This window comes from Lampris incognitus, chromosome 4, assembly GCF_029633865.1.
Source record: "Lampris incognitus isolate fLamInc1 chromosome 4, fLamInc1.hap2, whole genome shotgun sequence".
Taxonomy (NCBI): domain Eukaryota; kingdom Metazoa; phylum Chordata; class Actinopteri; order Lampriformes; family Lampridae; genus Lampris; species Lampris incognitus.
The window spans coordinates 66,947,953-67,092,131 of record NC_079214.1 but is presented as its reverse complement, the minus strand read 5'-3'; the positions used below and the strand labels follow the sequence as shown (position 1 = coordinate 67,092,131).

Genomic DNA, 144,179 nt, shown 5'->3' with positions numbered 1-144,179 from the left:
AGATCTAGAATATCATCCAGTTTATCCAGTAAACCTTGCTGCTTCTCTTGTCCTTTTGAAGGATTTATGACTTCCAGGTCAGCGGCCCCGTGAACGTGACCAAACGCTTCAGCGAGGACCAGTTTGGGAAAGCTGAGGTGACTTTAAGCTGGAGACCGCTGCCCCGGGATCTGCGCCGGGCCGTCCCGCTGTGCTTCGCTGCAGAGACCAACGTTAGGTGTGTGCCCGGGTCGTGGGACATTTTAACCGTTGTTTTTATTTTTACATTCAGGATGAAATATCCAGCCTGTGTGACGGGACAACATCTGTGAAAGCTGGTATTCTTATACAGCAGAAAAACAAATGACAATAGTAAAAATGTGCCTTCATCGGCCCTGGAAAGCCGGACCAACACGGTGGGTCGGGCACATTTAGATGACGGAGACCAGGTTGGTCTGACTTACAGGCCAAACATTTTACAAGTCTAGGTTTCTGTGGATGCTGGATGAGCAGTCCGTCCTCATAGACGTCACTCATCAATTCATCTATGCATCATCATAAAATAACCTCTTCTTATCTGCTGCCATTAAAACGCTTCCTGTACTTTGCTTCTAATTCAGCCAATCCGAAATGAGGTGTGTCGTCGTCATAGTGACCAGATCGCCTACTGCTGAAGGTGACTCAGTGATTTATTAGCGGACAGATTACACGTGATGCAACGTTATGAGTTATTCAAAAATTCTTATTCGATATGATGGGTACAATAAAACGGCGGGTCTCTGGGTGGCGTGGCGGTCTATTCCGTTGCCTACCAACACGGGGATCGGCGGTTCGAATCTCCGTGTTGCCTCCGGCTTGGTCGGGCACAATTGGCCGTGTCTGCGGGTGGGAAGCGGGGTGTGGGTATGTGTCCTGGTCGCTGCACTAGTGCCTCCTCTGGTCGGTCGGGGCGCCTGTTCAGGGGGGAGGGGGAACTGGGGGGGAATAGCGTGATTCTCCCACGCGCTACCTCCCCCTGGTGAAACTCCTCACTGTCAGGTGAAAAGAAGCGGCTGGTGACTCCACATGTATGGGAGGAGGCATGTGGTAGTCTGCAGAGGCCGGGACAACTTGGAAGAGTGGCGTAATTGGCCAAGTACAATTGGGGGGGGGGGGATAAATAAATAAAACAGACCGAGTGGAGAGCATCAACATCTTATTGTCATAATGTCTTTTAAGAACTCAACACTTGATGATGACCTTCTAACATGGAAGATCCTTTCAGTGAAATGTTTTACCCATCATTAGCTAGGAAAGTCAGGATGTTCGTACTTCTAAATGTAGCGAGGTACTAGCTGAATGAGATAATCTCTTAAGGGTACAGGGGATTGTTGGTCACGGTTTGACACTAGGGGTTTGATTCTGTGGCCAGGTAAGGCCTCTGTAAGCTGCTCAGCTACCCAGATGACGGTTGTTCTGGAAAAAGCCACCATGCCTGACATCGATAAGAACTGGCTGAAACTGGCCGACCCGTCCTGCTCTCTCACTTCCAACAACACACACATCATGGCCACTATGTCCTTCAGCACCTGCGGCACCACGGTTGAGGTACGACAGCAAGCGAGGTGTTAATTCTGGGCTGCATGTATTCCTCTGTCAGGTCTTTTTTGTTTTTAAAGGGCAACTAAACTGTGTACCACTTCAGTGAGTTTGCTATTATCTACAGTCTAAAAGTTAAAACCCATACACGAGTGCTGGGCTGATAGTGGGGCCAAGCGATGTTAGCATAGCAGGGTAAACACAGCTGCAGCTAATAAGATTAATGAGGGACCCATTTGATGTAGGTGTAGCAATGAACAATCAATAATGTAATTAGCTGCAGTCGCCCTGCTATGCTTACGTCACTTGGACTGTGTCCAAATACTCCATACTAATGGAATATACAACATTTCCCCCGCCCCCTTTTCTCCCTGTTACTGCTGGCTCACAGGCCGCAACAAAAAAAGGATTTAACAATACCAAATAGTAATAGTAGTAGTTTGTTAAAGTAAAGCAACTCAATAGTACAATGAGGCGTGGTAGTCAGGGTCAGTAGTGTATGAAAGTGTATGGGTGCAGTGAAAGAAAGACTAATCAGGGGATGGGGGACAGGTGAGCCTCGATGGCCCAGACCAGACAACCATGGCACACGAGAGTTTGGTCACCAGTGAAGAAGTAATCAGCTTATACACCACGTCATTCAAAATGCGACAAGAGTGCGAGAGTGTTGCAGATTCGCAGTGACCCGAAACATCCAATCTGTGTGGTTACATGTCGGTCGCACTGGCAGATATCAGATTCCCATCCTATTCATGGTATTTCCACGTATGAATGTGGTCAGAATCAGATTTGAAAATACATTTTTCCATGTGCTTCTCCCTGGTTACACAGTCTTAGCACATATCCGATTTGTGTCACATAGTATGAACAAAATAAAAATCAGAATTGGGTCACTTGTACCAGGCGGCCTCAGTGAAGCCTAAGAGAATGCTGCACTTCCTCCATACAGCTTGTAGAGATCTACAGTGAGATCTAAGTTTAACTTGTGGAAAGGCAGCAAAACGTGTTCGATGTAGTATCCAGTATGCCTCTAACCGGGAGAAGAAAATCACCATTTCCTTCCAGAATGGTGTTCAGGTGATTCGTCTTAGATTATTTTGGCAAAATAATAGTCCTGGCATTTTCAGAAGACTTTATCTTCCATACTAAGAACCGTTTATCTGCTCCTTCGCATTGAAAGGAGTCAGTTGAGGTGGTTCAGGGATCTGATTAGGATGCCACCTGGGCGCCTTCCTTTGGAGGTTATCTAGGCACATCCAACTGGGAGGAGACCCCAGGGTAGACCCAGAACTCGCTGGAGGGACTACATGTCCAATTTGGCCTGGGAACACCTTGGGATCCCCCAGGAGGAGCTGGAGGGCGTTGCTGGGGAGAGGGAGGTCTGGAGTGCCCTACTTAGCTTGCTGCCACCGCGACCCGACCCCGGAGAAGCAGCTGGTGATGAGATGAGATGAGAACCGTTTAATGTAATACACTAAAAATGTGTAGCATATAGTAGGGCCATAGTATGGGTATTCGGACACAGTCGGGTCTCAAGTTCAGCCCAGCACATTTAGCTGGTTTTTTAACTTTAGGTAACTCGCAGAAATGGGACAAGGACTTGGTTGCTCTTTAAAGAGTCTAGACAAGTAGCAAATGCAATCATTTGATTTTTCAGGTATTGCTGGAGAGATTAGACGTGTCCCTCACAGAAGCGAGGAGAACTTTGTTTAAGCTAGCAGTGAACATCCAGAGCATCCTTCATTTTCCATTTCACTCATGTGATGGTTTAATCCCCCCCTTTACTGTTTTTTAGGACAAGGTTGACTACATTGTTTTCAAGAACACGATCATCTCCTTCGAGCGGCCCAACACAATCATAACCCGAAGACGGCAAGTTGATATCGGCTTTTCCTGCCAATTCCCCAAAAGCCTCAGCGTCTCCAGTCACTACCAGCTCGACAGGTCCGACTACGTCTTCACTGAATCCAGCTTCGGCAGCTTCCAGTACAACTTTGAGGTCTTCAACGATAACAATTTTACCCAGAGGGTGGAACCAGGTGCGTACCCCGTGGAGGTCGAGCTGATGGATGTCATCTACATGGGCATCCAGGCGAAGTCAGACCTGCCAGACGTCAGTCTGTTCGTGGAGTCATGCAGAGCCACTCCTGAAAACAACCCCAAAAGCATCCTCCTCTACGACCTCATCCAAAACGGGTGAGTCGCATGGTGTCTGTGTACATACTTGTGTCTGGAGAGCTTTGTCTGCCACAACCTTGAAGACCCGTCGTGTCCTGACAACCTGAACGAGCAGCTGAAAACTCGTCTAGCCAAACGTTTAAGTGAGGTTCCGGTGAAGTTGGAACCTCCGTCAGCAGAGTGTAAATATGAAGAGCAAAGCTTTTCAATGTCCCTCCATCTACCGTGGATGGAGTTTGATTCTCTTCCATGTTGCAGGTGCCTGAGGGATGAAACTATCAAAGTCCATCCATCCAATTCCACTTCATTTCTGTTTGAGATCCAGGCCTTCAAATTCAACGGGAACTACGATGAGGTGAAGTACACCACAGTACACGGTGCTGCTAAGTATGCGTGAGTTAGAGACCGGTGATTTATTTAGCAGAAAACGTTTCATGAAGCACAAACAGCTTTGCCATTCAGGTGTCGTGAAAGTCACTGGGAATTTCTCTGTCCGCTGAGCAACGCAGAGCGTCACAGTAGGACTTGCTGCACCTCAGCAGGATAAGTTCAAATCCTAGTCTACGGACAGCAAAGCCAGTTGACACACACCGAGACTTCAACAAAGACCCGAACTCAATGTCTCAAAGATTAGGAAGAAAACATGAATTCCTTTAAAAGATTAACTATGTACCATAGTATCATATCTCATATGTAACCTATATCAAGATCCCTTTTGAGGAATCTGACCTTACAGATCAGTAAAGTCAGAACAGTTGAAAACAGGTCACATCTTGATATCATGGAGTTGTATTCACACGTGTGCTGTTGTTCCTGGGAACAAAGCATTAAATACAGAGGGGTTTTACACCTGACAGGATGGGTTAAACAGCAGTGCAGTATATAAGTATATAAGTTCAGTACAAACAGAATATTAGTAAGTATATAAGTTACTACAACTGACAACACCGTACAGCCTGAATCCCAACCAGCTGGTACTCCAGTAGAGCTCAGCGGTCAGGTTCCGGAAGTAAAATTCCCATTTATAGTCACTACAGGGAATTTGATCATCTACAGTGTATTAATGGTACAAGGTGGGCTTACCGGCTGATGTTTTTGGGCGCTAATTTAGGAAACGCTCCTGTGGGTCATATTAGAGGGTATATGACCTATGTGGTCGTATGGGTTGGAGGACTTGTAGTTCGAATCCCCGTGTTACCTCCGGCTTGCTCGGGCGTCCCTACAGACACAATTGGCCGTGTCTGCGACTGGGAAGCCGATGTGGGTATGTGTCCTGGTCGCTGCACTAGCGCCCCCTCTGGTCAGTTGGGCTCGCCTTGCGGGGGGAGGGGGAACTGGGGGGAATAGCGTGATCCTTCCACGTGCTACGTCCCCCTGGTGAAACTCCTCACTGTCAGGTGAAAAGAAGCGGCTGGTGACTCCACATGTATGGGAGGAGGCATGTGGTAGTCTGCAGCCCTCCCCGGATCGGCAGAGGGGGTGGAGCAGCGACCAGGACGACCCGGAAGAGTGGGGTAATTGGCCGGGTACAATTGGGGAGAAAAAAGGGTGGAAACCCCCCCCCCCAAAAAAAGGAAATACTACATTACCCACAGTCCTTTACTGAGTTATGCCAATCAGAGACGTTGTCGTTACCATAGAGATGAAAACCGCTGCGGTATGCTCCACCCTGGTTCCTCCTGTAGACCCCTTTAGGCGGTTTCTGGATGAGGAAAAGACAATTATTAAACACTACATTGTGTACATTGTATCTTCTCCTGGATCGCCACCTTGCCGCGGTGGAGGAGCTTGTGTGTACCAGTGATCGTAAGAGCTGTACTGTCCCGGAGCTTGGCTCATGGTAGGGTCCCCAAGGGGGAGGTTCCAGACGAGGCGTGATCCAACAAAGACCTCAGCAGCAGAACTGGTGGAAGATGTCTCCAGGTCACAACGGCAGTGAAGGAGGATGAAGGCTGCAACAGAGGGTGGGGTCCCCAATCGTCTTGGTTCTCCATGCCATTGGACTCTGGCCACCTCCTGCCAAGGACCGTGCGGTGGCTGCAGGCGCATCAGCCACTCCACGTCCTCCCATTATGCGGCTCCAGGATCGACCTCTACGCCCACCTGAGGAGGCAGAAAGATGCTCGACCCCGACCACCCGCCAGTGAAGGTCCGGGGAAGCATTAAAAGTCAAATGTGGACTGAACGCGGCCTTCTCCGGGACGGTGACGAGTCTGCATGTGGACAGGAGGTTGCACAGCTGGCCCCCTGGTGCGGCCATGACCACCTGGAGCTGGACTGTGGCGATGACAGCGGCCTTTAATAGTAATTCATTAAAAGTCAAATGTGGCCTGAGCAGTCGGATCTCAAGACGCACTGGATGCACTCACACCTGTACTGAGAGCTGTCCACCCGTCCTCGGATCACCCACGACACGTGTTAACGCCAGGTGCAACCAGCCTCAGGGATGCCTGGTCGTCATGGTAACAAACAGCTTGAACAGCTTTTGCCGCCCACTGATCTTTCCCCGCCTGTCTGTCTGCCCCCTGCCGAGCACAGGTCTACATCAGCTGCTCCGTCCTCCTGTGTGAGAATGGGAACCCCGCCTCCAGGTGTGCCCAGGGCTGCCTGAAGAGCCCCCAACGCAGACGCAAGCGAAATGACGTCAGAGAGACCGCCAGTCACTTCATTACCCAGGGTCCTCTGCGCTTCGTCCGCCAGGCCGACAGCGGTGCAGTGGCCAAAGGTGACGCAGGTTTAACACGCAAACAGCAACAGATTTTTCTCTTCCTGGTTGAATCCCTGCTCTCATTCAGCCAACACTCAAAAAAATGTCGGATTGACTTAAAAAATGTAAGTCACGTGGTCCCATGCCAACCGTGTTAACAGCCGATTCGCCGAGCAAAGCCTAATTAGGTCGAGCTGCTTTGAAATGACGCAACAGTTGCGTTGAACCACTTGAGCCAATATTTTTAAGTCAATCCAACATTTCGTTTTTCTGAGACAATTGATCCATCCATCCATCCATCCATCCATCCATCCACCCACCTACCCATCCAATCAATCAATCAATCAATCAATCAATCAATCAATCAATCAATCAATCAATCAATCAATCAATCAATCAATCAGTTAGTCTGTGTCTTATATCTATCCCACATCCATAATCTCTCTGTTTATTAATCTTCCAGTATTATGTGTTCATGAGTGTATGCTTGGAAATATGGAAATAGTCTCATGATAATTCTACACAGTATATCACCATATGTGGATGTTAAATATTAATTCTACACAGTATATCACCACATCTGGATGTTAAATATTAATTCTACACAGTATATCACCATATCTGGATGTTAAATATTAATTCTACACAGTATATCACCATATGTGGATGTTAAATATTAGTTCTACACAGTATATCACCATGTCTGGATGTTAAATATTAATTCTACACAGTATATCACCATGTCTGGATGTTAAATATTAGTTCTACACAGTATATCACCATATCTGGATGTTAAATATTAGTTCTACACAGTATATCACCATATCTGGATGTTAAATATTAATTCTACACAGTATATCACCACATCTGGATGTTAGATATTAATTCTACACAGTATATCACCATATCTGGATGTTAAATATTAATTCTACACAGTATATCACCATATCTGGATGTTAAATATTAGTTCTACACAGTATATCACCATATCTGGATGTTAAATATTAATTCTACACAGTATATCACCACATCTGGATGTTAGATATTAATTCTACACAGTATATCACCACATCTGGATGTTAGATATTAATTTTACACAGTATATCACCACATCTGGATGTTAAATATTAATTCTACACAGTATATCACCACATCTGGATGTTAAATATTAATTCTACACAGTATATCACCATATCTGGATGTTAAATATCATGTTTAAGAGTCCAGCTGAAGTTCATCACACTGAGCGGTTTGGTCATGTAACTGATTTCAAACCAAATATTTCTGACGTCATTTTTTGAGACATTTTAGGTAACAGAGTCTCATAATCATTAATTTATGTGACAAAACTGTGTATCACAATGTGACAGTATCCGAATTTCACGCCGATACGATACCACTGACAGACGATAAGCGATAATTACTGAATCACTGCTCAGCCCGGACCTTGGCAAGGGTCGGCGGTTTGAACCTCTGCTTCTCATTGACTCCTATGGTGTTTTCCTCTAGAGCCTAAAGGAGATTCTGGAGAGGAGGTCGGGGCCCGTGGGTTCCTCGGTACCAACACCGGCACCGTGGTGTTCGCCAGCCTGTTCGCCGTGTCTGTGGTGATACTGGCCGTGATTGTGGCTTTGCTCACCAGGAAGAAGAAGAAAGTGGAGGACGCCAGAGGTCTGCTGGTATTTGACTCAGAATACTGAGTCCAGGTAAATCCACATGCAGAGAAACGCAGAGGTTCACCAGAGCACAGTTCAGCGCCAGTAACACAACAACCACAATCTGGGTGAACAGCATTCTGACAGCAGGATGAGATAATGGATGGATGGATGCTCCCTGTTAATATAAACGTGTATTTATCATTCTTCCTTTGTTACTTTTACTTCGGGCTTCTTTTTTCCAGACTCGATCTCCAGCCTTGATCTTTTCTGGATTCCTGGGTGGAAGTCTTCCGTTTTTTTTCTTTTTCTTTTAACAACAGGTCATTGTCAGTGTTGGGAAGGTTACTTTTCAAAAGTAATAGGTTACAGATTACTAGTTACCCTGTTAAAATGTATAAGTAACGTAACTATTTTAATTACCTCATCAAAGTAATGTAACTTATACCGGTCCGTGGTGGTGTAGCGGTCTAAGCATCGGCGTTGTGTCGATGCAGTTGCCCACTGGGGGCCGGGGGTTCGCGCCCCGGTCTCGTCAGATCCGACTATGGCCGGACTCGATGAAGCAGCAGTAATTGGCAGCGCTGTCTTCGGGAGGGGGGCGGAGCCAGCTTGTGTTCGTCACATGAATACGTCTCTGGGTATGTGGGGGGAAAGCAGTGGTTCGGCCTGGAGTCGCCTTGTCACGGAAGTGGGGAGGCGACTCCTTCCAGCCTACCGGCCGGAGAGATGCAGCTGGCGAACGCATGATGCGGTACGTGGGTGTTTCAACTAAAATAGGGATCGATTGGCCACTAAATTGGGAGAAAAAAGGGAAAAACCAGACATAAATTAAAAAAGTAATGTAACTTCTTACATTTGATTACTTTTCTAACAAATGTTTTAAACTTGGCAATGAAGCTGGAAAGTCCAAAAAAACATGCGGCGCAAACCTCACCATAGTACGCAACACTGATTACTGTTCAACTTCTATTAAAAGTTCTTCAAAGTTCTGACCCGTGTTGCCTGGACATGTGCCAACAGAAGGCACTTCTGCACAGCGAGAAGACACAAAGTAACGGAATGAATGTTATATTCGACCCCTTTGTAATTACTGACATTTTGATTAGTAACGGTAATTGGATTACATATTTTTCTCAGTAACTGTAACAGATTACAATTACATTTATTTTGTAATTTCATTACCTAATGCCGTTACGTGTAACTAGTTAGTCCTCAGCACTGGCCGTTGTAAAGGGTGTCTTTAATCACGGTGATGTACCAGCCAGCACTATTTTAGAAATATTATGGGGTTTTTGCTTGGAATTAAAAAATTTTACAAGCCTTCCTCCGACTGTTTGCCTTTGTCTTCATACATTTCGTTATCTTGCAAACGTTTCTTGTCATGAAGTGTAACTATAGCCATTACGTTACTGCATGTGGGGCAAGGGTCGTTACTTTTCTTCTTTTTTTTTGCACTTGGCCAATTACCCCACTCTTCCGAGCCGTCCCGGTCTCTGCTCCACCCCCTCTGCCGATCCGGGGGAGGGCTGCAGACTACCACATGCCTCCTCCCATACACGTGGAGTCACCAGCCGCTTCTTTTCACCTGACAGTGAGGAGTTTCACCAGGCGGACGTAGCGCGTGAGAGAATCACGCTATTCCACCCAGTCCCCCCCCCCCTCGCGCCGAACAGGCGTCCCGACCCACCAGAGGAGGCGCTAGTGCAGCGACCAGGACACATACCCGCATCCGGCTTCCCACCCGCAGACAACGCCACAAGGGGAGGTTCTCCTGACGACGAGAAGCAAAACAATGAGCAGCTTCGGCTATTGAGGACAGGAACGCGTTCCAGTTTCACATAATAATCTTTACTGAAATACATTTGACTGTAAGGATAAAGAATCACGAGGCTAAAACAGAAGAGGGGTAGGATATTAAAAACATGTATTCATAGAAGTGATCCACTAACTAACTGGACACCGACTTGCCACAGAAAAGGTTGAGAGCGGAGTGGCCTGTCATAGGAGGGAGTCTTGACACTGACTTTGAAACACACACACACACTGGCACAACGCGTTAACACGTGATCCTACAGACGCGTTGCCTTGTTTACATGCGCCACATGTGCGTGCGCAGATTGTGAGGCAAAGGGGGCCACGAGTCTTGTGTTTGTAAACGTTACTACGTTCATCTGGAAGAGCTCATCACGGACAAATGGATGTAAAACGAAACCAAATGTCTCGCAGTTGTTGCTCTGTCGGTGGTACAAACCGTGAGGAAGGTTAAAAACAAGCATCTGCGTTTTCATCGCGTGCCGGAAGGGAAAGGAAGGACGAGGAAGACAGGCGCGGGTGGATCCATGCGATCCGCCGGGAGGACCGGAAGACGGGGTCAGAAGAGCAAATAAACGCGAAGATTTCATATCCGGCATGAATCCGTTTCTTACACAAATAGGTGTTGTGATCGAACATGCTGTAACGTGCGTGGGTGGATCCATGCGATCCGCCGGGAGGACCGGAAGACGGGGTCAGAAGAGCAAATAAACGCGAAGATTTCATATCCGGCATGAATCCGTTTCTTACACAAATAGGTGTTGTGATCGAACATGCTGTAACGTGCGTGGGTAAGTAGACACGTTGGTCCTTGACTAACGGGTCGGACCCTTTAGTCGACTGGTTAACGTTGTCGCTTGCGGAGCGGGAGACGCGGGTTCGCGTCCCGGCTGTGACGGTTCCCGGACTGCCCCCCCCCGGATTCGCTACAGTACTGTCGCGGTTTTTCTATAGCCCGGATAACTATGGATGGAGGCGGGGACTTTTAGGTGCGACAAACCGGGCTTCACCACCGTTAGCTAGATAGCTGCGCCAATGCTAGGGCTAGCCTGCTAGTTAGCTAGTTAGCCGTGTGCTAATGGGTTAGCAAGCTCACCTTGGGACCAGGGCTGGTGATGGAACAGGGCGGCTGAGCTCTAGGCGGGGCGGGAGATGGATGGCTGCTCTCCGGGGTGCGTGTCTCTCTCTCTCTCTGTACTCTGGCTCCGGTGTGACCGGGTGAATGTCTCTCTCAGTCTCTCTGGGGAAGCTCTCGGGGGTAGTCAGCTAGCTACAGGTACCGAGGCAGTCTGCTGCTAACACTACCACTGCTAGCCACCGTATCTACTGTCTAGCCCAGGATACGCTAGGTTTCCCTGCTCTATCCCACGCTAAGGTGACAGTCTACGATATGGTTACTAAACAGTTCTGCCGCTTTGTCTCTCCCGCGGTGTCTAATATAGTTGCGTCTGTGACAGCGCGAGCTAACCTGTGATTGGTCCTCTAGCTGCACGAGCCCAGTGCAACATTCCAAGTACATCCCCAGGCATTTCCCACTACACTGCCCCCCTCCAGCACTGTTGAGTCCCTTCAACATAAATGAACAACAGACTACAAAGATCAGTCTGATTAATCTAACACGATAAACGGGACAGAACACCCGCGAAATGAACTAGGCCCGGAACAAAGGGCGTCAAACAAATGTGGGTGGTCGCTATCCATACTGGACTCTTGTGACTAGCCTAGTAACCCCCAAGTCAACTAGTCACGTCCGTCAAAGTTAGTCTAGGAGCCAGGCGGGCCTCCGGACTGGCCGGCCCCGTCTGGTGGTGTACGGGAGATGGGACTCAGCGGCGTCGGCTTCGTCTCCTTCTGGGTCAGGGGCGTTGGACTGCCCGCCCGGAGCACAGGCTGCTGTCCCACGACGTTGGGTGATTGTCGACTCGCCTGAAGAGTAGCTGGCAGCAGTGTGTTGGAGCGGCTGGAACCGAGCCGGGGAGCCTGGTGTGCTGGGTCCTCCATCGTCGTTTGCGTGGAACAGGTCCTCCAGCCGGAGATCAAGGTCTTCATCGATCTCCTCCTGCTCTGTCACTCCTTCGTACTCCTCTGTTCTCTGCGCCCCCGGCTCCTCCATGTCAGCAGCGGGAGGACCTCCTTCAGGTGTTTCCTGCGGCCCTATGGCTGGTGCTGGAGCAGACAACAGAGCATGGCGCCTCCGCTGAATCCAGACCGGCACGTCGTCTGAGAGGTAGGGTAGCAGTCGATCGTGGTGGAGGACTCTCTCCTTACGACCTTCCTGGACTCTGTACAAGACGTCTCCCATCTTCTCTGTGATGAGGCCGGGACCTCTCCACCGTGGCTTCAACTTTGGAGATTGACCCTTCTTCCTGGTGTCGTCCCGGACATACACTAGATCTCCAGGGTGAAATGTGCGTTGTCGAGCACGTAGGTCGTGGTCCTTCTTGTTCCTGAGCTGGGCAGCACGGAGATGCTGGCGCGCCACTTCGTGGGTGTCCCGCATGTTCGCCTCCAGGTCAGCAACGTACTCGGCTGGGGAAGTGCGATGAACGTTGGCTTCCTGCACCCTCAGGGTGAGTCCTTGCGGCTGGTTGACTTCTCGCCCAAGCATCATCCGGTTTGGTGTGTAACCCGTACAGGCATGGGGTGAGCTGCGGTAAGCCCCGGCGAGGAGGTGGAGGTGTTGGTCCCACTCGCTCTGGTGTTTCCCCACGTAACAGCGGATCATTTGCAGGAGAGTTCGGTTGAACCTCTCGACTTGACCATTCGACGCAGGATGGTAGGGGGTCGTTCTGGTCTTGGCCACCTGGAGAAGTTCACAGAGCTCACGAAACAGGGCACTCTCGAAGTTGCGTCCCTGGTCTGTGTGGATCTCCAGGGGTACTCCAAACCTGGAGAGGAACTCCTGTAGCAGCTTCTGAGCGGTGATCTCTGCAGTTTGCTCGGGGATCGGGGCCACCTCCACCCAGCGCGTGAACTGGTCCACCATCACAAGGATGTATCGGTTCCCCATCTTGGATACTGGGAGCGGTCCAACCACGTCGATGTGAACCCTGTCCATAGGAGCGCCGGCCTGGTACATCTGCAAGGCAGCTCTGCCTGTTCTTCCAGAGGATTTACACGCCTGATATTCAGGACAGCGTCGGACGAACTGGTTCACACTGTCAGTCAGACCAACCCAGTAGAACTCTCTGCGAACTCGATGGTAGGTCTTCTCACGGCCCAAGTGACCGGACAGCAGGGCGCAGTGACACAAACGTAGGACCTCTTCTTGGAGCGCTGTTGGAACAATGAGACGGAGGATGGATGGCGTGTCAGCTCCTTCGTCCCAGCGGTAGTACAGGACTCCATTTCGCCTTTCTACTTGCGTCCAGACCAACCAGTACTTCCGTGCAGCAGGTCCTTCCAGCGCCATCTCCTCCTGTGACGGTAGCTTCCCCTCATCCTTCCACTGGTGCAACTTCGCTAGCACGGCGTCTCCCCTCTGGCACTCCGCTAGCTCGTTGGTCGAATACTGGGCTAACCAGTTGATAGCAGGTGGTTCACTCTCTTCAGCACCATTCTGATGTTCACTGACAGGTTGTGACATCGTTAGGCCTCCTGCCTCTCCTCCTGGAGCCGATGGTGGAACGCCCTCTTCTGCCGCTCCGGAGGTGTTCTCTTCCGAGTCAGTTCGACGGATCGCTAGCGGGACCACATCATCCACATCGTCGCTGAACCTTGCCCAATGGTGGTGTTCACGGTGACAGTAGGAGCAACCTCCACAAGGCAGCGAGTCCAGACTCTCCCCAGCATGATAGCAGTCACAGGCGGGTTTGGGTGACCTGGACAGCGCGTCCGCGTTGCTGTGCTTGACTCCTGGCCGGTGTTCGATTTTGAAGTCGTACTGGCTCAGCTCCTCGATCCACCTCGCCAGCTGGCCTTCTGGGCTCTTGAACCGAAACAGCCAAATCAAACTGTTATGGTCCGTCCGGATGATGAACGACCGGCCCAACAGGTAGTGGCGAAACTGCCGTGTGAAGCGGACTACAGCCAGAAGCTCTCGGCGTGTGACGCAGTATCGCTGCTGTGTGCTTTGCAGATGTGCACTGGCGTAGGCTATGACCTTTTCTTCTCCTGCTTGCATCTGTGACAGGACAGCTCCGACGCATGTGTTGGACGCGTCAGTGTCGAGCGAAACAGTCCATCTCGAGTGGGGTATGCCAGAAGAGGTGCCGTGGTGAGTCTTGCCTTTAACTCCTCGAAGGCTACTTGTTGTGTGTCGCCCCACTTAAACTCCTCCCCCTTTTTCTGAAGTTCGTAGAGGGGGCTGCACAGATGGGCAAATCCTCGCACAAACCGTCTGTAGTAGTTACACAAGCCGAGAAAAGCCTGGAGCTCAGTGAGGTTTCTTGGGGTCCTCCAGTCGTTCACAGACTTCACAAGCTCCGGGTTCGGGCTGACTCCGTCTCCGCTCACGACATGCCCCAAGAACAGGACCTCCCTCCGCAGCAGGTGGCATTTAGATGGCTTGAGTTTGAGACCGTACGCCCGGATGCGCTCCAAGACCTTCCCCAGGCTCTGCAGACCCTCTTCGACTCCACGCCCCAGCACAATGATGTCGTCGAGGTATACAAGCAGGTGTCTCCACTGTAACCCTCTCAACACCACCTCCATCGCACGTTGAAATGTGCCGGGCGCATTGCACAGCCCGAAGGGCATTCGGGTGTACTCGAACAGCCCATAGCGTGTTATAAAGGCTGTCTTTCCACGATCATCCGGGTGCACTCCAATCTGCCAATATCCACTTTGCATATCTAAAGTCGATAATACAGTGGCCCCCTCGAGGGTGTCCAGACACTCTTCGATCCGCGGCAGTGGATATGCATCTTTGAGAGTCAGGTCGTTGAGTCTTCTATAATCTATGCACCACCGCACACCTCCGTCCTTCTTTCTAACTAACACCACTGGAGAGGCCCATTCCGAAGTGGATGGTGTAATCACTCCGGCCTCTAGCATGCTCTTCAGGTGCCGCTCCTCTTCTTGTTGAAAGCCCAGGGGCGTGCGCCGAGCCGGTTGTCGGACAGGTTGGCCTTCGCTAGTGTTGATTCGGTGCTGGACCGCATCGAAGCGCCCCAGGTCCGCGTCACTGGCCGCGAACACGCCCTGGTGTTCAATCAGGAGTTGTTGCAGGACCCTCCGCTGATCCTCATCCAACCCTTCACTGGCGGACTCATACAGGGACGACAGATGGTCGGGCAGACCCATAGTTGGTGACGACTCCATCCGTCGGACTGTGGCTGGTTCATTTTTTCGGCTCATGTCGTCCTCTTGTGGGGCCTGAAGCTCCTCTTCCGCCTCCACTAGCACGCCGAGGCAGGCTCCTTTCTTCAGCCTAACTTCTTTCGGCATCAGGTTACACAGTCGCACAGGGACGTGTGGGGCAACGTTGACCAACACACTGCCAGATGAAACTCCCTCGGTGAGGCCAGCAGGCTCCAGGACGGCGGAGATACCTGCCTTGGGGCTTTCCACCACACCCCAGACGTCCTGCTCGCTCTCCGCTGATAGTGTCAAAGGGTCCTGCAGCAGTACGCGAGAGACGGCGTACTCCCCCACGGACGTACCCACGATAACTGTGGCCACTGGCTCCCCTTCGACGTAGACCTGGCCTCCCCCGGATACAGTGACATGAGCGGCCAACATGAGATCTAGGCCCAGGAGGAAGGGGTCGCGGATGGGCGCGACGAACACATCCCATTCGATGGTCTTGGGGCCCAAGCGGATGGTCACCCTATACTTCGGGGTTTCAGCCATGTCTTTACCCTCTTCAGCGTTACGCAGAATGGCGATTCCGACGCTCGGCTGGTCGGCCAGATTTAATCGTTGGAATGTGTCTCGGGACATCACCGTGGCTTCGGCCCGTGTCAACGATGCACTTCAGCTGCAGGCTGTTCACGGTGATGGGAATGACGAGACTGGGTCCATTCCCCGAGGCTCGGCCAGTATTGACTGATGGCTGCTCGCTGACCTTCCTCGGAGCCCTCGGGCTTGGTGACCGTGAGTTACACTCTCGCTTGAAATGGCCCTCCTCTCCACACTGGTAACAGGTCCCTTTGCTGCGGGAACTTGGGCTCGGGGACCGCTGCGCGCGTTGCCCCGTGTGCGCGTAGGTAGCCCGCTCAAGCGTCCTTCCCCGTTCTACTCCTACTTGTTCTTTGGCCATGTACCGCTCGATGTTTAAGAGCACCTTGTTAATGTTGTCGATGCCACTGGCCAGGGTCTTGAGCTCGGGGGTACTCATGCTGTCTCCTACCGGCGGAGGACTTGGAGAGCTATCGCGACGCCGCTCGTCTTCCCATGCTACTCGCCGGATTCTCCCTTTTCCTTCAACCTCTCGCCCCAGCGTCGCTTTAAAGTCATACTCGCGTGCCTCAACCTTCCTGATTGCTTCAGCTAGTGTTTTGGGTTCTGCCCCCAGGACTTCATACGCGATGTTTTGGTTCTTCAGCCCGCGCAGAAAGGCTTCTGCAGCGTAGGCCTCCTGCAGTGTAACACCAACCTGCGGGTATGCCAGTGTGACAAGTCTCCTCACTTCCTCGCCAAACTCATAGAGGGTCATCTCTCTGGCCTGCTTAACCTCGCTGAGTTTACGGCGCGCAGTTCCCTCAGGCAGCTCTTTACCGTAGCGGCGGCGTAACTGGGTGATGAGCGCGTGGTAGTCATCTTTTATCGGAGCCGGCTGCGCGATGACAAAAGACATGGCGTTGTCCCTCAGTCGGAGATACAAGGCGTCCAAACAGGTCTCGTCGGTCCAGCCCCTCTTTCTCGCCATCCGTTCGAATGGTCCAACGAAACTATCCCAGTCGCCCTTACCATCAAAAGTGGCGAGGAGCTTGATGTCATTTTCGTGTCCTCGGTCGGGACCTTGTGAGCTTCGGTTGCCGCTCCGACTTTGAAGGTCTCCTGTCTGGCTCTGTTGACCTCTAGAGGAACCTGCCTGCCCTCCAACGCTGTCATCCAGCAGGTTTCGGCCGCCGTTGCTGTCCAGGGACATTTGGCCACCCTGCATCCCGTCGGGGGGTGGTACTGCAGTTGCTCCATTTTTTCCACCATGACCGATCGGAGTGCTGGTAAGTGGTGCGGGCTCACTGGGTCCATTTCCTGTATAGCACAGGGCTGCTGGGGCCGCTTTGCTGCTCGGCCTGGCTGGCGTCTCCTCGTTGCGCCGGTCGCTCAAGTTAGCCACTGCGGCCATAGCTGCTGGCAACAGGTGATCAGCGCCGTCTCGCTGTCTGGCCCCTGGGTTCTCCCGGGCCGGGGTGAACTGCGAGAGTAGGCTCATGTCTTGCACCGTTCTGCTAGTTCGTTCTCCGAGCACAGCCCCTGCCGACCCTACACCACTATCGCTTTGAGGGCTACTAGGAGAAACCCCTTGCTTCACTACTTGAGCGATGGGCGACAAACCGGGAGGCTCACCTTGGATATCTGAACGATGACGGGCCCAATCGGTGCGCTGAATGGGAGGTGTGGGGGGACGAGATCGCTTAGCCACCGCTTCCGCTAGTCCATCGATACGCGCTGTGAGGGCCTCCATCTGCATCTCTATCTGGCGTTGCATCTTAACCTGGGTCTGGCGTTCCATGTTTTCCATCTGGCGTTGCATCTGAACCTGGGTCTGGTTCATGGTTTCCATCTGCGCCAGGAGGAGCTTCATCCAGGCGTGCTCTCCGGGGTCTTCTGTCCCCACACCAGCACCATCCAGACTCAACTCAGACTGTTCTTTTACATTTTCTTTGTCCTGTGACATTTTTATTTTTCCACTGATTTACGTGACTACTGAAGAAATTACAGTGCTTCACAAAATGGCTGACTCACTCAGTTGCTAGCTAGCTATAGCGATGCCGCCAAAAAGCTGCTAAATGCTGCTTTGAAATGCTGCAGAATGTCAATGCTAATTAGCTAGCGCCACTGGACGTCCTTTTGTGCACTTTCAAGGGTGAAACTCGGTGAAAAACAATATCCTCACAGTGTGAATGGCGTTGAGAAACTAATGAGTCTTTTTATTCACTTTTTCGTTTGGGTTCCACTTCATAAAGAAGTTCAAAATGGCTTCTTGCTAGCTGGGTTAGCTCACAGTGTGCAGGCTGAATTATGCCGCCATGTGACCGGGGCAGGATCCTCCGGTGTTGAGATTATGGCGAATCCCAACCTTTTATCCCACTTCTGACACCACTTGTCGCGGTTTTTCTATAGCCCGGATAACTATGGATGGAGGCGGGGACTTTTAGGTGCGACAAACCGGGCTTCACCACCGTTAGCTAGATAGCTGCGCCAATGCTAGGGCTAGCCTGCTAGTTAGCTAGTTAGCCGTGTGCTAATGGGTTAGCAAGCTCACCTTGGGACCAGGGCTGGTGATGGAACAGGGCGGCTGAGCTCTAGGCGGGGCGGGAGATGGATGGCTGCTCTCCGGGGTGCGTGTCTCTCTCTCTCTCTGTACTCTGGCTCCGGTGTGACCGGGTGAATGTCTCTCTCAGTCTCTCTGGGGAAGCTCTCGGGGGTAGTCAGCTAGCTACAGGTACCGAGGCAGTCTGCTGCTAACACTACCACTGCTAGCCACCGTATCTACTGTCTAGCCCAGGATACGCTAGGTTTCCCTGCTCTATCCCACGCTAAGGTGACAGTCTACGATATGGTTACTAAACAGTTCTGCCGCTTTGTCTCTCCCGCGGTGTCTAATATAGTTGCGTCTGTGACAGCGCGAGCTAACCTGTGATTGGTCCTCTAGCTGCACGAGCCCAGTGCAACATTCCAAGTACATCCCCAGGCATTTCCCACTACAGTACGTAAGTAACAGCTCCACGTGTGATACTGCCCCGCCACCGAAGTGTGAGTTGTTGACGCCCAGCCTTCCTCAAGGCTGACAACGAGTCCAGCAGCTTTCTCGTGTTAGGATGTTTGAGGTCATGATTTGACTCCAGCCTCGATATCACAACCGTACAAACAATTCAACCGTCCAAGCAAACTGCGCGGGTTTACCTTTCATGTGATGGAGCTAAACTCGTTTTCCTTCGACGACGGACGGTAAAAACAGTCTTGGACACGTCCACCAACAAATTAATTGTACCGTAAACCACTAAAGACTCACTGGCTGATCGGCCAGGGGGGTCGGTCCCTTAGGTCGAGCGGTTACCGATGTGTACCGGATGATACACCTTTTTATGAAGAAAATGTAATAATTTGGTGCATTATGTAATAAACCACCAAAATGTATGTCTTGATTTGAAAAAAAACGTGGCGTTATTACATAATGATGTGAAAATTTATTACATTATTACATAATGCGGCGCGACTCCCTGTAAATGAACCTGTAGAAGTGTCGCTATGACGCGCTGCCGCCGCCATTTTGTGACGGCAGGCCGCCTGCGTCATGCGACTACACGTGGTGTAAACTGTTGTTTTGGATGTGTCGGGGCAGAGGTGCAGAACAGAGACCAGAATGTGTTGCCATTATCTTGTGCAGGTATGTGTTTTCCTCTCTTTAATGTGTTAAGTTTGGTTTTCTCTGGTTACTCACTCAGCCCCCATGCACCATTTTATTTTCCCCAGTAGGTGTCACTGTTGCTACACATAGGGGTCTTCATGGTTATGACAAGAAATGAGTTGAAATGAAGAAAAGATGTCCTGCTAATTTTGTACGGCTGTAAATGTGATTGTATACACTTTGTTGATTTAAATACACATTGAAACGTCAAGTTGATTAAAGGAATGCACGTATTTTAAGAGAAATGTAATAAGAGAGTGCCGCATTGCATTGATGAGGAGCAGAGGTGCAGAAGAGAGATACAGATCTGTTGTCACTATCTTCTGCAGAGCCAATAAATGCTGATGAACAGCCCCGGAGAGGTGCCTCCTTCTGTACCCCCCATCCACATCCACTACACTGGTGCTGAGACCCGTTTGAAACCGTTACACTCGCGTCTCTGATTCTGGGCTTCATGTCATACGTTCCGCTCAGCAACGTAAGAGGACTGACAATTTCCCCAAAGTAAAGTCCGTCAGTAGTCTACTAAATACAGAGAGACAGCCTCGCCGGCACGGCCAATTCCCACCAGTTAGTTACAGAGTTTAAGTAAAATGTCTACACTGGTGGTAATCTACCATAGCGCCATGCGGGACATTTCAGCCACTGATGGATTTCTAGCCATTAGACGAGAGCTATTCTGCCTTTAAATTAGGACCTTATTCCCCCCCCCATCCATCCATCCATCCATCCATCCATCCATCCATCCATCCATCCATTCATCCATCCATCATCCAAACCGCTTATTCGACACGGGGTCGTGGGGATGCTGGAGCCTACCCCAGCAGTCATTGGGCCTGCGAGACACGCCTGGCAGGATGTCTCATCCGGCCTGGCCTGGCCTGGCTCAGGCCATCACAGGGCCAACACATTCACACCTAGAGACAATGTAGTACGGCCGAGTCACCTGACCTACATGTCTCTGGACTGTGGGAGAACACGCAAACTCCACACAGAGGACGACCCCCAAGGTTGGACTACCCCAGGGCTCGAACCCAGGACCTTCTTGCTGTGAGGTGACCGCGCTAACCACTGCGCCACCGTGCCACCAAATCTACAATCCAAACTTCTGATACACACTCAAGTGAAAACTATTTGTGCAGGAGGCGCAAGATTTTTTTTTTTAATTTTATTTTTTAAACTTGAGAAAAACATGTTCAGCGGGTAGAACGACCCAAGAGGCCGTCGTCAACTGTCTGAGATCATTTCTAGTTGGGGGTGTGGTGGCGGGTGGCGGGGTGGGGGGCAGCTCTCATCAAATCCAAGTCCAGTCTAAAAACAAAAAGCAGGAAAGTAATGTTCAGTCAACGAGCGGCCTTGCTGAAGTCGTCTCAAAACAGAGTTGGAAGCCAAGTGCCAGAGCGCCTCCCTGCGTTTGGATAAGGGGCCGCAGGTGGTGGAAAGGCGCAGCGGGAGCGCGTTGTCCTCATGCTAACTTTGTTTTCACCGGACTGGATGGCTGCTTGTGTACACTTGGCATGTTGGAGGTGCACGTGCCACAGAGGGACTCTGTGCATTATCGCATTATCGCCACCCAGTGTTGCGTTAAAGAGTCCATAACTTACATCCTCTCCTCCGGCCCGGTATCCCCGAGAAAGGTGACGATACATCCAAGGACGTCATTTCCAGCTGCGGAAATGGATTTCAGGTCCATGTGCACAATGCCTTTTTGTTCCGATATAGCTGTGAGTACGATTCCCTCTCTTGCATACGTTGGGCAAATACAAAATACATGTTCCACTGCCTCCGGTTGGTGGCAGACATCACAGTTCCCAGTTTGATGTTTCCCGGTGAGCTGCAGTGAAGAATTTAGTCTAGTATGTCCTCATCTGAACCAGTTAACGATGTTCTGTTCTCTCCTGCTCTTCCCCCAAGTCCTCTCTACTCCTACTTCCTGTTGGTCCGGTACAGGTGCTGTTGCCATCAGCAGCAGCAACAGCAGGTCAGCTCTCCATCTCACATTCCCTGCAGGGGTAAGCTTAATACCACATCTGTTTTACCCAGAGGGGGCGCTCTCTGCTCAGATGTCTTGATGCATGCTCAATAATTCAGATAAGGGAATCACAGAAAGTTGAACCAGTTCATCAGGACAAGACGTTTATCGAGTCTCAAACATTGTGTCCTGATGAACTGGCTCAGCTTTCTGACTCTGTTCGGCACGTCACTCCGACCACAACTTTTCTTTGCTCACTGCACCACTCCTCAAAGGCATTCAGACTTCCTCCTGACGTTTGAAAATCATTTAAGTGACAAGATTCCTGGCTGACACTTCCTATTCTTGACCTCAGGTCACGCTTAATGACACAGGTGACCCCTTAGTCAAGAAGGTGGTGTAATGGCAATGTCAGTCAGCCACCTGGGATGTGGTGGGGTCATTCCTTTATCAGCCATTGAACGTTAGAATCCATTGGAATGTGGTTTCAGTTACTTCTGTGTGGGCCTGAATAAGAAAAGCCTCATAGACTTGCATATATAAGTCTCAGTGTGATCATAGTTGATTGATATTGTCATCAAAAGGTGATATTTCTCAACTTTATTGAAATAACATTTAGAAACACACCTGTGAAATTATTGATATTTGGTTCTGTGGTGTCGGGCGGCACGGTGGTGCAGTGGTTAACGCGGTCGCCTCACAGCAAGAAGGTCCTGGGTTCGAGCCCTGGGGTAGTCCAACCTTGAGGGGGGGGGGTCATCCTCTGTGTGGAGTTTGCATGTTCTCCCCGTGTCTGTGTGGGTTTCTTCCAGGTGCTCCGGTTTCCCCCCACAGTCAGGTGAATCGGCCATACAAAATTGTCCCTAGGTGTGCATGTGTGTGTGCATGTGTGTGGGCCCTATGATGGCCTGGCGGCCTGTCCAGCGTGTCTCTCCGCCTGCCACCCAATGACGGCTGGGATAGACTCGAGCCTCCCCATGACCCCGAGAGCAGGATAAGCGGTTTGGATAATGGAATGGCATGGTTCTGTGGTCTGTGAATATACACAGAACAGCGTGGTCTGTCTTTATGTCGCCCAGGCTGTCTTCAGAAGAAGCAAAGTGTGTACAGTAAGATGCAGGAGTGTGTGGAACAGCAGCAGCAGCAGCGTGCTGCCTGCAGGTAGGCGGCAGCGAGGGGGAATGCTGCCCAGGGAACAGGACCTCCAGCAGACATCAGGAACACTAGGGACTGGGCCTAGTGGTCATTTCATACTAGACTCGGTCACTTTCATGCGAGGGTCCGCCAAGGAGGCTGTGCATCCAAACTCACAGGCAAAATGTTATTGGGTAGATTTTTTTAGCTTGAGCACTGCAAATTAAAAACAGTTTCCCACCATATTTCCTGTCCAATCGACTTAGGCGCTGTATAGAAGTCTTATGATGGCAGGAAAACACTGGTCTTTCTGTCCCTAGCAAAGATCTGCACTCTAGTAAGTGTACTCTTCTAATTATTTTTGTAATTATTACGCTGGTTTCTATTTCTATCCAACCAAACAGCCCCCCGATCAGGGTGAATACGTGTTAATTAGCAACTGGTTGGAATGAAACCATAGCTCTCTGTGATGAGGGGCTTGGACAGCACCGGTAGGAAGGCTGCAGAGCACAGATGAATATTTATGGAGAGAAAATTGCAAAGTCACTCATGTACTAATAGCTTCCAGCCCAGACTACATAGTAATTAGTGAGAATGACGCACATCTTTTTAAAAAATGGTTTATTATTATTATTGATTGATGTTGATCGTCATCAGCATGCTGTCATCTGTGGAACATTTCATTCCGGTGACCAGTACCTGAACATCAACCAGACAGACACCAGTATCACAGATCCAGAAAATATCCACATATATATTGTCGGGGAAAAACGTTTCATCCGTGGACCTGTGGTCCAGCGTCTTCAATTAGCGGCAGATGAAGTGGACACTCAGCTCCTGCAAGATGCTGCAAGCAGACGCCATGCAGCAAAAACAGTAATTCCTTTACAGATGGGGGACACTGAGGAGCGCCAATCTGTCCAAGCTGCTGCTGGTGTCCTTCTATCACCGCGCCATAGGAAGCATCCTCACTTACAGCATCTTAGTGTGGTGTGCCAGATGCATCTTAGTGTGGTGCGCCAGATGCATCTTAGTGTGGTGCGCCAGATGCATCTTAGTGTAGTGTGCCAGATGCATCTTAGTGTAGTGCGCCAGATGCATCTTAGTGTAGTGCGCCAGATGCATCTTAGTGTGGTGTGCCAGATGCATCTTAGTGTAGTGTGCCAGATGCATCTTAGTGTGGTGCGCCAGATGCATCTTAGTGTAGTGCGCCAGATGCATCTTAGTGTAGTGCGCCAGATGCATCTTAGTGTGGTGTGCCAGATGCATCTTAGTGTGGTGTGCCAGATGCATCTTAGTGTAGTGCGCCAGATGCATCTTAGTGTAGTGCGCCAGATGCATCTTAGTGTGGTGCGCCAGATGCATCTTAGTGTGGTGCGCCAGATGCATCTTAGTGTAGTGCGCCAGATACATCTTAGTGTGGTGTACCAGATGCATCTTAGTGTAGTGCGCCAGATGCATCTTAGTGTGGTTTGCCAGATGCATCTTAGTGTGGTGTGCCAGATGCATCTTAGTGTAGTGTGCCAGATGCATCTTAGTGTAGTGCGCCAGATGCATCTTAGTGTAGTGCGCCAGATGCATCTTAGTGTAGTGCACCAGATGCATCTTAGTGTGGTGTGCCAGATGCATCTTAGTGTGGTGTGCCAGATGCATCTTAGTGTAGTGCGCCAGATGCATCTTAGTGTAGTGCGCCAGATGCATCTTAGTGTGGTGCGCCAGATGCATCTTAGTGTGGTGCGCCAGATGCATCTTAGTGTAGTGCGCCAGATACATCTTAGTGTGGTGTACCAGATGCATCTTAGTGTAGTGCGCCAGATGCATCTTAGTGTGGTTTGCCAGATGCATCTTAGTGTGGTGCGCCAGATGCATCTTAGTGTGGTGTGCCAGATGCATCTTAGTGTGGTGTGCCAGATGCATGTTAGCGTGGTGTGCCAGCTGCACTGTGGCTGATAAGGAAGCTCTGCAGAGTGATGCCGTCAGCACAGAAAACCACTGGCCCACAGCTGCCTTCACTTGAGGACATATACAGATCCCGCTGCCTACGTCGGACCACAAACATAATCAAGGACTCGTCTCACCCAGGCAACCACCTTTTCACCCTGCTGCCCTCTGGGAGGCGCTATACGTCTTTCAAGACCCGTACTTCCAGACTTTTGAACAGTTTCTACCCATTAAAGAACTGAACTCTGTTAACTAACTATCCTGAAACTGTGCAATAACCTCTGTACATTTGGCACGTGCAGTAAAATATGCTGACTCGGGTTACTGCAATACACAGACTATTTATCTAGTATAATAGATATTACACTTGTTTTTACACTTAGGCATACATTATCTATATGTTGATTGTGCTGCAAATGTGTGTCTGTTTGTATTTTGACTATTTGTATACATTTTATTTTTTTATTTTGTACCACTGAGAAGTTGCACTTAATTTCGTTGTACAGCTGTGCAACGCAACCCTGTCTCTGGACTCAGCCTTAGAGATAGGGTGAGGAGCTCGGATATCCGGAGAGAGCTCGGAGGAGAGCTACTGCTCCTTCGCATCAAAAGGAGCCAGTTGAGGTGGTTCGGGCATCTGATTAGGATGCCTCCTGGGTGCCTTCCTTTGGAGGTTTTCCGGGCATGGCCAACTGGGAGGAGACCCCGGGGTAGACCCAGAACTTGAACGCCTTGGGGAACGCCTTGGGGTCCCCCAGGAGGCGCCGGAGGGCGTTGCTGGGGAGAGGGACGTCTGGAGTGCCCTACTCAACTTGCTGCCACCGCGACCCGACCCCGGAGAAGCAGCTGATGAATGAATGAATGAATGAATGAAAGAACGAATGAATGAATGAATTCAGCAGTCAAGGTTTTTTTTTCATTTAATGAAAATTTGATTTTTGTTACATGGGAAGAAAAACAAAATGCTTAGATTTGGCCAAGGTATGGTGACGCATAACATTTTTTTCTGTCTTGATATTTTTTGTTTTATATTTTTCTAGTCAGTCAGAGGACCCTCACACTTTTAAGACACTTAAGACACTTTTTAAGGATTTAAAATTTCAAGTATTTTTTTTAACCCTGTAATGTTTCATTTGGAAATGTTTTTGCTGGCAGATTTGAACTGTTTGAATAAAATTATGTATTTTTCTTTGTTCTGGAAAAAATGGGTTGATTATTCAAAGCTACATGAAGTTAGCAGAACGCTGCGGTTAGCGAGTATAGTCAACAATATTCTCAATTCCAATCTCACTGTTTGCGCTTCTGTTGGTGTTACTGTATATCATGTTTGTGTTTTGTGACTGTTACTGTTGATACTATCATCACTACTGGGTGGGTTGTTTCTCTCTCAGAGTGTGTAGCACCTGAGGTTACATGTTAGTTGTCTACACGCCGTCCAGCCAGGGTGGTCTGCAGCTTTGGCTTTTTTCATAGCTGAGAGATCCTCAGGAGTAAAACTCCAGTCCTTGTTTTTCACTCTCGTCTGAGGAGTTGTTCTGATTCTGGTCAGAGTCCGACTCAAACATGGGGCTTCGTTGGAGGCCCAGGGGACCCGTGGAAAGGGGAGGCCACCAGGTGGCGTCCAGGTGTAGCAGGGGGGAGACGGTGAACTCCTCGGGGGGCTGAAGGGGACAGCTAGGGGAGGTACTCTGCAGAGTCTCCTTCATCCTCTGGTTCTCCCTGGTTGCCGCCTGCCACACCACCTCTAACTCCTCCTCTACCTTCCTAGAAAGAGAGAGAGATGGGGAGAAATTGAAGTTTTCTATTTTAGAGGTGGTATTTCTGCAGACTCGCAGCAGCAGTGGATCTTTCTACATGGCAGATGTAAAGAGAAGGACCGGGAGGTCACAAGTAACACCAGCACTAATGGTGGTTAAGTTATAATTGTGACTTGGTGGTGTTCTCATCCCTTTCTGGTCTGCTTTCAGGTATGACTCTCCTGTAAACAGGCGAACCAGTTAAGGGAGGAGCAGGGTGCACTGTTCTAGGCTCCCTCTGCTTTGTATGGCTCATTTGTACTTGAAAATCTTAAGTCTTGGTTTTTAAAGATCAGGTCCAAAGAAAATCATGGTTTCCAGGGTTGTCATGTTTTTAACAGTGTTGATGTTACCTAAAATATTAAAATTGCTGTTGTTCTGAAATTATGACTAAAGCCCCTTGAGAAACTCTCCTGGTTGTCAACATAATTAAAGACCTCCTGCGATGAAAATCAAGTTTTTAACCTTGTTAACATGTACATGTGGCATTAGGGTGATGTTACAAGACAGATCAGGGTTAAAATAAACAGTCAGTGCCATGGCTGGGAACATCTGCTATGAAACTTTAGTGTAACAAGGACAGTAAAAAAAAAAAGGATTCAGACAGGCAGGGTTTCATACGTCACAAACCCAAGGAACCAATCCTGTTAATGGACGGGGTGGTCCTGTACATATCAACTTTCAAACCAATGGCAGAGGTGGGTCTTGTTTTTGGCTGTCAATTTGCAAAAGGAGAAACAGTGAGCCTTCATTTATTACCAAGGGATCTGAAAATCCTAGAGAAATGGGTGCAGTTTATTTGGAAAAATCATAATGTCCCAACCAAACTTCCAGAGGAAACGTGGGTTTGGAACAGATGGATTTTGCCACAGAACATACAGTGCCTTGCAAAAGTATTCAACCCCCTTGACAGTCATCACTCATTTCTGGATTATAAAAGATACAAATCTGTTCCTGAACAACATTATTTTGGCGAACCCATAAGCTCTAACATCATGTTCCCAAAGCCAAAATAAGTTATGTTTCGCTGACTTTTTGTAAATAAATCAAAAACTAAAATATAGTGATTGCATAAGTATTCAACCCCCACATATCAGTACTTTGTAGAGTACCCTTTGCTGCAATAACAGCCATGATCCTCTTGGGGTAAATATGTACAAGCTTTGCACATTCTTCTGGAGTAATTTTTCATTCTTCATGGCAGAATTTGTACAGGTCTTGCAGGTTGGTGGGATGGCATCTCTGGTTTGCGATTTTCAGTCTGAGTCTGTGCCACAGATTTTGAATGGGGCTGAGATCCGGACTTTGACTTGGCCACTCCAAAATGTTCACCTTTTTGTTGCTGAGCCACGCCATTGTTGCTGTAGCCTTGTACTAAGGATCATCGTCCTGCTGGAAGGTGAACCTTCTCCCTAGCTTCAGTTTTATGGGAGACTGCAACAGGTTTTCTCTCAATATTTCCCTGTATTTAGCTCTCTATCCATTCTTCCCTCAGTTTGAACAAGGTTCCCAGTGCCTGCAGATGAGAAGCAACCCCATAGCATTATGCTGCCGCTGCCATGCTTCACTGTAGGGAGGGTGTTTTTTAGGGCATGAGCAGTGTTAAGTTTGTGCCACAGACAAACCTAAACCTAAACCTTTGTGCCGCTTTGAGTTTTGGCCAAAAAGCTCAACTTTCATCTCATCTGACCACAAAACCTTTACCCACATCCTAACTGGTCTCTCTCATGCTTGGTAGCAAACTCCAAGCGTGCTTTTACATGCATAGTTTGAGCAACAGCTTCCTTCTTGCACCCTGCCATACAGGCCAGATTTATGAGAGCCCGTGATATGGTTGACTCATTCACATTTACTCCAGTTTCAGCCACTGACCTCTGGAGCTCCTTCAAAGTGATCGCAGGATCATCTGTGGCTTTCCTCACCAGCCCACATCTTGCTCGGACACTTGGCTTTGAGGGACGGCCTGTCCTACAAAGTGTCTGGGTGGTGTGATACAGCTTCCACTTTCTGACAATGGATCCAACAGTGTTCCGTGGGACATCCAAACACTTGGATGTTGTTTTCAGTCCCTTTCCTGCCTTCTGCATTTTAATCACTCTGTCTGTTACTTCAGTATTATGCTGCTTTGTCTTCATTTTCTGATGGAGTTCACGCCCGGCTAATGAACTTTACACAGAGTGCTTTTTATGCCCATAAACCAGACCGTTAGTTTAGTATCTTACAGGTGCACACGTTAAATGTGAGCCTATGCATGTAATATCAAGACGATGTCATACCTGGATTGCAGTCCAAGACCAACACAGGAAGTCCTTGGATTATAAACGAGTTCCGCTTTTGAGTCTGTTCGTAAGTCGAATTTGTATGTAAGTCGAAACAGTTACGCACAGTTCACGTCTACCATCAATTAGTCAAATGTTTGTCTTAGTATATAGTATATTTTACCTAAAACATTATACATATAATGCAGTACTAATAATAAATGTAACTACAGTACAGTATTTATAATTGAGAGAGAGAATGTGTGTATAGGTATAAAAACATTAAAGAAAACCCCCCCTCCTTTTTTTCTCCCCAATTGTACTTGGCCAATTACCCCATTATTCCAAGCTGTCCCGGTCGCTGCACCACCCCCTCTACCAATCCGGGGAGGGCTGCAGACTACCACATGCCTCCTCCGGTACATGCGGAGTTGCCAGCCGCTTTTTTTCACCTGACAGTGAGGAGTTTCGCCAGGGGGACGTAGCACTTGGGAGGATCACGCTATTCCTCCCAAAAAACAGGCACCCCGACCGACCAGAGGAGGCGCTAGTGCAGCGACCAGGAAACATACCCACATCCGGCTTCCCACCCGCAGACACGGCCAATTGTGTCTGTAGGGACGCCCGACCAAGCCGGAAAGAAACATTTCTTACATTTCAAACAAACTCCCCACCTGCCAGTGTCCCTGGAGTGTGCAGTGGCCGACGGAGGCCGCTGTTTGACGCCCGGAATGACAGCCGGCTCGGGCCTGTCAAGTGACAGAAGCGGTAAGAGCGTTTCTCGTCTCTCTGAACGCTTTGTTTCAAGTGTGACCGCTTTCCTTTTCTTCGATACATCACCGTCCCTTGCGTCAGATTTACGCCTTGACGCCACAATTACGAGGGTAAACGCATAAAAACGTAAGTCAAGTCAAAACGCACTCAACGTTTACGCGACCCGACTTAAAATGGCGACGATAGCGTGGCGTTGTTCTCCCTCGGGCCGACGAACCGCCAAAAACGCGCAGTGTTTGAGCGCCGTGCAAAGTAGTCCGCCTGTTTGTTAGTAAGAACCAGTGGCGGATCTAGAGATTTTTTCCTGGGGTGGCAAAGGGGTGGCAAGACTGTGTCCCCTTTGCCACCCCGTAGATCCGCGCCTGTGAGGGGGAGGGGGGATTCTAAATCGGCGACTTCTGTTTGAGATTATTTTGGTGCGGGTCTCATTGACCTTCACCATGCATGTACATAAAATATACTTTAAAAACATATTATCTGATTTATAAATGGGGTGGCAACAGGGGTGGCAAGACTGTGTCCCAGAGGTGGCAGCTGCCACCCCTTGCCACCCCGTAGATCCGCGCCTGGTAAGAACCATTGTGTGTAACTCAAAAATTTTTTTTTTACGGCTTTACGGAGGTCGGTTCGTTCGTAAGTCGGGCGTTCGTAACCCGGTAACTTCCTGTATTGTTGAATCATTGCAGCTAAATGTTAGCAACTCGAATCAGCTGTGTTCTTGAACACACCCCATTCCTCCTGTGAACGGTTGATTGATACCCGCTTTCCACCACCAGTGCGAACCTCGTTGTAGCTCTGGGCTGGCGCTGGTGCCTGTTCGCGTTTGGTTCAGTTTATGAAACTTCCAAGAACCAGTTTACTTTCCCACGAGGTAGAGAGCCACGCCATTAGGTCGTTTTATATATCTGTGTAACCGGTTATTTTCTTGCCCGGTGCGGGATTCGATACGGGGTGTACTGCACCACAAGGCGACATCACTAACCGCTCGGCTAAAGGGTCAGACCCGTTAGCTAGGGGCTAACGTGTCTTATTAGTAGTTTACATCTGTATACGTCTCCGCTTTCCCAGCAAGATGAGGAGAGAAACCGACTGTTCAGATTTCGAATTGGCAGGTTTATGAAAATTGATGGTGAATCAAAAAGAATTTCGAACGTTTTCGGAGTTGAGAAGCTCTACAAACTGGCGATGAGCCGGCCAGCTCTCTCAAGAGACCCGTCTTGTGGACGAGGCCGTTGTTTCTATGCTGACAGATAGTTTGTGTAAACTACTAATAAGACCCGTTAGCCCCTAGCCCCTAGCTAACGGGTCTGACCCTTAAGCCGAGCGGTTAGTGATGTCGCCTTGTGGTGCAGTACACCCCGTATCGAATCCCGCACCGGGCAAGAAAGTAACCGGTTACATTGGTGCCAGCGGTGGGATCCGGAAGTGCGCAAATCCTCATAAGTCTCTTCGGAGCGCGGGAATAACAAAGCGCGAGGGCGCGCTTCCGGGAGAGGGTGACGACTGTAAACTACTAATAAGACACGTTAGCCCCTAGCTAACGGGTCTGACCCTTTAGCCGAGCGGTTAGTGATGTCGCCTTGTGGTGCAGTACACCCCGTATCGAATCCCGCACCGGGCAAGAAAATAACCGGTTACAGTTTGTTTAAATATCATAACACTAATGTCCTTGTAAGCTTAACGGAACCTCTGCCTTGTTCTCCTGTGGGGTGATTGATCTGAAACTTACAAGGGTTCCTTGATTAATCTCCCAACATTTCTTAGGGTGAACTTGTCTGTCCTTTGTCGATGTGATTTTAAGCATAGGATTTCAGATGGCGATATTAAAATGAGGTTTTTAAATTCAGAAAATGAATGTTGGGTGTCAAATTCACTCAAACTCGATCAAGTGAAGTATGTGCTGAAAAAAACCATTTGATTCCTACCAAACTTGATCTGAAGTGTCATTATTGTTACTTAAGGGGTGAACGTATTGTAATGTGCACAGATAAATAGACTCGCTAGCCCTTGGCTAACGGGTCGGAACCTTTAGTCGACTGGTTAAAGTAGTCGCCGTGGTGCGGGAGATCCGGGTGCGCATCCTGGCTGCGGCGGTTCCCGGACTGCCCCCCGAATTCGCTACATTGGTGTCAGAAGTGGGACGGTGAAACCACGAGGCCATCAGAAGCACATGGGCCCAGAGGCGTGAGGGAGCTGGTATACTGAAGCTCGGGGATGCATTTCCCGAAGGGGGGGGGTAGTGTAATGATCACGGAGGAATATACTCGCTAGCCCTTGGCTAACGGGTCGGACCCTTTAGTCGACAAGTTAATGTAGTCCCCCATGGTGCAGGAGACCTGGGTTCACGTCAGTGCTATGGCGGTTCCTGGCTGCCCCCCGAATGCGCTACAGTATTATTCGGCAGAACTGATTGTTGTTGCCGACTAATGCATCCCCTATCGGTCTTGTTGGTCATGGTAATCCCGCTCCCAGCCCCTGACGTAAGCGGTTCTTTCGTCTAGCCCAGAAGAGGGTTAATGCCGCTATGGAACCAGTTTTCCTGGCCGAGAGCCGGTTCTTAGGCTGTCAAAACACGAAGAACTGGTTTGAGATTACGTACCAGCTCTGAACAAAGCCCTCAAACTGCCTTGGTGGAAAACGGGGGGTGGGGGGGGTCACTCACTGAGTGACCCCCGAACGTTTGCAGCTGACTGAGAATGAACGGATCGTTTCTGGAAGTGATTCAGTTCAGTTCGTTCACAACACTACTTGCAAAGCCTCGCTAGTTAAACGTTGTGAACCCCCGTCGCCGGGTTCCTCTTTCTCTTCGTCACCATCCATCCATCCATTATCCAAACCGCATATCCTGCTCTCAGGGTCGCGGGGATGCTGGAGCCTATCCCAGCAGCCATTGCGTGGCAGAAGAGGAGACACCCTGGACAGGCCGCCAGGCCATCACAGGGCCACAGGTCTCTGTTCGCTCAAAATCAAAATGAATGGGCTTCTAGAAATGTCTTTGCGATACATATTAAACAGGTCTGTCCCTGACTGACTACGGTAGGTTGTAATCTTTACTCGCACATTGTGCTTGTCAATCATTTTTCCGGTTCACACATATCTATTTTTAGGAGCAAATGTGAGTGAAATACTCACACTGTAGAGCTCTGTATATGTTCCCCCCACACAATAACACGTTTTTTTTTGCTGTGTGACTTATACTCGGGTGGGACTTATAGTCTGGGAAATACGGTAATCTTTTAAACGTGGCTCCTTGCAGTGCGTAGGGCATTGTTATAGACAGCGGTTGGTGTCAGGGCCATTTTTTCTCCATTTCCTTTCAGCTGCTCTGTCTGTCTGGATTTACTGAGCATTGTCTGCTCTTCAGAGGCAGCACGTTTTAATCAGTGGCATTTAAACAACTTGAGACGAGATGAAATTAACACAATGACATCAGATGAGATTCATCAAGTAAGAAGGGATCAAATGAAAGGAGATGAGATTAATTAGATCAAACACGATGACATGAAATGAGACGGGACAGAATCAAATGTGAGAGAAAATAAGACGACAAAAAATGAGATGAGAGGATATTAGATGAGCTCAGTTAAAGCTTGTATTTTCTCCCTTGGTTATTACATTTTTTCCCTTTTTCCATGAGGGAATTCAAACCCCAGTCATCCGAATGGGGTTTGGTTTCCATGGTTACTGCTGCAGGGTTTACATCCGACTGGACCTGAACGAGCTCTCCGTCCCTTTACAACACTCACTGCCAGAGAAAAGCAAATAAAAAGCTCACCCTGGGAGCTAAAGGGTCACAGCCACTGTCCCTGATAACAGAGGGCGGGCATCAGTCCAAACAGCTTATATCTCGATATTGATTGAGTCTGACTTGTTTTGTGAGTTTCTGCTGCTGTCCTGTGACTAGCTGAATTTAAATCAGAATAAATCTGCTCCAGATCAGATGCCTGGGCAAACTCACACAACCACATCACCGTAGGGCAGCTGGAAAAAGCCTTGAGGCAGAAGAGAGCTCAGCCAATCAGAGACGGCCATACTGTGTGATGTCAGAGGTTGCAGTGGGAGGCTGAGGGATACAGCAGGGGTGGGTGCCATGGAGAGCTATGTGTATGCAGGTTTTCATTCCAGCCGGTCTCCACACCAGGTGATTTCACTGATTAGCAACCCTTCAACCAAAGAAGAATGTAAAGAATGTGCCAGTGAAATCACCTGGTGTGGAGTCGGGCTGGAATGAAGACCTGCATACACATGGCTCTCCATGGCACATGGTTAGCCACCGCTGGGATAGAGTGTTTGTGTATCTGTACAAGGAGGCGTGTGTGTGTGTGTGTGTGTGTGTGTGTGTGTGTGTGTGTGAGAGAGAGTGACATTAAGTCAGCGCTATCCCCTACAGAGTGTGTGTCTGTGTGTGTGTGTGTGTGTGTGTGTGTGTGTATTGGCATCAGTAAAGGTCAACACAGTTTTGTCAGACTGGGAGTTATTTAGCATTCAGCCGGACCACCAGGGGGCGAAAAGGTCAGCTCATCATGACCGGCAGAAGACCTTTTCCGGGCCAAACATAAGAAAATATGTACGTGTGTGTGTGTGTGTGTATGTACATATACTATATATGTATGTATGTATGTATGTATGTATGTCCATGTGTCTGCCAGTCTGTCCTGCCTATTTGTTATGTGGTTCATGTACATCTCGAGCCCTAAGCTATTTGACCCATCTGTTTAAGTGGTTTCTGTGAAGAAGTGAGTGTGTGAACAGAGCTGATCAGTTCAATCTGGCATCACTCCTAAAATAGAGAAGATATTCATGTCGTCATGGGGAAATGACCAAGGGGGGAAAATCACCATGGCAACGAACCACGGCACCCACCGTAGACATGGGGAAAACATGCAAACTCCACACAGAGGACGACCTGGGATGACCTCCGAGGTTGGGCAACCCCAGGGTTTGAACCCAGGACCTTTCTTGCTGTGAGGCAACAGCGCTAACCACTGGGCCACTGTGCCGCCAAATGGAAACGGATGATCCGCTGTGGCGTCTCCTAACGGCTTGGCATGCTTGGGGGTAGGGGGGGGGGAGGGGGAATGCTCAAGTCTTGACTCTTTCTGGAGTCCACATTTTGAAGGTCTCGGTCTCGTCTCAGACTTCACAGCATAATGACTTGGATTTGACTCGGGTCTCAGACAGTGCAGACTTGTGACTCGATTAGGGAAATACTGTGAGTGATGTGGGCTTTCAAAGTCACTCTCTGTGAGTGTGTCTGAGTGTATTGTTCTTCATTTTAAGATGTATTTACATGATTTTTTTTTATATGATTCATGGAAAAAGTATTTTTAGTATTTTGAAAATACAAAATTACTCCACTCTAAAGTATCATGTTGCAAATTCCACATGAATTTTTCCGCCCTGTCAAATACCATTTGCAAAATACTCAAAAGTAATTGAAATATGTATTTCAAATACAAGTAACAGAAATACTGCCCATCTCTGCATATGAGAATATTTAGTTGTCATTTACAACCCTTGCTGATATTTACTTGTCATATCATAATATTTACTGTCATAATATACTGTAATTACACATGGCCCCTCAAACAACATTTTTTTAATTTCATTTCTCTCCCCAATTGTACTTGGCCAATTGCCCCACTCTTTCGAGCTGTCCCAGTCGCTGCTCCACCCCCTCTGCCGATCTGGGGGGCTGCAGACTACCACATGCCTCCTCCAATACATGTGGAGCCGCCAGCTGCTTCTTTTCACCTGACAGTGAGGAGTTTCTCCTGGGGGACGTAGCGCGTGGGAGGATCACGCTATTCCCTCCAGTTCCCCTCCCCCCTGAACAGGCGCCCCAACCGACCAGAGGAGGCACTAGTGCAGGGACCAGGACACATACTCACATCTGGCTTCCCACCCGTAGACACGGCTAATTGTGTCTGTAGGGACGCCCGACCAAGCCGGAGGTAACACGGGGACTCAATCCGGCGATCCCCGTGTTGGTAGGCAACGGAATAGACCACTACACCAGCCGGACGCTCCAAACAAGATTCTTTATGGAATGCTATTGAGTCATTACCCAGAAGTAGAGTCAAAGAGGACTGGGTTTCTACACTGACTGACTAGGTCCTCAGACAACTGCCCATTCTGAATCAGCAGGGGAACTGGAAGCACTGAATCCTAATCAGGTTGAAACGCGTCCGTTTCTGCCTTAATGAGCACTGGTGTTAATTATATATGAAGTTCAAAGTTATGTGTGTGATGAATATGTCATAATGTCAGCAGTTTCAGACATATGGTGGAGCGCTGCTGACTTCTCAACCTGTCAACACAAAACGTAAGAGATACTGGGTGCTTCTACCAGAGTCTCTGACTGAGCCTGGCACAGAGACCACTATCTCCTATCCAAGCAGAACCAAAATCAAAATTTATCTGTACTGAACAAGTCGACACTACATCATATGTCATGGGTCCACTCTGTGCGGTAAAAGCGGACTCAAAACAATATCTAAACACATTCTAATGAATCCTTACCAACAGGGTTGTAATACTCAAGTCTGGACGTGTTCTGGAGTCCACATTTCGAAGGTCTTGGTCTCGTTTCAGACTTTACAGCATAATGACTTGGACTTGCCTCGGTCTCAGACGGTGCAGACTCGTGTTTCAAGACTGGTCAAGTATAAGACTTTAATTTTCTTTTCGTATTTTAGAAATTAAATCAATAAAGTACATTTTAATCTAGTTATTATTATTATTAATTATTATACAAATGTCCTTTAAGTCCATGCCATAATACAACATAATAAGCGGGCGGGTCCATTCCTTGGGTCTAGGGTTAGAATGAGGTAGAAGTCTATTTGATAGATAGTGCCTTTCTTAGGATATGAGATGTTCCAAGTAGTGCCATCTTCTGTACTACTTGTATTCTCATGTTACCCGGCGGGATCCGTTGGGTGTATTTCTCCATCCCTTTTTTTTTACAAGTCTCAGGGCTTCTATTACTACTGGTATTGTTGTGGTTTTCATTCCCCACATTTGTTCAATCTCTATTTCAAGGTCTTTATATTTGGACATGTCGATGAGTAGGCAGCTTTATTCTTTTTTGTTCTTGATGATGATGTCTGGTCTGTTGGCCTTTATCCCACGACCTGTCTGTATTGGCATGTCCCATAGGATTGTGATGTGGTCTTTTTCTGTTACTGTTTGGGGCTCGTGCTCGTTCCATTTTTCTTTTGTGTTGATGTTGAATTCTTTGCAGCTGTTCCAGTGCAGGTATGTGGCGGCCTTGTTGTGTCTTTGTAGGTATTCAGTTTTGGCCAGCTCAGGGCCCCCTGCCACGATATGGTCAATAGTTTCCTGGAATTGACCACATATCCTGCACGCTATTAATTATAATAATAATTATTATTATTATGTCTGAAATATTGGAAAATTTCTTCCTTGGCGGAAGAAAAAAAACCCCTAAATAAAATATTTCAATGTAGCGAAATGGTGACTTTTACTACGGTGGTAGACAGTTACGGTCATGGTGTTTAATTGGACTTGCACTGTTCTGGTGTCAGTCCCTAAACAGATTTTGGACCCATTGGTCTTCAGTTGGCCTTAGGAGTGCTGGACTTGACTTAGACTCAATAAGCTTTGGTGTCAGACTTTGCTTGGACCTGTCTCGGTGGTCTTGACTGAAAGCTACTAACCATTCTGAACTGTTTCAACTGTTCTTCTCTCACTAACCATCATCTTCTGCTCCTTGCTGTGGTTCTCTGGATTTGCTGGTAGTCTCCCTGCTCAACCATCAACACCCCCCCCCCCCCCACTTTTTCTCCCCTATTATATCCGGCCAATTATCCCTCTCTTCCAAGCTGTCCCTGTCGCTGCTCCAACCCCTGTGCCGATCCGGGGAGGGCTGCAGACTACCACATGCCTCCTCCGATACATGTGGCGTCGCCAGCTGCTTCTTTTCACCTGACAGTGAGGAGTTTCTCCAGGGGGATGTAGCATGTTGGAGGATCACGCTATTCCTCCCCAGTTCCCCCTCCCCTCTGAACAGGCGCCTCGACCGACCAGATGAGGCGCTAGTGTAGCGACCAGGACACATACCCACATCCAGCTTCCCACCTGCACACATGGCAAATTATGTCTGTAGGGACGCCCGACCAAGCCGGAGGTTAACACAGATATTCGAACCGGTGATCCCCATGTTGGTAGGCAACAGGATAGACCGCTATGCTATCTGGACACCCTTACCATCAACATTCTGTTCTTAAGAAACAGTTGATTCTTGTTGCCTCGAGTGAAAACATACCCTCCCACCAAACACTAAATGGCTTTGTGTGCATGTGTGTGTGCAGTAGGGTTTTGTGATGAGTTTAGCAGTTTCCTTCTCTCCTTTCAGTAGCAATTAGCTAGTAATTGGTGTGTATGGCTGTGACTACCTTTCCTCTCTCTCCCTGTCTTCAGCTCTCTCTCTCTCTCTTTCTCACTCGCCCTCACTCTGTTTTTCTCCGTCTTACCGGCGGTGCTGCAGTAGACGCTGCACAGTGTGCTGTCTGTCTCCCAGCAGCTGGTGGAGGTAAAGGATCTCTCTCTGATAGGAGGCTGCTCTCCCTGCAAAGTCTTCCTCCTGCTCCCGCAAGCGCTTGTCCAATGCCTGCAGCCCAGCCGAAGCCCGCTTCCTGTATACCTGGAGCACAGACGGACATAGGGTCAGACAGACGGGCAGGCGGACGGGCAGAGAGACAGGATGGTCGGGTCAGTGCCGTGTTGCTCTGAGAGATAAACAGCAGGTGGATTTTACATGAGGAGCAGAACAGTGACAAAAGGAGCAGAGGAGGAAGGAGAGAGACACACACCTGGAGATGGTGAGTAGACACACAAACACACACACACAGGTTTGGATGACTGCATGAGGATCTGTGCTCTGTGTGTGTGTGTGTGTGTGTGTCTGTGTGTGAGTGGTTTGTGTGTTTCAAAGTAAAAGACAGCTGAAGGACAGTAGGATCGTCAGTATCAACTCATTGGGACGAATCAGTGAGAGACAGACAGATAGGGAGGGAGAGGGATAGAGAGGGAGAGGTTTAACTCAAGGAAATCGAGATCGAAATCTAGAGAGAGCTGGAGTGGGAGAGGCTCAACAGATTGCTGCTGCTTCCTAGTCTGGGAAAGTACCATCTGCATGAGGGTTGGTAATTTGTGCGTGTTTGTCAGCTCTGGTGATGGAGGTGATCTTCTGAAATACTGAGGTGAACGCATTCAAAATGACTACCTGTTACGTAGACGCAGAGCTTGACAACAATTTACCTCACAGTGCAACCTCTAATTTTACATGTTAATTCCTCCACTGACGGCAGACAACCCCGCCAAGGCTGAACGGCTCCTCCAAATCAAACCTCGCACACTCTGAACTTCTGAAAACAAGAGGGTTCATCTCCTGGAGAAACCATGTTAGAGCTCAGATCATTCTTAAGGCGGTTACACTGGTTTAAACTGGGTTTTCAACACTAAAATCTACCACCAAAGTTTTTCCACATGCACATTAATTCTGTTGGACTCCATCCGTCTGTTTTTGAGGTATCTCGCTGTCAGACAGATAGAGGACCACACAAACAAAGGCAAAAGTGTGACTTGGTCAGGCGCCCTACAGACACAATTAGCTGTGTCTATGGGTGAGAAGCTGGATGTGGGTGTGTATCCTGGTTGCTGCGCTAGTGCCTCCCCTGGTTGGTTGGGGCGTCTGTTCAGGGGGGAGGGGGAACTGGGGGGAATAGCGTGACCCCCCCCCATGCGCTACATCCCCCTGGCGAGACTCCTCACTGTCAGGTGAAAAGAAGCCGCTGGCGACTCCACATGTATTGGAGGAGGCATGTGGTAGTCTGCAGCCCTCCCTGGACCGGCAGAGGGGGTGGAGCTGTGACAGGGACGGCTTGGAAGAGAGAGGTAATTGGCTGGCTACAATTGGGAAGAAAAACGGGGGAAAAGTCCAAAAACAAAAAAACAAAAAGATATATCAAATAATTGATGCCTGCCCAATCTCAAAGTTGTCAGGTCTGCATACCTAAACATCTACAGACCAACGGAATCTAATCTGTTAAGTGCACCGAGGAATGTACGCAGTTGTATTAAAGAAACCAAACAATGACTCTATAGATACATGGCACGGCATAGAAGAATGAGTAGTCCATGTTGAGACCATAGACTGTATAAAAACACGGATGTAGTGTCAGTGACATCACTCGTTGGTTTCTGAAAGGGCGTTTAGAAGCCTAGAGTTTGGCTTTATACTCGCCACCACCCTGTCAGTTGTTGGAGCCAGAAAATTAAAATTTGGGCACTGGGATAGAGCATGGGGGGAGCTGGTGAGGGACCTAGGTGGCAGATAGATCGAAAAACCTGTCCATCAAGGCAAACACGCCTTCAACAAGCCACTTTTCAGTACGAGAGCTATCCTCACTATTTTCATAATTTCGGCTTTTTTTGGCGTCGACTTCTGTACCATTTGTTGTAGAAACTTCATTTGAATGTCAAAACGTACGTCTTCTTCAGGAGCTTTAATAATAATAATAATGATAATAATAATAAACATTTTATTTAAAGGCACCTTTCATGACACTCAAGGTCACCTCACATCAAACACAACAAAACAAAGCAGTAAAAACATGAGCGCAGTCCTCAATAAAACAATAAAAATAAGAGCATTGATCAGCAGAAGTTGAATAAAAAGATGAATTTGATGCTGTTAATGTTGTTAAAGTGAGTAAGCTAGTTTAAAAAGGTGGGTTTTAAGAGAGGTTTTGAATTCTGTAATGGAGTCCAGTAAGCGGATGTGAAGTAGGGCACTCTAGACGTCCCTCTCCCCAGCAACGCCCTCCAGCTCCTCCTGGGGATCCCAAGGCGTTCCCAGGCCAGATTGGACATGTAGTCCCTCCAGTGAGTTCTGAACCCAGCGAGTTGAAAACTCACTGGAGGGACTATAAAAATTCAAAATTAATCCGCCGTGACACAGGAAGCCTGTGTAATTGAATCAGCAGGGGAGAGACATGGTCAGTGGACTGTGAACGTGTAATTGTGCTGCAGAATTCTGGATGAGTTGAAGCCGATAAGTTGATAAGTTTGTTGGGGATGCCTGCCAGGATCACATTGCAGTAGGTGTGACCAAAGCATTGACTAAGACTTCTGTGGAGTGTTGTGTTAAAACAGGGCGTAGTCTGAAGATGTTTCGCAGATGGAAAAAGGCAGTCCGGGAGACATCGTTTCTATGACTGGAAAAGGAAAGGATACTATCTAGGATAACACCAAGGCTCTTAGCCTGAGTGGAGATAGGTGTGGTGGCTCCAGCAATGGGGAGTGAGTAAATAATAGTTTTTGAGAATGTAGATGTAGTGCCAATGAGTAGTAGTTCAGTTTTACTACTGTTGAATTTCAGATAATTAGTTATCCATATATGTTTATCATGGAGACACACAGTGAGGGTACTAGAGGGGAGAGTGGTAGTGGGTTTAGTAGACACATAAAGCTGTGTATCATCAGCATAACAGTGGAAATGAATACCATAGTTTCGGAGGATGTTGCCAAGAAGGAACTGAACCTTTTAGGGCTCCATAACTATCTATCAAACTTTCTGACCAGTAATTCTGAATTTGTACAAACTGTGCCCTGTCTGTAAGGTAGAAAGCAAACCACTGATACACAGTACCCCCCAATTCCAGTACTAACCAGATGATCCATTGGGAGCTGATGGGATATAGTATCAAAGGCTGTGGTAATGTCAAAGAGGATGAGGATAGAGAGGAGACCGGAGTCAACTGCACAAAGGAGGTCATTGGTGATCGTAACCAGGGCTGTTTCTGAGCTATGTTTGGGGTGAAAGCCAGCTTGAATGTGTACAGAGATTGTTGTTATCAAGGTAGTTGAGATGCAACTACCCTCTCAAGGATTTTGGAGATGAATGGTAAATTGGAAATAGGCCAGTAGTTGTTTTGGTCAGTAGAATCTAAAACTTTGCCCTCTATAATATAAGACTTTTTTTCAGAGGTTGTCTGATTATGGCTACCTTCAGTGAAAGGGGAACTGTACCAGTAGACAGAGAGGAGTTGATGATGGGGGTTATCAGGGAGCTTGATAGAGGGCAGGTATGTTTTAACTCGGGTTGTGGGAATTGGATTCAGTTGACATGTGAAGGTGCTCGACTTAGTAATAAGTTCAATCAATCAATCAATCAAGTTGCATTTTATATAGTGCTTTTCTAGCGCTTTTCTACCTGCAACAGCCACTCAAAGCGCTTTCAGAAATGTGATTTTCAGTTGGAAGACAAGTCCCACAGGACAGTGGATGGGGACAGTTTCATGGCGCTTGCTGATGGTAAGCCAGTCTGCATGATATTAGCAGAGGCTAGCTGCTCATGAATGGTACTAATTTTGGAGTTGAGAAACTTCAAAAAAGTAGAGCATTGTTCATTAGAAAGGTTACTGTTCATATTGGTTGCAGGTGGGTTTAGTAACCTTTTAACTGTGGAGAAGAGAGTTCCAGTATTCCCTTCAACTGTACTGGTGATATTTGCATAATAGGATGTGTTAGCCATTGAAATATAATTTTTGTAATGAAGTATATGATCCGAATACATTTGTTTGTGAACAGCAAGTCCAGTCTTAGTGCAAAGCCTCTCAAGGTGCAGACCTATAGCCTTGAGCTGATGTAATTCAGGACTATACCAGGGAGAAGTATGGGCAAATGAGACAACCCATGTTTCCAGGGGGAGCTAAACTGTCAAGTGCAGGGGGTAAAAGGGTATTGTAGTAGTCCATAAGATCAGGGAGTGAGGAGGTGGGAGCAGGAATGGGGTTTGAGGTAATTAAACTACTGATATCATCTGGATTAACATAGCTAATGTTGCAGTATGATATGGTACGATGCACCCTTGATTTACTGAGCAGTAGGTCGGTGTTGAATAACATAACTTTATGGTCAGAGATGGGTAGTTCAGCAGAGGTGATGTTATATGGTGCGGTGCCGGGACAGCAAACTGAGTCAAGGATATGACCCTTGGTGTGGGTTGTAAAGTTGACATATTGTGTTAGATCAAAGCAATCTAACATTGCTTTAAAATCTCTGGTGAACATGTCGTCAGTGTTATCAAAATTAACATTTAAATCCCCCATTAGGATTATATTTAGAGACATTTTACTAAGGGTGGTTAAAACTGTTTAGAGTTTAGTCATAAAAATATTTGATGCCTTAGGTCAGTGTTTCTCAACCCAGTCCTCAAGGAACCCCTATCCTGCAGATTTTCATTGTAACCCTGAATAGGTAGCCCTGCTTGTACTTACTTGACCAATCATCTCGCAGCACTTAATTATGCAAGGTGTGCAACATCTGACAAAATTCATTGCTGATTGGTTGAATAACTACAAACAGGTACCTATTCAGGGTTGCAAAGAAAATATGCAGGATAGGGGTTCCTTGAGGACTGGGTTGAGAAACACTGCCTTAGGTGGTCTGTACAGTGCAGTTCAAAGGAAGATTGATTAGGTAGAGAGAGTGGCTTTAGTTTTATATTATCCCGATGGATCAGCGTAACGCCGCCTCCTCTGCCCGAAGACCGACGTTTACATATGTAAACAAATCCTGGTGGAATTGTGAATTTAGCTGTAGAAAGTCATTCTGTGACTGCCAGGTTTCCGTGAGACATAAATGTTTAAACAAAAATGTTTATTTGGGAAGGGACAATGTCCATTAATCAACATTCAAAACAAATGTAAATGTACCCGAGTAAGCTACGAGGCTAGTTTCCATCGCAGTCCCTTTGCCTGATGTTGTTAAGCGTCCTAGGATAATAAAATAGTAAAACAAAAAAAAAATATATATATATACACTACCGTTCAAAAGTTTGGGATCACCCAAACAATTTTGTGTTTTCCATGAAAAGTCACACTTATTCACCACCATATGTTGTGAAATGAATAGAAAATAGAGTCAAGACATTGACAAGGTTAGAAATAATGATTTGTATTTGAAATAAGATTTTTTTTACATCAAACTTTGCTTTCGTCAAAGAATCCTCCATTTGCAGCAATTACAGCATTGCAGACCTTTGGCATTCTAGCTGTTAATTTGTTGAGGTAATCTGGAGAAATTGCACCCCACGCTTCCAGAAGCAGCTCCCACAAGTTGGATTGGTTGGATGGGCACTTCTTGCGTACCATACAGTCAAGCTGCTCCCACAACAGCTCAATGGGGTTCAGATCTTGTGACTGCGCTGGCCACTCCATTACCGATAGAATACCAGCTGCCTGCTTCTGCTCTAAATAGTTCTTGCACAATTTGGAGGTGTGTTTAGGGTCATTGTCCTGTTGTAGGATGAAATTGGCTCCAATCAAGCGCTGTCCACTGGGTATGGCATGGCGTTGCAAAATGGAGTGATAGCCTTCCTTATTCAGAATCCCTTTTACCCTGTACAAATCTCCCACCTTACCAGCACCAAAGCAACCCCAGACCATCACATTACCTCCACCATGCTTAACAGATGGCGTCAGGCATTCTTCCAGCATCTTTTCATTTGTTCTGCGTCTCACAAACGTTCTTCTTTGTGATCCAAACACCTCAAACTTGGATTCATCCGTCCACAACACTTTTTTCCAGTCTTCCTCTGTCCAATGTCTGTGTTCTTTTGCCCATCTTAATCTTTTTCTTTTATTGGTCAGTCTCAGATATGGCTTTTTCTTTGCCACTCTGCCCTGAAGCCCAGAATCCCGCAGCCGCCTCTTCACTGTAGATGTTGACACTGGTGTTTTGCGGGTACTATTTAATGAAGATGCCAGTTGGGGACCTGTGAGGCGTCTGTTTCTCAAACTAGAGACTCTAATGTACTTATCTTCTTGCTCAGTTGTGCAACGCGGCCTCCCACTTCTTTTTCTACTCTGGTTAGAGCCTGTTTGTGCTGTCCTCTGAAGGGAGTAGTACACACCGGTGTAGGAAATCTTCAATTTCTTAGCAATTTCTCGCATGGAATAGCCTTCATTTCTAAGAACAAGAATAGACTGTCGAGTTTCAGATGAAAGTTCTCTTTTTCTGGCCATTTTGAGCGTTTAATTGACCCCACAAATGTGATGCTCCAGAAACTCAATCTGCTCAAAGGAAGGTCAGTTTTGTAGCTTCTGTAACAAGCTAAACTGTTTTCGGATGTGTGAACATGATTGCACAAGGGTTTTCTAATCATCAATTAGCCTTCTGAGCCAATGAGCAAACACATTGTACCATTAGAACACTGGAGTGATAGTTGCTTGAAATGGGCCTCTATACACCTATGTAGATATTGCACCAAAAACCAGACATTTGCAGCTAGAATAGTCATTTACCACATTAGCAATGTATAGAGTGTATTTCTTTAAAGTTAAGACTAGTTTAAAGTTATCTTCATTGAAAAGTACAGTGCTTTTCCTTCAAAAATATGGACATTTCAATGTGATCCCAAACTTTTGAACGGTAGTGTATATATATATATATATATATATATATATATATATATATATATATATATATATATATATATATATATATATATAATTAATATACAAGAACAACAACAGCAAACAAACAAGAAAATATATACAGAATATACAATAATGTAGAAAAAGATAATATAGAAAATAATATATATAAGCAGACATAACGGCTAATGTACAATACAGTTAACATGTTTGAGGTGTGTGTGAATAGCATCAGTGTTGACATTGTTGGTTCTTAATAAGTAATTTCTTGACATTACACTTAAATTAATAATAGGATGCGGACCCTGATTGATTGTGGTACTGAGTTCCATTGATGTGATGCCCTAAAGGAGAAGACGGCCTGACTAAATGCAGTTCTCCTGAGTGGGATTGTGCAGTCCCCTCTAGCTGCACCTCTAGTAGCTCTGTTTATAGTAGATTTGAAGTTGTTGAAGCTGTGCAGAGGAGGAGGAGCTAAACCATGCATGATCTTATTAACTATGCAGACATTTTTGTATTTGATGAGGTTTTCCCAACTAAGTAGATTGTACTTTTTTCAGAATAGTCCAGTTTGTGCTGGACTATTCTGATGATGTCATTGACTAGATGGGCTTTGTTGGTAATAGATCGGATATTATAGAGGGCAAACTTATGACAAGTCATGCGCGTATTCTGTTGCCTACCAACACGGGGCTCGCCGGTTCGAATCCCCGTGTTACCTCCGGCTTGGTTGGGCGTCCCCCTACAGACACAATTGGCCGTGTCTGCGGGTAAAAAGCCGGATGTGGGTATGCGTCCTGGTCGCTGCACTAGCGCCTCCTCTGGTCAGTCGGGCTGCCTGTTTTGGGGGGAGGGGGAACTGGGGGGAATAGCGTGATCCTCCCACGTGCTACGTCCCCCGGGTGAAACTCCTCACTGTCAGGTGAAAAGAAGCGGCTGGTGATTCCACATGTATTGGAGGAGGCGTGTGGTAGTCTGCATTCTTCCCCAGATCGACAGAGGGGGTGGAGCAGTGACCGGGACAGCTCAGAAAGAGTGGGGTAATTGGCCGGATACGATTGGGGGAGGGGGGGGCAAAAAGCCACAAAAAAAGTTATAAAGATGGGGATGCTGAACAAGTCTGTAGCATTTGATAAAAGCAATTCAAGAAGCAATTCAGATGAAGATTTTTTGCAATCTGTCCAGTTATGTCTTCTTTTTTTATTCGACTCAGAGCTCACAGTTCCTGAGTCCCTCTCAGGAGGGGTACACAACTAGAATGAGTCTGTTAACCAGTATGAGATTTACTGTACATTTACTAATTGACAGGTTGACTGTTGAGTGTCCTGCTAGGCTGAGTGAAATATATGTTTTTACATCAGACGGCCTGTATAACAAGCTCTTCATGCCAGAATTCTACATCCCGAAATAAACTCAACCCAGCAGGTGGAGTTCAAAAGGAGTGTATTTACAAGGTAGCAGGAAGTGATGTCAGTGTTCCTAAGATTGGGGGACAGATAGAGGAGGAATACTACTATTTTCATCTACTGGGCAATGCTTGGCTGTCTCCACTTTCTGCTGGACCTCCAGAGACTTGTAGGGACACAGAGATATGCTTGGAAGTCGGGGCGCTAGTCTCACTCTTTTCTGATCTCAGTGGTCCACAACCACAAATCGATAACACAGATCCGCAGACTGAGGTTCGAAGGTCAGGCTGAGCCCACTGCATAGAGAGGGACCTCCCTGGATAGAAACTCCCTGTAGATTTCATCGATTTAGGCTTTAGTAAACTAAACACAGCTGGAGCAAACGATTGTTTACAGACAGATGCATCACAGATTTGCGTCATTGTAGTAACAAAACGGGTGAAGCCAAAGTGAATGTTCTACTCAGAGGAATGACTAGATAGAATGATTTCATATGACTTCATTCTGACTACTTGTGTCCCATATGCTCCCTACATCCTCAGGATTTATTTGCTCTAGGATTTGGGTGAAAGCTGAAGGATACTGCAGCTGGGCTTCACCTGGAAAGAGTTGATTTTTTTTCTCCGGCATCCTCCAGAGGGCTGAAATATTCATCAGGCAGGGAGTCACACAGAGGGCTACCCATTAACAATCCATATTTAATGGTCATGAATGAATGAAATATTGACATGTCTTTATATAGCGTCTCCCTGAGGACGGAGCGACTTGTTGCACAAACATACAGTGAGAAGAAAGAGCACATGGATGAGAAGCTGAAGGTTCAACCGAGCTTCTCGGCTCTATCTCCAGCTCATCACGGGCTCCCTGTCAGAAGAGATGCTCCCTCTCAGGAGCATGGATACTGGCTTTAGATGGATACTGGCTTCAGTGTCTCACTGGATACATAGCATGCTTATGGGGATGGAAATCTGTCTCTGTTCCAAACCACTGCCTGACCTCTACAGCAACAAGCTACAGTACAAAACAGCACCAATATAAAATTGTGCTGCTGGAGACAAATTAGATGCGAAGAAAGCAGCAAGAACAAACAAATAACAAAAATTCAAATGCTCTTGCTTACGGGCATTTTGTTCTGATATAAGCTTTCCTCTGCTGATGAGGGAATATGACCAGACATCCTTCCGGGTCTGGTGCTCTGTGGTCACACTTATTAAACAGCTCTGATGATCCCCCACTGCTGCAGAATACAGCTACAGTACTATGTTAGTCTGTTAGAGGTACTATTGTCTGTGTACCATGTGTATCAGTATGTACTGTGGTACTACGTTAGTCTGTTAGAGGTACTGTTGTCTGTGTACCATGTGTATAAGTATGTACTGTGGTAATAAGTGTATCAGTATGTACTGTGGTAATATGTTAGTCTGTAACATATTACCACAATACTGTTGTCTGTGTACTATGTGTATCAGTATGTAGTACTGTGGTACTATGTTAGTCTGTTAGAGGTACTGTTGTCTGTGTACCATATGTATCAGTATGTACTGTGGTACAGTTAGAGGTACTGTTGTCTGTGTACCATGTGTATCAGTATGTAGTACTGTGGTACTATGTTAGTACCGGTAGAGGTACTGTTGTCTATGTACCATGTGTATCAGTATGTACTGTGGTACTATGTTAGTACCGGTAGAGGTACTGTTGTCTGTGTACCATGTGTATCAGTATGTACTGTGGTACTATGTTAGTACCGGTAGAGGTACTGTTGTCTGTGTACCATGTGTATCAGTATGTACTGTGGTACTGTTAGAGGTACTGTTGTCTGTGTATTAGTAATGCTCGGGTCAGGGTTTTTTAATACCTGCACCCACCCGACCCATTATGACAGCCAATCCGCCCCACCTGACCCACTAAAATATGTCTTCATTAACCACCCGACCCGACCCGACCTGCAAACCTCCAGATTTAGCCCAGGCTACAGCAATGTGAGCAGGGGTGCACTAAATCGTTTTTGGGCTGTGTGCCCAGCATAACACACTGATTGTATGGCATAGCTATTGTATCTCAGCCTTACAGCGTGAGGCTACTGAAACTAGTAGAGACTGTCACGCCGGGGGCAGGCATTGAGGACCCAAATGCACGAGTCCAGGACAGACTGGGCTAGAGCAGTGTTTTGATAACATAAACAAATGTACAGACAGCAGGAACAGTAGCTACAGACGACAAGGAAGACTCAGGATAAGGCATGAAGCATCCGCAAACCAGGAGTCAACATATAGGCGTTTGTGTGACGAGCCGACAAAGACGCCAGGGCAACCAGGGGGAACATATGACCTGCTGGAGAGCCAGTCAGGGAAATGGGCAACAGGTGAGTAGGGCAGGGCAGGAACAGGAACCGCAATTCAAATAAGGGCTAGGGATCAGGGGTCTCATGTATCAGTCGTTACTATGGGCAAATTTGTGCGTACACACCTATGGGATTTTTTTAGCCATGAAGTTTGTCTCAGAGAACTAAGTAACTAACTAACTAAGTAACTAAGTAGAACCTGGGTAACTCCTGAATTTAGACACTAATTGGCTAACACATGTCTTTGCAGGCCTGGATGATTGCTTGCTGCAAGAGGTAGACAATAGATGTTAGGAGGAAGGAATTACAAATAACCATCATGCTTTGCTGCTGACTGTCAGACAGTCTTGAGGGCTAAAAAAATCCAGGGGTGTGTACGCACAAATTTGCCCATAGTAATGATTGATACACGAGGCCCCAGGTGAGTACAGCATGGGCAATCAGGGTTACTCATGTGGGGCGCAGGTGAGCCGAAATACCAGTTGGGATGGGGAACAGGCGAGCCCCGACGGCCCAGATCACACAACCATGACAGAGAAGAACCGTTCCAAACGGGGTTTCTTCATTGTTGAAAAGCAGCAAGACCAGGAACCCTTCACGTAAAGACATGAACTCTGCCACGCTCGGCCTCTCTTGCTCTCTCTCACACACAAACACACACACACACACCTACACCTCTTTCTGACACACACAAAAAAAGTTTTGGCAGTGTAAACACAAGCTACAGATACCACTTATGGAAAAAGTCATGGGTGAAGCCTCAACACCATAAAATACACACACGGACCAAACCCACAGTCACAAACTGATGAACAAGCTGCTTGCTTGCGTGCGTTAGTGTGTCAGAGAGAGAGAAGCGGGGGAGGGAGGGGGGGAGGTGGACCAGTAATGCACAGCCTAGCCTATTGCATGCAATGTTTCTGTAAGTTATTTATAACTTCCTGGGAGGGCTACTTTGTCACTTCTTGACCTGCCCGCCCGAACCCGTGGGACTTTCTGCTAAGCTTACCCGAACCCTCCCGACCCGGGGGACCTGCAGGACCTGTGGGTTGTGGGTCGACCCGCGCATCACTACTGTGTACCTTCTGTATCAGTATGTACTGTGGTACTATGTTACTCTGTTAGAGGTACTGCTGTCTCTGTACCATGTGTATCAGTATGCATTACTGTGGTACTATGTTACTCTGTTAGAGGTACTGCTGTCTGTGTACCATGTGTATCAGGATGTATTACTGTGGTACTAGGTTACTCTGTTAGAGGTACTGCTGTCTGTGTACCATGTGTATCAGTATGTATTACTGTGGTACTAGGTTAGTCTGTTAGAGGTACTGTTGTCTGTGTACCTTGTGTATCAGTATGAACTGTGGTACTATGTTAGTCTGTTAGAGGTACTGTTGTCTGTGTACCTTGTGTATCAGTATGTACTGTGGTACTATGTTACTCTGTTAGAGGTACTGTTGTCTGTGTACCTTGTGTATCAGTATGTACTGTGGTACTAGGTTAGTCTGTTAGAGGTACTGTTGTCTGTGTACCTTGTGTATCAGTATGAACTGTGGTACTATGTTAGTCTGTTAGAGGTACTGTTGTCTGTGTACCTTGTGTATCAGTATGTACTGTGGTACTAGGTTAGTCTGTTAGAGGTACTGTTGTCTGTGTACCTTGTGTATCAGTATGTACTGTGGTACTAGGTTAGTCTGTTAGAGGTACTGTTGTCTGTGTACCTTGTGTATCAGTATGTACTGTGGTACTATGTTACTCTGTTAGAGGTACTGTTGTCTGTGTACCATGTGTATCAGTATGTATTGTGGTACTATGTAAGTCTGTTAGAGGTACTGTTGTCTGTGTAGCATGTGTATCAGTATGTACTGTGGTACTATGTTAGTCTGTTAGAGGTACTGTTGTCTGTGTACCTTGTGTATCAGTATGAACTGTGGTACTATGTTAGTCTGTTAGAGGTACCGCTGTCTGTGTACCATGTGTATCAGTATGTATTACTGTGGTACTATGTTACTCTGTTAGAGGTACTGCTGTCTGTGTACCATGTGTATCAGTATGTACTGTGGTACTATGTTAGTCTGTTAGAGGTACTGTTGTCTGTGTACCATGTGTATCAGTATGTACTGTGGTACTAGGTTAGTCTGTTAGAGGTACTGTTGTCTGTGTACCTTGTGTAACAGTATGTACTGTGGTACTATGTTAGTCTGTTAGAGGTACTGTTGTCTGTGTACCATGTGTATCAGTATGTACTGTGGTACTAGGTTAGTCTGTTAGAGGTACTGTTGTCTGTGTACCTTGTGTAACAGTATGTACTGTGGTACTATGTTAGTCTGTTAGAGGTACTGTTGTCTGTGTACCTTGTGTATCAGTATGTATTACTGTTGTACTATGTTACTCTGTTAGAGGTACTGCTGTCTGTGTACCATGTGTATCAGTATGTATTACTGTGGTACTAGGTTACTCTGTTAGAGGTACTGCTGTCTGTGTACCATGTGTATCAGTATGTATGACTGTGGTACTAGGTTACTCTGTTAGAGGTACTGCTGTCTGTGTACCATGTGTATCAGTATGTATTACTGTGGTACTAGGTTACTCTTTTAGAGGTACTGCTGTCTGTGTACCATGTGTATCAGTATGTATTACTGTGGTACTATGTTACTCTGTTAGAGGTACTGCTGTCTGTACCATGTGTATCAGTATGTATTACTGTGGTACTAGGTTACTCTTTTAGAGGTACTGCTGTCTGTGTACCATGTGTATCAGTATGTATTACTGTGGTACTAGGTTACTCTTTTAGAGGTACTGCTGTCTGTGTACCATGTGTATCAGTATGTATTACTGTGGTACTATGTTACTCTGTTAGAGGTACTGCTGTCTGTGTACCTTGTGTATCAGTATGTATTACTGTGGTACTAGGTTACTCTGTCAGAGGTACTGCTGTCTGTGTACCATGTGTATCAGTATGTATTACTGTGGTACTAGGTTACTCTGTTAGAGGTACTGCTGTCTGTGCACCATGTGTATCAGTATGTATTACTGTGGTACTAGGTTACTCTGTTAGAGGTACTGCTGTCTGTGCACCATGTGTATCAGTATGTATTACTGTGGTACTAGGTTACTCTGTTAGAGGTACTGCTGTCTGTGCACCATGTGTATCAGTATGTATTACTGTGGTACTAGGTTACTCTGTTAGAGGTACTGCTGTCTGTGTACCATGTGTATCAGTATGTATTACTGTGGTACTAGGTTACTCTGTTAGAGGTACTGCTGTCTGTGTACCATGTGTATCAGTATGTATTACTGTGGTACTAGGTTACTCTGTTAGAGGTACTGCTGTCTGTGCACCATGTGTATCAGTATGTAATACTGTGGTACTATGTTACTCTGTTAGAGGTACTGCTGTCTCTGTACCATGTGTATCAGTATGCATTACTGTGGTACTATGTTACTCTGTTAGAGGTACTGCTGTCTGTGTACCATGTGTATCAGTATGTATTACTGTGGTACTAGGTTACTCTGTTAGAGGTACTGCTGTCTGTGTACCATGTGTATCAGTATGTATTACTGTGGTACTAGGTTACTCTGTTAGAGGTACTGCTGTCTGTGCACCATGTGTATCAGTATGTATTACTGTGGTACTAGGTTACTCTGTTAGAGGTACTGCTGTCTGTGTACCATGTGTATCAGTATGTATTACTGTGGTACTAGGTTACTCTGGTAGAGGTACTGCTGTCTGTGCACCATGTGTATCAGTATGTATTACTTTGGTACTAGGTTACTCTGTTAGAGGTACTGCTGTCTGTGCACCATGTGTATCAGTATGTATTACTGTGGTACTAGGTTACTCTGTTAGAGGTACTGCTGTCTGTGCACCTTGTGTATCAGTATGTATTACTGTGGTACTAGGTTACTCTGTTAGAGGTACTGCTGTCTGTGCACCATGTGTATCAGTATGTATTACTGTGGTACTAGGTTACTCTGTTAGAGGTACTGCTGTCTGTGCACCATGTGTATCAGTATGTATTACTGTGGTACTAGGTTACTCTGTTAGAGGTACTGTTGTCTGTGTACCATGTGTATCCGTATGTACTGTGGTACTAGGTTACTCTGTTAGAGGTACTGCTGTCTGTGTACCATGTGTATCAGTATGTATTACTGTGGTACTATGTTACTCTGTTAGAGGTATTGCTGTCTGTGTACCATGTGTATCAGTATGTATTACTGTGGTACTAGGTTACTCTGTTAGAGGTACTGCTGTCTGTGTACCATGTGTATCAGTATGTATTACTGTGGTACTAGGTTACTCTGTTAGAGGTACTGCTGTCTGTGTACCATGTGTATCAGTATGTATTACTGTGGTACTATGTTACTCTGTTAGAGGTACTGCTGTCTGTGCACCATGTGTATCAGTATGTATTACTGTGGTACTATGTTACTCTGTTAGAGGTACTGCTGTCTGTGTACCATGTGTATCAGTATGTATTACTGTGGTACTATGTTACTCTGTTAGAGGTACTGCTGTCTGTGTACCATGTGTATCAGTATGTATTACTGTGGTACTAGGTTACTCTGTTAGAGGTACTGCTGTCTGTGTACCATGTGTATCAGTATGTATTACTGTGGTACTAGGTTACTCTGTTAGAGGTACTGCTGTCTGTGTACCATGTGTATCAGTATGTATTACTGTGGTACTAGGTTACTCTGTTAGAGGTACTGCTGTCTGTGCACCATGTGTATCAGTATGTATTACTGTGGTACTAGGTTACTCTGTTAGAGGTACTGCTGTCTGTGTACCATGTGTATCAGTATGTATTACTGTGGTACTAGGTTACTCTGGTAGAGGTACTGCTGTCTGTGTACCATGTGTATCAGTATGTATAGACACAGCGATATTGAAGAAGTAACCTGACAGTGTTGTGGATTTCTCTCTACCTGTTCCAGGACGATCATTTAAGCAGCAGGTGGAAATACAGTAGTTCAGACAGGATACTGACACTGTTCATCTGAACCAACCAAGTCAGATACGTCCCCAGTTTTCACTCGAGCAGCTGGAAAACTCTTATCCTCAGGTTAACTACAGCACTGCTGAGTTAAACCGCTGTCAGTGTCCCTTCTCTATCATCCATAAGAGACAGAGCAAGAGGGAGACAGAGCCAGAGGGAGACAGAGAGGGAGAGAGACAGAGAGGGAGACAGAGAGCAAGAGAGGGAGACAGAGAGCAAGAGAGGGAGACAGAGAGCGAGAGGGAGACAGTGAGAGAGAGACAGAGAGCAAGAGAGGGAGACAGAGAGCGAGAGGGAGACAGTGAGAGAGGGAGACAGAGCCAGAGGGAGACAGAGCCAGAGGAAGACAGAGAGGGAGAGAGACAGAGAGGGAGACAGAGCCAGAGGGAGACAGAGCCAGAGGAAGACAGAGAGGGAGAGAGACAGAGAGGGAGACAGAGCCAGAGGGAGACAGTGAGAGAGGGAGACAGAGTGAGAGAGGGAGACAGAGTGAGAGAGGGAGACAGAGTGAGAGAGGGAGACAGAGTGAGAGAGGGAGACAGTGAGAGGGGGACTCGGGGGTGGAGAAAGAGCTGTCCAGTGATAATACTAGTTAATAATAGTTGCTGTGCAACAATTTTCCCAATTGTAAATTAGCACATACATACACTGCTACAATCTCCTGTGTTGTGTGTCTGCATGTGTGAGGTGTGATAAGAGGTGTGTGTGTGTGTGTGTGTGTGTGTGTGTGTGTGTATTCCCCCCGTGTTGTTCTCAGAATAGCTGCAGAGGCCGGAACAGGAGGTGAATAATTGATGAGAGCTGAGGGGAGCATTACTGTGCCTCCACAAACTGTCTTAACCCCCCCCTCTGGTTCATATCCGTCTCTGAAGCACTGTCATACTGGGAGGTTTTGTCACTGATCTGTTTCAGATGCTCCTCTCCATGCCATTTTCTCACACACACACACACACACACACTGCCGGACCACAAACCACAGAAAGAGACAAAATGGTGCAACAAGCTGCTGTTTCACACTGAGATGACAAAATGAGGGAAATGGTCACTCGCTCGAGCTGAAAGCTGTTTAACTTGAGCAATGATTTTGCTTGTAATGGCGGCATGGCGGCGCAGTGGTTAGTGCAGTTGCCTCACAGCAAGAAGGTCCTGGGTTCGAGCCCCGGGGTAGTCCAACCTTGGGGGTCGTCCCAGGTCGTCCTCTGTGTGGAGTTTGCATGTTCTCCCCGTGTCTGCGTGGGTTTCCTCTGGGTGCTCCGGTTTCCTCCCACCATCATAAAGACATGTAGGTCAGGTGAATCAGCCGGACTAAATTGTCCCTAGGTGTGAATGTGTGTCGGCCCTGTGATGGCCCGGCGGCCTGTCCAGGGTGTCTCCCCGCCTGCCGCCCAATGACTGCTGGGATAGACTCCAGCATCTCTGAGAGCAGGATAAGTGGTTTGGATAATGGATGGATGAACCAATCAGCTTAAAGCATGACTATAAGAAAGTGCCTCCCTCTATAAGTCAGTTAAGGACCGAGTTGCTCAGTTTAAGTTCTGGTGAAAGGCCATATATTCACTTGGAAAATGTTGAATTGCCATTGTTCCGGCAACTGCAGGAATAGGTCAGTGAATTTGCTCTAAGATACTTTACTGGGAAATATGCTAGTGTGCAATGTTAACTTATTAGCCACTGGTAGAACTTCATGATGATGTCACCAAACTACCTTCACGATATATTCATGCTGTTTTTGTGTGAATAAATATTTCTTATTTGGTATCGCATTCAGTGTAAACGCACCGTAACTACTAATACTTTTCATCTCTCTGTCTGTCTCTCTAGAACATGAGTCCAGGATGAGCAATGCTCAGACGGAGCCAGAGGAGGAGAAGTCCTGTTCTCCTCAGGAGGAGTTGGAGTGTAAGATCTGTTACCAGCGCTACAACACCCACAACCGCCGGCCTAAGATTCTTCACTGTCTGCACCGTGTCTGCGCCTGCTGCCTCAGCAAGATTCTGGACATAGCAGATGGCCCGGCCTGCGTCTCCTGCCCCTTCTGTCGCCATGAGACGGAGGTGTCAGGGTTCAAGGTGTCAAGCCTCCCGGACGACTCGAACATCATGTCCCGCCTGGCGACTCGAGACAAGTCCTGGAGCTCTGACCACAGCCGGGAGGTCCTTCTGTCCCCCAAGAGCCTGTCATCCTCCAGCCCCACACATGACTCCTCCAACTGCCTGGTCATCACCATCATGGAGGTGCAGAGGGAGACTCAGCGCTCCCCGAGTCGAACCGGTAGCTCAGATTTCTATGCAGAGCAGAGTCTGGACTCGGTGTCGGTGGGTTCTAACGGTCCAGCAGACCCGGACAGACTCTCTAGTCTGTGCAAGCATGTCCCTCGCATCTTGGTCTGGCTTTTGGGTTTCTTCTACTTCGGTTCTTTGCCTCTAGGGATCTACCTGCTGGTGATCCAGAGGGTGACGCTGGGCGTGGTGTGTGTGAGCCTGGTGCCCTCCAGCCTGACCGTCTGTCTAGTCTATGGCTTCTGCCAGTGTCTCTGCCAGGGCGTGTGTGACTGTTTCCACAGGACGTGATTGACTAGTCCTCTGCTCATCTGCCAAAAGTGTTGGAGGCAGGTTGGGGAGGTAGCCAGGTCAGCTAGTCTGCAAATTCTCCTGTGCAAAGAAATCGGATCAGACTGTACTGGATTCTGTGGTGTTTGCCAGTCTAAGACCGACTACAGCTCATGAGAGAAGTTTGACTCACTGTCACACACTGTTCTGTGTTATGTTATCTGTGTGTGTGTGTCCCACTAGGATCCAAGTTTCTGTGATGTGTTCTATCAGTACTCTGTACTGTGTCTGACTGTTGCTTCACACTGTACACTACACCACAGTTTGAGGCAGCGTGAATCAATAAAACATCAATGTAAAGAGGCAGTGTGGCCACAATTTGCACACAATGGTCACAAACCCAAAAAGAAAAATTGTCCAGCTTAAGTGAATACATTGCTTGTAGTTAAGAGGCAATAACCAATAATATTAAGCATGGGTAGAAAGCCACTCCCACTCCTGGAGATCTGGACAAACTGACTGTTGCCATATGCTCCTTCCCAACGTTACATGATAATATTACTACATTAACGTTCTACTGGGGTGGAAATATGAAACAACCAGCATGGTAGAAGGTTTGCAGTTTGAGTTCTTGGTAAATTTCACATTTTTTTTTTTTTTTTTTAATGTGACCTGTGGTTGGTGTGCCAGCTACAAGAATACAACAAGATTAGATCAATACATAACATCCAGAATATTTATGAAGAAACATGCCAGCGTGCTACCAAACTGCTTGCCTGTTGCCATGGCAATGTTCTCTTATTATCGCACTATCCCATTTTTGCTTTGTGTGCACAAATGGGGTGATCAGTTTCAACACAGTGTGAGCGCTGCCTTACCGGCGGGTTATGATGAAGTCACCAAAAGCATCGCAAGAGATGGACTGCAGATATCACAGAGGACTGGAGGTGAACCTTCTACCTACCGATCCTCTGATGAGAAAATGAATAAAGCTGCTTTTTTTTCTGGAAATAGATAAAAAGATGATTTTCTTTGGTAATGATTCAAACGAAATAAAATGGTGATTTAACACAGAACACAGCTCTGATTTTCTCTGTTTCTCCTGGACTCCCTGCTCCTCTGTCGCATGGCTGCTTTTATTAGTCTGTCTGTCTCTCTCTCTCACACTGTCTCCCTCTATCTCAGAATCAGAGTCACTTTATTTGTCATTTCATTTCATGCACTTGCGCACATGAAATGAAACAAAACATTGTTTCCTCCAGCCCACACTAGTGCAACACAAAGACAAAAACGCATATCCGGACTACAAGAACACATATATCCAAACTAACACATATATCTAAACAAATAAATAAATAAAACCACTGTCCAGCAGAACAAACACCAGCCAGGATGACTGTCGGGACTGCCAGTCTGCATGGGCTAGCAGTTAGCTTAGCCTGCCCCGCTTCTGCGTCCTGTCAGACCGCCCTCGGTGTTTCCTCTTCGGGTGGAGCTTCGGGCACGGTCGTGGTCCTTGGGCCCACAGGATGCAGCAGACCAGGCTCCCTTCAGCGGATCCAACGCCAGCTCTCCCAGCCAGACACCCTCGAAACACATCCCCACACTCCACACGACGACACTAAAAACACAGTCAAGGCTAGGCGAGGCCGCCACCAGATCGCCCTCGGTGTCATCAGAACTGCCGGTCTGCATGGGCTAGCAGTTAGCTTAGCCTGCCCCGCTTCTGCGTCCTGTCAGACCACCCTCGGTGTTACCTCTTCGGGCGCAGCTCCAGGCAGGGCCGTGGTCCCTGGGCCCACAAGACGCAGCAGATCCAGCGCCAGCACTCCCGGGCATCAAACGAAGACAAACTTAGACACAGACTTGGACAAAGACACTGCATGGACAGTTCTGGGTGAGGCTGCCGCAAACGTGAATTCGCGCCGCCATCTTCCCACACCGGTACTGGGTGAGGCCACTACAAAGGTGAATTTGCGCTGCCATTTTCCTCTCCCTGCCTGAAAGTCTCGGTTTCTCTCTCTCTCTCTCTACCCGTCTGTCTCTTTCTCTCCCACTGTATTTCCCTACCTATCTGTCTCTCTCTACCACAAACTTCCTCTGACATCACTGTGAGGTCGCTGACACTAAGGGTCAGAAGCAAAGACTAATGCTCAATTTATGCTCCAAATGTTGGCTAGCAAGACAGATGTCTCGACAATTTTGACGTCATGAGAGACACTTTTTGTGTCTCCCGGGGCTGTCGTGTACACGACACCTTTTCTTATGTCGCAGACTCGCGCACATTATGTCGCTTAGCTGTGATTGGATAGTTGGATCGAAGGGACGAGGTGTTTGAGCGTTGCCATGGTTTTGCTTGAGAGCGTTGTTTACATTACGCGCGCTCATTCATAAAAAGAACACTCGCTACTGTTTACAACACAGCGCGTGACGCGAAACGTTTCCATAGACACCAGGAGACAGTCAGCGACATTGCGACAAGCATAAATGCGAGACACTTTTTTGTCTGCCGGGAGACATTTGTCTGCTAGCCGACATTTGGAGCATAAATTGGGCTTAAGAGAGAGCAGTGTCTTCAGCATAAAGGAGAAGCTGATGTTTCCATCATGACTTAATGTAATGTGTGTGTGTGTGTGTGTGTGTGTGTGTGTGTGTATACACACATGAGCATGCTTGACAGATTAATACAAATGACTGGAGAGAGAGACACAGACAGGCAGAAAAAAGAAAGCTAGAAAAAGGCAGGGGGGCTGACAGCAGGAACAGATCCCTGCCTTCTCCTCCTGCACGGAGAGACGGTTTACACTAAAGTAGCTGTCTGAGATGAAGAACTGAATTCAACAGCTGACACATTTAACACAAAATAAAGGTTTTCCATTATATTACAACAATCTCACTGGTCAGAAATCAAATAACTTTTAACTGGAGGATCTGAAGTGAGGTCGTGCTTGTGTTTGCAGTGCTGTCCCGGCTTCTACTTTTTACCATCAAGTGTTCAAACATCTGTTGTGGTTGGACTGGGCTGCTCCCAGTGACCAAAAGTAGAGGACTGTGGTGGTATGATGTGTATGAATGTGAAGCAGGGTGGGGCTGAAACAGTAAAACGCTTCTGTTTTATTTGTAAGAACATTCAGACATTCAGGGGCACAGTGAGACTCCCTTTCAGCCTGCGAGTTTCATCCATTCCACTTTGGCGTTTAGGGGGGGGGGGGTCTAAAATGAAAAATTGATGGTCTTAGCTCTTTCAATCATCTTATTTTAATTGTAATTTACTGATTGAACAGGTAATGAATGTACAAAGTATCTTCCTCAGCTTTGGAAAAAGAACCTGCAAAGTACACCACTGTTCTCAGTCTCGTTTTCAGTGCAAATTAATATAGCTTTCTCAGTCTCTTTTCCAGTGCAAATTAATATAGCTTTCTCAGTCTCTTTTTCAGTGCAAATTAATATAGCTTTCTCAGTCTCTTTTCCAGTGCAAATTAATATAGCTTTCTCAGTCTCTTTTCCAGTGCAAATTAATATAGCTTTCTCAGTCTCTTTTTCAGTGTAAATTAGTATAGCTTTCTCAGTCTCTTTTTCAGTGCAAATTAATATAGCTTTAATTCTCAGTCTCTTTTCCAGTGCAAATTAATATAGCTTTAATTCTCAGTCTCTTTTTCAGTGCAAATTAATAAAGCTCTAATTGTGATTTATGCAATGCAAAATTGACCTCGGTGGTTCCCCTGTTAGTGGGGCAGATAAGCTTGTATATGGAAGGTATTGTGCACTTTATGACTAAAGCATGAAACTTTCTCCAGTGTTTCTATACACCATGAAGTTTGTTTTCAGACATGGAAACACTTCAGAATTGACCTCTGGAACTCGTCAGAGGGTCAACACATTTCGGGCTGTCAGTTTTTTGTTTTTTTTTTCCTCCACATTTTTCGCAGGCATAAAGGCAGTATAGATCAGACAACAAAAATGAGAGTTCTGGAGCACACTGATCACCTTAAAATTGCTTTAATAGGTGAAGGCAGACTGACATTTCAACAGCAGTATAGGCTATATCAATTGTGTTTTATTTTCCAAACATGAACAAATGGGGGAAACACCCACCACACACAAAAACAAAAACTCAAAAAAGTGGACTTCACACAATTTGTGTTAAATTTGACTGAACAGTGTTGTCATGTCGGCAACTCTTAACCCACCCTACGATGACATTATTAGTTCAGTATGGTCATGTGTGTCCTTTCTAAGCCTAACAGTCTCCTGAGCATAAGCAAAGGGCAGTACACTTGAGGGCAGCCTTTTTGCACTTGCAGCGAGTAGTACACCCTTTCTTGCAGCCACAATGGATAAGTTCATAGCAGCTGTGTGAGGCTTCTGGAAGGGTGGTCCACAGTGGCTGCCATCCCATTGCTTCCTTCACCCAGCCCCAATCAGAAGAGCTTGGCAGCTGAGGGTCAGCTACTAAAGCTTTGCACCAGACATTGGCCTGATAGGTGGCCCGCTTCTTAATGTGTTGCTCTAGTGCAGTCTTTGTGGGTGGCATGTTCTCCAGAGCTCTGGATTTCTGAGTGAAGAGCTGTTTTCTATCTCCATTCACCTCAATGATTTCACTTGTCCTTACATCAGCACCACAAAGCACTCCAACAATGACTTGGACAGCTCACTCACATCCCCTTGCATCTGCATGAGCTCACTGAAAGCATCCGTCACTTCAGGGAAAGCCTTCCAAGTCTCCAATGCAGTTTTCTTTCCTCTTCCAGCAAATGCTGAGACTGTGTCACACCCCGTGAGTGTTTGGAACAATGGGAAAGCAGCACAGGTACTTGGATCCAGTTTGTTGGCTACTTGATGAACCCCAATATAGCTGAAGCTGGTGCCTCTACCAAAAGCAATCCACATTTCCTCTCGCTTTATCTTCCTAAACATGGCCATGGCCAGGACAACAACATCAGTGTCTACAGTAGGAATAGTCACCTTCTTTCAACCCTTCTGAACAGCATCTGACACATGAAGAAGCAAGCGTGTATCTGCTTCCTCGTGAGAACATGGAGTGAGATTCGTCAAGTCACACTGGGCAGGAGAGCAGAGCACCATTTTGCCATGAGTTGTGTAAACTTCTTTTCCATCATCTACTGGGATGCAAGTGACTTGCTGGGAGAGGAATGTAAACAATTCTGCTTTGTTCTCATCAACACACAGAAAGTCTTTCCAGTGCTTTGGCAGTGCAGTGGTTGGCATCAACCGTCTCCTGATTCCCTTCCCTCTCTTCTGTTGGGTGGTTCCTTTCAGACTGTCTGGGATGTAGACATCCCAGATAATATCAAGACGCCTTGTTTTCTCAAGCTGGGATTTTGCATACGGCACAAAGACACTGTCTACATAGTCCTGGAAGGTCTTTGCTGTACCAGGATTCAGCATCTGGACTACAATTGCACCATCAAGGAACACAGCATCAACCACAGGAGCAGGTTGTGAGTCAGTGTCATCAGTCATGCAGTGTAAGAGGTCTGCTTTTGTACCAAGCCGCATCTTCCCTCCCTGAGACAAAGATGGTGGTGCTTCCTGGTTTTCGTGGCTGAAGAATTGATCCAGATTGCCATCATGTATTTGGCAAGACACATACAGCCGCGAGAAGAGATTGCAATCACGCTTCAGTGCATCAAAGTTGTATCTGCTGCTTTGACTGTATTTTCACTGGCGGGTGGCTGAAGAGAGGCATCTTGTTCTTGGGCAGGGTATCTGTGACTGGCTTTGTTCGCTGCTCCAGCCATTCTTCCACAAAGGTCTTGTACTTTTGTGCACCCAAGGACTCCACCTTCCTCACTGTGTCTGCTGAATTCATGATATCTCTGGAGTCAAGCACCAGAAGATCCTGACTCTCTTCAAGAAATGGGTTCCCCATCTCTTCAATCATTGCTGTGAGGGACCTAACATGCTTCACGAAGGCTTCTTGCACTGCTGGCTGTTGCTCATGGTGACGGTTTTCACTTTTTGGGGAGCTTTCATTCTCAAAATCTGTAGTCATTCTGGCAATTTCTGGTCCTGCCACCATCCAGGGATACAGTGCCGAAGGATTCTCTATCAGGCCAATTGCTCCACCAGATCCTTTGATTAGTGCATTGTTCTATTCATGGCAGTGGTCAATTGCCATAGCCGAGAACTTGCAACTTGTTTTATGCACAACAAACTTCCCGGCACGGAATTCCTCCAGGATTGCTGGATGTTTATCAGAGAGGACCATCATGTGACGAACATGTACTGAGAGCCACCTGGAGTAGTGAGTGTGGTCCAGAGCAAACATCCAGAGTAGGAGCTGTGTGAGGGTTTCCACATAGAGCTGAAAGTTGCCCTCCCGCAGGGATCTGATGTACATGAGCATGAGGACCTCGAGTGATAGGGTTTTTAACCAGTAGTCGAAATGCACGCTTTCACTGACTCGCTGTAGGCACCATTCTTCAAATGTTGGAGGGACTGCTTCAGATGTACAGTGCTGATTGTAGGCCTGGTGAAGTAGCTTGTGCAGGCTATATTTTACTCAACAGGCCTTGTGCCACTGTGCCCTGTTGGTCATCACTGTGGCTTCTATGCCATTTCCATCATCCAGCCTGCCCAGATCCAGCTCAGCTGGTATTTGTCCAATTCCCTGAAATGCAAGGAGATCCCTGGCCAATGGCACATAATCACTGCCTACTGGTGGCTTGCTTCACCTGGCAGGGCATTGCAAATCTTCCCCTGTTTCTACTTGGCAGAGAGCACAGAGTTCCCAGTTAGTGGGGCAATGCAGCTTAGAATGCTTAGATGTAGAAGGCTGGGCTGGATCAATCAGTATATGGCGTTTTGACATGATGCAGACACAGTGTTGAAGTGTCAAAGATCTGAAGAATGCAGTAGCTAGCTAGCCAGTAGCTAGCTGACACATACAGAGGAGAGGGATCCTGTAATGCACAAGAACATACCACATTGTAAGTGTATATTCATATTATTTTAAACATTTATACTACATTCATAGTGAGTGAAATGTCATTAACACCCTCTTTGGAGAAAGTAAGGGTGAAGAAGTTAGAGGTGGATTTGCTAACACTACTCAACAGCTAGCTAGCTAGCTATTTCATTTCATTCATCAACAGCTAGCTAGTATAAGATGCACTTTAAATACATAGCCTATAAATAATGTGAACATGAATGAAATGAAATAGTTAGCTAGCTAGCTAGCTACGAGCTAGCTATTTAATTTCATTCATCAACAGCTAGCTAGTATAAGTTGCACTTTAAATACATAGCCTATAAATAATGTGAACATTTTTTTCATAAAATATTGCCATAATGGCACAAAGGTAATTACACTGATTCAGTATAGTCTTTGATCAGAAAGAACATGAGTAAATTACTCACTTTTCCAGACATCAAAATGTCCCTCGTCTCTCATGTGCACTCCTGTCAGTCTTCATGTCCAAATCACACCTGTGAAGTACAGTAAGCAGTGCGGCCTAGCTCTACTGCCCTCTGCTGGTCTGCAATGGTATTATCATGATACGAACTGACACCCATTGACACAAGGCGATGGCTGAGCAAATAAATATCTTTATTAGAACAAAACTGCAATTTTAGCAAAGATATATATTATTATAATGGAGAGTGATGGGGCAAAAACAGGAAAAATGCAATGCTGAGGTCAATGACCTCTCAAGGTCACCAGAGGTCAGATAGAAAGTGTTTCCACATCTGAAATAAAACCTTGGGGTATGTAGATTATATGCTTAAAGTTTCATGCTTTAGTCATAAAATGCACAATTGGTTTGCTTATCTGCCCCACTATGTGATTTTCCCTGTAGTAGCCATTGAAGTTCATACTATCAGGAATTACAGCCAAACCATATCATGTAGGTTCATAATCTCTGAGGAAAGAATAGATGTCACTTTGTTGTGTTGCGCCAGTAAAGGTAAATGTTTGATAACTATCATTTGATTACCCAGTACTATATAATTTTCATGGCTAATGACATTTTTTGGCACTGTAGGCTACAGTCAGTGTAGTGTAGTGAGGTCAGTGGCGGAGATAAGATGGAACAGGTCACGGCGGTCAGAATGTTAGAGACTGGTCATTTGAACCAACCTAGAGTGAGAGTTCCACCTGGTTGCGATGCCTGACTACTTCATCCAGCAGCTGAGTTCGTTTCACCGACTTGCTAAAAAAAGATGCCAGTCCCTCAACTGTTTTAAAGAATACCCTGCAGTCCGTTTTTGATTTTGCCGATTGTGAGAGCACAAGATTTAATTTGTGTGCATAACAGTGGATGAACAGTGCCTCAGGGACTTTTTCTCTAATTTTTGCCTGAACTCCATTCAGCTCTGATGCCATCACTGCGGCCCCATCATACGTCTGTGCAACTAGCTTTTCCTTGCAATTGTAATAATCTAAAATGCCCAAGGCATGCTCTGCCACGGTAGCCGCTCTCCCGTCCTTGCTGACGTCACTAAATCCCAAAAATGCTTCTTTAACTCCACTTTGGCAGACATACCGCAATACAACAGATAGCTGTACTTTGTTGTTTGTGCCAGTGGTCTCACTGACTTGTACGGACACCCAAGGGGCTGCATTTACCTCATCTTGAATGTTCTGTCGAAGACTGTCACTTACTGCCAAGATAAGGTCGTTTTGAATACAGTTTGATGGTCCAGAAAACACTGAGGAAACTTCAAGATGAATCGCCAACTGTTGGTCTTTCTCCGCATGAGGTTTAAGAGCGTCAGAGTTTCCCCGGTTTGATGAGCCGGTGTTTTCCTTGTTTCCCCTGAAGGCTAATTCTTGTTTCCCTAAGTACCAAGCAGCACATATCAAGTCCTTCAGAATCTCTCGATTTTCCCTCACCTTCACGTTGTGTGCAGAGACTTGCGGTTTGTTAGCCTCATTTAAAGCTAGGAGTGCAGTTTCCAAAAGTTTTCAATGCTATTTGGTGTTGGATGTGTGAACTGGACCACTCGTGCTTGACTAGCGCTGCAGGTAGGTTGTTCAGGACAAAGTAGCTGGCACCTACCCATACATTGTCCCGCTCTCTGGAAAACAGAAAACAAGGGAAGCAGTACAGCCTGCTGGTGGTAGCATCGGATGGTATGATCGGATGGTTTTCTGCCCTTTATGCTGGTGGAGGTCAGGGAGAGCTGGTGTAGGCCTGCCTTGCTTGATGACCAGTAATTTTTGCTGGTAATCCAGTTTATTAATACTCTGAAGGCATACATGGTCGACATTACTGATTTCACTCTGAAGTGTAGCTAAGCTGCTCAAATTCAAATGAGCTAGCTTGCTTTATTGATAGCACAAATATCTGTAGCAGTTTAGCACCTTGATGGCTCTGACTGGCTTCCCGCCATAAGCAGTGCCTTTCCCTGTCCATTGATTTCGCCTTAAGCTATGCAATACACACGCACAACCTCCAAAATTCACAATGCTAAAGGCAATCCTGAAAAAATTAGAGCCTACCCTTCCCACTGAAAAAGTAGGCGAGCTTGTGCGCTATACGGCATTTCGCTCTTAGAAGTTTAAGGACTTAAAAAGGACAAGGACATAAAAATATCATTAAAAACACGTTATAACACAGCATACTTGTAACTAGAGTGAGACTTTGATATGTTGTTATGAATTTGTTGTATGGTTATTTTGATTAAATTATCGCAGGGTAGGCCTATCCTGACTGCATATCATTGGCTAAAGTACACTAACACTACCTGTCTCATCACCATCCTTTAGTTATATATACTTAGCACAAAAAGTAAGAAATTTGTGTTTGGTAGATTATTTCTTTGTTGTAACAATGCTTCTTGGCAATAAATCTTATACTGCTGGAAAGCCTGTTTATTTCCCTTCTAAATGGTGCCACATTTGTAAGGAACATGCATTTGTGGGATGAGCAGCAGAGCTGAGTATGTGGGTTGCGCCCATGAAACATTTGCCAAATCTTCTCTGCCAATGCCAAACAGCTTATTTTGCTGTTGCTATAGACTCTTGTTTTTAGCTTCTGGTACCCCAGGTGCTGACAATCAGGTGCCTGATATAAGATTTATTGCCAAGAAGCATTGTTACAACAAAGAAATAATCTACCAAACACACATTTCCTTACTTTTTGTGCTAAGTTTACATGTAAGCCTTGAGTTGCCTGCTGTGAGCTAGTTTGGGCTCTAAATAAATCAGTAAGCTTGACACATTTGGCCAAATCATGTTCCAAAGCCTTTCCTATCTTTTCCTGATGTGTCCCACTTTTCTGTTTATACTCTCCAACGCTCTTTGCCTTTTCATCTCGTTTTGCATTAACTTGTCATGCCAGCTAAGAGCAATCACAAACTAAAACAGACCCGTGATCCACCAGTTTGGGATTGGGGGGGGGGCGCACTAATTTCTCCTATTCACGAGTTTTTAGTGAGGAAGGTTTCAGGGAAACAGGCATGCTAGTAGCACTGATTATGTGAGTGTGTGTGTGTGTGTGTGTATTTGGAGTTTGGTATCAAGCCTAAAGTCTTAGAAGAAGCCAGATTATCAGACAACATTAACCTATAGAAACTGAGGCTGCTCCATCAATCAATGAACGCAGCACATCGCGGTTAGGAAAAAAAGAAGAAGAACAAAACAGATGGTCGGTTGTATAGTGACATGGTTGAACTTCATGGTGATTCGAAGTTTGATGAACGATAGGCAGGACTGCAACGGTGAACTACCACAGCAGGCTGGAATTAATCTATTTAGGGTTTTTTCTCTGACAACACATTGATAATATCACATCTCTTTGTTCTGAGCTTGCTTCTCTTCATCCTCTGCCAATATCAATGACAAGGCTGTCCCATCATGCCCCAAAACTATGTCAGGCTACATGCAGGCTGTTATCCAGAGAGACTCACAGAAAGACAGCTGTAGAAAAACAGTCGTTTGTATTCATATGATATTCATAACAGTCTTTCTTTGCATCACGCCACTCGCCTTGTACAAAATATAACTAATACGGAGTACATAACGTAGAATGATCTGGATCAACTTAGATTTAACCGCTGAAAACAATCAATCGACCGATCACTGAAACAGTTGCAGAATTTGAAAGAGGACTCGCATCTTCTGAGGTGGAAATTTCTCGTCTCAAGGAGGAAAACTGTCATCTGAGGAAACTGCTGGATGCCGTTTATAAACCTGAAATGCAGGTCAGCTGAATCGGCCGTACTAAATGGTCCCTAGGTGTGTGTGTGTGTGTGTATGTGTGTGTGTGTGTGTGTGTGTGTGTGTGTGTGTGTGTGTGTGTGTGTGTGTGTGTTTGTGTGAGAGCCCTGTGATGGCTTGGCAGCCTGTCCAGGGTGTCTCCCCGGCCCCGCCTGCAGCCCAATGACTGCTGGGATAGGCTCCAGCATCCCCATGACCCTGAAAGCAGGATAAGCAGTTTGGATAATGGATGGATGAATGGATGAACTTAGATTTTTTTGAGTTAAACCTCTCTCTCTCTCTTCCTGTCTGTCTCCCTGTCTGTCTGTCGCTCTCACTCTCTCCCTGTCTGTCTGTCTCTCTCCCTGTCTCACTTCCTGTCTCTCTCTTCTTGTCTTGTCTCTCTCTCTCCCTGTCTGTCTGTCTGTCTCTCTCCCTGTCTGTCTCTCCATGTCTGTCTGTCTCTCTCCGTCTGTCTCTCCCTGTCTGTCTCTCTCTCTCTCTCATTGTCTCCCTCTCAGCACTCTCCTGTTGCTATAGTGACACTAATAAAATTGTCAAAAAAAACGAGCCTCTTTCCCTCCTCTGGTTTCTCCAGCAGCAGGACAGAAGCTGCTGCTCTGCCTGTATACACACAGCAAGGCACTGATGCTTTATAATCCGGTGGCTTAGTGAAATGATCGTTACGGAGCGGATAAAAGCGCCATTTTTGGTAGGATGGTTCCTTAGGGTCAGTTATTGGATTTTAGGGTAGGAGCCCCTGGAAAATCTCAATTTAAAATATCAAATTGCAACACTGTCAATGTCAATGAAGTATCTGAAAAGCCGCCTAGTATTTTTCAGACAATATGCCTCATAAAATCATCAAATCACTTCCAAATGTGATAAAGTTGGCCAACTTTTACAGAAATAAAGTCCCCAAACATTAAGTATTATCAACAACACATTTAATGCAATGATGAATACAAATGAACATGCATCTTAATGTGAAAACATGGGGTAGAAGAGGTGAGTTACTGTTTATTGTGTCTATCTGTTACAGTTGCATTTGCAAAGAGGTGAGCAGTCCAAATTTCCAGTGCTGCATTTGCAAGAGCTACAATCCCCTTTACATGAGCAACTGATGAGCTCTCTGCAAGCTCTGGAGACCTCAGGAATTGTTAGCCAGACTGGCACCCATGATCCCGATTCCTTGATCCATCCGTAGCTCTCTGGAGAAGGAATGGCTTGGTGGGTTTGTGTACTGGTGGTCCAGATGCCTGCTTGGTAGACTGCCCGTTTCACGTGCTGGAGGAGTGCATTCTGGGTAGGAGGTAGTTTCTCCATTGTTCTATTTTCTTCACAGAAGAGTTCTTTTCTTTTTTGGTTAATTGAGTTCGAAGGACTGGATTTGTCATACAGGATGACAGTCAATCTTTCAAGCTCACTGAACTGCTGGCTATCTACGTTTAGTTGCTGGAAGGGATGCTTTGCCAGGTCGATGAATGTTTCTGTGGCAGCATCATAGGCTTGCCAGGCCCGCCAAGCTGACTTTTTACCTTTTCCATTGAAGGCAGATGTAGTGTCACAGCCGGAATACGCATGAAACATAGGCAGAGCTCTGGATTTAGGTTCCCCCAGGCTTTTGCACAATGCTGTTGATGCGGTAAAATCTGTACTTTTTGCCCGTCCCAAAAGCCACCCAGATGTCAGTCAGGGGTTGAATTACCAGTAAATCATGAAACAAGCCTGCAAGGATGACGATGACATCAGTGTCCACAGTGCGCACAAGGACAGTTTTCGCTCCATGCTCCAGTGCATGTTGTACATGGACCACAATCCTAGTGTCAGCCTCCTCATGATTGCAAGAGTTCATTGTGCTACTGGAACCAAAAGACGACACAGCTTGCTCTGATGTGACATGCAAAGCTTTGGTTTGTGGCCAGCTGAACAGTTCAATCTTGGATGTCAAAAAGTCAAACAGCTCCTTCTTATTGCTTGGATAACGGAGAAAATCCATCCAATTTCCAGGCAGCTTTGTCGGGCCTGACACTTTTCTGCGAACACCTTGTCCTCTCTTTTCGCGGGTGGACTCCTTCAAACTGTCTGGGATGTATGTGTCCCATACAACATCCAGCCGCTTGGTATTATGTAGCTGCTTCTGTAAGTAAGGGATGAAAACCTCATCTGCATAGGTACCAAATGTGGTCACTCTCACAGTGGGCAGGCAGTGGACAATGACTGCTCCATCAAGGACTTTGCAGTCATAGGTTGAGGGTGGCTCTGGTTGCCCTGGGTGCTCAAGACATTGCAGCAGGTCAGATTTGGTGCCGGTCAGATGAAGTTTCCCAAAGTCTGAGAAGGAAGGAGGGAAGGACTGTACCTCATGTGCGAAGAATTCATCCAAGTTACTCTCACGGTTTTGCATAGCTATATATAGCTGGCCAAAGAGTGCCACGTTGTTCTGAAGCCCTTTGATCTTTTTCCCATGTTTCGCCATTGTCTTGCGTTGAGGTTGCCTGAAGAGTGCCAAGGCATTCCTCTTGATTGGATCATGGATAGAGCGTGTCCGTTCTTCAAGCACCTTCTTGACAAACTCCTGATATTGTCTCGTTCCTGTCTCTTCCAAGATGAGTACTGTATTCACGACGGATTTATCTGTGCAGTTCCGGCTGTCAAGAGTCACAAGATCTTTGAAATCATCCAAGAAAGGATTTCCCATTCTTTTCATGGTTTCAGATAGACTTTTGACTTGTCTCTGAAAGGTCTTCTGCGTTGCAAGACCCTGCTCGTGGTGCTGGAAGTTCTCTTCATTATCCTCTTTGAGATATCCATCTTCAAATTCCCTTAGCAATCTTGCCAACTCTGGGCCACACAACTCTGGGCCACACAACAACAACAACACAACAACTATTCCAGATTGCACCAGCTAACATTTTTGACAAGCCCTAGCTAGTTGCTAGCTGAAAAACAGACCTCTGTGCTAGCATTAGCTGTTTAATGGAGATAGCTTAGCTAATCATCTTTACTTCCATATGCTCATTTAGCATCATACAGCACATTTTCATTGATTATTATTGTGATTTTTACCTGAATTTCACTTGTTTGGTTGCAGCTCTGTGTGAGACTGTGTTGCATTAAGACAATGCTGATATGTGATGAGTTATGGAGGGAAACTCATTTTGACAGTTGAGCTTATTTTGTGTAGCGCCATCTGGTGGTATGAATGTATAGTGACACCGTATTTGTATATTTGAACAACTTGATGCTAAAATCTAAAACAAAAATTAAAGAGATAACACTCTCCACGATGAACAGGGCATTTTTATCACTTTTTTTTAAATTTCCGCCTATTGTGTGCAGGGCTATATGGAAGATGTACAGGCACCAGGTGTCTTTGTACTCCATTTTACACATCATTAGGGGGGTGTTAATAATCAGAGGACAATTAAAAATCAGTATCAACTTCTTTTGTGTGCAATAAATAACAATTTAGCCCTCTTTATGACTCAGAAAAAATATTTTTTTGAATACAAGAACAACTTTTGTGTTCTGTATGGGTATTTTCAATATTTTTGTGGGGCTCCTACCCTAAAATCCTTTATTTGGTCCTAGAGAAGCCTCATGCAAAATGTGGTGCTTTTATCCGCTCCGTAACGGTACGCCCTAATATGTGCGCTAACCCTCTGGACTATTAAGCCCTGCCAGCTCACACGTCTGAGATGCACCGATCACTGCTCAGGAGACGGGGATGCAGCTCTGCATGACAAATCAACCTACCTTAGCCACACAGAGACTCTCTCTCTCTCTCTCTCTCTCTCTCTCTCTCTCTCTCTCTCTCTCTCTCTCTCTCTCTCTCTCTCTCTCTCTCTCTCTCTCTCTCTCTCTCTCTCTCTCTCTCTCTCTCTCTCTCTCTCTCTCTCTCTCTCTATATATATATATGGAGCTATTCTGATAATGACCGTGTGAAGCACAGGCCTGACTTCATCAAATGTAAACCACTAAAGCTAATCAGTTCCCGTGTTCCAATTTTCTCAATATCTAGTCCCAAATAAAACAATGAAATTAAATAAATAAATAAAAAACCACTTCTATTGGTTCTTACACAGTAAAATCATTTAAAAATCCTGGTTTTGACGCATTCTGACTGGTCCACATTGTGACAAAGGACCTGACAGATAAGAAGCTCTGCCCTCTGGACTACGCTGGCAGAATGATCCCATCCATACATTATCCAAACCGCTGATCCTATGCAGGGTCGCGGGATGCTGGAGCCTGGACAGGCCGCCAGGCCATCACAGGGCCAACACACACACCTAGGGACAATTTAGTACGGCTGATTCACCTGACCTGCATGTCTTTGGACTGTGGGAGGAAACCGGAGCACCCGGAGGAAACCCACGCAGACACGGGGAGAACATGCAAACTCCACACAGAGGATGACCCGGGATGACCCCCAAGGTTGGACTACCCCAGGGCTCGAACCCAGGACCTTCTTGCTGTGAGGTGACCATGCTAACCACTGTGCCGGCTCTACTTGTTTGTGTAGGTTGTTGGAAAACTACGCTAAGATAGTTGGTTAGACTGGGAACAGCAACAAAACAATCAAACATCTGATTATTTTCTTTTTCGTCAGGGAAAAAAGTGTTGAGACTAAACCCGGTGTCTCTGTACCTCACTAACATCTATTAAAGGCAGGGAGAACAAGGCCTTATATGGCATCACGCTGTGAACAACGTGTTGTATATGTCCACATGGCCTGGTGGTATGTTTCATCAGGTGCAGGGGAACAGCCTGAATCTACAGAGAGCAGATCTTAATGCAGGCTGTGGCCACTGACTGCCCTCACAGTAGGAGTAAAAAACCTGTTATGGAGGAAACACAGGAAGTCCCCAGGTTACAAACGCCCGACTTACGAATGCCTGTACTTACGAACAGACCTCCGTAAATAAAGCCAATTATTTAAAAAATAGATTTACACACAATGGTTCGTATGAACGAATGGACGGGCTACTTTGCGCGACGCTCAAAACACTGTGGGTTTTAGGCAGTTCGTTGGCCCGAGGGAGAACAACGCCACGCTGTCGTAGCCACTTTAAGTCGGATTGCGTAAACATTGTTGTGTGCGTTGTGTTTTGACTTACATTTTCGTGTATAATAATCAACTGCAGTTAGATGTCAGTGAGGATGATGTCTTAGACTTGCTTGAATCCCATGCTGAAGAACTGACCAACGAGGACCTTATGGAGCTGGAGCAGCAGATAAAAGGGCTGGGATCTAAAAACCCCGGAACCCAAGAAGTTTTTGATGAAGGAGTTAGCTGAAGCCTTTCGTCTCATCGAAGCAGTGATGGCAAAGTTAGAGGAGCAAGATCCTAACGCAGGGAGGTTCAGAAGTTAACCTTCACTCTACAGCAGCAGAATCAATCCCTGACTCTCCAGCACCAGGTCCTTCCTCTCCAACACCAGGTCCATCCTCTCCAGCACTAGGTCCTTCCTCTCCAGCACCAGGTCCATCCTCTCCAGCACAAGGCCCATCCTCTCCAACACCAGGTCCATCCTCTCCAGCACCAGGTCCATCCTCAACAGCACCAGATCCATCTTCTCCAGCACCAGGTCCATCCTCTCCAGCACAAGGCCCATCCTCTCCAGCACAAGGCCCATCCTCTCCAACACCAGGTCCATCCTCTCCAGCACCAGGTCCTTCCTCTCCAGCACCAGGTCCATCCTCTCCAACACCAGGCCCATCATCCAATTAATAAAGTAATTTTAATTGTTAATTAAGGCTCCTTCCGATATGCAAGACATCAGTTGGAATGAGAGAAAGTGTTAACCTTTATCTTTTCTTTTCTATCTAAACAGTTTAAGAAATGTGTCTTTAGGGCGTCCGGGTAGCGTAGTGGTCTATTTCGTCACCTACCAAAATGGGGATCACTGGTTCAGATCCCCATGTTACCTCCGGCTTGGTCGGGCGTCCCTACAGACACAATTGGCCGTGTCTGCGGGTGGGAAGCTGGATGTGGGTATGTGTCCTGGTTGCTGCACTAGTGCCTCCTCTGGTTGGTCAGGGCGCCTGTTCAGGGGGGAGGGGGAACTGGGGGGAATAGCATGATTCTCCCACGTGCTACGTCCCCCTGGTGAAACTCCTCACTGTCAGGTGAAAAGAAGCGGCTGGCGACTCCACATGTATGGGAGGAGGCATGTGGTAGTCTGCAGCCCTCCCTGGATCGGCAGAGTGGGTGGGGCAGTGACTGGGATGGCTCGGAAGAGTGGGGTAATTGGTTGGGTATGATTGGGGAGAAAAAGTGGTGGGTGAGGTGACGTGGTGGGGGGGGTATTTTTCTTTAATGTTTTTTATACCTATACACACATTCTCTCTCTCAATTATAAATACTGTACTGTGGTACATTTATTATTATTATGGCATTATTATATGTAGTACATTTATTATTATTACGGCATTATTATATTTATGATGTTTTAGGTAAAATATATACTATACGAAGACAAACATTTGACTAATTGGCGCTAGATGTGAACTGTACGTAACTGACTTGCATACAAATTGGATTCACGAACAGACTCAAAATGGAACTCATTCGTAATGCGGGGACTTCCTGTACTGAAAATATGGCCGCTAGCAGGACACACCACAAGTAAGTCAAATTGGGATCCACAGCAGTTTAACCAGAAGTCTGGAGCCAGTGGAAGGAAGTGCATTTTCTTATATTTTAATTAATCTGGCTCTGTCATTGTTGGTTTTTAGGACACTGCTGGGTTAGGGTGAGGGATGTGGAGGACCTTACCTTGACCTTTTCTCCCAGTTTCCCGATTTGCACGGTGCCTTCCAGGACCCTTCCAAGAACCCCCTGCTTGTACTGCTCCAGGGTCGACGCCTGAGGGGGAGGAGAGGGCAGAGGGAGGGTTACGGAACTAAGAGATGGGGAGGGAAATTGAATAGGGCATGAGAGAGAGGGATTATGATGAGACTGACAAAAGATGCAACACTCACTGGACTACTGAAGATGTAGTCTTACATAGCCAGGCCTAGCTCGACACTATGTTTTAGTGCTGTACTAGCACAGGGCAGATGTCTTACAGAACCTGTTACCATTCTGGAAAAGGTGGAAAAAAATGTTTAGGGTTGTTTGTATTATTTAAGTCAATCAGAATCATTGAAGGGTGGGCCTAAACTGCTTCATTCACCGGTGCCCTTGCAAAAATAATCCTGGGAGGAAATGCTACTGTGGTGGAGAGGCCTGGTATAAGGATTCATTACATCAAAAGAAAACTCCATCCGAAGATACTGACAATGTGTGTCAATCATCTGCGTTACAGATAAAAAACATAATCACAACTTGATAATCAGCATCCAAGATGTAAAGCCTGATTGCACAGAAGCTCTGGAGAAACCCATTAGATTGGTTAAAAGAACTCACAAATTATTAGCTTAGCTTTCAGCAAACAAGTGAGAACATCCCTTTTAGACATGTTTCCTAAACAAATTCTTTGAGTATCTTTAAAAGAATCCACTGAATGAACCAAGCAGGCATGTGATACTGCACAGTTCAAAACCTCGCTTAAGTTTTCCATATAATGACAATGTAGCTTGCTAACTTGCTGTTGCTCATAAAGACGGGGTCTTTTAAAATTGCAACATGGAGAGCAGAAGGAAGTCTAATATTGACTGAAAGAGTTGGCACAAATGGGAAACTTATTCAAGTGTGGTCTATCCAGTGAGTCAGACTGCTGAAGTTGTAATGCTCACTGGCCTGTTCTGTTGTGTTCTGGTGTGTGACAGCAAAACACAAGGGAGTCACAACAGCACTGCTTTCATATGCATGTATTGAAGTTGTGTGCATCCACCTTGATGCTACAAGTGAACAAACTGTCACTTGAATTAGTCTCCCTGATGTGAGGCTGGGACATACCAACTGAACATCTCATTCTAGCCCTGAACAAGAGGCTGAAACTCCCAGCAGGAATGGAGGTCCCAGAGCAGCCTGGGTTAGCCAACTAAGAGAGAAGGCTGGAGTTTGATTAAAGTACCAGACACCCAGCTGTCCCCAACATATCCAGCACCCTGACAATACACAAGCACCGCCTGCCCCACCATCAGAAAGCGGATTCTTAGAAATAACTCAGAGCTTGGAAGTGGATGCAGGGTGAGGAGCGATTGTAGCCTTTTGAAGGTGGTCTCAGGCCGCAAGCTGTAGAGCCAGCCAGAGCAAAATGCAGAGAGAGCAGAGGGTCAATGCTGGTGGACACGGACGTGACTGCTGGATCGTTTGAAAGAAGAAATCTTAAACTGAGTAGCCCAAAAGGTCATGTACTGTTTATGTCACAGGTTCAAACCAAAGAGAAGACATTTAGACCGATCATATCCCACTCAAGAAGCAAATGTGAGAAGAACATGGATTCCAAAGCAAATCAGCACGGATTTTATTAAACATTATCTGTGAGCCAGAGTCACAACCCATCTCCCCACAGTGATGCTGGAAAATCTCTTCTCTGTCATCCATGATCATTCTCTCTCTCTCTCTCTCTCTCTCGCTCTGTGACTTCTCTATCAAGATTATTTTCACATCAAAACAAATGCCAAGCAGATTTGAGTTGTCATTTTATGACAGTTAATTTTTTTACAAACTAAAGCGAAACCTCTGACCAGACAAGAGACATTTTGAGGAAGAGGTGCTTCAAAACTTTGATGCAGTACCTGAGACACTGCAGCGAGACTCTCAACAAAAGCAAGTCTGCCTTCCACAAAGATGTAAAAAAATATAAACAATCAGTAAGAAGGTGTTGTGTGTTTCTCTGAAAATCAAGCTATCAAAAATTGTCACCAACATCTACCTTATGGTATTGAAGAGCTTTAGTCAGTGCCTCTGAATTTTGATACCCTGTTGAATTCACAGTGTACTGTAGTATTGTGCAAGTCATGAATGAATCATTCGAAACGAATGACTCTTTTTACTGAGCCAGGAGTGACAACTCCTCATCTCCATTAACTTGTTCACTTACTTGCCCCTCCCGCTAGCTAGCTAGTGCAAACTGCGAAGACGAGGCAAGACAATATGTAACGATGGTGCAACTGTACTTGTGGAAATGTATCAAGTCAATTAATGTATTAACCTAGCCCTGTGAGAAAATTGATGCTTGTTTCAACTCAGTACTCACTCTCCCAGCCTGGAGCTGAAGCTATTGAGCTGCATGAATCACTCACTCATTACTTGCTCTTCCAGCCCAGAGCTGAAGGTCTTGAGCTGCACGAATCCCTCAATTACTCTCTACTCGCTCTCCCCGCTCAGAGCTGAACTCGGGCTGCACGTATCCCTCACTCTCTACTCACTCTCCCAGCCCGGAGCTGAACTCGGGCTGCACGAATCCCTCACTTACTCACTACTCACTCTCTCAGCCCGGAGCTGAAGGTCTTGAGCTGCATGAATCACTCACTCACTCACTCACTCACTACTCACTCTCCCAGCCCAGAGCTGAAGGTCTTGAGCTGCACAAATCACTCACTCACTCACCACTCGATCTCCCAGCCCGGAGCTGAAGGTCTTGAGCTGCACGAATCACTCACTCACTCACCACTCGATCTCCCAGCCCGGAGCTGAAGGTCTTGAGCTGCACGAATCACTCACTTACTCATTATTCGCTCTGTCAGCCCGGAGCCTGCTCCCTGCCCTGAGCTGAAGGTCTAACTCGAGCTGCACAAATCACTCACAAGTTCCATGCCACGTCAGTAACCGGTCCATCCATCCATCCACAATCCAAACTGCTTATCCTGCTCTCAGGGTCACAAGGATGCTGGAGCCTGTCCCAGCAGTCACTGGGCAGCAGGCAGGGAGACACCCTGGACAGGCCACCAGGCCATCACAGGGCCCACACACACACATTCACCCCTAGGGACAATTTAGTATGGCTGATTCACCTGACCTACATCACTTTGGACTGCGGGAGGAAACCGGAGCACCCGGAGGAAACCCATGCAGACACGGGGAGAACATACAAACTCCACACAGAGGACGACCCGAGATGACCCCTAAGGTTGGACTACCCCAGGGGCTCGAACTCAGGACCAGCAACCGGTCATGAATTTTAATTTGTCCCTTTTTAGTAGTTTATTACTACTCCAGTCAGATTGGTCGATCATGAAATTTAACAGTGTAATTTCTGATTAGCAGACAGTGTTGTTATAGTAGGTGCCGTTATAGATGCCATTCTAAGATGGGATTGACTGGTGTTCACGTCTTTTAAGCAGAATGGTGGACTTTTTTTTTTTAAACAGAAAACAATCATTTTAAATCAATACAATTATTTCAGTTATTTTTTAGTGCCAGTATTCTGCATGAGAGTTATTTTCTTTACCTCAGAGTTGATTTCAGTTGTTTAATGCTGCAGTGTGCTTTGGTCAGCTGGTCTCGTTTGTTACTGCTGGAATTCACTGCTCCGCTTGTCCCAGTGACGGCGTACAAAGTATTCACAATATACTTCACGTTCGTCTCGCGAAGATAAATACTTGCAAGTGCTGCCTTTATTGAAGATGAACTTAAACTCTAGCATGTGCGCGCTCGACTCTCCATGTGCTGCATTCCTCAGTTGAGTATTTTCCCCCACACACAATCATTGGAAAAGGAGCAGCTGTAAAATAGTGGATACATTTTTTTTGAGGCTCACAACCCCAACGAAATGATTTGTTTCACAATCAGAATTTGATCCAAAAAAATTTGGAAAGTCTAGAAGAGCCGCATGACTAAATTATTTTATCCCATTCAAGTTAGCAGAGGAAGGGTGTCTGGGTGGCGTGGTGGTCTATTCCATTGCCTACCAACATGGGGATGGCCGTTTTTTAATCCCCGTGTTACCTCCAGCTTGGTTGTGCATCCCTACATACACAGACACTAGTGCCTCCTCTGGTTGGTTGGGGCACCTGTTCGGGGGGGAGGGGGAACTGGGGGGGAATAGCGTGATCCTCCCCTGGTGAAACTCCTCACTGTCAGGTGAAAAGAAGCAGCTGGCGACTCCACATGTATCGGAGGAGGCATGTGGTAGTCTGCAGCCCTCCTTGGCTCAGCAGAAGGGGTGGAGCAGCGACCAGGACAGCTCGTAAGAGTGGGGTAATTGGCCAAGTATAATTGGAAGAAAAAAAAGGGGGGGAGTTAGCAGAGGAGGGTTTAACCGGAAGTTAGATGGCCTGGCCGGCACTGGCAGTCTAGTTGGGTAGTGCTGGTGTGCATGTTCTATAGGCGCTGGGGCTGGTGGGGGATTCCTCAGGCTCTGGGCGACTAACTCAGTGAATCGAGTAACCCGAAAACCTGACTCTCTTTAGTGAGTTACTAATACAACCTCGAGTCAGTAAAAAGAGTCAAACGTCCCAACACAAGTGTACTGTGCTGGTTTGTCCATCCATCCATTATCCGAACCGCTTATCCTGCTCTCAGAGCCGCGGGGATGCTGGAGCCTATCCCAGCAGTCATTGGGCGGCAGATGGGGAGACACCCTGGACAGGCCATCACAGGGCCGACACAAACACACACGCACACTCATACCTAGGGATAATTTAGTAATGCTGATTCACCTGACCTACGTCTTTGGACTGTGGGAGGAAACCGGAGGACCCAGAGGAAACCCACGCAGACACGGGAAGAACATGCAAACTCCACACAGAGGACGACTCCCAAGGTTGGACTACCCCAGGGCTCTAACCCAGGACCTTCCTGCTGTGAGGCCACCATGCTAGCCACTGTGCCACCGTGCCGCCTGGGCTGGTTTGTGTAATAGTTAATGCTTTGGGTCGGCTTGTGTATTTGTCACTTATGTGTTAAGTGGTTAATGTGCCGAGTAGTTTGTGTGTTTTTACCAGGAGAATGAGTTCGTCTCTCTCCTTTGAGGTCTTCTCTGCCAGTGCCAGTACACTGTTCAGGAAGTGGTGAGCCTTCAACTCGTTTCTAACACACTCCTCCATCTGATCCTTCAGCACATCTATCCTCCTCTGTGCCTTCCTGTGTGTGTGAGAGACAGAGAGAGAGAGAGAGAGAGAGAGAGAGAGAGAGAGAGAGAGAGAGAGAGAGAGAGAGAGAGAGAGAGAGAGACAAACAGACAGACAGACAGACAGATAGATAGACAGAGCGAGGACAAAGTGAGAACAGACAAAGAAAGGGAACAAGAGAGAACGAGAGAATGAGTGGACAGAGATGATTTGCTTAAAAAGGAAAAGAGGAGATGAATTGGTTTTCTTCCATCAGACATGTAGAAACCCTCACAGCTGACACTGAGAAGATCTGAGAAGAAGGTGGACTTAACACTGCCATCACTGAGTCCACCCTCACCTCCTCCATCAGTACCTGGTACACTGCTGCCGCTGCCACTGCTAAGGACAAGGGCAGACTGCAGTGTATCACTGGCTCTGCTGAGACGGTGACTGGCTGCAGCCTGCTGTCTCTCTATGACCTGTATGCCTCCAGGACACTAAGGCAAGCAGGAAAGATCATAGCTGACCCTTCCCACCCAGGCCATGGTCTTCCCTACAGCAGTAGGCCTTTCTAACAAGCCCCCAGACACCCACAGATCCTAACACTGCCGCCCACCCACCCCTCACCCCCTTTTCTCCCCTACTAATTTTGTTACCCTGTTTCAATGTTACATCCTTCTCTCACTTAGACATGTGACTCATGTTTTTTGGTTTGTCTACGTGGTGATGCCGATCATGTGGCTCAGGTCCTGGGCTGTTCTGGTGGTGTCTGGACACTGCTTGGCATCCTCATCATATTCTTCATATATTTTATAATTCTATTATAAATCTGTTATCCTCTTACAGTGTTTTATTGTGTAAATTGTGTAAACACAACATCCATTGCATGTTGTCTGTCTTGGGAGAGAGATCCTCCTCTGTTGCTCTCCCCAAGGTTTCTTCCTAGTTTTCTCCCTGTTAAGGGAGTTGTTCCTTATCTGATGTGAGGGGACAGGATGTTGTGTTGCTGTAAATCCCCCTGAGGCAAATTTGTAATTTGTGATATTGGGCTATACAAATAAAATGGACTTGACTTGACTTGACTGTGCTCTGTTATGGACACCTTGCGTGAAACCTGCAGTACCCTGTAAATAACTCTGCTTCTGTAAATAACGTCTTAAAATTCTCATTTAACTTTCTGTAAATACAGCTCCTGCCACCCAGTGCCGGGCATCTAGGGCTGCCACTTGGTCTCATGTTCAACTCTGAACCAGTGTTGATTGCACCTTACTTTTATTTTAATTTTATCTTGTATATGTATATTTTATTATATTTATTATTCGTTTTACCTTTTATCTTATCTATTTACTGTTAATTTTCCCCTCTTGCACTAACACACCAAAACAACTTCCTTGTATGTTCTTGAACTTGGCAATAAATATGTTTCTGATTCTGATCTTTGTCCCTCAGATCAAATCTACAGGGGACAGATCGACACAATGATGCTGTGCAGAAGAAACCCATCTCATCACAGACACCCAGCATTCTGTTATTCTTTCATAAAACCTACCATCCACCTTCATTCTAACTCGCTCTGTCATTTCTCCATTATCCAAGATCATTCTGTCTCTCACTCTGTCTCTATCATTCTCCAACACAGTTAGTCACATACCATTCATTACTATGGACAATTTAGAGTCCACAACTCACCTAACAAGCTGTGGGGGATAACTCGAGAATGGAGAGGAAACGCTTCAGTTACAGAGGGAAGATATTGTCAACATTATCAGGCCTGGGTGTTTTTAGCAAGACATTTAATTGGTTCAAATCGTATCTGACAGGGAGGTTGTACCACGCATCATGAAGGGGTCAGGCTTCCGCCCCTAGATAGGTCAAAACAGGCTCAAGGCTAAGGGTTTGGCCCACTCCTTTACACATTTTATACTGCCCTACATCCTCAGTCACACGGTGCACATTTTTCCTTCTATCTGTATGCTGATGACACTCAGCTCTTCCTTTCTCTTCCACCAGAAGACACTGAGGTGTCAGCGCAGGCTAACGCTTGTCTCAGTGACTTATCTGCTTGAATGAGGGCATATCATCCCCAGCTAAACTTGTACAAAACTGAGCTGCTTGTCATCCCTGCTAGACCTTCCACCCCCAGAGACACACCAATCCAGATCCCCAAGTAACTGCATGGTGATGATCAACAAGCATTTCTCAGTTCTTAATTTTTGACCACACTGCATCCGTCCCCTGTTCCTGTCAAAACTGTACAGATCGCTCCTGGTCGCTCCTGGTCCAGACAAGAAGGTTACTGTCTATGTTTACTTCAAAATGGCTGAGCTCTAGGGCCAGACTTTTCTCTCATCTGGACCCAAAATGATGGAATGGACTCCTGTCCCCCATTAAAGATATAAACCCACTTGTTCCCTTAAAAAAACACACAAAAAAAAAAAAATCAAAAAAAAAAACAACCAATTTTCCTTTAATCCATAGATGGTCTCTAAAAATGCCAGTGACAACCATTTCTGGCATTTTCCAGGTAAATTTGGTGAGCTACCTGGTTGCACACTTTGCTACATAAGAAAATATAAAGGCAACATGCAAACCCCACACAGACAGATTGGGAAAAAACCCAGAACCCTCTTGCTATGAGGTGAAAGCACTACTCACTGAGCCACAATGCCTCTAAAGTGTAGCAATAATAACAACAATAATAATAATAGCGTTTGATTCGAAACCTGTAAGCTTGTCGGGACGTCTCCAGCTGGGTCTTCATGAGGCGGATGTTGCTGGTTAAGATGGTTTTCTCTTCAGACAGACTATTATTCTCCTCTTTCAGGACGGACACCTTGAAGAGCAGCTCCTCCACCTCCAGCTGCTTCCTCCCCTCCTCCTGCTGCAGCTGGCTGAGAGACACAGGGAGTAGACAGAACAGCTCAGCACAGAGCGGCATGCATGGCACAACACGGCACACCATCCAATCATAAAAACCTCTCCAGGTTAGCAGAGTGGTGGCAACAGAACAAGCAGCAAAAGTTACATTTAACACAGTGAGACCACGCATTCCTACTGCCCCTACTATTCATACTTTATTAACTAGTTTATTACTCCTACTGACACGACTACTTCACCTCCTCTTACTACTTCAATGACTGCTAGTGGTGCTATTACTGAGGCTGCTGCTACTACTACTAAAACTACTACTACTATTGTTGTGTGTGTGTGTGTGTGTGTGCATATATACACGTTATACATGTGTTTGAATATGTCAGAGGTGATTTGAGATGGAGGGTCCACCTTTAATTTTTTTTATTAATTGAGTTTTTATTGAGTTTCTTTAAGGAACATAAATACAAACGAGAAAGTACAAAAGACCAAAAAAAGAGAAAAATAAGTGCATTTAGGCAGAGCAAACCCTCGTTTTTTTCCCCTCTCATCAGTAAAACAAACAATGTATGCTATCCTTTCATATTAGACTCAGGCTTGTGTTTAAGTGCAGCCATTTTTATCAAACAGTCAACAATCAATTCGTTAACACGTCAGGACTATTCCACATCAAATCTCATTAGGCCCGTCGTGTGCTATTTACTTATACTGAATATTATCCTTTCGGCCTACTTCAAATATCCAGTTGTGCATATTAAATTTATTTACACCTTGCTAATGTGATAGATAGGCCTGCTTACTTTTTAGCACTGTGTTCCAGTCTGGTGCACAAGAGTAAAGAGTCCGTTGCACCCGATACGTGCAGCTTTCAGTCTATTTCTGGCGGAAACCGTGAGTGTGGTAGCAATACCACAGAGCTCTCTCGCGTGGCTCAAACGTGTACTGCAAATGAATCTTAAATAAATGACTGGAAGAAATTCGGCAAATTTATTTAGCGACCCAATAAAATCTCCTGCGACCCACCTGTGGGTCGAGACCCAGTTTCTGGGAATGACAGCTATAGCATATTTGCAATGTGATTGTTTTTTTTGTTTTTTTTTTCCGATTACCATCTGTAATTGGAGAAATCATGGAGGGTAATCCATGCACTAAACAATAACTATAATAATCATTTGCTCCATGCTTGTGTGAAAAGAAACAGAACTTTAAATCAAGTATTTGCTTCAACTGAGCAGCATATGCACTGCTGGTTTTGGATAAAGAGTACTGGACATTTAGACGTCTGGTCGACTTCTCTGACTGGACCTGGAGAAATCACTTGAAAACTGGACTGTCACATCAAAAATCAATGTCTCGGAGAGGTGTAGTGTTTTTGCCTGCCGAGCACTGACTAAAAGTCTACATTCCTTCCCAAAGGACACTTAGATCACCTAATGGTGGTCATATATGTACAGTGAACATAGGCAAACGTACCCTCTGATGTAAGCACTTCTGAGATACAACAAACACAACTGATGCATTATTTCAAAGGCTTCACTAAGACGAACCACTGGGTAGGTCATCCTACAGGATTTAGTGATTTCATTTATCAAGTTTAAGCCTTTCTTTCTAGCTTTTATAGATTCTTATTATTTTTATTTTTAACATGATTTAATTTCTAGTTACTTGTTTTTATTGAGAAAGTACAGGGGTTGGTGTCAAACCATGGAGCACTTTATCCGTCTCACAGGAGTATGGAGGTGAGTCACTGCAGAGGGCTCACAGGAGAACAATCTGGCAGCAGGTTCCTGGCATAACTCCTCCTTTGCTACTGGAATAATTAAACTTTCATCACTCCACTGGCTTTTCCTTGCACATCATTGCACTGCAGAGCTGTCTACCAGTCACTCCAGTTCCTCATGAGTCCTGAGGGTGATGTCAGTTTGACTTGAAACAGACATCAGTTTGCCTATCAACACAGGGATCGCCGGATTGAATCCTCGTGTTACCTCTGGCTTGGTCGGGCGTCGCTACAGACACAATTTGCCATGGCTGCGGGTGGGAAGCCGGATGTGGGTATGTGTCCTGGTCACTGTGCGGGGGGGAGGGGGGAACTGGGGGGAATGGTTTGATCTTTCCACGCGCTACGTCCCCCTGGCAAAACTCCTCTCACTTGTCAGGTGAAAAGAAGCAGCTAGCGACTCCACATGTATCGGAGGAGGCATGTGGTAGTCTGTGGCCCTCTCCGGATCAGCAGAAGGGGGGTGGAGCAGCGGGGGGATCAAAAAAACAAAACAAACAAAAACCCAAAACCAGACATCAGTTTTACATTTACACTTTAGAGCAGGCTTAGGGAACATCGTGCCATGGACAGCCATGTCTAAGCAGGTTTTTCATTCCAACCCAACTCTACAATAGTTGATTTCACTGATTAGCACACCTTCAACCAAAGAGGAAGGACTAATCTGTGAAAACACCTATTGTGGAATCTGATTTTTTCAGATGGGGTCTCCGATGTTCTTTAGTCCTGTGAAACCCAGGCGCAATAGCAAGGCACCTATACTGTTAATGTTGGGGGTTCTCTTCCCTCTGGAATCATGCAAAATAAAAATGCACACTAAAAAGTATCCACTCCTTACTTTTCTCTGAGCTCTGAGGTCTTTTTCTTTAAGCAAGATCTGCATCCAATCTGTCTCTGGAAGATGCCTTACCTGCCATCTATTTTTCAGGGTGGCGCCCCCCCAAGTGTCTGTATTTTTCGGAAAGGTACTGTATTTAACAAATGTCACTCCTTGTGAACTGACCAATCACAGTGTATATGTGAACCCTGAGTGTATAGAGCCAGTTGATGTTAGATTTTGTGTAGCGCAGACAAAGATACTGTGACTATGTGAAACCAACACCAAATAACGAAACACCACAAAAGTACATTAGCGACAGGTAGGCACAAAAACAGCCATGATACAGTTCAAGAGAGGGGTCTGGTGCCAGAGGTCTGCAGCTAGACTCTATTGGATACAGTTACTAATATGGATGGATTGTCATGGATTGTCACCTTGTCAAGGTGGAAAAGCCTGTGTGGTCCTGAGATCCCGACAGCAATGCCGTCTGGAGATATGCTCCTGGTAGGATGACCCATGGTGGTAAGGTGGAGATCCCTAACAAAGAGCAATCCAACCAAGACCGCAATGGTGGAACAGGCAGAGGATGATGGCTAACTTTTGGGAAGCATCACAATGGCTGGGAAGACAGATGAAGGCTGCAGCAGAAATGGGCCCCCAGTCGTCCTGGACTCCATACCACTGGATCCTGACCCAGATCTGTCAAGGACCGTGTGGTGTCTGTCTGTGCACCAGTCTCCCCACGTTAAACAAAGTCACGCACAGGCGTCCTCCATAAAGGGAATCCACCCTAAAATCCTGGATTAAGTTCTATGACAACCGGCAAGTGGCAATGGGGGGGCAGGATTGTGAGATCTGGAAGCTCCTAGTCATGAGCCAGCACATTAGGCGGTGGGTGCTAGATTCAGTCGCTGGGCTCTTGGAACGAGGTAGAAAGAGCCCTTTGGTAGCTGCACCCACGACTGAGCAGCCCTCTTTAGGAGCTACTCTGATCATCCCACCTGGGGAAGGGGCTAGAAAAGGTGCCTTAAAAATAGCCTGCCTCAAACCTCCTGACTGGATTACCACTTCAAGAGGGATCACCACATGCGGTCAGAAACATGAACTTTGGAGCCTGGAATGTGTGCACACTGATGGATGGTGCAACCAGTGGCAGACCAGAGAGGAGAATTGCAATCATCACTAGAGAACTGAAGAGATGCCGGATTGACATAGCTGCTCTTTCTGAAACTCGACGGGCAGACGAAGGACAACTGAGGAAGAAGGGTGGCTACACTTTCTTCTGGAAAGGAAAAACTGCTGATGAGCCCAAGAGCCATGGCGTTGGATTTGCCATCAGGAACCAGATTATTAGCTACCTATCTGAACTTCCTGTGAGGATCAGTGAGTGTCTCATGACCATCCGTCTGGTGCTTGCCAACAAACAGATGGCAACAGTTGTGAGTGCCCATGCCCTTACTTTAGACTCTGAAGAGAAAGTAAAAAATACCTTCTATGCCTGCTTAGGCTAGACACTGTCAAGAATCCCCAAGGAGGATAACATTATTCTCCTAGGAGTCTTCAATGCCAGGTTCGGCCAGGATCAACACCTCTGGATAGGAAAGGGAGGCATCGGGAACATGAACTCCAATAGAGTTCTGCTTCTTAGCAAATATGCTCCGTAACACGGTTTCCCCAGAAAAACAAATTCAAGGCATCTTGGAGACACCCCCGCTCCAAACTATGTCATTATATGAACCAGGGACCACTGTGATGTGAACATCACGAGAGCCATGGTCGATGCAGGTGACTGCTGGACAGATCATCCCCTCATCCACTCCAAGAGGAAGAGGAGGGTTCAAAAGAAGCAGATCCAGCCAAGACTGAACCTTGAAAGCCTGAATGAAACTGTCACCCAGCAGCGACTTCAGGCCTCCCTTGGGGAAACCCTCCAACAGGAATATCCTGATGACACTAGAGGCACTGGAGCCTGCTCAAATCCACCATCCTCAACACCTGCAAAACCACCCTTGGGTACAAGTCCAGAAAACAGCCTCTACAGTCATCTGAAGACCCACAAGTAGACAACCCAACGGAGAGGACAGTCATACTTGATTCGAGTGACTGCTGATGATGATGATGATGTGTGTGTGTGTGTGTGTGTGTGTGTGTGTGTGTGTGTCCCTACAAAGAAGAAGCAGTAATTTACAGTGATGACAACTTTAGTTTCTGGTAAATTTTTCGGGAGTACCGTTGGAGTTTTCCAGCAATGCTGCAGTGCTCCTCCCATGTCACGGTGTTCTCCTGTCGGTTCCTCAAGACCTTCACCTCCATGCGCCTCTCTTCCAACTCCTCCTGAAGATCCTGTTTCTCTTGCTCCAACAACATCAACTGTTTGGCCAACTTGGACACTACAGGAGGGAGAGAGGAGCAGGAGAGTGTGAGAGGAGTCTGAGTTAAGACCAACTGTTTGTACACAGGTGTTAGTCAGACTTAGAAAGCATGAGCATAAATCCCCTGTAATGGTATTCTCCACTGGTTTACATTATATTACACATTACGTTACGTTACATTCTTCTGTTTACATGTAAGGCTTTGAAACAGATTGACACCTTCTTATATTTTCCATCTTTTCTGCCTCCACTTCCCTTCCGACTCCCTTAGCTCTGACGTGAAGCTGCTGGTGCTTCCACGGTCAAGGCTGAAACTTAAAGAGGATACTTTTAAATGTTTTCTTAAAATACATTTAGCTTTGCTGTCAGTACTTCAGGTGTAGGGTGGTGAACTTTTCAACACTACCACAGTAATGACGTTTTCTCCCTCTCAAGTGAATAAACAACTTTGATGTAAGCGCCTTCTCTATTTCATTTTATGTTACATCATTTACTCATCCAGCTGATACTTAGAATGAAATTGGTAAGTAGCAGCATTAAATAGTAATCCTATCATAGCCAAGAGCGCGTGTTTGGTTGACTGTATTTAATGTAACTGATCAACAGGTAGGTCATCAACAGTGATGTAAGTAACAGCAGATTTCACTTAAAAATTAGCTGGACAATGTCAATCAGTATCATAGTCATATTAATCGTTATATTGTTATAACGTAATCTTTATCTTAAAAAAAAAATCAATCTGGGCGTCCAGGTGGCATGGTGGTCTATTCCGTTGCCTAGCAACATGGTGATCGACTGTTTGAATCAATTCGAATAGCGTGATCCTCCCAACGCTACGTCCCCCTGGTGAAACTCCTCACTGTCAGGTGAAAAGAAGTGGCTGGCGACTCCACATGTATCGGAGGAGGCATGTGGGAGTCTGCAGACCTCCCCGGATTGGCAGAGGGGGTGGAGCAGCTTGGAAATAGGGTAATTGGCCAAATATAATTGGAGAGAAAGGGGGGGGGGTGAACCCCGAAAAGAACTACAATGAAATCGCGAAACATAATAATAATTGTACTGGATCTTTAAAATGACCTGTTCTCATCTACTTTTTTTATACAGTTTTTATCAAAAAGAAGCAGAGCAGTTTTTATAAATCGAATTATGTGAATATATTTGTACTATGTACTTGATACTTGTGTTGAAAAAAAGACTCTCCATTGTGTAAAATTCATTTTGGGTCAATTTTGCATCTATGAATTTAAGTCTATGCAACCTGAAACCTAAGGAGAAATATCTCTTACCAGATTTGTCCTCCTGCTTTAATCGAAAGACACCCAGCTGGCAGTCGATCAAAATCTAACCTCTTTTAACACAAAATCCCACACGGAATGCATTTCTGTTGGCTGATCACAACCCAGTAGCTTTCATTCCTGAAGGAATTCCTGTTGGCTGGGTGAAGGCACATGTCTGTGTGGCTCAAGTACCTTCTTCGTAGTGCCGATTCTGGTTGCTCTGGGCTTTGGCCTCCTGTTGCTCCAACTGATCCATCAGAATCTGGTTCTCCTGCAACACCAGGTCAGCCTGCTCCTGCAGCTGTTTCCTGGACACACACACACACACACACACACAGTTTTATTGGAGGTCTTATTTTAGAGACCCCTTTGAGAACCAACTCCTGGTTTCTATATTAATGAAAATAAGGTCATATTGTCCATAGTTTGATCTGTAGTTTGGTCTGTAGATTGATCTGTAGTCTGTCTATGGTTTTCATAAACTTCAGTGACCAGATACAAGAGGAACTGTCTCTGGTTCAGACACAACAGAATAAAGGATGGATTTGATCTTCTTTGTTTTTTGGATTCCCCCCCCCCCTATATTTCTTCCCAATTGTACTTGGCCAATTACCCCACTCTTCCGAGCCGTCCCGGTCGCTGCTCCACCCCCTCTGCTGATCCGGGGAGGGCTGCAGACTACCACATGTGTAGGCAACAGAATAGACCGCCATGCTACCCGGACGCCCTTGAACTTAATTTTTAACAGTCAAATAGTGCAGTGGGTCTCACCAGTCCTGCAGGGAGACTGTTTCAGTTTTGCTTCTCTCTTCATGCATGGCTTGGTTTTCTCTGACCACTTCCTCCGCAGAAGCACCAAGTCTCCTCAGCTCCTCCTACAGCAAGCAAGAGGAGACACACCCACAAATAAACGCATACACGCGCACACACAAACAACACACGGGGATCCATACACACAAATAAATCACTCACTCACACACACCCACACACACACACACAAATGAATCATTAGCGTGCTTGTCTGTGAGTCTTGGCAGTATTCCTACTCAGAATACAGATGTGAGACACTATAAGGAATCTATAAGGCAAAGATTCCCTGCAAAGAATCAGTGGTTGATTGGACAGTGACCTAAAACCAAACATGATAGACCTATGCTAGCTTACTATCTGGAAAAACAAATCAAATTAAAAAGCATGAGATTATAACACACTGATGTTTGACTATCTAACCTGCTGGTAGAAAATAGCTGCCCCGTCGGAGTTGTCTAGGTAAATCTGCATCCAAGTACAGATAAAACCACAAGTGACAGATTGTGGGAGACAAGAGAGACACTTGTTGCTTTCTAATAATAGATGTGGCAGGACTGGACTGGTCCAGGTTCAGTTCAACCCACCTACGGTGGATTTTTCAGATGTCGAACCTGTGACCTTTTAGAATCACAATACACCACCCCATCATACACGCACACATGCATGCAGATTCAGACACACGTGAGGACATGCAGACACAGGCCCAGTTTAGACCCGGTATTAACGTGCATCTTGGGTGACCTGGCGTTAGAATGTGTCGTCATGTGTGTCTCCAGTGACCACTTGTGATCGCATCTCACTTCCCCGCTCTATATGCAAATAAACACGCACGTGACTGTGGTAGGGGGTGTGGTTTAGCTTCACTGCAAGCGGAGAGAGGGAGCGTCGCTCGTGGGAGAGCAGACGCGATAGGGGGGCTGATTAGTGATCAGCCTCAGGTGTGTCAAACGGACAACCTGTCCCTTATCTACCGCAGTGAAGCTGGGTCCTGGGGGAAACACAGGGCCAAAGGGAGCAGGGAGAAAAGGGAGTGGAGTGCGGGGGAGGTGTGTCGAAGGTGTCTGGCTGGGAGAGCTGGCGTTGGATCGGCTGAGGGAGCCTGGTCTACTGTGTCCGGTGGGCCCAGGGACCACGGCCCTGACTGGCACTGCGCCTTCGGAGGAAACACCGAGGGCGGTCTGACAGGACGCAGAAGCAGGTCAGGCTAAGCTAACTGCTAGCCCATGCGGACCGGCGGTTCTGAAAGTCATCCTGGCTGGCGTTCGTTCTCCTGGACAGTGATTTTCTTTCGTTTTTCGTTTTGATACACGTGTTAAGAGATAATGTGATGAGGACATTTTTAAAAAGTGAATTAGGAGCATCAGAGTCTGTTTGCCTTCATTACTTTTGTGCTCATGATACACAGCAGAAGTTGAAACTCATTCTTAAAACTCATTATGTAAGAAAATGTAAATGTCTGAACTGTAATTCTGTAATGACATAAGTCTCAAACTTGTCAGGCTCGACCCAATCATGCCGGTTCAGGCTCAGGCTATTTATTTATTTATTTATTCCCCCCTTTTTCTTCCCAATTGTATCTGGCCAATTATCCCACTCTTCTGACCCGTCCCGGTTGCTGCTCCCCCCCCCCCCCCACCGATCCAGGGAGGGCTGCAGACTACCACGTCTCCTCCGATACATGTGGAGTCGCAAGCCGCTTCTTTCACCTGACAGTGAGGAGTTTCGCCAGGGAGATGTAGCGCATGGGAGGACCATGCTGTTCCCCCTCCCCCCGAAGAGGTGCCCTGACCCACCAGAGGAGGCGCTAGTGCAGTGACCAGGACACATACCCACATCCAGCTTCCCACCCGCAGACACGGCCAATTGTGTCTGTAGGGATGCCCGACCAAGCCGGAGGTAAGGCTCAGGTTATTTAATTACTCCAGCGGGTTCGAGAGGGTCAGGCTCTGCGCTGCGGTGGATAAATGAGCTTGAACCTGAAATTGATCTTGAATGTGCGAGCAGGTTGGGGGCTCTTCCACAGTTGTGGGTCTGATGTGTGTCAGAAATGTATGTCGAGTTCAAAAAAAAAAAAAAAAAGTAAACCCAGAGGAGGCTTTAGTGAAACAAGCGCCAGGTAGACAACCTGTGTTTTCACTCACTAAACAGCTGCTTCATAGCCCACCTGCAGTTCAGTTTGCATTTGGTCCATCACCTCTGACAGTTCAGCTGCACTCGGCAGAATCACGCAGGATATTTTTCTCATCAATAATCTATTAAATTTTCTACAACTCAAAAAGATTACAACACGCACGAAAAGGCACGTTCAGTGAAGGCACTAGACTAGAGGATGAGAGTCCATCCAAATTTGACACTACATTCATCCAGGTAAGTAGCTTAGACAGCCATATTTTTTGCAAAGGGCGCTATTACCCTCAAACACGATGTGGACAAATGCGTCCCAGGCCACCACCGAATGTGGCCCGATCAATCAGATCTCAAGACACACTGTCTGCATCCACATCTGTACTTGGAGCTGTCAACTTGTGATCGGATCACCCAAGATGCATGTTAACGCCAGGTGTCAACAGCCTCACAGACACACACACACAGACATACAACGGCAGTCACGCAGACACACACCCACCCATCCATCCACCTGCCCACTCTCACACAACCTAACTGGTCCCATGCTGTAGTGCACACACACAAACTGACCTGAGCATCTTGCAGCAGAGCATCTTGGTTGCGGATTGTGTCCTCGTAGGCCACGAGGAGGGGCGACAGATTTTTCATGTCCACCTGCAGAAACAGTTTTCCCAATCAGCCACAGCTCTCAAACAATAAGCCACGCCCTCCCATTGAGTTGTCCCACCTCCTCATCAATAAGACACACATCCTCAACTAGCCATGCCTTCACAAACACCACACCCTCTTTAAGGCCCTTGCACACGAAGTCCAAACTTCCACGGAAAATACTGACACAAAAACAAACCTTCATGTCTCTAATGCTACTTGCACATGGTAAGATACTAATTTTATGTGAGGAAAAAAAAATAATTCGGAGTTGTCTTGTCCCCCCCAATTGTATCCAGCCAATTACCCCACTCTTCCGAGCCGTCCCGGTCACTGCTCCACCCCCTCTGCCGATCCAGGGAGGGCTGCAGACTACCACATGCCTCCTGCCATACATGTGGAGTCGCCAGCCACTTCTTTTCACCTGACAGTGAGGAGTTTCACCAGGGGGACGTAGCACATGGGAGGATCACGCTAACCCCCCCCCCCCAGAACAAGCGCCCCAACTGACCAGAGGAGGCGCTAGTGCAGCGACCAGGACACATACCCACATCCAGCTTCCCATCCGCAGACACGGCCAATTGTGTCCGTAGGGACGTCCGAGCAAGCCGGAGGTAACACAGGGATTCGAACTGCTGATCCCTGTGCTGATAGGCAGTGGAACAGACCACTACGCTACCTGGATGCCTGGAGTTTTCTTGTTTGTTGCAAAACCTTGCAGAGCGAGAACAACTACTTGGTAAATGATACGCGTGACTGTCAATAATGTGACCCAATCCAAAGCTGAAGAGAACAAGCGAAACGAGGAAGACACTGATCATCTTCATTATTACTCAACATCCTGTCCCTTTTGACAAAAACATCAGGACTATCTAGACACCGAGCTAAAGGGGGGGGATCTCTGACTGAGAAGAAGATCTGGGCAAATCCTGAAGCAATGGTGGCAGAGCTGCAGTTCTTGGATGAGATAGAAAAACGGGTGTACCCGATAGTTTCTGTCTTTATTGTCCATAATTAAAACCCAGAGATCATTTTCCCTGCTGATGGACATGGAAACTCCACTGACTAGTGGCATGAAAAGACAAAATACAACAGCAGCAAATCAATTATGTTGTATCTGACTTGATTTTTTTTTCTTTTCATTTTCATGTCAGACTTGGTGTGCATGGACCTTCGTTTAACTAAACTTAGCACAAAAAGTAAGGAGATGTGTGTTTGGTAGATTATGTCTTTGTTGTAACAATGCTTCTGGGCAATAAATCTTATATCAGGCACCTGATTGTCAGCACCTGGGGTACCAGAAGCTCAAAACGAGAGTCAATAGCAGCAGCAAAATAAGCTGTTTGGCATTGGCAGAGAAGATTTGGCAAATGTTTCATGGGCGCAACCCACATACTCAGCTCTGCTGCTCATCCCACAAATGCATGTTCCTTACAAATGTGGCGCCATTTAAAAGAGAAATAAACAGGCTTTCCAACGGTACAAGATTTATTGCCAAGAAGCATTGTTACAACAAAGACATAATCTACCAAACACAAATTTCCTTACCTTTTGTGCTAAGTATATATTTTCACAATGAACATGATGCCACATTTGGCTTAACTCTCATTTACGTGATTGAGAATAGCTGAGAATAGCATGAAACAGTGCAAAGGTACAGGTTGCTTACATCATCAGGAAGTTTATTTGACCAGTGCTAGTGAACTAGCATTATTGTGCTAATGTTGGTACACTATCATCTTTTCCGGTAAATGTATGCTAGGGCAAAACGTTATCTAACAATCTGGCAAAACAACGGCAAGTCAACATTTTCAAAGTGAACATCCATCCATCCATCATCCAAACCGCTTATCCTGCTCTCAGGGTCGCGGGGATGCTGGAGCCTATCCCAGCAGTCATTGGGCGGCAGGCGGTGAGACACCCTGGACAGACCGCCAGTCTATCACAGGGCCCACACACACACACACACACACACACACACACACACACACACACACACACACACACACACACACACACACATTCACACCTAGGGACAATTTAGTACGGCTGATTCACCTGACCTACATGTCTTTGGACTGCAGGAGGAAACCGGAGCCCCCAGAGGAAATCCACGTAGACATGGGGAGAACATGCAAACTCCACACAGAGGACAAACCCGGACGACCCCCAAGGTTGGACTACCCCGAGGTTCGAACCCAGGACCTTCTTGCTGTGAGGCGACCGCGCTAACCACTGCGGCCCAAAGTGAACATATGGTAAGGAAGTATGTTGGATTGTACAGGTCAGGGAAGGAGCACATGGCAAAAATGAATCAATCTTCAGTTTCTTTACGGATGAAACTGACATGGGGCAGCAGGAAGTTTTTAGTAGCTATGCTGATTGGTTCACCACAAACGAAATCTTTGCCTGATAACATTTTTCAACTGAAGCGAGCAACTATATCGCTCATTTCATGAAACAGGGACTTAGTATGTCGTACCTCATCTTTCCATTTACTTTTCTTGTCTCATGCTTTGTCAAAGTAGCTTTGAACACACCGTAAGTCTACCAGTGTCTTTGAAATTCTACTAGCCAGGGATTTCGTTTGGACTGAACAGGACCTTCCCACGAAAGGTGACAAAGTAGTTACCAGCAACATTTACCCGAGTGTGTTTCTACGCTTAAAATGTGAAGGTCAACAGTAGAATCAGTGTTATAAAGGAAGTACAGGGATGGCAGAGAGGCTGCTTTAAGGCTTTAGGTTGGAAAGAGAAACAGAGTGGAGATACAGGCTGTTTGGAGAGCGACAAATAAAACACCCGTTGAGTTAAATATATATTACTGACCAGCCAGGGAGGAGCAGATCCTTTCAATGGTAAACCTTTGATTCTGGAGCTCTAGAGAGAAGAGAGAGAGAGAGAGAGAGAGAGAGAGAGAGAGAGAGAGAGAGAGAGAGAGAGAGAGAGAGAGAGAGAGAGAGAGAGAGAGATTATAGTGTTACTAACACATTCACTCAGTCAGGTTCATGTTGAGGTTTATTTAGACCCAGATGACAACATGGCATGCAGGGGGTCAAACGGACAGACAGCAAGAGACAGACAGGTAGCATGATCAGGTCAGTGCCGTGTTGCCCGGAGTGATAAACAGCAGGTGGATTATACAGGGAGAGCAGAACAGAAAACAGGAGCAGAGGAGGACAGACAGATGGAAGATACTTTATTGTCACTGTACATACATACAATGAAATTCATTCTCTGCATTTAATCCATCCTCTATGCACACTAGAAACAGTGGGCAGCTGTGCAGGAGCATGGGGCAGCCATAGTGTGGCGCCCGGGGACCAACTCCAGTTCTTTTGTCATCGCCTTGATCAGGGGCGCAGGCAGGCATAAACATACCTGTCAAATCAGGAATCAGGAACACTTTGTCATTTCACTTCATGCGAACTTTGCGAACATGAAATGAAATGAAATGTCGTTTCCCCCAGCCCACAGCAGTACAACACAAAAGACAAAAACACATCCAAAAACTATAAGAACACACATACCCAAACTAACATATATCAAAACTAAACAAAAACATCAGTCCAAGGGAACGAACGCCAGCCAGGATGACTGTCGGAACCGCCGGTCTGCATGGGCTAGCAGTTAGCTTAGCCTGGCCCGCTTCCGCGTCCTGTCACACCGCCCTTGGCGTTTCCTTCTTGGGCGCAGCTCCAGGCAGGGGCTGTGGTCCCCGGGCCCACCGGACGAAGCAGACCGAGCCCTTCCCGCCGATCCAGCGCCAGCTCTCCCAGCCAGACACCCTCGACACACCTCCTCGCACTCCTCACGATGACGTCAAAAACACCACAGTCAACGCCGGGCGAGGCCGCCACCAGACCGCCCTTGGTGTTATCGGAACTGCTGGTCTGCATGGGCTAGCAGTTAGCTTAGCCTGCCCCGCTCCCCCAGCCGATCCAGCGCCAGCTCTCCCAGCCATCAAACGAAGACAAAACGTAGACACAGACGTGGCCCAAGACACCTCACGGACGGTACTGGGTGAGGCCACTACAAATATGAATTCATGCCACCATCTTCCGACACCGGCACTGGGTGAGGATGCTGCAAATGCAAATTTGCGCAGCCATCTTCCCACACTGAAGCAGAATAGATAGAGACAGACATACAGACCAGAAATCCCTGAGGGGTTGCAGCATCAGAACTCAAAGGGGAAAGCTGAATGATCATCAGTGAGTAACTTGGAAACATTAAATAATTATCAATGTCCATCGCACAAATACACGGAGACAGTCAAACAGGAAATCCCTACAGACCTGTTCATTGATTCCTTCCTCATCCTCAGAGTAATGTTTTTTAACAATGTCCTATTAGGCCAAACATCGGGGACAGTATATAGACCAGGACATGTGACTATGGCCAGGTTTTCAAACTTGTTCCACTGCAAGTGCTTAAAGCACAAAGATTTGTAGAAGCCATGTTAGTCACTGTGTTGTGGGAGGGGGGGTTGACCCTGAGACAAAGGCCAGTGAATTAATGTCTGTCCTGCTGTGAACATCTCACTGCCTCGATCAGAAACAGTAAAACAGATCAATCTCACTGCTACAGGTCCATCACTTTACATTACAGTTCCAATCACAGTCCCATGGATGTCGCTTCGGGGGCTCCAGTAACCTGGGGGATTGGCACCAAAAAAATCCAATCTCAAGTAAAATCAAAGAAAGCAATCAGCAGTTTATGTAAAAACACAACATGGTTGTTGAAAATGGGCTGCAAGTCTCAAATATTTAGAGTACCAGGGCAAACTGACTTACCCTCAAAGGTAACCTTGAAACGGTAAGAAAATACCCCACTGAGGAAGCACAAGGAGTGCATTCTTAGTGCCGGTCCCAAGTCCGGATAAATGGGAAGGGTTGTCTCGGGGGGGGGCATCTGGCCTAAAACCTTTGCCAGATACAATATGTGGCTCATAAAATCAAGATTTCTATCCAGGTAAGAAAAATGAATGTCTAGTTGAACTGATTCAACTTTCCGTGATTTTCTTACCTGGATTACTGAGCATGCATAAACACATTTTGACTCATTTTGGTGAGGATTGCCTTAAACTTGTATGTAAGTATGAGCGCACAGTGTGTGAGATGGCAGACTACAGGTACAGAGGTGGATAAAGTACACAACACCATTACTTGAGTTGTACCTAACACAAACAAAAGAAAACAAAGCAAAAACTCTTTTTTTTCCCAAATCTTCTCTATAGAACCACTATGTATTCAGGCATATGTAATCTAACAGACCAGTCATTTCAGATGACACAGGATGTTATGTAATTATTCCTTGTCCTTTGGACAAATCATGCGGAAAGGTTCAGAACTAGAACTAGCAAGGTAAGTGATTAGTGTAATAAATCTAACCATTACTATTTTTCTCAATCACAGGACTTCAAAAAGATAAGTACTATGGTTCATTGGAAATCTCTCTACAGGTTCAGCATAGAGGTGAGTATAATATTACTGTGGGCAATGAAACAGAAAGAGAACACACAGCCAAACAAACATTCACTACTGACTCGGTAACACTGAGTGCAGCACAGACAGCTCTCACAGCCCCCTCTCCTTGACCTTAGAGGGTTCTCACAATACGCTCCATAGCCAAATAAAAGGAGTTCCACCTTGTGGCGTTAGGCTCTACCAGCTGAAGTTTGCAATGCTCTTCACCCACCTCTGCAGCAGTAGTGGATCTTGCAGTCTTATTCCAGAGAGCCTGAGACTTGGAGAAGGCTGACCTTGACAGCTTCTTGTAAGCCTCTGTCCTGTTTGCATTATTGGCATCCACCGTAGAAACCAAATTTAGCAAATAGCAAGCGCACCGATGATGCTTCGGCAGTTGGTACGGAAGGCCATCATCTTCAGCCATAATGGCTTCAACACTGATGAATTCCACTTCCATCTCCTCATTATCAGGCCCATCATCTTCAGTTGCTTCTTCCTCAGTTACCTCTTCAGCAGTAACATTGTTATTTTCATCTTCTCCCAGCACATAAAATGCTTTAATGAAGTTTGAGCCATTATCATTTGTTGTTCTAATTTCTCATGGATTTCATATGCTGAGTGTATGTCATTCATCGTACATGCCAAGGCATCAAATGTATGAGGGCCCTTCAACTGCTCGCATGCAAGACCAACAGAATGCCTCTCAAAACTGCTGGGATCCAGCCAATGCACTGTAACTTCAATAAACGATTGCCCAGCTTGCCGACTTAGAAAAGTTAAGCAAAGTTCAATTTTATGCAAATGAGCAGCGACTGAGTCGAGTGACAACCAATCTGGGCAGATGTGTTCCTCTTATATCGCTGTGATACATTTTTTTGGAAAATTAATGCATCTCCTGTCAGTACATTCTTAGCTTACTTCCTCAAAACTATGTTAGCAATGCCCACAAGCTGGCTGCAGCAAGCGACAGCGACTTGGTGACATACAGCGATAAAAGTTGCTGCCGGTGTGAGCGCAGGGTAACAGGAACTTTCATAGAAATGTAGTGGAGTCAAAAGTACAATATTTGTCTTTCAAATGTAGTGGAGTAAAAGTCATAAGTTTCCAAAAAAATTAATACTCAAGTAAAGTACAGATACTCGAAAAATTTACTTAAGTACAGTACGCAAGTAAATGTACTTAGTTACTGTCCACCCCTGTACAGGAACCACCTGAGATTCAGTCTAATAAACGTTGTGTCCAGTTGAACTGATTCAACCTTCTGTGACTTATATGGGAGCAAGACCATTTAAAGCCTTAAATGTGAAGAATAAAAGTTTAAAAACAATTCGAAATATAACAGGAACCCAGTGTAGGATGGCACGCACTGGAGTGATATGGTCATGCCTCTTTGTCCCAGTAATGAGCCGAGCAGTGGTGTTTTCTACCAACTGTAGACAGCAGAGGAAGATACCAGAGAAAAGTGCTTCACAAGAGTCAAGCCAAGAATAGATAAAAGCATGTACAACTTTTTGCAGATTGGCAATTGATAAAAATGACCTAATTTTGGAGATTAGCTTAAGGTGGAGAAAGCATGACTGAACAAAATGTTTGATTTGATTATCAAACCCGAGGTTAGCATTGAATATTACCCCATGATTCCTAGCAGCCTGCTTAAGACTACCTGACAGACCACCAAGATTAGTACCAAAAGGGCTAATGGAAATTGGGGGACTGAACAGAATGACCTCAGACTTATCGTCATTAAATTTGAGAAAATGTTTTGACATCCAGGACTTAATTTCAGAGGCAATTTGTGAGATTTGCTAGGGCGCTAGGATCTGTGGGTTTTAGTGGCATGTATAACTGAGTGTCATCTGCATAAAAATGGTAAAACACATCGTGATTTTGAATGACCTGGCCAAGGGACAGCATGTCTACAGAAAAGAGATGGGGACCAAGAACTGAGCCTTGAGGCGGGGAGGGTCATGGCTCATCTCCTGTAGGCAGAGATGAGCCATGTGGGCAAGCTGAGGATTCTGCTGAAACGTCCCGCTGCACGGGCCAGTTTCAGAATAGGACCCAAGACAAAAAACAAAAAAAAGTTTCGCAAGTACTTAAAATACTGAAATCCTTTTTGGTTAATTCTGACAGGCTGCATCATTTGTCCCCACATGGACGATCACTCAATTGGTGGAGGACGGGACTGAGTGGATCAACCACTGGAGTTTATTCAGGATATCAGGGACTGTAACTCCAGGGAAACAGTGAGTGACTGTGTTGAGAGAACGGATGTTTCTGATTATGGAATCCCCAACTAGTATTAATGTGTCTGGGGGGGAAAGCGGACGAGAAGATGTCCGCTGTGGGTGTACGATCCACACTGTGTGTTGAAATTGCTGGCTGGGGATGTGGTGTCTGAGCAAATAAGTGTTGTGACGAGGCAGCAACATCAGCACTGAGAATGGATTTCTCTGCCGGCTCGGGGCACAGAAGACAGAGCGTCTAATCACAGCCTCTTTCAGGATCTGGTGACAGGAAGAGGAGGTCATTACCCGTGATGAGGGCTGTTGTTTTGGCTTCACAGTAGGATGGCAAGCCACCTCAACACCGCTAGCCACCAGTGGGGTAGCTGGAGTGCCGGCAGGCACCATTTTTTCAGAAGGGCTCCCATAAAGATGCGTTGGAGCCACAGGAACATCAGCTGGGTGGACCGGAGTGTCATCAGACTGGGTCGTGTAGCAGTTGGAGAGGCCTAGTTGAGGTGGGATAGCAGCCTCGTCTGAGCCTCTCTTGTGATCGCTGGTGGTTAGGTGTCGAGCAGGAGGAAAGCCATGGAGAAGTGGAGGAGGTCCCACAGAACTATGTCCTGGTTGGTTGCACTGAGTGGCAACCCATTTAGACTGCCCAGAACCCATGTCCATGAAGCCAGTCAAGAGGGAGTCCTTCTTATGAAAGCCGTCGAACATCCTCTTCAAGGTCAGCAATCTTTCTATTTGCTTTCTTTAGTAGCACAAAGTTCTCACAGGGCAAAGTTGGCATAATTGTTTGGCTAGGTTAGCCACTGGCTAAAAACAAGCCACACACAGCCCCAGCGCCACAGAATCGGAGGCTTCAGTGCAATCAAGTCAGTGCAGGAGCCAATGATTGAATAAAATCCACCAAGGGGTTGTTAAATTATAAGTTATTAAAGTTAAAAGTTAAAGTGAAAGTTAAAAAGTTAAAAGCTAGCAGGGCAACAGACAAACCATCAGCTGGAAACTGACAAGGTGTAATGACATAGCTGTAGTAGTAGTAGTAGACCCTTGACCAATTCTAGTAGCCCTGAACGACCCCCTCTCCCAGAGTGTAGGGCAGAGAAATGCATTAGAAAGAAGGGCAGACAGCCAGAATCCCTCACACAGTGGACAGTAATCACATCCTGCTGTCTGCTATTAAGATCCTCCAAGTCATTAGGAGACAGGGAGAGAAAAATGATAAAGAGAAACAGAGGGGGTAATAAATAAGATTCATGGGAGTAAGACTGACAGAGACAATTAGAAGGAGAGATTTTGTGAAGGTGGTACAAAGCCAAATTTAAAGCTCTCTTTCCAGGCTGGAGCCAGACATAGAGCTCTTTACCAACTGGACATATTACCAACAGGTAATACTGACTTACATTCAGATAAAAATGTCTTTTTGAAATTTATTAACATGTTTGTTCAATAGGCCAGGATCCTTACAAAAAAAAATAAAATAAAGAATGGCAGTGTTCATCATTGCCTAACAGACAGAATTGTCAAGTCGTTACACTCCATTTCCATCTTTAGTCTGAGACTGCCTCCACTTTAACTAATTTCCATGGGGGAGGGGGATTCGATTTTCCCTAAACAATCACTACAGACCAACATATCTGCCTGAATCTAATGTCATTAAGTCGACACTGATGTGTAGCCATGGTTTTACCCGGGTTTTAAGAGTGGAGGGAAGTAAAAACAAACTATGGTGTCGGGCAATATTGAGAAGTCATGCCGTCTAATGTTTGACAACAGCTTAACAACGGCGTTAGTCCCACCAGTGGTGCTGATTGGCCAATTGATAGCCCCCTGCGACGCTCATTTTCAACTGAGAAACCACTGTTTTGTGCTACAATGTCAAGCCAAAAGAATCAAGCCAATTTGGTGTAGCGGACAGAATCGAAGGTCCGGACCCAGGCAATGGGTCCAGATCTTTGAATCAAACATCAATCATTTGGATCATTATTTATTTTTTGATCATGACTTTACATGACAGCCTGTACCACCACATCAGGATGCTGGCTGATATCAAATAAAACATTACTTCTGATCTCGCACTAGCATAAATGTTTCCAAATTGAGAGTAATTATCCATCATGATGGAGGATTTGCAAAGCTCAATCAGGAGGGGCTACAACCCCCTCTTATGGTAAAAGGTGGTAATACTACTTATCAAAAGTAGTAAAGGATGGTAACACCAGTGTAAAATTTAATATAAACAAGGAGAAACGCCACTCAACACATATCGACCTATTTACAACACAAGCAGGTATGTGTGAACATGTGTAACCCTTGCTCAACCCTGATTAGAGCAGACTGGAATGGGACAGAGATGACAGCTACCTCCTGTTTGGAAAGTGGTCTGAAGCGGGTTTGGTAACGGCTCAGCTCCACATTGAGACGATGGACAGTCATCTTCAGCGTGTCATTCTCATCAACCAGCTCCTGGGCCTGCTGTCTCAGAGTCTGCAGCTCCGTGAGGACACCTTCAGGATGCAGACACAAACTTCAGCTCTGAATTGGCTCTAAACTTATATTGACACCTGGTACTTCATACATTCTGTATCCAGATAGTATCTAGAAGTGATTAATCTACATTGCATTACAAACATTATGAGAAAGGAGCCTTCAACATAATATCACACATTTTCTTCCTGAGTTTAGGCTCTACTATTCATCCATGAGAGAGTACAGACATGATGTAAGTGGTTTTAAAAAAAAATCTTAGTGAACCTGCAGCCAGAACACAACTCAAATCTCCATCTGAGGTTTGTTTAAGTAATCTATGCTGATAAACTCCTTCAGACTGACATTATCACCCTCGGCACATTGGCTGATGAAAATGCCTGGTGTAAATGGTTTTATTTGCAGGGAGATGTTACCCAATAGGTCAGTTGTGGTTTATTTGCTTCATATCTAAACCAGGAGAAGGAACAAAGGAGCTCAGCTGTCCTGAACACTACTCCTCCACCAGCTGAGCAGCTTAAGACCTGGGCCCCTTCTCACTCCCCTCTCCTCCTGAATTCTCTTTCTCACAGAAGAAAAACACTCTGCATGCTCTATCTGTCCCTCCCTCCCTGCGCTTTCTCCACTCCACCTGTGGGGGCTCTCCCTGGTGAGCAATCACGCTCCAGGTGATGAAGTTTCTCTTGCAGGAGTCTGCGCTCATTTGCCAGACTTGTATTCTGCTCTGTCAGTGAGCGCACCATCTCCCTCTGCACCTCCAGCACCTCCCTGAAGGCCTCGCTGGCCTCTGCAGATGTGGTGGGCATGGCACGGGGAAGGGTTACAACCACACACACACAGAAAAACAAAACAAAACACAACACACACACAGACAAAAAAAATCATAAAATGATCAATAAGATAAATGAATGCTGTTCAAATGTCTGTATGTCAACTCTCTGTACCATGTGTGTGTCAATATATACTGTGGTACTATGTCTGTCTGTTGCTGTCGTCAGTGTACGATGTCTATCAGTAGGCGCTTTAGGATAAAACAGTTCCGGGGACTTTTTTGAGAGGAACTACCCACTGGGGAGGTTCTCCGAGAACTACGAACCTTCATGGGCTTTATTCTGTTTGCATTCGCACTGCAAGGAAAGCTGAAGCAACATAAGCCGGCGGTTAGTACACCAACGTCATTTCTGCATGGTTAGTATACCAACGTCATTTCTGCATGGTTGGTATACCAACATCATTTCTGCACGGTTAGTACACCAACGTAATTTCTGCAGGGTTAGTACACCAATGTCATTTCTGCACGGTTAGTACACCAACATAATTTCTGCTGGGTTACCACACCAATGTCATGTCTGCATGGTTAGTACACCAATGTTATTGCTGCATGGTTAGTGTACCAACATCATTTCTGCACGGTTAGTATACCAACATCATTTCTGCACCGTTAGTATACCAACGTCATTTCTGCTGGGTTAGAACACCAATGTCATTTCTGCACGGTTAGTACACCAACATCATTTCTGCTGGGTTAGTACACCAATGTCATTTCTGCATGGTTAGTGTACCAACGTCACTTCTGCATGGTTAGTATACCATCGCCATTTCTGCACGGTTAGTACACCAACGTCATTTCTGCAGGGTTAGTATACCAATGTCATTTCTGCAGGGTTAGTATACCAACGGCACTTCTGCATGACTGGTATACCAACATCATTTCTTCACGGTTAGCATACCAACATAATTTCTGCACGGTTAGTATACCAATGTCAAATGTGTATGAATACAAAAGTTTATCTGATTCTGCGTGTGATACAACAACAACAACTACAAGATGGAGGACGCCATGATCGGAGCTGTGTGTTTGTTGTGTGTCGTGGGTTTGATGTTAATAACGGAGTTGGAAAGGGGACGTGCGACTATGGTTGTATATAGACTCAATAAAGCCTGGACTTCACTGTCGGTCGATTTGTCTGTGTTTTGTTCAGTTTTTAAAGGTAACGTTAAGAGCTGTTGTGTACACGGCTAGCGTTTTACACGGGTTTTAAAAATGGTGGTTGCCGATGCTGTATTGGTTCATACGTTCGACCAACTACCATAAACTTGTCCCTCAAGGTTCCTCTTGTGCTGGGAGGGTACCTACCCTTAAGTAGGAGCTAAAAACGTCCCTCAAAATGGCATTCTAAGAACTACAATCGTTCCCATTTCCTGCAGTGTGGACACAATAAAGAGGGGGTAGTTCATGAAACAGTGCTTAGAACTATGAAAAAGTCCCTCTGGTCCGAAAGCGCCTAGTATGTACTGTGGTACCAAGTTAATCTGTTAGAGGTATTGTTGTCTCTATGCAATATGTGTCAGTCTGTACTGTGGCAGTGCTAGTTGTTGACATATCTTTGTACTAGGATGAATTCTGGTACATTTCATGAATTTGGTGATAATGCCTCTAAAGTCTGCTTTGATTTAATAAAAATTTGGAGACGTGTAACGTCTGCATGGACAGTGGAACAGTCTTCCATGAATTCCACTTCCACAACTCCGCATTTAACTTACTGACATCATGGTAAGGTCTTTCAGTGAAGCCTTTCGCTAGTTTGTGTACCAGAACTCCCTACAGAGTAAAGCCTACAAAACGTATCTGGAAGAGTTTCTGGCATGCAGAACTTTCAGTCCATCTTTTTCTTTTTTGGAATTTTCCCCCTTTTTCTCCCCAATTGTATCCAGCAGATTACCCTACTCTTCTGAGCCGTCCCGGTCGCTGCTCCACCCCCTCTGCCGATCCAGGGAGGGCTGCAGACTACCACATGCCTCCTCCGATGCATGTGGAGTCACCAGCTGCTTCTTTTCACCTGACCGTGAGTAGTTTCGCTAGGGGGACGTAGTGCATGGGAGGATCACGCTATTCCCCCCAGTTCCCCCTCCCCCCTGAACAGGCACCCTGATCGACCAGAGGAGGCGCTAGTGCCGCGACCAGGACACATACCCACATCCGGCTTCCCATCCGCAGACACGGCCAATTGTGTCTGTAGGGACGCCCGACTAAGCCGGAGGTAACAAGGGATTCGAATCAGCGAGCCCCGTGTTGGTAGGCAACAGAATAGACCGCTATGCTACCTGGACACCCATTTCAGTCCATCTTTGAAGAAAATGTAAAAGGATTTTATCTAATAAAGAAAGGAGATGCTAATCATTCTATCTTTTTAATTGATTGGTTCAATTAAATGTACCTTAAAGGGAAATTTCACCATTAATAATCTGCACATTCAGTAAGTGCTGGTGGTCTAACCACTTGGGTGCAATTCATTTTGACAGAGAAATTGACATTGTCTTGGTAAGAGAGCTGTTCTACTTTATCTACATGCAGTAGTATGCACTGCTCGAGGGTTTCATGCATGGAAGTAAGCCAGTTTGCTATAGCGGGCTACAGCCATTCTGACAACACTGGCTAATTTTGTGTATACTTTAGAGATTTCACCACTACTATTAAGAGGTGGAAAAAAAGTTGAAACTGGGTAAAATTTCCCTTTAATAAGTTGACAGAATGTATACATACAGACACACACATACATAATATATATGAGAAAATGAGAAGTGTAGACATGGACTGATAGCAGGTTGAATGAGGAGCTGTACTGACCAGACTCGGTTTCTTTCTTCTTCTTTGTCAAACTGCGGGAAGCTCTAGGAGACGGACTGTTAGTTGCCTTGGTAACATCTGACAGGGAAGAAATATCAAAGCATAATTTTACGGCAAAGGCAGACACCCCATCAACACATAGTCATGGTCAGCTATAATACTAAAGCCATGTCACAGTAAACACTGTTCTGTCAGGATGATCAGAATATGAGGTGTCTGATACTGCTGTCTGACACCACTCCTAAAATGCACGAAGCTGCTTCTACAAGGGGAAAGATGAGTGCAGTAAAGCATCCATCTGCATGCATTCCATCTTGTCTAGACATCTGAAATCACTGTAAAGGTAACTGGTTTGATGAATAGCAAAAGTAAAAGACAACTGGGGGTCATGTGGGTTGGAGCAGTGCATTTTTGCTGTCACAGACACACTAGGTTCAGTGAATCCAGCCAGTGTTAAAACATGTTTTTGTTGTTCGTCTGTCGCAGCGACGAGGACCATCTACTCATCCTGTAGGGGCCGAATTCTGTGGGTGCGAAGATGGCTGGTTAATCCAATCTGCGCCCTGAATGTTGTTTGGCAGTGTGGGCATAGGATAGTGGGAGTAGCTGGAGGGTTGCTGGCACGGTCTTTCCTGGCCTGCCTGCGGCTCTCTGCTGCAGCAATCCTGGAAGCCTCATATGTGTTTGCACCATTTCAGACAGCTGCACGCCACTCTCCTCTGTTCAAAGCTTTCTGTTCCCATGTATCGTAGTTGATGGTGAAGGCCTTTAACGAAGCCTTCAAGGTGTCTTTGAAACGCTTGTTTTCCATGGGAGCATTTGCCTTGCTTGAGTTCACCATATAACAGTTTCTTTGGGAGTCGGTGGTCTGCCATGTAAACTACGTGGCCCACCCAATGAAGCTGTGATTGCATGAGGATGGTGTGTATACTCAGCGGTCTTGAGTGAGTGAGGACCTCTGTGTCAGGGATCTTGTCATACCACTTTATGCAAAGAAGTTTTCTGAGGCATGTGGTATGAAAGTGGTTTAGTGTTTTTGCATGGCGTTTGTAAACTGTCCATGTTTCGCAGCCATAAAGCAGTGTGGTGAGAACTATGGCCCAATACACTTTCATTTCTGTCTCCTGGGTGATGCTTCTCCTGTTCCGCACATTCTTGTGGAGTCTGCCAAAAGCAGTACTTGCTTTAGCAAGTTGTGCGGTCATCTCTTCATCAGTGGTAACATATCTGGAGAGAGAGCTGCCCAGGTAAGTGGAATTTGTCAGCTGCATTTAATCGATGCCCATTTATGGTGATGTTGGGTACATTGTATGGCTTGCCAGGAGCTGGCTGATGAAGTACTTCAGTCTTTTTTATGTTGATGGTGACACCGAAGTTGTTGCAAGCCTCTGAGAACTTATTGATACTTTGTTGCATGTTGGCTTCGGATGTAGCATTGAGGGCGCAGTCATCGGCAAACATAAGATCGTTGATGGTTGCTGTTTTAACTAAGGTTTTTGCTTTAAGCCGCTGAGGGTTGAAGAGAGAGCCATCAAAACCATAATTGACAACAATGCCAGCGTCCCCCTCTCTAAAGGCATCTGACAGCATGGCTGAGAACATAAGGCTGGACAGGGTTGGGGCAAGGACACAGCCTTGCTTTACTCTGTTAGAGACAGGGAACGGCTCAGATGCAACTCCGTTGTCTTGGACTCTGGCTAGCATGCCATCGTGTAGTTGTCGTACGATGGTGATGATGCCATGATTCTCCAAAGCTGCTTTGGAGAATCATGGCAAAATACAGTTGAAAGCTGGCGATGTGAAGACCTACAGGACTGTCTCATTTTTCTTAAGACAGCTCACCTGGTCAAGCCGTTATGCCCAGATCAGACTACATGATATTTTCTGTCTTTCATGATGGCACCATGTCAGACTACTGCTACAAATGTGTGTCCTGTCTTGGCCACCAGACTGGCCACACTACAAGTACGATCCCAACCCATCATCGTATGTTGCCGTCATCACATCATCTGCTGTCATCACGACCGTACACGAGTTCATAGGTTGTCGGGGAGGCGGGTCAAGAAGTATCAATCATGGAAGAAGCACTATGTGTGATGCTAGCGGTCTCGTGCTCGGAAAAGAAAAAGAAAACAAAGAAAAGGGGTTTTGTCTCCACAGCTCAATGAACTTTTCATCAGTTTCGCTGTTCCATCTCTCGGATCTCACAGCCACAGCCTTTCTCTTCGCCATCTTGGTTCACCTATGCGTGCCAGAGAGCATTCTGTTATCCTATTGGTCAGCGTCAGGAACACGTCTTTGAGCGTTGGTCAAGGGTGTCAAACGAGACGGAAAATGCACAACAATTCTGACATGCTAGACTTGTCAAGTCGGGGGCCGTCAGACGCTGGTCTTGGATTATGCCACACTACAAGAGCATTTGTTGTTCTCGACATTCATATTCGGGCCCGACACTGAATGATGGTCAACAGCGATGCAATCGGGTCAAAATCGGTCTGAATTGGTGTCGTTTGAGCCAGGCATTATGGACATCTTGCTGTTTGAAGCTGTCTTGTCTAACAGTGACTTCAGACTTCCCCCCCCCCCCATACAGTACAATTGGAAGTAGAGGGGAGATGTGAGTTGACCAGTGAGAGAGAGTAGTACCTGGAGAAGCCATGCTTCCTCTACCAGATGACAACCTGCGCTTCTGAAGGGAAGGAGTTGGCTAGGAGAGAAAAAGAGAGACAGTCAGACTTACACACACAGCATCAGACACACAGACAGACAGAAAGACACAGACAGGCTGACCACAGTGGCACATGAAACAAAAGATATTAGTCTGGTGATGTCACTGTTCTGGACGTTCTTTCATTCGTTAATTTGTTCGTTTGGAAAGAAAGAAAGAAAAAGAACAGAAACAAAGACAGTAAGAATGGGGAAGGCAGGAAAGGAAAGATGGGGGGGGGGGGAAGAAAGAAAGAAAAAAGGAAGGGAGGGAGGAAAGGGGGAAAGGAAGGAAAGTAAAGAACGGGAAAAAAGGAAGGACAGAAGGGAGGTAGGTAACAAAAGAAAGAAAAAGAAAGAAAAGAAGGAGAGGAGGAAATAAAGAAAAGGAGGTGGAAAGGAAGGAACAGAGAAAGGGAAGAAAGGAGGGAAGGAAAGGGAGGAAAGTAAAGAGGGGAAAAAGAAAGGAAGGACAGAAGGGAGGTAGGAAGGAAAAAGAGAAAGAAAGAAAGAATGCAAGAAAAAGAAAGAGAAAAAAAAAAGAAAAGAAGGGAGGAAAGAAAGGAACAGAGAAAGGGAAGGAAGGAAGGAACAAAGGGAGGAAGGAAAGGAAAAAAGGAAGGGAGGGAGGAAAGAGACAAAGAAAGAAGCCCACACAATATGGAGGGCTAAGCAGGAGGCTGATGAAGGAGAGGAATTCTTTGAAACAGTGTCCTACCTTCTGAGGTGTCTGCACTCTCTCTTCACTCTCTGAAAGACACACCATTAAAACCAGTCATTACATCCTAGTAAAACCAGTCATCACACCCCATTAAGGCCAGTCATCGCACCCCATTAAAGCCAGTCATCACACACCATTAAAACCAGACACTACACCTCATTAAAACCAGCCATTAAGCCCAATTAAAACCAGTCATTAGAAGGACATGAGTGCAATGCAATGTAGGTTCACAGTGAGAGGTTTTGGTTATTTTTAGATTGCTAATGTTCCTTAAAGGAGAATGAGTTTGGCAGAAAGATAAAATCCAGGAGTTATCATGAGGAGTCACGGCTCCATCTGACGGGGACTCACTGGGGACTAAACACTGAGTTGTTGTCCATTATGTTAGACTTCAAATTGTTAGATGTTTTCAGTAATTTCTTTATTGTCATTTAAAAGCCTCTGCAGCCTCACTAAACAGCTCATAACGCTGCTATCAGTTTTTTGTTGCTTTGTCCCCCCACAGATGGACTACTCTAGCTAATCAATGAGCATGTGTTGAGTGGGGAGAATGACAGAGTGAGTTTTTTTTCCCCCAGATCAATGACTTGCTTTGCATCTAAAAGTTCAGAAAGTCCACATGGAATAATGAAAGCCACCGCTCTGTCCTGTGATGTGTTGTGTCCAGGAACATGTGGATGAAGAAGAATGTGTCTGGGATATTAACCTTGGGGTAGAGGGGGGCAAGGGAAGGCAGGGTCATCGGTCTCTTCTCCCTCAGATTCGATGGGTCTCTGGATAGCAGACAGACAGAGTTATATATTCAGCACACAGAAACTGAACTATTCTCTTCCCTCCAGATGAAAGTGCTGTCAACACAACCTATGCCACATATCAGTATAACAGACATAATTGCCAAGAGCATAAAATGACAAGTGCAGGTAGGGGGGCACAATGGTAGAAAATACTGTAACGACCATGGATGACTAGACTCGCTAGCCCTTGGCTAACGGATTGGACCCTTTAGTCAACTGGTTAACATAGTCGTCTGTGGTGTGGGAGACCTGGGTTCGCTCCCTGGCCCTGGCTGGCCCCTGAATTCGCTACATTGGTGTCAGAAGTGGGATGGTGAGACCGCGAGGCTATCGGGAATTGCGTGCACCCAGAGGTGTGAGGGAGCTGATATGCTGAAGCGCGGGGATGCACTTCCTGAAGGAGGGGGGTAGTGTAATGACCATGGATGACTACACTTGCTAGCCCTTGGCTAATGGGTCGGACCCTTTTGCTGACTGGTTAGTGCAGGCACCAATGGTGTGGGAGACCCAGGTTTGCTTCCCGGCTGCCCCCTGAATTCACTACAATATTGTTTCCTTACTTACTTAGACATCAGTAGCAATGGTGACTAAGTAAGGACACAGTAGTAATTAACTGAAATTAATAATAGTATTAAACTAGAGGCGTGCACTCAGTAGAGTGCAGATCTCTGCCAGGCGTACACATTTCCCCTTCTCCGGTGCTCAGACTTGGCGACAAACCACCCCGATTTTCACCTTCTGCGAGAAGGGAAATACATGCACACACAGAAAAAAACCCAGTGTTTTTCCTGCCATTATAAGACTTTGCATGGCACCCAAGTCAACTGCACAGGAAATGTGGAAAAAAAGTTGTTAATATGCAGCGCTCAAGCTAAAAAATCTACCCAATAAAAACATTTTTGCCTGTCAGTCTGTGGATGTGCAGCCTCCTAGGCAAAATCTCGCATGAAAATGACCAAGCCTGATATGAAACGACAGAGATCAGGCTATCATAATTTCACAGCCCTTATTAAAAGACTTTAAACTTGTTTAACCGTCAGGGTTTTCATGATATAAAATGAATGAGGGCAAACGGCTACTCTGCTGATTGACTTTCATTCATTCTAAAGCAATAAAGCAAAGGTAGGAAAAGACCTCAAATGTGTCTCGCCATCGCGGTTTTCCCGATATAAAATTAATTGCTGGGTTTCAGTCACATGACTTTTTGCCTGTGCTTAAAACACTTAGTGGTCCACAAACAAAATGGCCGCAGGCGATGCGGGATGCAATGCTGCCTTCTCTGACTGTTACAGGAGTTTGGAAGCCAGTGCTTGTCAAAGGCACCTTGATAAAATTAGAGTATGTAATGGAATAGTCCCCTACACATTGAAACCGAAAGATTTCTCATTTGAAGTGAAGGCTTATCCATCTGTTAAGTTTACAGATATTTCCAGCTACTTGTTTCTGCAAACATAATTCTACTCAGCAAAACAAACGAAAGCCCACAAGAGCATGGAAGACGTTAACAAGCTCAGTTAAGATGTACTTTTTTTAATCCCTGTGGGGAAATTCACCTTCTGCATTTCACCCATCCCAACAGATAATCAACTGCAGTGGGCAGCCATATAGCTAGGAGTAGCGGGCAGCCGCCATGCAATGCCTGGGGACCAACTCCAGCTCTTCTTGCCATGCCTCGGTCAGGGGCACTGAAAGGAGTATCAGCCCTAACATGCATGTTTTCTGATGGTGGGAGGAAACTGGAGCACCCAGAGGAAACCCATGCAGACACAGGGAGAACATGCAAACTTCCCACAGAAAGGACCCAGGATGGCCTGGGGTTTGAAACCAGGACGTTCTTGCTGGAAGGCAACAGTGCCAACCGCTGGGCCATTGTGTTGCCACCGTGAAGCATACAACTTCATCATTCTCTTCAAATAATTTATTCAGGCAGCCTAGGAACAGTAATCATTCCACACTCAACATGACAGTGAAATAGCACAGCCATGGTAATGATACATTTCACACTGAACTGCTGTCCAGCAAATTGTTTCTTCAAATTAGAGTTTAGAAATGAAATTACAAGACGGTTGTGAGACCAGCTATGTTATATGGTTTAGAGACAGTGGCGCTGATGAAAAGACAGGAGGTGGAGCTGGAGGTGGCAGAGTTGAAGATGCTAAGATTTTGATTGGGAGTGACAAAGAAGGACAGGATTAGGAATGAGTATATTAGAGGGACCGCTCAGGTTGGACGGTTTGGAGACAAAGCAAGAGAGACAAGATTGAGATGGTTTGGACATGTGTGGAGGAGAGATGCTGGGTATACTGGGAGAAGGATGCTGAATATGGAGCTGCCAGGGAAGAGGAGAAGAGGAAGGCCAAAGAGGAGGTTTATGGATGTGGTGAGGGAGGACATGCAGGTGGCTGGTGTGACAGAGGAAGATGCAGAGGACAGGAAGAGATGGAAACGGATGATCCGCTGTGGCGACCCCTAACGGGAGCAGCCGAAAGCAGTAGTAGTGTTTAGAAATGAAGGGATGGCTAAGACGTTTCTGTGCAAACTCTTGTAACATTTTCAGTAGTGTGATTTACTGCTTGGACAAAAATCGCGAGTGCAGACATCAACACAAACACTGACAATTTATGCAACATGGTGCAAACCGACCCGAAGCATGAATGAACACATGATCCTGTAAGCATAAACTCTGGAAAATATAATAACATCAACAATATCTGAGTAAAGGCTCCAAGCAGAGGTTAAGGGGGAATTATAAATGATTCTATATACATTTTACATACCTTTCACAAAGTGATCACTACTTACTCGAGCGGGGTTCTGACTTAGGTCCATTTGACTCCAAAGACAGGTTTCTAAGCCACTGACTACGGGGTCTTAAAGAAAAGTCCTTAACTCGTTGACCGTTATGAACTACCTTCAGTACTCTGAAAAGCCTTTTATCTCTCTCTCGATTCAAATGGTTTGAACACCCCAAAACACAGCACGCATACGGCCTTTTTCGTCTTCTTCTACCAGCGTTTCTATCGCCAGCTCTTACTGGTATCATAGGCGGTTGACCTCCAAGTGTTTTAATTTTTTTTAACTGAACATTATTAACATACTATCAGACATTTTCAGACATTCAGCTGGTAAGTGAAATATACATTCTTATATAATTTACATGTCTATGAGTGAAAAGCGAAAAAGGCAGATAATCAAATGAAATATGCAAAGTAAACAAATTAATTAAATATAAAGTAGCTAAACATAATAAACAAACAATAACCTAAATAAAGTCCATGAATCCTAATCAGAGGCTACAGAAAATAGTTTTTTATAATATGACAGTGTGCGTTTACTTTTTTTTGTTCATCATAAGGGCCAATGTGTCTATGTACATATTGACTCAACCAGAAAGCACCAAGGTTTGGGAGGGACCTAGAGAACCTCGCTGTATGTATGTGACACTTACCAAATGCAAGTATAAGATTTGTCATGTAACTTCAAGATGTAGTAATAACGTCTTTAGGCATAATTATTATGGCATGAGCCTGAGAGCAGGATAAGATGATGGATGGATGGATGGATGTTATGGAATGTCCAGTGTTGTTATATATAACATTCTCTATGTCACTCCAAAACACAGACGAGGAGGAGCAGTGACAAAACAACCATTTCTGGCTCAGCGCTACAAAAGGTACAGTTAAGATCTGTGTCAGTAAATTTGGAAATTAATGTGTTACATGGATAGATGTTGTGTACATTTTTTAAAATGGATTTCTCTCATTTTATTTGAGATACAGAATTGAAAGGGGCACCACGTGTTTTAAGAAAGCCTGGATGAAAGGGAAGTGACATCACATGAAACCCAGTAATTAAGGCGAACTGCTGCTCTGCTGATTCACTTTCTTCCTTATATAACGGTAAGAAAACATAGCTCAGCCATGGCAAGTGTTTTATTGTAGCTGTTGAGACGATTTCCAGCTATCTCTGTAATTAATGCCACTCTAAGGTGAATTTTTATAGTGGGGTTTGAACATCGGAGACAATGGCACTTCGGCGTGGCTGTGGGGTGAATAAAGCATATTATTTTTGGTTCCTCCCGTGTTCCTCCATTTCTCCTGTGCTGAGATCAGCAGTGAATGATTTGCTGGCTTGTAAAATACTATCGACTTCTCGTTTACTTTACAGATTCATACCCGAATACATGTTTTGGTTTTGACACTCGCTGCCCGATCTGACTCAACCGTACATGTGAGTCGTGCATGCGCATGGTTGACTCAGAGCAGGCAGCTACGAAAAACAGCGTTGGTTGAGTGAGCTATAGAGTGAATGAAGAGAATGAGCAGAGATCGCAAGAACAAACTTTTTTCGAAGGTTTTTAATTACCACAACAACGAGAGGCTCTTTAGGTACACATAAGGTACACAAAAGGCTAATAGCTCCAGTAGTTTGCGAGATTACTCGCGGACGGACACACACACATGCGACTAAATGCATAACCCCTTCCAGGCTACTGCCCGGCGGAGATAATGATTCATATTCGCTGGAAAGTGCCAACCCACCCATTAAGGATGCAGAAGCCAGGGGCCTCCGGATAGCATAGCGGTCTATTCCGTTGTCTATCAACACGGGGATCCCAGTTTGAATCCCTGTGTTACCTCCAGCTTGGTTGGGCGTCCCTACAGACACAATTGGCCGTGTCTGCGGGTGGGAAGCCGGATGTGGGTATGTGTCCTGGTCACTGCACTAGCGGCCTCCTCTGGTCGGTCGGGGCGCCTGTTCGGGGGGGAGGGGGAACTGGGGGGAATAGCGTGATCCTCCCATGTGCTAACTCTTCACTCTCAGGTGAAAAGAAGCAGCAGCTGGCAACTCCAAATGTAAGGGAGAAGGTATGTGGTAGTCTGCAACCCCCCCCCCCCGGATTAGCACAGGGGGTGGAGCAGCGACCAGGAAGGCCCGGAAGAGTGGGGTAATTGGCTGGATACAATTGGGGAGAAAAAGGGGGAGAAAAAAAAAAGACACACAAGCCAGTGCATTCTTAGTGCCGGTCCCAAACCCGGATAAATTGTGAGGGTTATGTCAGGAAGGGCATCCAGCGTAAAATCTTTGTCATATCAAATATGTGGATCATAAGTCAGATTTCCATACCAGACTGGTCGAGGCCCGGGTTGCCAACGACTGCCACTGGTACTGTTAACAAGCAGGGTGCCAGGGAAACAATGCTACTTTTGGGCGAAGGATAAAGAGAGGGGAAGGCATGTCCAGAGGCAGCAAGAGTCCTCTTTTGCTGGAAGGGTAGGAGTGTGGAGGTGAGAGTCGGGACCTTGAATGTTGGCACCATGACTGGTGAAGTGAGAGAGCTGGCTGATATGATGGAGAGAAGAAAGGTAGGTATACTGTGTGTGCAAGAGACCAGGTGGAAGGGGAGTAAGGTCAGGAACATCGGAGGTGGGTTCAAACTCTTCTACCATGGTGCAAATAGGAGGAGAAATGGGGTAGGGGTAATTCTGAAGGAAGAGTATGTGAAGAGTGTGCCAGAGGTGAAGAGAGTGTCAGACAGAGTGATGAGTATGAAACTGGAAATCGAAGGTGTATTGCTGAATGTTATCGGCGCATATGCCCCACAAGTTGGGTGTGAGATGGAAGAGAAAGAAGAATTCTGGAGTGAGTTGGATGAGGTGGTGAAGAGTGTACCCAAGGAGGAGAGAGTGGTGATTGGAGCAGACTTCAATGGGCATGTTGGTGAAGGGAACAGAGGTGATGAGGAGGTGATGGGTAGGTATGGTGTCAAGGAGAGAAACGTGGAAGGACAGATGGTGGTGGATTTTGCAAAAAGAATGGAAATGGCTGTGGTGAATACATATTTCAAGAAGAGGGAGGAACACAGGGTGATGTACAAGAGTGGAGGAAAGTGCACACAGGTGGGCTATATCTTATGTAGGAGGTGCGATCTGAAAGGGATTGGAGACTGCAAGGTGGTGACAGGGGAGAACGTAGCTAGCCAGCATTGGACAGTGGTTTGTAGGATGACTTTGGAGACCAAGAAGAAGAAGAGAGTGAAGGCAGAGCCAAGGATCAAATGGTGGAAGTTGAAGAAGGAAGACTGTTGTGTGGAGTTCAGGGAGGAGGTAAGACAGGCACTGGGTGGTAGTGAAGAGTTGCCGGATGGCTGGGAACCCCTGCAGAAATAGTGAGGGAGAGAGCTAGGAAGTTATTTGGTGTGTCATCTGGACAGAGGAAGGAAGACAAGGGTGCTTGGTGGCAGGGGCGTCCAGGTAGCATGGCGGTCTATTTCGTTGCCTACCAACAAGGGGATCACCGGATCGAATCCCCGTGTTACCCCCGGCTTGGTTGGGCGTCCCTAAAGACACAATTGGCTGTGTCTGCAGGTGGGAAGCCGGATGTGGGTATGTGTCCTGGTCGCTGCACTAGCGCCTCCTCTGGTTGGTCAGGGTGCCTGTTTGGGGGGAGGGGGAACTGGGGGGAATAGCGTAATCCTCCCACACACTATGTCCCCCTGGTGAAACTCCTCACAGTCAGGTGAGAAGAAGTGGCTGGCGACTCCACATGTATGGGAGAAAGCATGTGGTAGTCTGCAGCCCTCCACGGCTCGGCAGAGGGGGTGGAGCAGCGACTGTGACGGCTCAGAAGAGTGGGGTAATTGGCCGGATACAATTGGGGAGAAAAAAAGAGAGGGGGGGGGATAAAAAAAAGTGACTTGGTGGTGGAATGAGGAAGTACAGGAAAGGGAAGTATACAGATGACATGGGACAGTAAGAGAGACAAATAAAGTAGACAGGAGTACAAGGAGATGCGACGTAAGGTGAAGCAAGAGGTGGCGAAGGCAAAGGAAAAGACGTATGATGAGTTGTATGAGAGGTTGGACACCAAGGAAGGAAAAAAGGACTTGTACCGATTGGCTAGACAGAGGGACCGAGCTGGGAAGGATGTGCAGCAGTTTAGGGTTATAAAGGATAGAGATGGAAATGTGCTGGCATGCGAGGAGAGTGTGTTGAGAAGGTGGAGGGAGTACTTTGAGGGGCTGATGAATGAAGAAAATGAGAGAGAGAAGGTTGGATGATGTGGGGATAGTGAATCAGGAAGTACAGTGGATTAGCAAGGAAGAAGTGAGGGAACCTATGAAGAGGATGAAGAGTGGAAAGGCAGGTGGTCCTGGTGACAGACCTGTGGAGGCATGGAGGTGTTTAGGAGAGATGACAGTGGGGTTTTTAACTAGATTGTTTAACACAATCTTGGAAAGGGAGAGGATGTCTGAGGAGTGGAGAAGAAGCATACTGGTACCGATTTTCAGGACAAGGGCGATGTGCAGAACTGTAGCAACTACAGAGGTATAAAGTTGATCAGCCACAGCATGAAGATATAGGAAAGAGTAATAGAAGCTAGGTTAAGAGGAGAGGTGATGATCAGCGAGCAGCAGTATGGTTTCATGCCACGAAAGAGCACCACAGGTGTGACGTTTGCTTTGAGAATGTTGATGGAGAAGTATAGAGAAGGCCAGAAGGAGTTACATTGTGTCTTTGTAGATTTAGAGAAAGCTTATGACAGAGTGCCGAGAGAGGAGGTGTGGTATTGTATGAGGAAGTCGGGAGTGGCAGAGAAGAATGTGGGAGTGGTGCAGGATATGTATGAGGGCAGTGTGACAGTGGTGAGGTGTGCGGTTGGAATGACAGATTAGTTCAAGGTGGAGGTGGGATTACATCAAGGATCGGCTCTGAGCCCTTTCTTGTTTGCAATGGTGATGGACAGGTTAATGGACGAGATCAGGCAGGAGTCTCTGTGGACTATGATGTTTGCAGGTGACATTGCGATCTGTAGTGAGAGTAGGGTGCAGGTTGAGGAGAACCTGGAGAGGTGGAGATATGCACTGGAGAGAAGAGGAATGAAAGTCAGTATGAGCAAGACGGAGCTAGCTTGGTCTAGTCAGAAAGGCACGAACTGAGGAAGCCTCTTGGATGAGAGGCGAAACGTCTTCACGGATATATACCAAGTCCAGTTGCACTTGATTCAACTCCTTTGGATAACCATGACCTGGATGAATGAGAACATTCACAGACACGAGCAAGACGGAATACCTATGCGTGAATGAGAGGGAGGACAGTGGAATGGTCAGGATGCAAGGAGTAGAGGTAACTAAGGCATATGAGTTTAAATACTTGGGGTCAACTGTCCAAAGTAACAAGGAGTGCAGAAGAAAGGTGAAGAAGAGAGTGCAGGCTGGGTGGAGTGGGTGGAGAACAGTGTCAGGAATGATTTGCAACAGAAGTGTACCAGCAAGAGTTAAAGGGAAGGTTCACAAGATGGTTGTGAGACCAGCTATATTATATGGTTTGGAGATGGTCGCACTAACGAAAAGACAGGAGGTGGAGGTGGCAGAGGTGAAGATGTTATGATTTTCATTGGGAGTGACAAAGATGGACAGGATTAGAAATGAGTAGGTAGCCACACCTTTACAGTTTTCCTTCCCAAGCCTCTGTAATAATCTTCCCCAATCTATTAGATCTGCTGAATCTTTGGATTGTTTTAAGCGGCTTCTAAAAACCCATCTTTTCAGGCAAGCTTTTTTATAGATCCCCATCCCTGCCTTCTGTTTTGGTTCATTTTTAGCTTGGTCTGTTACTCTCTATGCCGTGTTTTATATTCATTCAATGTATTTTATGTATTTATTCATATTTATTCACGTATTGAGTGTAAAGGACTTTGTAACTGTGTTTTTAAAAGTGCTACACAAATAAAATTTTACCTACTTACTACATTAGAGGGACAGCTCAGGCTGGACGGTTTGGAGACAAAGCAAGAAAAGCAAGACTGAGATGGTTTGGACATGTGTGGAGGAGAGATGCTGGGTATATTGGGAGAAGGATGCTGAATATGGAGTTGCCAGGCAAAAGGAAAAGAGGAAGGTCAAAGAGGAGGCTTATGGATGTGGTGAGGGAGGACATGCAGGTGGCTGGTGTGACAGAGGAAGATGCAGAGGACAGGAAGAGATGGAAATGGATGATCCGCTATAGCGACCCCTAACGGGAGCAGCCAAAAGTAGTAGTAGTAGATTCGCTGGAAATTGCCACTAGTCAGTTTACAGGTCTTGCTTAGAGACCTACCTTGTGTTTCAGTGGCAGGACATAGGTGGGCTCTGTGGTTGGACAATTCTCCCGTCTGTCAAGAGTCTGGTAGACATGCTCTTCCTTCTCTTTGTCCTCCAACACCTCTTCTAGCTCTTCTTGATCTTCCTCCTCATCCTCTGACTCCTCAGAGTGTCCAACAGTGGGCTCAGAAGGGCAATGAGACAAACGCTTGGACCATCTGTCTCTGAGGAGCAGTACAGAAATGCAACACAAAAAACATACGTGGATAATATTCTTTGTGTTTTTGTAAACTTGTCATAATAGATCCCACATACAATGGTACAGACCAGTGTTTCCCAAACTTTTTTCCTGGGGACCCACTTTTTAAAAATGACAAACCATCGTGACCCAATTCACACTAGGCCTTATCTGTAAATTGCGAAAAGAGTGAATTTGTACATAAATTAATGTTCCTGACCATTTTTACTGCTGATCCCGCATCACCTTATGCCAGGATCAGACTACATGAATTCAGTACGATTTTGACACGATTTTATCGTCACCAACAAATTTCCAGTATCGGGCCCGATTATGAACATCGGGAATGATGAACAGGCGTCTTTAGCCCTGTGTAGTGTGACATAATTGAAGAACAGTGATGTGGCATCTCAGACGCCCCACGACGACCCAACGACAACTCTACCATGTCAGAATTTTTGTACAACTGACAACTCCTTTTCTGACAACAACGACGTGTTACTTGACGTTGACCAACAGGATGACAGAGTGCTCTCTGGTGCACATATGTAAACATGGCAAAAGAGAAAGAGGGGCGCTGCTGTTGCTGGCATCACGTGGAACCACGAAAACAAGGAAAGGGTCGTTGAGCAGTGGCAACAACACCCCTGCCTTTTTGACATTTCCTCAAGGGAAGACCATGATAGAATCAAAAAAGTAGGCTATATGTTGGCAAGAAATAGAGGAGGCATTTCAGCAACACGATGAGTAGCTGGTTAAGCTATGCTAGGTTATCATTCCCCCAGTAGTACTTGCCGCAGCAGCATCCACCATTATCCCACCCCCCCCTTTTTTTTCAGAACACAAGAACACCAGTATCACACATAGCACTTCTGTAGCCATGATTAACACGTTCTTGAACCTCCTCCCCAACGACCTATGAACTCATGCAAGATCAAAACTATCTATCTGTGGACTGCCAGACAGGGGCGTAACGTACAAGACATGCCCCTTAGGTAAAACACATGACCACTTCAGTACAATAAATGCCTACTTGCCAGTTCAAGAACCACCCCCCCCCCCATGCCGAGGTTAAGTTTGGAAGGTTAGGGTTAGGATAAGTGATGGGAGTCCTGCTACAAGTTACGCCCCAACATGTTCCACCTCTTGTCTTGCAGTCCACAGGCAGAAGCTTCTCCAAGATTGTGAAAGGCAGCCTACGATGATTGATCAGGGTCATACTTGTAGCGTTGCCAGTCTCCCAGCCAAGACACGGCAAGAATTTATGGCATGGCGACCACTTGAAAACTTTCAAACACTGAATATAAATCCCAAGACATTGAAAATGATATAGACCCTGAGAAAAATTTTCTGCAAGAACACAAGTAGAAAACTGTGAACACTACACAGAAGACCAGTTCAAAAGAAATGTAAAATGGATGGAGCAATATCAATAATTCACTTCAATAGCAGGAGCCTTCGTTGAAACTTTTCAAAGATCAACCACTACTCAAGAAAATTGGACAGAAATCCATGAGACTTGGCTCAGCGAAGTACAGACAGACATGGCCCAGATTGAGGGACACGAAATGTTCTCCACTAACAGGATACAAACAAAAGGTGGGGGAGTTGCACTATACATCGATGAATATTATAAATGTAAATCTGTTGGGAATATGTCTTTTGTCTTGGACAATATCATGGAATGTGTTACAGTAGAAATGGAGAAATCAGAAAGTATTCTAATAAGCTGCGTATACAGAAAACCTGGATCTTGTATCGACACATTTAAGGAAAATCTACTGGAATTGTACAACAATATAAATAACAAGAAATGGTCTTTGTCTGTGTGGATTTCAACATTGATCTGCTAAACCCCAAAGAACACAATACAACCAGAAAATTCATTAACTCAATGTACAGTACCAGCTTATAGCCCTCAATCACAAGGCCAACGAGAATAACAACGCACAATGCTACACTAATTGGTAATATATTGATTAATGTTATTGATATGGAAGTAACAAGTGGGTCATTAATATTATTATTATTATTAGTGGATTATATAAACGCTTTGGGTGTCTAGATAAAGCACTACATAAATGGATTCCATTATTAATAAACAACACAAGTGACCACCTGCCAGGGCTGTACTAGGACCAAGAATGACACGAAAACAGTAAAAACATCCATCCATTATCCATTATCCAAATCGCTTATCCTGCTCCCAGGGTCGCGGGGATGCTGGAGCTTATCCCAGCAGTCATTGGGTGGCAGGCAGGACGACATCCTAGATAGGCTGCCAGACTATCACACAGGGCTGACACACACACACACACACACACACACACACACACACACACACACACACACACACACACACACACACACACACACACACACACACACATACATTCATACCTAGGGACAATTTAGCATTGTCGATTCACCTGACCTACATGTTTTATGGTCTGTGGGAGGAAACCGGAGCCCCCGGAGGAAACCCACACAGACACGGGGAGAACATGCAAACTCCACACAGAGGAAGACCTGGGATGACCTGCAAAATTGGACTACTCCGGGGCTCAAACCCACGACCTTCTTGCTGTGAGGCAACCGCACCTCACAGCAAAAAGGTCCTGGGTTTGAGCCACACTGCGCCACTGTGCCACCCACAGCCGGCAGCACAGTAAAAAAATTAAATATAAATAAAAAAAATGCTATCAACTCCTTTAACAAGACCTAATGAAACAAGACTGGAATAATGTTTAGCTGGAAAATGTGATGTAGCCTATGACACATTTCAGTCCAAAACAACAGCTCTCTGGTGGCACGGTGGGTGGCGCGGTGGTTAGCGCGGTCGTTTCACAGCAAGAAGGTCCTGGGTTCGAGCCCCGGGGTAGTCCAACCTTGGGGTCGTCCCGGGTCATCCTCTGTGTGGAGTTTGAATGTTCTCCCCGTGTCTGCGTGGGTTTCCTCCGGGGGCTCCGGTTTCCTCCCACAGTCCAAAGACATGTAGGTCAGGTGAATTGGCTGTACTAAATTGTCTCTAGGTATGAATATGTGTGTGTGTGTGTGTGTGTGTGTGTGTGTGTGTGTGTGTGTGTGTGTGTGTGTGGGGGCCCCGTGTGATAGTCTGGTGGCCTGTCCAGGGTGTCTCCCCGCCTGCCGCCCAATGACTGCTGGGATAGGCTTCAGCATCCCCGTGACCCTGAGAGCAGGAGAAGCGGTTCGGATAATGGATGGATGGATGGATGGATGGATGGATGGATGGATGGATGGATGGCCAAATGCTCTCTATGAAAAAAATTGACCTCTAGTAAAGAAAGTTTAAATTTACCTTGTCACCAACTACGTCACAAACACATCAAATGACGGCACTGGTGCCGGAAGAAGAACGGATTTTGGAACTACGTCCCAGAAAGACAGAGAAAATTGGCAATAATTGCAGACATTTTTCACACTACATCTCCAATTTGAATCGATAGAGGTCAGGCTGAAAATCAGCGAAGTGGTCCTTTAACTTAATTATCAAATTATTCTAGATAAGATCTTGTGAGCGGGTAAACTAAGTCAAAATATAAAATGTTATTTACTGGAAAATCTGCAACAGGATCAGAAGATTTTTGTGAAGGACGGTACTGATGCACGGGTTCATGTGAGCACCCCAGTAAAACCAGAGGATAAATAAACGGGGTAATCCTTCCTCACAAAGTTTGGTATCATACTGTAAAACAGTGCTGGCTTACCGGGCGTAAAGAGCTGTGCTGGCGTCTGGCTCAAACGTGAGGGACTGGGAGCGCTCGCTCTCTGACAGAGACCTGGGTCGAGCAGGCGGGATGGCAAACGTCCTCCCGGTCAGAGAAGAAGACAAGATGGCTGCCGCTAAGGCTGATCTGTAGGGCGGGATGAGGGAAATAGACACATATTCACAACCCAGCAACTAAGAATTACAATATAATTCCTATAATTCCTAATTCCCATTTAAGGAAATCTCTAACACTGGAATTGGACAGTTCAGGTTTTTCAGCATGACATTTGGTTCTCAATATTTGTGTTCTTCATTAGAACCCCAGTCTGTGGTTATGATTCTGATATTTGTAGATTAGCTATAGAAGAAAGAATTAAGCCACTTTATTTTGTCATTGTATTAGATGTTATTGTATAAGAGTTGGAAATGGATGATCCGCTGTGGTGACCCCTAACGGGAACAGCCGAAAGTAGTAGTAGTAGTAGTAGTAGTAGTAGTACTAGTAGTAATAATAGTATTTTGTCATTGTATTCTTACAACGAATTGTATTGTCACAATGAATTTGTCTTCTGCATGTAACCATCCTATTGTATAGGAGCCATGAGTAGCTGCAGCACCCGGGGACCAACTCCAGTTCTTCTTTCCATTGCCTTGCTCAGGGACACAGACAAGAGTATTAACCCTAACATGCATGTCTTTCTGACGGTGGGAGGAAACCGGAGCACACAGAGGAAACCCACGCAGACACGGGGAGAACACGCAAACTCCACACAGAAAGGACTTGGGACGGCCTGGGGTTCAAACCCAGGACCTTGTTGCTGTGAGGCAACAGTGCTAACCACTGGGCCACCGTGCCATAAATACACTAGCAACATAAAGTATCAGAGCACATCTGTGTTGGAACCCTGGGGTGATGCAGTAGACTAACACTAAAGTTCAGGGCTTGAACTGCAGTATTGCCTTGAGCTCAGCTGAGTGCTGCAGACAGCACAGCTGTTGGTGTCCCTGAGTGGAGAGTCAGTTGGGGTAATGTGTCCAACCATTGTAAATAGTGCATCCTACAGGTGTTGGAGCGTCGGTACAGTTGTGGGTAGATCTGGGGGAAATAGCATGGTTCCTCCAGAGAAACCTGCAGCTGGAGGGTGGAAAGGAGTGGTCAGCGGCTCCACGTGTCTCAGAGGACGTATGTTAGGAGTCTATATGTGTGTGGAATAATGGTTAGACTACAGCAGAAGAGAGAAGGGAGATGTTGAATTGAAATGAAAAGGGGAGGGAAAAAAAGGGAGGACATTTGTTTTAATGCAAATCTTCAGAAAAGTAACTTTAAAGAGCTAATCATTCTTGGGAAAATGCTGACCCACAACCCTGAAATTAGGACTTCTCTTTTCATCCTGTTTCTTAACTGACCAAGAGTTTTCTTAGCTGCTTTCAAACATATGTTTTGTACTGAGAAATGTAGGCTACAATATAAAAAACGACATCATACATGAGTGGGTAATGAGACAGAAGTGTAAATCGTATGGATAGAAGCTATATGTGTGTGAACATGGAAAAATTATTCAAAGTTCAAACCATCATCAATTGTTTATACATACAAATTTGTTCTTAAACAACCATGGACTTTTTTTTTAGCTGTCAAGATTGTCTGACAGTCAGTAGTAAAGCCTAATGGTTATTTGTAATTCCTTCCCCCTAACATCTGTTGTCAACCTCCTGCAACAAGCCATCACCCAGGCTTGCAAAGACATCAGCGTTAGCCGACTGGTGCCTAAATTCAGGGGTTACCCGGGTTCTACACTGGTCTCTGAGACAAACTTCTGGGCTAAATAATTTCATGGGTGTGTAAGAACAAATTTGTACATACGAACGATTTACAAATGAGGCCCGATGTCATGGAATGTGTGTTTGAAAGCGACTAAACAACACTTTCCCCTTCTGAGTGACCATTTCATCCCCCTGGTTACCAACTGTCTCTCACTAAGGTGGTTAAACAGCAAATAGAACAAGAGCAGTGAAGGCAGTGTACTTGTTGGTATAGATTTGCCTCAGGGTTATATATATATCACCAGCCCACTTTTAGGCTCTCATGAGATCAACATGTTCTGTGACCAGGGATCACTTTCAGCATCATCCAGCAACAAGTCTAAGGTACCACAGCACCAAAGAGAAACGGTCAAAACAAGAGCAGCCTGAGAACTGAATGGGTCTCTCCACCAACCACCTACACCATCAACACCATTTCATCTTTAGTTCATTACATCATCAGATTCCTTGGCCAATTCTCCCTCTTTGGATAAACTTTCATAAAAGACTGGTGTCCAACTGTTTTTAGGTCAGCCTCTCTCTATTTTTTTTAAGATACTGACCAAAATGTCAAATACTGTTCTGCCTTGTAATTTTAAACAAACTGAAAGAAAAAACCCTCAGGGATATGAGTCCAGATATGGATCAGTACTGGAAACAAATCAACTGTGCCTCTACCCAAAGTTCACCTTCACACATCTGTTTTTGAGTTATTTTGCTGACAGACAAACAACCGAGAGCAAAAACAACTTGACCTGAGCAGATAATTTCCAAAAGTGCTTTTATGACTCGACGGGTTCCTTAGATCCAAACTGATTTCAATAAGACAGCCTTCATGTACTGAGCAATTTCAAACCAAGACAGCAGGTTAGTCTTTAGAGGAATCTAAATGTTTTTGAACAACATTGAAGAACACTGAGGATGACATCATTAGGACCTAGCCAGCCACAACAATGTTTTTACACCGTTGGACTACTTTGTGGATCAGAAATCTTATCTGTCTGAACTTTCTCTGCAAAATGTTGATGTGGTTTGTCAGAAACCGAAGTTAGTTACAGATTCTGCTTTGCTACCGAGATGGACCAGGAGCCCGAACATTACTCCAGCCCAAATCGCTGGGCCAGTGTAAAACCAGAGGAGGCAGTGGTGGTGTTGAATGTTGTGTGAGGTTGAGCAGTCAGATACCTGGGTCTCTCTGGAGAGGGGTTTGGACTGCGGGGAGGGGGGGTACGTGGAACGGCAGGCTTGGGGGCAATGGATGCAGCAGGGATGAAGCCATGAGCTATATGCTTCTAAACAGACCACAGAGGAAGGGTAGGGAGAGGGTTATCAACATGACAACGTACTCACATAGAAACAGATACAATGACAAGGATAAGTCGTTATCTCTGGGGGTGATTCAAGTTAATTAGTGATTAGTTAGTGAATGACACAACATGCGGCTGATTAGACCCTGGATTTGTATCCCAGGAAATCATTTTGATAGATAACAATAACCATGGAGAACCCGTATGACAGACTTCACTTTGTCAGGCAATGACAGCAAATTTAGCTGACAGACAAAATCAAACATCCACCTGTACAACAATCGGCCCGTTAAACCGTTGCCGTGACTTAGTGTCAGTACACCTGCGTGGTTCTGTCCTTGTTTTACTTTGTGGTTTTTATCAAACTGGTGCTGTGACTAATGGTGCGCCAGTTTAAGCGGGGCAAAATTTCAGCACAATATTGATATCATGATATTTTCATGTATGTAAATATCTTATGAAAGCACCAATAGTCACCCTCAAAATATTGTCACATTATTGATATTGGGATGTTCAGTCGAACATATCGTGTTATTCGGTTTTGTCCATATCGCCAAGTCCTAGTGTTAGCACACCCATACAGTTCTGTATACTTTAGAGGAATGACTTTAATACTGCTAGTGTTAGTACACCCACACAGTTCTGTATACTTTAGAGGAATGACTTTAATACTGCTAGAGTTAGTACACCCATACAGTTCTGTATACTTTAGAGGAATGACTTTAATACTGCTAGAGTTAGTACACCCATACAGTTCTGTATACTTTAGAGGAATGACTTTAATACTGCTAGTATTAGTACACCCATACAGTTCTGTATACTTTAGAGAAATGACTTTAATACTGCTAGTGTTAGTACACCCATACAGTTCTGTATACTTTAGAGGAATGACTGTAATACTGCTAGTGTTAGTACAGCCACACAGTTCTGTATACTTTAGAGGAATGACTGTAAGTGTTAGTACACCCATGCAGTTCTGTATACTTTAGAGGAATGACTTTAATACTGCTAGAGTTAGTACACCCATACAGTTCTGTATACTTTAGAGGAATGACTTTAATACTGCTAGAGTTAGTACACCCGTGCAGTTCTGTATACTTTAGAGGAACGACTTTAATTCTGCTAGTGTTAGTACACCCATGCAGTTCTGTATACTTTAGAGGAATGACTGTGTTAGTACACCCATACAGTTCTGTATACTTTAGAGGAATGACTTTAATACTGCTAGTGTTAGTACACCCATGCAGTTCTGTATACTTTAGAGGAACGACTTTAATACTGCTAGTGTTAGTACACCCATGCAGTTCTGTATACTTTAGAGGAATGACTGTAAGTGTTAGTACACCCATACAGTTCTGTATACTTTAGAGGAATGACTTTAATACTGCTAGTGTTAGTACACCCATGCAGTTCTGTATACTTTAGAGGAATGACTGTGTTAGTACACCCATACAGTTCTGTATACTTTAGAGGAATGACTTTAATACTGCTAGTGTTAGTACACCCATACAGTTCTGTATACTTTAGAGGAATGACTGTAAGTGTTAGTACACCCATACAGTTCTGTATACTTTAGAGGAATGACTGTAATACTGCTAGAGTTAGAACACCCATACAGTTCTGTATACTTTAGAGGAATGACTGCAATACTGCTAGTGTTAGTACACCCATACAGTTCTGTATACTTTACAGGAATGACTGTAATACTGCTAGAGTTAGAACACCCATACAGTTCTGTATACTTTAGAGGAATGACTGCAATACTGCTAGTGTTAGTACACCCATACAGTTCTGTATACTTTACAGGAATGACTGTAAGTGTTAGTACACCCATACAGTTCTGTATACTTTAGAGGAATGACTTTAATACTGCTGTCTCTGACCCGTGTAAAAAAAAAAACCCAAAAATAAAACAAGGCTAGGTTTCTGCTTTTAGGTTAATGTAACATTTAGCTCGCCATTGACTACGTTCCAGATTAACGACGGCTTTGGACCAGAATCTTACATAACAGCATTAAACGGTATTTAACTGGGTGACGAGTGAGCAAGGCTCGATGCTGCTTGGAGGGCAGCAAAAGTCACGCAGTTACGGCCGAGGTGCGACACACTGATTTAGCTGAACGTCGCCGTCCCGCCATGTTCCAAGACCCCTTAAGGCTGAACGCGTAATACAGGTTCACACAGACAACACACGTATCTCATTAGCGCCTGTCAACGCGGGTTCTGCCGGTTAACTGAAAACTAGCCGGAAACGTTTCTCGGTTCGGAGACGAACTCACAAATTCTCCGTCCCGCCTCCTGAAGCTGAACTTCGGCAGAATGTTGAACGACATCTGCGTGAGACTGTCCGGGGCGCCGGTAAGGAGAACAACCTTTAACTTTTCCCCTTCACTGACTAAACAAACCCCCCCCCCCTTACTTCAACAAAGCCAGCGGGGACCGTCTTCCCTACCCCGTCTAGCCACAACCTCTCCGGCCGGTCCGTATCCAGACGCCCCTCCGCTGGAAGGAACGTCACAACAACGGCGTCGTTGATTGGGTGAGCGCGGAAAAAGCAGCCAATCACGGCCCCGGTTTAATCCTCTTAGCAACGGCGTGCGTTTGAATAGTGTTACTCCAGTTAACGATGTTTTTTTTACGCTCTCGACAGTTTAACCCAGTAGGGGGCGCCAACGTTTAATTTACTTACGCCGAAAGCCCGTTTGCTTACCCTCCCTCCCTCCCTGCCCTTCATTCAAATTCAAGTCAAATTGGTGTTACTGACACGGCGAGAAACACGTGGTGTCATAATGTCAGTCAGCATTAAATGAAATATAAATGAAAGCAAGGTTCTCTGCCTCCACCGCCCCCCCTCTCAAATTCAAATTCAGATGGCTTTATTGGCATGACGTAACACTGTGCATACTGCCAAAGCACGGGTTTAAACATTGAAAAAGCTCAACACTAATGGGAAAACATTACTGAAAACAAACACGCTACAGCAAAGAAACACAGCACAGCAAAGAAACACAGCACAGCAAAGAAACATAGTACAATACAAAACCAAAATACTGTCAGCAAGTAGAACAGTAACGTGTGTCAGGTGACTGTCACTCACCGTGCCTCACTTTATGGCAGGCAGCAGCATAGACTGCTGCTAACTTACACTCACTGTGCCTCACTTTATGGCAGGCAGTAACATAGACTGCTGCTGACTTACACTCGCTGTGCCTCACTTTATGGCAGGCAGCAACATAGACTGCTGCTGACTTACACTCGCTGTGCCTCACTTTATGGCAGGCAGCAACATAGCCTGCTGCTGACTTACACTCACTGTGCCTCACTTTATGGCAGGCAGCAACATAAACTGCTGCTGACTTACACTCGCTGTGCCTCACTTTATGGCAGGCAGCAACATAGACTGCTGCTGACTTATACTCGCTGTGCCTCACTTTATGGCAGGCAGCAACATAGCCTGCTGCTGACTTACACTCACTGTGCCTCACTTTATGGCAGGCAGCAACATAGACTGCTGCTAACTTACACTCACTGTGCCTCACTTTATGGCAGGCAGCAACATAGCCTGCTGCTGACTTACACTCGCTGTGCCTCACTTTATGGCAGGCAGCAACACAGCCTGCTGCTAACTTACAGCTCTTTGGGTCTTCCTCTAGTAGGACTGGTAGTTTTTCTTCATCTGGTAGGTTTAGCAAACCTTTAGTTATGAGTTGGAGTTGTTTAAAATGTGCTTCTCTAACATGTTTATATGTTCACATGTGGTGAGGAAGTGTAGCTCTGTTTCAGGCTCACTGTGAGGGTGCAGTGACAGCACAGCCTTTGCTCTGCAGGGAACAGGTTTTCCTGGGTCTCCCCTTTTCTACAGCAAGGCTGTGGTCACTCAGTCTGCACTTTGTCGGGGTTCCTTTTAGTTGCTGACCTGTCACCTTGCTCACATCATCGGCAATGGTGGACTGTCCATGTGGGGCCAGACAGCACTGCATGTTGCTCTGTGTTTTTGTTTGTGTTTGCCAATGTGTGATGTAGTTTTGTTTTAACTGTTTGGTAATTTGATTGGGTCTGACACACACACACACACACACACACACACACACACACACACACACACACACACACACACACACACACACACACACACACACACACACACACTCAGCTGTCTGGGAGCAATGCTCAATCCATATTAGTGTTGAATGTGTTGTGGTCCACACATTGTGTGTACTGCCCTTGTGTTAAGGGCCATTTATGACCCGCCTTCATTAAACCTCTAAATTGAAGCAACTTAATTTAATTTTAAACCCCAAATCTATTTTACACCAAGAAGCAGCCTGTCATCCATCACAAGCTGTGTGACTATCTGGGCGTTCCCTCTTCACAGTGCAGAAAGACTGCATTTCATCAGTGGACACCGCTCGTTTTTAGAGGGTCAATCTTAGTACCCTAGTGGTATACAGCTTTCACGGAAATATGAACAAAAACAACATTTCACTTTTTCTACTGTTGGGGTCAGTGTAGGAAAAGTCATCGCGTTTCAGGGTGGAGTCTTTTCTCTGCTGTTCAACACTGTTATGGGCCATTTTGACCCGTAAGACAACTGAAGGGTTAAAGACTACATGCTAGGCACTGGGTGGCACTGGGTGGCGCAGCGGTTAGCGTGGTCGCCTCACAGCAAGAAGGTGCTGGGTTCGAGTCCCGGGGTAGTCCAACCTCGGGGGTCGTCCTCTGTGTGGAGTTTGCATGTTCTCCCCGTGTCTGCGTGGGTTTCCTCCCACAGTCCAAAGACACGTAGGTCAGGTGACTCACCGTACTGAATTGTCCCTAGGTGTGAATGTGTGTGTGTGGGCCCTGTGATGGACGGGCGGCCTGTCCAGGGTGTCTCCCCGCCTGCCGCCCAGTGACTGCTGGGATGGGCTCCAGCATCCCCGCCACCCCGAGGGCAGGGTTCGGATAATGGATGGTACGGATAGATGGATGCTCGGCCCTCACCCCGGCCAGGGTATTTTAATGAGCAGCTCAGATTAATCAGGCCCTGTGGACGTGAGGGGTCCTCCCTATAGGACCCGGGGACTATAGGCACGGCCCCGGACGTGATCTTACTGTCAGTCATCTCTTCCAATAACGCTGACAAGGTCCGCTGAGCAAACAGACTTGATGTGATTACAAAAAGCCCGTCCCAGACATGGTGTGCGACTCCTCGGATTAGGAGATCATGTGAGCTCAGTCTGGAGACCGAGGAGAACGGCGGCCTCGACTTTGTGTCGTTCCAACCATCCGAGCACCGCAGCGCCACACTTCTCTTAAGATGAGCCATATTGCCACAGCAGCGACGGGGCATCACTGAAAGGCCTCTCATTTTTATTTACATTCAAATCAGCCTCTTCACCGGCTGCTTAGGGCCCTTTTTACACCCACCGGGCCACACAGGGAACGTGACCTCTGACCCCAGCAGCGTCCATGCTTTGCTTCAGATTACAGAACCACAAATTCGAAGGACAAGTATTTTGTTTTTTTCCCCCCCCCACTTTTATTAAAAGTTAAGTATATACATTCAGCACAAAATAAAATCACAGTTCCTATTGTCAAAGCACTGACGCTAAGCAACACAGACAGACACGCAGACCGCTAGAGACCACCAGGACCAGGACCAGGACCAGGCCGGCGCCTCGGCAAACAGAGGAAAGCATCTCGGATCACCAATACGCGCTGTAACATGCATACGGAGGACTGTCGGACGACGACAGACAAGACGACGACAGACCCCTCTGGACAGACAACAGGAGTTCCCGTCTAATGCGGCTAATCGATCCCAACACGTTAACCCACAGACCCGCGGTATCAAGGCCCGGTTTCCTTCACGGTAAAGTACAGACCGCTGTAGAGAGAGCAAGAGTTAAATATTCCCAATGTCGCTCTTCTCTCACGTGAAAATAGAAGATTTTTTTCCCGCCCACTTGCCGAAGACCAGCGTAAGAGTTCCCCCATCTCTAATGGAAAAGAAAAATAATACACATGTGAAATACGTCACCGACAGATCACACAACCCTTACACGAGATTTACCAGTACCGACATTCAACACTTCTACTTACGAGGCCTAAAATGAATATTTTCATGTTTTTTTTTTGTTTGTTTGTTGTTTTTATCACATAAATAATTTGATTATCAAATGTTTATAAGAATCTACTTTGTAGATAAAGCGATAGACCGACACTGCGGAGTGTCAGCAAAAAACGAAGAATGCGAGAGGCCGTTTGACCCGGAGTGGTGAGAACGGCCAGTGGCCATCCGGTGCTGTCCAGTGTTCGTCCAGCCACGGTCTTCCCTTCTGGAGACGAAAACGTCCGCTTTAACAGCCAGATTCACATTTACAACACACAGACATATTCGACGCCCTACAGGGCAGTGGCACTCTATTGGCCCTTTTCCACTACACAGTACCGCCTCGACTCGACGCATTTTCCACCGCCGTAACAGTACCCCCTCAGCGCCGTAACAGTACCCCCCTCGGCGTGGCTGGTCTGCGTTGCTTTTGATACCCGCTCCAGTTTATTTTTTTTGGAACCTCAACAAAGGTGGTGCAAGGAAAGTGGTAAGAGTTACCAAAAATGCTGGTACTTTCCAGCGACGGAAAGCGAAAAAGTCGAGTCGGGTCGAGCCGCCACCATGTAGTGGAAAAAGATAGGAAGATGAAGGTGAACAGTTGAATCGTGGGTTATCAGACAGAGCAATTTCTGCTTGTGGCCCAGCTCTTGGCACCGAACAAACCTAAACACAAATATTCTCATCCACCTCGATATAAATATATATGCACTGTATATATCTTAAGCAGCTTACAGTGTATGGCGTTCACCTGCTCTCCCCACAAAAAGTCCAGTTTTGTCCTTCACCTGTTCCATGACCACAGCATAGTCCTTACACTCTCTCTCTCACACACACACACACACACACACACCTTCATACAAATGTGTTCATCTTATAAAACCTCTGACATAGAGCATGGAGCGGTTGCATACATCGATAATAAGCTGGATCATGTGTACCTTTCCAAGTGCACTGTAACCACGGCTAGATGGTCCAGCTCTGAAACCAGCAAGGGAGCTCTTAAACCACAAGATAATCAACCTCGTGGAGGAAAATAGGAACCACAACGGGGCTGTCGGACATCCCCGTGTTGGTTCATCTCCGGTTCAGCTCGGTTTCCATCGAGACTTAAGAGTTTTCCGTTCTTAAGCAGGACAGTAACCATGGTGGACCTGCTCCCGTGTCGGCTACAGGAATACACACTGGAATGGTCATTAGCATGTTTTATTTCGAACAAGTGTATTGCACCTTACTCGTGCCGGTACCGTTTGATTTTCCAGGACATTTGGCAAGGCTCAGATCAGCTGACGACGGAACTGTGCTGAGAAAGCACCAACAATGGAAAACCAAACGGTACCGCTACTGTACCATAGCCATATTGGGTCAAGTATATGTACAGCACAGTGCTTTTAAGATGAAAAACTGCTCTAGCTAGATCAGTAGAGACTACTGTCATTGTAGGAGCTGGAGACAGGGAAGGTGGGGCAGGGTTTACTCCAGGGCAGCGCCCCTGCGTGGTCAGCTGTGGGGAGGCTGAGGGTGCTGGCGCTCTTCAGGCGGTTCTTCAGACCCCAGCTGAGGAAGGATGGCTTCTTGGCCACTTTTCTGGACTTAGGGTTCTTTTCATCGTCGTCATAGGCCAGGCAGATCATGGAGTAAGTCTTAGGTAGGTTCCCACAGAAGGTGGCGCTCTTGGTAGGCTGGAAACACAGGAGAGGATAATTGTGGTGTTAAGTGGAAAACTAAAAAGTATTGATAAAGAAAAGCATCTAGTCTGTCTCACACGTGATATTAAAATGTTTGACAGCAGAAGGTTCGGACCAGCTATTTCTGAAGGCCATGCAGACTGGAGCTCTCTGTCACTACTGAGCCAGTACAGATCCAGATGTGCTGGTTTTTTCTACTGTCATAGAAACCCATTTCTGATATACATCGATCAGCCAAAACATTAAAACCACTGACGGGTAAAGTGAATTACACTGATTATCTTGTTAGAGTGGCACCTGTCAAAGGGTGGGATATATCAGGCAGCAAGTGAACAGTCAGTTCTTGAAGTTGATGCGTTGGAAGAAGGAAAAATGGGCAAGCATGAACGACTTTGACAAGGGCCAGATTGTGATGGCTAGATGACTGGGTATGAGCATCTCCAAAACGGCAGGTCTTCTGGGGTGTTCCCGGTATCCAGTTGTCAGTACCTACCAAAAGTGATCCAAGGAAGGACAACTGGTTAACCGGCAGCAGGGTCATGGCCGCCCAAGGCTCATTGATGCATGTGGAGAGTGAAGGCTAGCCTGTCTGGTCTGATCCCACAGTACTCCCTACTGTACTTCAAATTGCTGAAAAAGTTAATGCTGGATATGACAGACAGGTGTCACAACACACAGGGCAGGACGTCTGGGTGACGGTCTGTTCCATTGCCTACCAACACGGGGATCGCCGGTTCAAATCCGCATGTTACCTCTAGCTTGGTTGGGCGTCCCTACAGACACCATTGGCCATGTCTGTGGGTGGGAAGCCGGATGTGGGTATGTGTCCTGGTCGCTGCACTAGTGCCTCCTCTGGTCGGTCAGGGCATCTGTTCAGGGGAGAGGGGGAACTGGGGGGAATAGCATGATCCTCTCACGCGCTACATCCCCCTGGCAAAACCCCTCACTGTCAGGTGAAAAAGAAGTGGCTGGTGACTCCACATGTATCGGAGGAGGGATATCGTAGTCTCCACCCCCTCCCCGGATCGGCAGAGGGGTTGGAGCAGCGACCGGGACGGCTCGGAAATTGGCTGGATACAATTGGGGAGAAAAAAGGGGGGGGGGAATCCCAGAACACAGTGCATCATAGCTGGCTGTGTGTGGGTTTGCGTAGCTGCAGAACGGTCAGAGTGCCCATGATGACCCCTGTCCACTGCCGAAGCGCCTACAATGGGCACATGAGCATCAGAACTGGACCACGGAGCAATGGAAGAAGATGGCCTTGTCTGATGAATCAGGTTTTCTTTTACATCATGTGGACAGCCGGGCATTTACCCGAGGAAGAGATGGCACCAGGATGCACTATGGGAAGAAGGCACGCTGGCAGAGGCAGTGTGATGCTCTGGGCAATGTTCTGCTGGGAAACCTTGGGTCCTGGCATTGATGTGGATGTTACTTTGACATGGACCACCTACCTAAACATTGTTTCAGATCAAGTACACCCCTTCATGGCAACGGTATTCCCTGATGGCGGTGGTCCCTTTCAGCAGGATAATGCACCCTGCCACACTGCAAAAAATGCTCAGGAATGATTTGAGGAACATGACAAAGAGTTCAAGGTGTTGCCTTGGCTCCCAAATTCCACAGGTCTCAATCCGATCGAGCATCTGTGGGATGTGCTGGAAAAAACAAGTCCAATCCACAGAGGCCCCACCTTGCAACTTACAGGACTTAAAGGATCTGGGTCAGAGCTGTTCTGGCGGCACAGGGGCGACCAACACAATATTAGCCAGGTGGTTTCAATGTTTTGACTGATCGGCTTGTATACAAAGATATCATTTGGGCAAGTCTATGCCCTCCCCATCCTCCATAGGGGTCACACAGTGGTGGGAACTTTGTAGAAAAGGGGACTGAATATGCCACATTGGAATGAAAAGGGGAGGGGAAAAATATAGCTGTCCTGAATCACTATCTTCATCTGTCAATCTGAGAATCCAAACAGATGGTTTTCCCTTGAGGCCAATTGGAGGGGCAGTCTTACCATGGAGGTGTTGCTATCCATCATGCTGACCACACGGATGTCGATCCCACTCTCGTCCACATCCTTCAGCAGCTGCATCACCTCCCTCACACCCATCCATTTACAGTCAGTGTCACCCACAGCAACAATGTAGTCGCCCTCTTTGAGGCCGTTGGCCTGCAAGCACAGATACAGACAGAAACAACAGGAGATTATTTAAAGCTAAATGCTTATCAGAGCCAAACACACCCAGGATCAGTCCCATGTACCTATTTGTGTGTGCTAATGTCCTGTATCTGTGTGTGTGTGTGTGTGTGTGTGTGTGTGTGTGTGTGTGTGTGTTAATGTTCTGAATATACATATGTTTGCTGACTGCAGACAGAGGTGACTGCTTAATTTTAGTTCTTTTAGACTTAAGTGCTGCCTTTGACACAAATCCTCTGAATAGTACACACAGCCTTTGACTCGAATGGTCACACCCATATTTGCATATGAAACTGGTCATTGGTTTCAGTTGTTATATATCTGTTGCCATCTTCCAATGCTGTGATTGCAACATTCCCTAGTCTTCGGTGAATAGTACACATGGCCTCTGAAACTCTAATTAATGGTCACACCCATATTTGCATATGAAACTTGTCGTTGGTTTCTGTTGTTATGCAACTGTACTGTACTGTATTGTCTATAAGGGGTGGGGATACCCGCAGTCAGTTTAGACTGAAGATGTCACCTTGTTGAGTGATGAAATGTATGTCAATAAACGTTGTATCCAGATGACCTGATTCAACCTTCTTTGCCTTTGACACAGTCGATCACAGCATCCTCTTACATCGCTTAGAGACTTGGTTTGGCATTAAGGGCCCGGCTTTTAGTTTAATACGCTCTTACCTCAGCAACAGAACTTTTTCTGTTGTTCTGGGTAACTCTACTTCCTCGATGGCTCAGTTGAGTTGTGGTGTCCCTCAAGGCTCAGTTATCGGGGCCCCTTCTTTTTTCTATATACATGCTGCCCCTTGGCCAGGTCATTCAAAATCATGATGTGTTCTACCATGTTCTAAAAGACTTGAACAGTGTTACAGTCAAAAGGAGTCCCACAGATGATCATCGTCACACTAATAAAAGGCTTTTGAACAATGTCACAATCATATAGAATGTGGTTTGTCGCGCTTTATGTAAAACTAATCTGTTTTTCATTGCACTCTCTACTTGGAGCTGTCAGACTGTCCGGATGGAGCAGAGACTCTCAGATTCACTAGCAGGAGGAGCCTATGTTCCCGTGCTGCTGTCTGTCATCTTTGAGTTCAAATTCCGTTTCACCTCCTAAAGGGGATTTTAATTAATCAGCTTGTGTTCGTGGCTGCTATAGGTAACTGTGGTGAACCGTTTCCATTTAACGGAGGGTTTTTGCTGACCGTGTAGGTCCAACAAGTAGATCAGAAACATTTCTAACATGACTGTCAAATCGACATTCACACATCTGGATAATGGAAGGTATTGTACATGGTCTTTCACTGATAATGTTAGACATTCTTTGTTTTGTTTTTTTGTTCAAGTTCTTGTGTTTTGTTAAAAATCCCACTGGGACAAAGTCCCGGTATGAGTAGACATACTTGGCTGTTAATGAAGTTAAACTAGAAGGTCTGGGTGTTGCATAACCCTCTTGCAGACGTCAGGAGTCTTTTCACCTATAGTGACCTCTGCGCATGGCTTTTTTTAATGACTCATAGAAAACCAAGAAAGTACTTCACTCCCAACATGAACACAGTTAATTCACCATTCCTGTTGTCTGAACTCACCGCGGCCAGGCAGAGTGGGTCCAGGGACACCACTTGGACAGGCGGCTCTCCTTTCACGTTGAAGCCGAGGTCACCATCCTCTGGAAGCAGGTGAATGGTCCTCGGGGCCGTCCAGCGCTGCTTGGCCGAGAACACCGACAGAGGGCCCTGTATGTATGTGTGTTTATATGGGAGGGGGGAGGGGGGATTGTTATGAAGCATTTCAGGGCATCTGGATTATATAGAAATAAAACACCGCTGGATTGGTGAGTGAAGGTCCTGCTCAGAGAAAGGAGAAAATCTGCCAACTTTAGGGTCATTGTGTGAGGATCATCGTATGTTTCTTTTTTTGGGGGGGGGGATTCCCCCCCATTTTTCTCCCCAATTATACTTAGCCAATTACCCCACTCTTCCGAGCAGTCCCGGTCGCTGCTCCACCCCCTCTGCTGATCCAGGGAGGGCTGCAGACTACCACATGCCTCCTCCGATACATGTGGAGTCGCCAGCTGCTTCTTTTCACCTGACAGTGAGGAGTTTCACCTGGGGGATGTAGCGCATGGGAGGATCATGCTATTCCCCCCAGTTCCCCCTCCCCCCTGAACAGGCGCCCCGACCGACCAGAGGAGGCGCTAGTGCTGTGACCAGGACACATACCCACATCCGGCTTCCCACCCGCAGACACGGCCAATTGTGTCTGTAGGGACGCCCGACCAAGCCGGAGGTAACACGGGGATTCAGACTGCTCGCCCTGTGTTGGTAGGCAACGGAATAGACTGCTACGCCACCTGGACGCCCTATTGTAAGTTTTTGTGTGGGAGGTCTGGTAAGAAACCAGTACACACTGATGGCAACAAACATGAACACAACACACACACACGCACACATACATACACTACAGGTTGTACCCAGGACCACCATGAATACAGTGAAGAAGAGACTTAAACTTAACTGCTCTCAGATTAGAGCCATATATCTTTCAATGATCAGGAATTCAGAAAATAAAAACAGATTTTAACATCAACCACTGTATTTTTGGCTGTAAATGTTTTCCAGTTAAATCATGATTATCACCAACATCAGAGTTATCAGCATCTAAGTCCTGTCCAAGTTCTGTTTAGTTTTGAGTGGAAGTCAAGAGCTGAAGGCAGGTCAGGTCCCCTCCTCCCGGGTTATTGTTAGTTTTGCCTTCTGCCCCACTGAGTCTTCCAGAAGCTTCAGAGAACAGCATCCTCATCAGGGATATGAGGGATGAAGGCCACTAATGGCTAAAGCTTCTAGGAAGACTCAGCTTGAATAGAATGTACTCAGGGATAGCACAAATGCTCCGGGTGTTGAAATTCACTTATTTTAAACTGAGAAATCTCATGCAGAACACAAATACAGAGCAACTTCATGCCGTTCCCTGAATAAAACCAACCATTTGTGATGTAAGTGGAAGAATATTAGTAGCCCACGTACCAGTCGTTGGAAAAAGTCTGTGACTTTCACCTTTGTGGATGCAGGTACCTCCAGCTCTGCCTTGTGCTCTGTTTTAGCTGGAGAGCGAGAGCGAGAGAGAGCGAGAGCGAGAGAGAGAGAGAGGGAGAGAGAGAGAGAGATTTGATTTTACAAAACCCTTTATTAAGCACTAAAATTGGTATACAGACAAAAAGACATCAACTAAAATAGTACAAGTGAAAAAAAACCCATAAATAAATGAAAGAATGAACAAACGAATGAATGAATTAATGTAAGCCAACAATACAGCCAGGACTTTCCCTTGTTACACCAATTAGAAAGAGAAGACCAGGTCTTCATCATCTCCCATTGGGCACAATATTCCCCCTATTGCCCATTTAAGGCTGAAATCCTCTAGATTGTCTACCATTTTGCAGCAGGCATGCTCCACCCTGAGCAGAGCCTCACACTGTGCGAATTTGGGCCGTCTCAGATGAAAGCTGACTAAACGTGGCGATATCTTTGTTCGTGGCTCCAAAACGGTGGTCCTACACCGCACTGTGAGACAGGTTCAAAGATGGCCGTTATTACGGTCTTGCGACCGAAGATAACCTGGTACAAAAGTCTGACAGTGTCAGAAATTTAGGATGACCATCTCACAACGGGACTGCTGCTACGACCTACATCTACTAACCAGCCAATAGAAATGCAGCACGAAATGACGCAATGGTCAACGCCACGCACAATCTTTGCTGACGCTAAACACAAACAAAGAGACTGTTAGCATCTGTGACCCAAATGCCATGGATTCAACAAAACCACATTCACAGGATGATCTTGGCTGTGTCTAGCCACCGCAAACCACAGTGGTAAAGTAGTCTTGGTGCGGTCTTGAGCCACAAGGCCATCACTCGAGAGGTAATGTCCACAAGACCCTGTTCTCCTTCCACTGGCAAGTATAAGGCAGGGGCTCAGATCTCATGCAGTCCTGACCAGAAAAAGTCCACTATGGCCCGCTGAAGGTCTTCAATCAGAACAATCAGTCTGTGCCACAGTATCGAGGCAACCAAGTTCTTGGCAACCAAAACTCGACCCCTATACGATAGCTGGTGTAGCAACCATTTCCATTTAGACAACGTAGCACACACTTTCTTCATCACACCCCCCCAATTCTATCCCTGATAATCCTTTGTGCCCAAAAATACCCCCAACACCTTCATCCCTCTTCTCCCTCACTGCAGACCTGCAGGCAGACTGGGTGCGCCCCTCTCGTTCCACTGTCCTACCTATAAGTACTCACTCTTTGCCCAGTTTACTTTCGCTGATGAAGCCTTCTGATACAAGCCCAGACTGTCCTGTAGTACCTCCACGTCCCCGATACCTGACACACACATTTAAAATCATCCACATAGGCAGACACTATCAAAGGTAGGTTGCGTTGTGTGCCTGACAGTGAAAGCCTGCTGAGATGGCTTCTCAGCCTGCATAGCAGGGTTTCAATAGCCAGACTGTAAAGCTGCCCTGAGATGGGACAACCCTGCCTTATCCTCCTCTGCACAGGGATTGGCTGGCTCAACCCTCCCCCAACCTTCACCAAACACTCAGTACCACTGTAATATTAACCCCACCCATGATACAAAATGGTCTCCAAAACCAAAAGTCTAAGTACTGAAAACAAATAGCCATGGTCCACCCTGTCAAATGCTTTTTCTTGATCAAAGGAGAGAATACCAATGTCAAGATCATAAAGTTTACATAGGTCAATCACATCTTGAAAAAGAAAAATATTGTCCATTATTGTTCTGCCCTGTACACAGTATGTTTGGTCCATTTGGTCCACCTTGGAGACATTATCAGTGGGCAGGATGTTGGCATCTGTGGTGTCCGTCTCCGCTTCCTGTCTATGCGGAAATGCGAACTGCTTATGGCCAACATCACCACACTCAAAACATTTCAACTGCCCTGAACTAGCATACACCATGTACAAGCCATTGCCATGTTTAAACCCTAAAGGAAACCTCCAAACTCTGTGTCAGAGAGTCCAAAACCATGAACATCTGTCTCCTGTCTCCTGAGTGACTGAACATGTTTCAGCTTCAGATCTTTACATCCAACACTGACAGTTTTGAAAGCACTGGCAAATTTACCAAACCTCCACAGCTCACTTTCTTTTCTATTGTTTTTTTTAATTTGGATTTCCCCCCCCCTTTTCCTCCCCAATTGTATCCAGCCAGTTACCCCACTCTTCTGAGCCGTCCTGGCTGCTGCTCCGCCCCCTCTGCTGAGCCAGGGAGGGCTGCACACTACCACATGCCTCCTCTGCTTCTTTTCATCTGACAGAGAAGCGTTTTGCCAGGGGGACGCAGAGCGTGGGAGGATCATGCCACTCCCTCCCAGTTCCCCCTCCCCCCTGAACAGGTGCCCCGGCCGAACAGAGGAGGCGCTAGTGCAGCGCCCAGGATACATACCCATGCCGCTTCCCACCCGCAGACACACCCAATTGTGTCTGTAGAGACGCCCAACCAAGCTGGAGGTAACATGGGGATTCGACCCGCTGATCTCCCGTGCTGGAAGGCAAACGGAATAGACCACTACACTACCAGGATGTCCCACAGCTCATTTTCTAACAACTCAATGGCAATAAACGGCAGAACACCCAACACTGCGATTCTGGTAGAGGGAACCAACAATGGGGAGACAGCACAATAGATATCCCTGATAACTACACCACTCTCAATCATCTGACTAGCATGACACTCCTCCGTCAAGAATACCACCACAGCCTTGTTCATGCTGGAAACAAACAGTAGACTGCCATGTTCAACTTGCTCTCCTACGGCCAACAAAACCTCCTCCACCGTCATAATGGGCCGCAGCGGGACTATCTGAATCCTGTGACGGATGAACAGAGGTGGTGTCTCGGAGGACGCCATTGCTCCTGAAAACACACCTGACAAAACCACTAAACACTCGGTAAAAAGTATTAAGAAAGCTTACCTGATCATGCACATAGGACAGATGAAGAATACAGGGGGAAAATCCAGAAAAAAAGGCAGCAAAAAAAATCAAACTCTGCACCAATCTCACATCCACCACCCTCACTCATGCTCACACACCCAACCTCCCAGCATGCAGTGCAGAGAGAGAGAGAGAGAGAGAGAGAGAGGGAGAGAGAGAGAGAGGGAGAGAGAGAGAGAGAGAGAGAGAGAGAGGGAGAAACAGAAACAGAGAAAGAAATGTAATTCTTCTGTTTTTACTGCCACAACCACACAGGAAGAATGTTGTCAGTATGAACAATACGTCGTCTGTACCTGGACCAAAGTATGACCCAGCTGATAATAGAAGGCAGAGGGGTGTGGCCCTTTAGAAAGTCAACAATGTACAACATAACTCTGCTGCTGCTCACTTATGTCATCTGTAGAATTTTTGTTTTTGTGCTGCTAAGGTGACTCAAAGAGGCCGTCTATGTGACGAGGGAAAAACCATCCCTGAACCAAGGGTGGGGATTAAGAGTACATCTGTCCCCATCTTACAATGCTGTGATTGCAAACATTCCCAAATCTTCTGTGAATAGTACAAAGGCCCATTGAAACTCTAGTTAATGGTCCCGCCTATTTGCATATGAAACTTACCGCTGGTTTCGGATGTTATGCAACTGTATTGTTCATAAGGGTGGGGATACCTGCAGCCAGTTTAGACTGAAGATATCACTTAGACGAGTGATTCTGTCAAGAAACGTGTCCAGATGAACTTATTCAACCTTATTTGATTTTCTTACCTGGATTATTGAGCATGCATAAAGACACTAAAAACAAAACATTCATTAAAAAGTCTCTTCCATAGACTGGCTCTAGTGTCTTAATTTGGGGTGTGGAACCAATTTATCTGCCACCCAATGACTGCTGGGATAGGTTCCAGTATCCCCGCAACCCTGAGAGCAGGATAAGCGGTTTGGATAATGGATGGATGGATGAGTTAATTACACTACAGCAGGACAGCTGGTCCACACCACACTCTGCCACAAGGACATTCACTTTCCTTCCATATAACAGCAACTTTGAAACATTTAATACTGTCCTCTCCTTTATGAAACTTTACCATATTATCCTACATGATCCTTTCTTGCATGACCCCATCCAACATGATCCTTTCCTACATGACCCCATCCAACATGATCCTTACCTACATGACCCCATCCAACATGATCCTTTCCTACATGACCCCATCCAACATGATCCTTACCTACATGACCCCATCCAACATGGCCACAGTCTACATGACCCAATCCTACATAACCCTAAAATACATGACCCCATCCAACATGATCCTTTCCTACATGACCCCATCCAACATGATCCTTTCCTACATGACCCCATCCAACATGATCCTTACCTACATGACCCCATCCAACATGATCCTTACCTACATGGCCCCATCCAACATGATCCTTTCCTACATGACCCCATCCAACGTGATCCTTACCTACATGACCCCATCCAACATGATCCTTTCCTACATGACCCCATCCAACATGATCCTTTCCTACATCCCCATCCAACATGATCCTTACCTACATGATCCCATCCAACATGACCACAGTCTACATGACCCAATCCTACATAACCCTAAAATAGATGACCCTATCCTTCATGACCCCACCCTATATGAATCTATCCTGCTATCCTACATCCCATCCTACTTGACCTGCTACTATCCAACATAATCCCATCCTACATGGGGGATATGACCATATCACACCATCTGACTTATCTTACATGACAATACCCTGCATGACGCCATCTTACATGATCTCATCTTACATAATGGCATTGTACATGAGCCTTTTCTACAGGACTCCAACCTACTTGATGCAATCCCATCCGACGTGGCCCCAATCCTACATGACCTCATGCTACACGACCCCACCCTATGTAACCCCATGCTATGAGACCCCAATTCTATATGACCCCATCCTACACGACCATGTTCTTGATGGCCCCATGCTACATCATCCTATCTTACATGACCCCATCCTGTATGACCAAGCATTCATTTACATGATCTGATGGTTTTGAAATACTGCCATGTGAAA

The 144,179-nt window shown here is 46.2% G+C and overlaps 5 protein-coding genes across 5 annotated transcripts in view; 2 read left to right on the top strand and 3 right to left on the bottom strand.

Annotated features, from left to right (window-relative positions):
* LOC130112120 (ZP domain-containing protein-like) overlaps positions 1-8,142 on the top strand; it is a 16,802-nt gene extending 8,660 nt beyond the window's left edge. The window contains exons 5-11 of the mRNA XM_056279412.1: positions 62-217; positions 600-655; positions 1,391-1,566; positions 3,353-3,753; positions 3,994-4,090; positions 6,274-6,460; positions 7,952-8,142. Of these exons, the coding sequence (XP_056135387.1) occupies positions 62-217; positions 600-655; positions 1,391-1,566; positions 3,353-3,753; positions 3,994-4,090; positions 6,274-6,460; positions 7,952-8,142 (1,264 nt within the window). The remainder of the gene's footprint in view (positions 1-61; positions 218-599; positions 656-1,390; positions 1,567-3,352; positions 3,754-3,993; positions 4,091-6,273; positions 6,461-7,951) is intronic.
* A 15,368-nt stretch (positions 8,143-23,510) lies between these two features.
* LOC130112118 (histidine-rich glycoprotein-like) lies at positions 23,511-24,455 on the bottom strand. Its single transcript, XM_056279411.1, has one exon. The coding sequence runs from the start codon at positions 24,453-24,455 to the stop codon at positions 23,511-23,513; it is 945 nt and encodes a 314-aa protein (XP_056135386.1).
* Positions 24,456-25,392: 937 nt separating this feature from the next.
* Positions 25,393-128,604, bottom strand: cep89 (centrosomal protein 89). The gene is made up of 20 exons (XM_056278765.1): positions 128,374-128,604; positions 125,973-126,079; positions 122,983-123,129; positions 119,033-119,240; positions 109,847-109,913; positions 109,138-109,169; positions 108,360-108,420; positions 105,714-105,791; positions 102,717-102,872; positions 101,963-102,105; positions 94,723-94,773; positions 91,817-91,900; positions 89,081-89,184; positions 88,502-88,617; positions 86,891-87,050; positions 81,913-82,080; positions 79,079-79,220; positions 74,022-74,111; positions 37,806-37,975; positions 25,393-26,243 (listed from the first exon to the last, which is right to left on the bottom strand). Exons 1-20 carry the CDS (start codon positions 128,425-128,427, stop codon positions 25,964-25,966), a joined length of 2,418 nt encoding a protein of 805 aa, XP_056134740.1. The 5' UTR covers positions 128,428-128,604; the 3' UTR covers positions 25,393-25,963.
* On the top strand, positions 41,008-56,091 carry zgc:165481 (uncharacterized protein LOC100073327 homolog). Its single transcript, XM_056278739.1, has 2 exons — positions 41,008-41,119; positions 55,343-56,091. Exons 1-2 carry the CDS (start codon positions 41,008-41,010, stop codon positions 56,089-56,091), a joined length of 861 nt encoding a protein of 286 aa, XP_056134714.1.
* A 3,929-nt stretch (positions 128,605-132,533) lies between the features above and the next one.
* rhpn2 (rhophilin, Rho GTPase binding protein 2) overlaps positions 132,534-144,179 on the bottom strand; it is a 47,890-nt gene continuing 36,244 nt past the window's right edge. Inside the window, exons 12-15 of the mRNA XM_056278763.1 lie at positions 139,109-139,185; positions 137,672-137,818; positions 135,897-136,052; positions 132,534-133,870 (exon numbers count right to left, since the gene is read on the bottom strand). Coding sequence (XP_056134738.1) covers positions 133,607-133,870; positions 135,897-136,052; positions 137,672-137,818; positions 139,109-139,185 — 644 coding nt within the window. The 3' untranslated portion in view covers positions 132,534-133,606. The remainder of the gene's footprint in view (positions 133,871-135,896; positions 136,053-137,671; positions 137,819-139,108; positions 139,186-144,179) is intronic.

What these genes read in the sequence shown, in the direction of transcription:
- LOC130112118 (XM_056279411.1), bottom strand. Translation starts at nt 24,455, where the DNA reads ATGCATCTGGCACACCACACTAAGATGCATCTGGCACACCACACTAAG.
- zgc:165481 (XM_056278739.1), top strand. Translation starts at nt 41,008, where the DNA reads ATGATCCATTGGGAGCTGATGGGATATAGTATCAAAGGCTGTGGTAAT. An exon ending in AAAGGAGGTCATTGGTGATC is followed by an intron (nt 41,120 to 55,342) that starts GTAACCAGGGCT and finishes CTGTCTCTCTAG; the next exon opens with AACATGAGTCCAGGATGAGC.
- cep89 (XM_056278765.1), bottom strand. Translation starts at nt 128,427, where the DNA reads ATGTCGTTCAACATTCTGCCGAAGTTCAGCTTCAGGAGGCGGGACGGA. An exon ending in AGGAAGCATGGCTTCTCCAG is followed by an intron (nt 105,792 to 108,359) that starts GTACTACTCTCT and finishes CTTCCCTGTCAG; the next exon opens with ATGTTACCAAGGCAACTAAC. An exon ending in ACAGTCTCCCTGCAGGACTG is followed by an intron (nt 88,618 to 89,080) that starts GTGAGACCCACT and finishes GTGTGTGTCCAG; the next exon opens with GAAACAGCTGCAGGAGCAGG.